General features: G+C 41.7%; 1 protein-coding gene across 1 annotated transcript; it reads right to left on the reverse strand.

Moving 5' to 3' along the window:
• Positions 1–23,423: 23,423 nt before the first annotated feature.
• LOC124787607 (juvenile hormone esterase-like) lies at positions 23,424–114,475 on the reverse strand. Its single transcript, XM_047254358.1, has 10 exons — positions 114,193–114,475; positions 74,500–74,637; positions 57,550–57,694; positions 52,920–53,105; positions 43,179–43,372; positions 42,160–42,316; positions 38,687–38,853; positions 35,018–35,162; positions 25,054–25,189; positions 23,424–24,495 (listed from the first exon to the last, which is right to left on the reverse strand). The coding sequence occupies exons 1-10, from the start codon at positions 114,412–114,414 to the stop codon at positions 24,315–24,317; spliced, it is 1,671 nt and encodes a 556-aa protein (XP_047110314.1). The 5' UTR covers positions 114,415–114,475; the 3' UTR covers positions 23,424–24,314.
• Positions 114,476–144,179: the final 29,704 nt, after the last annotated feature.

Genomic DNA, 144,179 nt, shown 5'->3' on the forward strand with positions numbered 1-144,179 from the left:
CCCCCCCCCCCCCCCTGAACACGCTTTATATACCCTGCACTGCCAGTGGTGCCACCTACAGCCACAGCCTGTGAGTGGTTATTGGCGTCGAACACTGGCAGTGGTAGCATTAAAGTGGCTGGACCATGTATAATGTGATTTTACTCCCACTTGGCGTCGCCTACACTGGGCAGTGTACTACGGCTGTCTGAGAATGTAAACATATGTAGATAACATTGCACAGTTATGGAAGTAATCGTGATACCAGATCTGCACACAGGATAGCAGCATATTTGAGGAGGAAGGACAGGTGTCAACCATCAAGAACGAAAAACCCAAGTTCCAAGGCTAACAGATATGATATTACGATAACTTAGTTTTACAAGGCTAGACAGGCACACGACGATAATAACACTAACGTTGAATATGTTTGTATCGTTAATCCTGTTTAGGCATTGCAAATAATGTCGTGAATAGCAGGGGCAGAGACAGAGTGACCATGGAGTTTTGGATCGGCCCGCGAGGCGCCCACGGAGAGTCCAGATGGAATCACGTCACGACTCTTCACTTTCGTACGGCCAGTAAATTTTCTCCCTGGCCTGTTGACATAAGTCGCATTCATTTCAAATTGCGTCACTTACGAGAATTTTATGTTGCGGTGAGCTATCTGGCAGAAGACATTTTGAGGTGACAGGTAGTCACGATACAATTCCTGCTTGTTCCCGTGGACAGAGTGGTTTGCCCCAATCCTGTTGAACTGTTATCACCGCGTGCTCATTGGAAGGTTGTATGAACCAAACTCAGGCTGCCGATTCACACGACGGAAGTAGTTTCCTCTAGGTACAGATTAATAGCTTACTTCCTACTAATGAAAGTCTTCACCAAGATGGACTTAGTGACGCAGATACATATTGCTGATGTGGTTCTTTAGACACAGCCCCGCATATACACTCCTGGAAATTGAAATAAGAACACCGTGAATTCATTGTCCCAGGAAGGGGAAACTTTATTGACACATTCCTGGGGTTAGATACATCACATGATCACACTGACAGAACCACAGGCACATAGACACAGACAACAGAGCATGCACAATGTCGGCACTAGTACAGTGTATATCCACCTTTCGCAGCAATGCAGGCTGCTATTCTCCCATGGAGACGATCGTAGAGATGCTGGATGTAGTCCTGTGGAACGGCTTGCCATGCCATTTCCACCTGGCGCCTCAGTTGGACCAGCGTTCGTGCTGGACGTGCAGACCGCGTGAGACGACGCTTCATCCAGTCCCAAACATGCTCAATGGGGGACAGATCCGGAGATATTGCTGGCCAGGGTAGTTGACTTACACCTTCTAGAGCACGTTGGGTGGCACGGGATACATGCGGACGTGCATTGTCCTGTTGGAACAGCAAGTTCTCTTGCCGGTCTAGGAATGGTAGAACGATGGGTTCGATGACAGTTTGGATGTACCGTGCACTATTCAGTGTCCCCTCGACGATCACCAGTGGTGTATGGCCAGTGTAGGAGATCGCTCCCCACACCATGATGCCGGGTGTTGGCCCTGTGTGCCTCGGTCGTATGCAGTCCTGATTGTGGCGCTCACCTGCACGGCGCCAAATACGCATACGACCATCATTGGCACCAAGGCAGAAGCGACTCTCATCGCTGAAGACGACACATCTCCATTCGTCCCTCCATTCACGCCTGTCGCGACACCACTGGAGGCGGGCTGCACGATGTTGGGGCGTGAGCGGAAGACGGCCTAACGGTGTGCGGGACCGTAGCCCAGCTTCATGGAGACGGTTGCGAATGGTCCTCGCCGATACCCCAGGAGCAACAGTGTCCCTAATTTGCTGGGAAGTGGCGGTGCGGTCCCCTACGGCACTGCGTAGGATCCTACGGTCTTGGCGTGCATCCGTGCGTCGCTGCGGTCCGGTCCCAGGTCGACGGGCACGTGCACCTTCCGCCGACCACTGGCGACAACATCGATGTACTGTGGAGACCTCACGCCCCACGTGTTGAGCAATTCGGCGGTACGTCCACCCGGCCTCCCGCATGCCCACTATACGCCCTCGCTCAAAGTCCGTCAACTGCACATACGGTTCACGTCCACGCTGTCGCGGCATGCTACCAGTGTTAAAGACTGCGATGGAGCTCCGTATGCCACGGCAAACTGGCTGACACTGACGGCGGCGGTGCACAAATGCTGCGCAGCTAGCGCCATTCGACGGCCAACACCGCGGTTCCTGGTGTGTCCGCTGTGCCGTGCGTGTGATCATTGCTTGTACAGCCCTCTCGCAGTGTCCGGAGCAAGTATGGTGGGTCTGACACACCGGTGTCAATGTGTTCTTTTTTCCATTTCCAGGAGTGTATAACGCTGCAATGTGCATCTGGAGAACTGGCCCTGGCTACGGAATCAAACGTGCTTTCCTCACCGGGACTGCTGTCATACTTTCCACCACCAACATTATCCTGTGGCCGGAAATGTCCTTCTTCCCGAAGTCTAAGCATAATTCCGTGATGTGGTTAATGAACAATTTCGTTGTTGCTTTTGTGGGAGGAAGACATTTTGAAGTTCCAGCGCTAAATACTTACTGTATGTTGGCGCCTAGCAATTGTCCCATTTTCGGGACAATTTTTCTAACATCTCATGTTTACCAGAGAGTATTGGTTAAGGTGGTCAGTGGACCACAGAGTATTGGTTAAGGTGGTCAGTGGGTGTGGCGGTTTTCTGGTACAGATTTCGAGACGCCCTATCGAGGTATATTACCATGATCATTTCTCGTTTCTATTTTTGGCAGGATGTTTCACGGATTATGCTTTTTGTTTTATATAGGCAAAAGAAAAAGCACGTGTTTTGTCCTTTAGCTGTTTGTTGCTGCAGTTTTAGTCTTAAAAAATGTTAGTGTTGAGGCTTCGTGGTCCTTGATTTGCTGGTTCGAGTCCCGCTCTTTCTTTCATTTTTTTATTTCTATTTTTTTCACCGCTTGCGGTGTTGTTTCGCATTTGAGGGATAGTCTAGTGAACGGATACTTGTGTTGTAGTTGGATTTCCGAAGTTATTTGGGAACAAAGGAAACTTTCAGGGTTTACCGTGTCGAAGGTAGGTTCATACCCCACTATATGTTCATATATATATGTTCCTGTCACAACAGCGTTGTTTAGCAAAAGACAGAAATGGCGGTTAAACCTACCACTAAAGAGAAGCAGGTGGTGTGGGGGCTTGGTATACATAGTGTCGGGATCCGATTCCCACTTTGGGCGAATGTTTTTAATAGGCATTAGTTGATCCTATTTTGGATTCTATGCACTATTGGTTACACCAGATGAAGAACATACGAGTCCACAAAATAAAAGATGGGTAATGCGATCAAACGCGATAATCGCGAAATCCGGGTTTGAGTCCCAGGCTGGCGCAAATTTTCACATTTTACTACCAGGTAATATTTATACACCTAATAAAATTTCATAAGATATTATATTATTCTGTTTAAAACAGAGTCTCGTATGAAAATTTTACTGAAATCTCTTTATTATTCCTTTAAGAATTGTACTTACCAGTGTGATGTGCTCTTGAGACGCTGTATCTGCTGCAGTAAGGAAGCAAGTGGAAGTTTCTCCCAGAAGAGCGTCCCACCCATCTGTAACCACCAGTCCAGTAGGGCTGGCGGTTGCAGAGTGCAGCAGAGAGGCCAAGAGGCGGTTAGACGACACGAAGGAGGGAGTCACCGAAACAGCACGACAGACAGGTTCCTCCTGGAGCAACGCCTCCAACACGGGGTAGACGCGTGCGACCCACTTGGAGAGTGTTTCGCGATCATCGCGTGACATCCACTTCGCATTCGTTTTCAGACAGCCGGACATTATGATCAACGAATGCATCATCAATATACTGCCTTGATACCATCTCATGTCGCATGCCCAGTAAATAAATACTGTAAGCTGAAAATGAAATGTACTAACTGAGGAAGATCTTTGGTTTCTTTCTGTATATGCAAAGTACTGATCGTGTAAATAGCACTCTTTTTTTAGCGTGAACAAAATCTGTGACTGCATTGACTGTCCTGTTGACGAAACCACCTATTATTTCAATAGATTTATTTGAAGAAATTACTAAATGTGAACGGTATCTTCCGAAATGATAGTAAAGTAAATTAATAGCGCTTTACATCTGTACCACTTCGACGGTTATTTGACAACAATATGATGTCGTTAATCTATTAACAAAACAGCGAAATGGCAGCCGATTCTACCGAGAGGAGTGTGATATCTGTGAATTGTGTCACCAATATTTTAATACCATCTACTCTATATTTAGCTAATTCGTCTTAGTCAGCAAGACATTCGAGGTGAATATTAGTGTTGTATTACATACACTGGAGAAGTCAGCATCTATCAATGGCTATTACCCAAAACTGTTTATGAAACTATGCACAAAAACAGAAAGAACACACTGAGAGTAGAAATCAGGTCACATTAGAAAAGAGGAAGCAAGTAGGAAAATGTACGTTTACAACCTTACCATGCTGCTTTCACGCTACTGACAAAATAAACCGGTTGTTTCGCCAAACTTGGCTGCCAACTGGCCTCACGCAGAATATAAATAAGAGCTAAAAGTATAATATGTCAGGTTTATATAAAATAACATGTACGGAATATGATAAATTTTATGTTGGGTAAACAGGGAGAAACTTCAAAACGAGGTTTAGAGAACATGTTAATGTTAGTGAGGCCAATACCTCAACACTCAGGGCACATTTAAAAGAATACCGGCTCACCATTCTTGATGATGCAGAAAAAGGCAGACAATTAAATATTTTGGAAGAAACTGAAATCTACATCTATATGACGAAATAATCGGAAACAAACTTAATGAACAAGCAGAGTTACAGAATAACATGTTTATACAAAATTCCAACAGCGTTTAACCGAATAAGTTCGATTTGGCATCTCTCTATATCCCGTATGTAAAATTCTCTATTTTTACGTGATATGTGGGATTATTTTGCAATTTTATACATTTGTATAGCGTAAATGCATATACCAACTGCCTTAAAGATTTTACTTTGCGCTTATGAATGCATATCACAGATGCATATGATCTTAGAAATAACAAACGATAGGTAATCTAGACTCCTTTGCCTGTCAGTTTATGTTTTCACTGTATCACAAGTATGTCAGAAGTGATCAAGAATTGTCACTATCTAAGACCTGACAGCATATATACACAGAAAACTGTGTATTATGTTACAGAATGGATTTCATATCCTATCGTATTACCTGATATGTAAATTATGCTATTATGTACATACAGTTGCCATGTTATAGAAATCTGTGTCAAATGTCACTGACGATAGATTGTACACCCGAATACCAGTTTGGCAAATAAACGTTTCAAGTGCAGCTCAATGTCCTTCAATAAACAAATAAAGTAATGATGTAGTTTCAAATATTTGTGAGTTCAGGAACTAAAACAGCGATGGTTGGTTTGAATTCTAAACAAAGCATACCTTTATAGAGACATAAGGTTCCAGATGGCGGTTTCTAAAATTACGTGTAGAATGTTTGGGTGAAATAAGTGATGTCTTTTTCATGTAATTTTCATTTGATAGTCCTTAGATGAGACAACGCAACACTTAATAATCTGCATATAATATGGTTTCAAAGTTGTTTCTGCAACAAGGATGACTAGGATGGTGTGAGACACATCACCTGTCTTCCCTACACCGGACTGTAGAGTCAGTGCACGTAGACGTAGGCTATGAAAACAACTGTGCTGGGTTTCAACATTGTCACACACAACTCTTAAAAGTAAACTAAAATGCAAGATAGTAAGTAAGAACTTCGTAATACTGACATCATTACGACAAATGATAAATTGGTTTCGTGGACATAACGCCATTTCCAGAGATGAATTCGTTTCTCACATGACAAAATCCGTAATCAACTGTGACAGCACACCATACTACCTTTTCATGGCCCTGTATGACAACTGTATTCCTTCACAGTCGGCACAGCCTTGACAACCACTGAGAGTGTGTATCATATATCTTAATTTAATCGATTTGTACTTATATCGACAGCAAAAAGTGGACATGAATTGCAGCCTTTTCAATTCAACGTGATTTATCACTTATGGCTACTCTGTTTGCAAATCGATAACCTTAAAATGAAGCAGCATTCGTCTTCTTGCCACATTCTCCTTCAATCCACGTAACACTGAACAGATAGTTACATCCACACTACCAATAAAATAAGAAATGATAATGGTAGAAGGACAAAAAGAAATGTATAATAATTGAAATACTGAACATGATATCTCACATTAAAAGACTCTTGCTAATAAACGCTCTTTTCTTACTAGTAAATTATATGTTTCGTCAACAGAGTTATTAAATATTTACATATATGCTCCTTACCCTACATTTCTGTTTCCTATTTGTGTTACGTCACATTGTATATATCGACACAACCAGTAGATTTTTCTACCTTTGTCATGTTTCGCACTTAATTGATAACGATATTAGTCTTGCCTGTACATCTTGTCATCTTCTGGTCTGAAATTTTCAATCCAGTTTTTGGTCGTCTGCTGCAGTAATGAACTTCATTCCGAATTATAGAAGTCTAACCTCAACTGAACTCCATTTAAAATAATTTTCCATAATTTTTCGCTTTTGATTTTCTATTGGTTACGTATCACATTCGTATAGTTCGGATTTACGAACCCATGGTTTCAGAAACTCGTTAATTACCATCCAGTTTTTCACGCGAGTAGATATCTCACATGTGTCATCTTTGCATATGTATCATTATTGTGTAAATCATACGAAGTAAATTGTTTCCAAGACAGACAGATTGGTTTGCTTTTGATATGCATATCCAATCTCTGTTTTCCTATACAGTTTTTGCCCTCTACAGCTTCCTCCATTATCTTGGAAAGTTGTTCTGTGATGTGTTATGAGCTGTCCTACTATCATGTCTCTTCCCCTTGTCAGTGCCTTCCATATATTCCTTTCCTCGCAGATTCTGTGGAGAACTTCCTCATTTCTTACCTTATCAGTCAAACTAATTTTCAACCTTGTTCTCTAACACCACATCTCAAGTTCTTCGATTCCATTTTGTACCGTTTCTCGCGCAGTAAATGTTTCAGTGAGATACAATGCTGTGCTCCATAGTCCACTGCCAAGTATTTCTTCTTCAAGAAAATCTGTGTCTGACACTAGTTTACATCCCTTGACCAGGAATACATTTTTTGCCAGTACTAGTCTGCTTTTGATGTCCTCCTTGCTCCGACTATCATAGGTTATTTTACTGCCTAGGTTGCAGAATTCCTTACTTTCATCCACTTCGTGGTCGCCAATCCTGATATTAAGGTTCTCGCTGTTCTCATTTCTGCTAATTCTCATTGTTTTCGTTTACTCTCGATCCATATTCTATTCTCATTAGACTGTCCAATTCAGCAGATCCTGTAATTCTTCTTCAATTCCGCTGAGGATAGCAATGTCATCAGCGAATTTTATCATTTATATCCTTTCACCCTAAATTTTAATTCCACCGTGAACCTTTCTTTTATTTATTTTGCATAGATTAAACTGTATTTAACCTGAGCACTTCACTCTTCGTCTTCCACTCATACTGTTCCCTCTTGGATCTTGTTCATACTGTACATAACCCATCTTTCCCTATAGCTTACCCTTTTTTTGTCTCAATTTCGAACATCTTGCACCATTTAAAATTGTCGAACGCTTTCCTAGGTGGACAAATCCTACGCACGTGTCTTGATTTTCATCAAGTCTTGCTTCCATTATCAGCCGCAACCTCAGAAATGCCTTTCTGGTGCCTTTCCTAAAGCCAAACTGATCCTCATGTAAGACAATCTCAATATTCATTTTCCATTTTTCTGTATATTATTATTGTCAGCAATCCGGATGCATGAGCTGTTACGGTAATTGTGCGACAATTCTCGCATTTATCGTCTCTTGCAATCTTCGGAATTGTGTGGACGATGTTTTTTTCCGAAAATGAGATAATATATCGCCAAACTCCTACATTCTACACGTCCACGTGACTAGTCGTTTTGTTGCCAAATACCACCAATGATACTTGCCCGCGAAAGGCAAAGGTCCCGAGTTCGAGTCTCGGTCGGGCACACAGTTTTAATCTGCCAGGAAGTTTCATATCAGCGCACACTCCGCTGCAGAGTGAAAATCTCATTCTGGAAACCCCCAATGATTTTATAAATTGTGATGGAACGTTATTCGTTCCTTTTGCCTTATTCGATCGTAAGTCGTCCAAAGCTCTTTTATATTCTGATTACAGTAATGGATCTCTTGTCTCTTCTCTACCGACTCTTACTTCTTCTTCTAACACGTCATCAGACAATCCCTCCCTTCATAAAGGCCTTCAGCGTACTCTTTCCACCTATCCGATCTCTCCTTTGCATTTAGCAGTGGAATTCACATTGCATTTTTAATGTTAGTATCCTTGCTTCTTATTTCACCGGAGGTTCCTTTAACTATTCTATCTGTTGGCCTATCTATCATTTGACAAATATTTCTTTTTCGATTTGCCGGCCGCGGTGGCCGAGCGGTTCTAGGCGCTTCAGTCCGGAACAGCGCTGCTGCTACTGTCGCAGGTTCGAATCATGCCTCGGGCATGGATGTGTGTGATATCCTCAGGTTAGTTAGCTTTAAGTAGTTCTAAGTCTAGGGGACTGATGATCTCAAATGTTAAGTCCCATAGTGCTCAGAGCCATTTGAACCATTTTTTCCTTTTTCGATTTCTTTAGATTTCTCCTGCAGCCATTTCGCTTGAGTTTCTCTGAACTCCCTGTATATTTCAGTCGTAAGTGACTTATATTTCTGTATTCCTCAATTTCCCTGAACATTTTTTGTACTTCCTTCTATCATCGATCAACTGAAGTATTTTTCTGTGTTCTCTACGCTTTCTTCGCAGTTACTGTGTTTACCTATGTTTTTTTTCCAACTTCTGTTTTTGCCTTTCTTTGAGATGTCCCTTCCTATTCAACTTAACTGCCTGTTGAGGCATTTCTTATCGCAATATCTATGGTCTTAGAGAACGTCAAGCGTATCTCCTCATCCTTAGTACTTTCGCATCCCATTTGTTTGCGCAGTGATCTTTCTGCCTAGTCTCTCTTCAGCCTACACTTCATGACTATTAAATTGTGATCTGAGTCTGTATGTGCTCTTGGGTACGCCTTTAGTCCAGTCTCTGATATCGAAATCTTTGCCTGACCGTAATTTAACGTACCTGAAATTTTCTTGTGTCTCCCGGCCTTTTGCAGGTATACCTACTCCTTTTGCTATTCTGGAACAAAGTATTTGCTGTTACTTGCTAAAATTTAACGCAGAACTCAATTATTCTTTCTCCTCTCTCATTCATAGTATCAAGCCCATATTCTCCCGTAACCCTTTCCTCTACTTCTTCCCCTACAACCTTATTCCAGTCACCCACGGCTATTAAATTTTCATCTACCTTTACTTACTGAATTACTTTCTCGTTGTCCTTGTCCACTTTCTGTATCTCTTCAGCTTCAGCTTGTAATGTCGGCACGTATATCTGTACTATCGTTGTCGACGTTGGTTTGCTGTCGATATTGATGGGAAAACCAAACTGTTCACAGTAACTCACTCTCTGCTGTACGTTTCTATTCATAACGAATTCTACTCCTATTATACCATTTTCTGCTGCTGTTGATAGTAGCCTATACTCACTGGCCATAAACTGAATTTCCGTTTTGAAATTTTTTGTCTTCCTTACCATGTTGAAATGTCTAAGAATCCATGACGCAACTCGTAGAACTTTATTTATTCCTTGGTTATTCAGTCTTTTTTTTTCATGGGTACGTCTCCCTTTGGAACAGCCTCCCGGACTTCCGAATGGGGGACTAGTTTGGAACCTTCTGGCACTGGAGAGATCATCACGACACTTTTTCAATTACAGACCACATGTCCTGTGGATACACGTTATCTGTCTTTCACGCAGTGGTTTCCATACTTTTTGCATCTTGAAGGCTTTGACCATTGCTGATTCTTCCACCCTTAGAGGCAGTTTCCAACACTAAGTACAAGAGAGTGCCCTGAAACTCTGTGGCTCCTCCACCCTCTTTGACAAGGCCATTGACAAAATGTATGACTCCTTATGCTGGAAGTCTTTGGCTGCCATTGCTGATGATTTTTATTCAAAATTTATGTCGTGGCGGGGTTCGAACCTGGGACCGAAGACGTTGTGATTACTACTAATCAGAGACTCTACCCTCAACGCCCGCCCCTCTCCTTCTTTCCCCCAATTTGTTTGATTTTTTGTTCGTGTTTCATCTTCGGGGAGATCGGAGCTGTGCGGACGTTGCATGAGGTCTCTTGAACGTTTATCGATGGAAACTTGACCATTTTTCTTTTTATTACAGAGGGCCGTCAGCTCCCTAATCAAACGCTCTGAGCTACCGCGACGGCCATCCTAGACCGAAGGTACGTCTGCTAGAGGTATCAGTAATCAGCGACGAGTACTCACGTACGTACCAATGTTTCTGCGATGATAACATTGTACCTGCATGACATACCAAGGATAACCGAAAATGTGAGTCTAATGCTTATAAAATATTGCCATGTAATTGAAAAAATAACGAATCTGGAAATTCCTGTGAAACTGATTATGTTGAAATTTTCTGCCCAGCAACAGAGAAAGTTAACTATGAGAACTTACAGTGTGAGTGTTTGGGATAGTAACATCTATATTAGTTAGATGAATAACACCAATCTTGGAACATGTGGCATGTATTAACTGCGTCAGGAAATTTTCGCATTCATGGTGGCCTCAGCTCTTCTGGAGACACTTCCAGTGAGGTGTTTGAATGTCTGTGGAGCAATGATCAACCCATTCTTTGCCAAGAGCTGCAGTCAGAGAAGGTAGTGATGCTGGACGCTGGAGGGTTGGACGCTGGAGTCTGGCGCGAAGCCGACATTATAACTGATCCCAAAGGTTTTCTGTTGGGGTCAGGTGAGAACTCCGGGCAGGCTAGGAACGTTATTGTCCACATACTATTGCTTCACAGACGCTACTTTACGACAGGGTGCAATGTCACAAACAATCATCGTCCCTAAACTGATCTTCTAGTGTACGCTATACACAATGCTGTAAAATGTGTTAGTATCATTCGGCATTTAGCGTTTCCTTACGCACAACAATGAGACTACCCCGTAACAAACGAAAAACAACTCCTTTCCGTAACACCAACTGCTCCAGACACTACTTAGGTAATTACACATGTTGGCACGTAACACTGTACACGCAACGGCCAACTCACACCCATCTATAAGATAGCCACGGAGCTTAGCTTGATCCATCACTCCAAATCACTTGTTTGCAGTCATTCACTGCCCAGTGGCGTTGCTCTCTACAGTACGTATAGCGTCACTTTGTATTGACTACAGTTACGTGTGGTGTATGAGGAGCTACTCGACCATTGCATACCATTCGTTTTAACTCTGTCCGCGCAATTATAGTGCTAGCTGATTTGCTGGTAGTACTTCAGACTCGTGTCTTGTTCTTTCCGCTGTTTGCTTGTGCTTCGTTTCAACTACCTTCCGCATTGTTCAACGATCACTGTCCGCGTATGCACGAGATCTGCCGTTCTTTCTTTTTCCAACTATGGTTGTTCTCTCGCGTTTCCACATCACAGCCGCATCACCAACGGTCGATTGAGCAGCTCGATTAGGCTTCAAATATCCATGATAGATAGATAACATATGTGACATCGGAAGACCACGTTCTAAGTCACTACCATGCGATGAGATGGCACGGTAGCTCAACGTGTTTCGTAAGGGGGCTGAACGAAGTTTCTCATCAACAGAATCTGAAAGGTGTTATGCAACAGCAACACAGAACCACTGACGTAAAAACGACGAAGAGAAAGATCGAAAGAAGCCAAAAAGAGAAGGTGGCGCAGTGCTTGGCATTGTGGTTTCACATTCGGGCGGACGCTAGTTGAAATCCGCGTCTGGCCATCCCACTTTAGGTTTTCCGTGATTTCTCTAGATTGCTCCAGGCAAATGCAGAATGGGTTCTTTGAAAGAGCACGAGCGGTTTACTGCCCTTTCCTTGAAAGTTCTGAGCTTGTGGTCCGTCACGAGTGACCTCAATGTCGACACGATGAGAAAATCCCAATCCTACTTTTCTTCGAAGTTACTGACCTCTCCTGACCGAGTCAATCCCCTGCTACGACTTCTATTGAAAGCACAGTACTCTCCTCCTGTTGTATATTGGCGTGTCCGCTTCTTGCGACAACTAATGAATGTCTCCGAATTACAAAAAATGTCCGGATACTTTTGACCAGATGATGTGTAAATTCTTATGCCTACAAATTACTGTCATCTACTTTGTACGACATTTTGTAGTTAGCAGCCATGCGTGCTTATGTATGTATATATTGCTAATTACTAACTATAGTAGCATCTCTTGCAGCGGTTTGTCAGATCAGAACAGTATTTCAATACATGACCTCCACATAACTGGAGAAATTCCTTCTTTCACATAAGCTAAGAATGCTTTAATTTGCCTCGTGTTTATTTCGCACAAATCGTAAAAAGCATATAAATTAAATTAGAATTCTAAAGGAACGTTTTCTAGACACATCCCACAGGAAATTAGCAAACATTTGCAACACTACTCACGGAATTCATTAACTGCCACGTCATACACGTATTCTCGTTGTCAAAATAGGCCATATTTAACACCCACAACACATTACGTTCCAGATAACTAAACTTTCAATATGCAGTTGTCGGAAATATGCTGTTACTTTTGCAGTACGTGTCTTTATGATGCGGACTGATAACATAAACGTTGGTAGTCGGTGCCTCTCTACAGATACGACGAATATAAGTAATTTCGCTTTGTATAGAAAAGTAAGTGCCCCTGCTTATCAGTCTGTACTTAACGAGTAATTTTATAATTAGTGTTTTTATCTGTAGTGGTATAACTGAGAATCCAATTTTTACTTCTCACTAGAGGTGTCTCCATTGTTTGGGACACATCTACATCTACATCCACATGATTACTCTGCAATTCACAATTAAGTGCATGACAGGGTGTTCATCGAGCAACTTTCAACCTATTTTTCTACTGTTCTACTCTCGAAGAGCTCACGGAAAAAATGAATACATAAATTTTTCCGAGTGAGCTCTGATTTCGGTTATTTTACATGAGTATCATTTTCCCCCATGCAGGTGGGCCCAGTAAAATAATTTTGCATTCGGAGGAGAAAGTTGCTGGTGGAAATGTCGTGAGAAGGTTCTGCCGCAATGAAAACCGCCATCTTTTCAAGTACTGCCATCCCTGTTCGCATATCCGTTGCACTCTCTCACCTATTTCGAGATAATACATAACGAGTTGCTCTTCTCTGATTTTTTCGATGCTCTTCGTCAATCTTATCTCATGCGGATTCCAGACAGCGCAGCAGCACTCACGATGAAAACGGACAAGGGTTGTGTAGGCAGTCTGTTTATTGGGCCTGTTGCAGTTTATAGGTGTTCTGCAATTAGTAGTAGTCTTTTGTTCCTCACAACATTATCCATGTAATAGTTCTAATTTCAGTTATTCGTAATAGTAATGACTGAGTATTTAGTTGAACCAAAGTGTGTAGATTTGTGTGATTTATCGTGTAGCCGAAATTTAGCGAATTTCTTTTAGCAGTCATGTGGATGACTTCACATTTTTCATTATTTAGAATCAATTGCCATTCTTTGCACCATACAGACATCTTGTATAAATCGTTTCGCAGTTGGTTTTCATCAACTGATGACTCTACAAGACGGTAAATGACAGCCTCATCTGCACAGAATCTAAGAGGGCTGCTCAAATTGGTCTCTAAATCGTATATGTAGATCAGGAACGGCAGAGGGCCTGTAACACGTCCTTGGAAAACGCCAGGTATTACCTCTGTTAACTCGATGACTTTCCGTCAGTTACTACGAACTGTGAGTCTTCTGACAAGAAATCATGAATCCAATTGAAAAACTGAGACGATACTCCGTAGGCATGCAATTTCATTTGAAGTCGCTTGTGAAAAATCGTGTCAGAAATCTTGTGCACATCTAAAAATATGGAATCAATTTGACATCCCCTGTCGATAGCATAACGAGGTCGTTGTGTTTCACTTGAACGTTCTTTTCTGAATCTGTGCCGGCTATTTGTCAATAAATCGTCTGTATCAGAATATTATGAAAGGGACCTAATTGGTATGCAACCTGGACCGCAGGCCTTGCTTCTACTCGTATTAAGTGATTTAAGCAGCTTTGCTACACCGAGGATACCTTCGTTACTCGCACTGCCAGTTTTTCGTAACTCGAATTCTGGATATTTACTACGTCCTGTTTGTGTAAGAATTTGGGAAAACCGTGTTTAGTAACTCTGCTTTAGTGGCACTGACATCGGTAACATTACCACTGCTACTCTGCAGTGAAGGTATTGATTGCACCTCTCCACTGGTGTACTTTACCCATGCTCAGAATCTTTTCGGCTCGAATCTGAGCTCCTGTAAAACTTCGCCAGTTTCTGGATTTTGCGTTGTCTCTGCAACACTATTCGGACCTGTTCTGTGTACCATGGGGGATGAGTAGAGTTCCTTATTAATTTATTTGTTAAATATCCCTCGGCAGCCATCAATACTATTTCTTTCAATGTAAATCGCATCTGGTCTATGCTTACGTAGTCAAATGGGATGGAGTGTGGTCTGTCTCTTAGAAAGGCGTCAAACGGATTCGTTTCTGCTTTCTTTCAGCAGATACATTTTGCGCTTCTTTTCGATGGATTTGAATGTTATGGTATTGAGTCTTGATACAACGACATTATGGTCAATAATCTCTGTACCCATCATGATGCTTGTCATTTGCTTAGGACTACTTGTTATGAAGAGGTCACGTAAGGTTTCGCAAACATTTGCACTTGAGATTGTCTCCTAAACTACTTTTTAATAACAATTTCCGGGGAAACCATTCAATACAGTTTCGGATGAAGTTTCATGCTTACCACCGAATTCAAACAAGTATTTTCGACAACATATAGTGCGTAGACAGAAGTCACCAGCAACTACATCTGTGGTGCGGAGGAAGGGCGTTGGTATCTATTTGAAATGAGATTCAAGTTGTAGATTTGGTAAAAGAAACCAATTAATTTACTCTGGTTGTCAAGTATAACCTATCCCTAAACTTAAACACAGGAACTATCTACTTCAATTGAACCGCAAGGTAAACTGTATTGAACAATAAACTCTCCACCACAAGCTGTGTTTAATCTATTCTTTCTGAACACTGTTTGGTCTTCTGTGAAAATTTCAGCTGGACTTATCTCCGAATCAGCATACTTAACCGGTCATGACAATCACGAAAAGAAACAAACATCGTTAAGATAATGTTAATAATGTTTCGATAATATTAAGACAAATCGCCAACAGAAAGGGGGCCAGAGTTCCGTGTAAAGTAAGACGTGTTGACAGCCAGCCGAGGAAATGGTTGTGCTGTCAAGTGCAAGCCATGACAAACCCAACGGCAGCTTGAAAGTGACTAAACACATTCAGAAGTAATACCAGCCAAAACGCTCTAGAAAGACAATTGGAAGAACCAGGGAAAGGAACGCTACGAGAAAAACTCGCCCGAGAGCCCTGAAATTTAGTACTTCAGCGGCTAGAGCATAGAACCACTTCAGTGGCTAGTCCATAGAGTCAAGACATTTATTACCAGAAAGCAGCTAGCAGCAGCATCACAGCCGTGTCATAAAGAAGAATGCCACAGCCGAGCATCGAAGTCAGTATAGAGTGACACTTTGACGCTCCTGCAGTAAAACTACCAGATGTCTGTACACATTCGAGGGATAACAACTAAGTTTCAACAAAGTATCCAGCAACAGTTATTATCTTGAGGTCTGTGCCTGTGAACAATAAGCGCTGTGAAGTAGCAAAGAGTAACATTGTACATTTTCTGTGTCACAATACAGAGAGGAACAAGCAGAGCCTCTCACTTGTCTCTGAGTGTGAAGAAGAAATAATGGACTGCTTCGACTCTAATGTTCATCGTTGTTGCAATATCACTCACCCTAATAAGTATGCTAATGCGTATCAGCTCATCATTTCTGGCAATCAGTTACTGTTCTCCGTGACTTCACATACAAAGCCTCCTGGGTATGGTGCATCGTTAACACTTGTTATACTCTGTTTGAACTTCCTCGCCCACTCATATACACTAGTGTTCGACTCGAACATCCACCACCATAATGCAGGGCCATCCGACGGTGAATTTCTGTTTTTTTCAACCCCTCATCTAGTGGAAGTCTAACGACACTCCGCTGCTCCACATCGGTTCAAACCTGCAAGGGTGTCGCCGTTTTGTGTCACTGTTTCCCAGCATCCCGTTCGCGAGGCAGGCGTGCCATCCCCATCTCATAATAGTTCTAGGACACTACGACAAAATAAAAAAGAACACAAACTTTGTAGAAGTTTTTTACTTCTCATACAGCTTTTGAGGTTTTTTATTGAATTGTCCTTGCATTTCCAACAACAAAAAGTTTAGTGAGTAGCAATTAAAAATTGAAATATAATATTTTAGCAGTAATTCGCTACGTTTCCATGCGGCACACCTTCCGAAAGGCAAGGACCGAATTTCGTAACCGTTATACACTTTCGCGTTTGGATGTTAAGGTCTCTTGCTGATTTGCTAGCCCATGTAATTATGGCACCAATAAAACAGCTGTTACAATTTTTGATTTAGTCAGCACAATCACTATTTCTCTTTAATTAGACCACTCGTAAACAGCTTCAGCTTAATATTTCTACTTATCCTTCACTGCACAAAAAGCCTTTCCGTCCGTTATTAGCCGAAAATTCTTAAAACCAGGACGAATCCTGACAGCCCAAGCACGTTTCAAAACCGGATGCGTTTACACGAGAACGAAAGTCAATTGCGGGATTGGGAAACCGGCAAGTAGAAACGGATTTCCAGAGTAGATTCTGAAGTGTTTGCATGACCACCCAGACGTGGTATTGTGAAATCGAATTACTAAATCTCGTTTTGGGAGCTTCATGTAAACGTAGTGATTCTGATTCAGCATTTTTTACTTAATATTTGGATTTGCTACGGAGGAAAAATTGAAAGAATCACATTTTAAAAAAAAGTTAATAAAAGTGTAATATTGTGCTGAAATTCAGTAACAACAAATGTCGATGTAAAGTTTTACCACCATCAACACACCCTTCAAATTATTTCCTTCAGTCTATCAAATACAGAAAGTAAAGTGACCATAGCAGTGTACACATTATACCGACAAGAATGATTCCTTTTCTTTTCTGTCAACACAAATTAATCTCATAGTCTGACTGTAGGGCGTTTCTTCTGTGTTATGTTTACATATACTTTGAATTGGTTTCAAATGTAAATGAGAGAAATGAAACAGTAGCATTGAGAAAAATATGTATGTTATCATAAAATAATTTTACATTCATGAAAATTTCAGAGCTACACGAATTTCGATACAATTTTCGAAATTTTTATAGTTAAATAGTGCTCGGAAATGTTTAAAGCTTAGTTTCCGTGTGTTTCTCAGAAGTGCGCTTTACTGCTTTAGGAGATTAACATAGGATCACTGGACATCAAATCCTTCCTATAATTGTGAACCAAATCACAGAGAGTATAGCGGTCCTATGGGTTCCACCGTTTTATAAAAGCGAAATTTCCCCAAGATTCTGTAACTTTCTCGTGTCCCTAATACGCCACTTTGAGTTGAGTCTAATGAATTTAGAAAAGGTATCTGTCACTGAAAAGAGCTTTATGTAATGAATTAGATACACTACAATCACATAAGATCTTATTTACAGAACAGTATAATGATCCCTGACTTGTAGATTTCAGTGCTGCGTGCAGTCTCACGTGATTCAACCATGAACTCTAGCCATCATAGCCTTCGGTCACAGACAGCCACGATATGTTCCTGGGGAACCATTCTCCATTCCGTGCGAGAGCGAGTCCGCAAAGCATCAGCAGTGGCTACGGAGTCATGACCAACAAGTAACGGACCGTCCCACCGGATCCCCGACACGTTCCGTCTGCGTCATGTCAACCGAGGGGATCCGTTAAACCAGTCGATCTTTGGAGAAGACTTTCACACATTCTTCACTATCTCCCGTGACAGAGCTGCTGCTGGTTCAAGAGTTCAAGTTGTCTTCAGCACACAGTAAAGTTGAAAGCCGCATCCATTACCGAAATAAAATCTTTATTTCTTCATCGACAATTTACAGCTTACGAATTGGTACTTATCACATGTACCTGATATGAAATAAATAGTTCACAATTTCTAAACAGTGTTCGAGATAAATACACTCCTGGAAATTGAAATAAGAACACCGTGAATTCATTGTCCCAGGAAGGGGAAACTTTATTGACACATTCCTGGGGTCAGATACATCACATGATCACACTGACAGAACCACAGGCACATAGACGCAGGCAACAGAGCATGCACAATGTCGGCACTAGTACAGTGTATATCCACCTTTCGCAGCAATGCAGGCTGCTATTCTCCCATGGAGACGATCGTAGAGATGCTGGATGTAGTCCTGTGGAACGGCTTGCCATGCCATTTCCACCTGGCGCCTCAGTTGGACCAGCGTTCGTGCTGGACGTGCAGACCGCGTGAGACGACGCTTCATCCAGTCCCAAACATGCTCAATGGGGGACAGATCCGGAGATCTTGCTGGCCAGGGTAGTTGACTTACACCTTCTAGAGCACGTTGGGTGGCACGGGATACATGCGGACGTGCATTGTCCTGTTGGGACAGCAAATTCCCTTGCCAGTCTAGGAATGGTAGAACGATGGGTTCGATGACGGTTTGGATGTACCGTGCACTATTCAGTGTCCCCTCGACGATCACCAGTGGTGTACGGCCAGTGTAGGAGATCGCTTCCCATACCATGATGCCGGGTGTTGGCCCTGTGTGCCTCGGTCGTATGCAGTCCTGATTGTGGCGCTCACCTGCACGGCGCCAAACACGCATACGACCATCATTGGCACCAAGCCAGAAGCGACTCTCATCGCTGAAGACGACACGTCTCCATTCGTCCCTCCATTCACGTCTGTCGCGACACCACTGGAGGCGGGTTGCACGATGTTGGAGCGTGAGCGGAAGACGGCCTAACGGTGTGCGGGACCGTAGCCCAGCTTCATGGAGACGGTTGCGAATGGTCCTCGCCGATACCCCAGGAGCAACAGTGTCCCTAATTTGCTGGGAAGTGGCGGTGCGGTCCCCTACGGCACTGCGTAGGATCCTACGGTCTTGGCGTGCATCCGTGCGTCGCTGCGGTCCGGTCCAAGGTCGACGGGCACGTGCACCTTCCGCCGACCACTGGCGACAACATCGATGTACTGTGGAGACCTCACGCCCCACGTGTTGAGCAATTCGGCGGTACGTCCACCCGGCCTCCCGCATGCCCACTATACGCCCTCGCTCAAAGTCCGTCAACTACACATACGGTTCACGTCCATGCTGTCGCGGCATGCTACCAATGTTAAAGACTGCGATGGAGCTCCGTATGCCACGGCAAACTGGCTGACACTGACGGCGGCGGTGCACAAATGCTGCGCAGCTAGCGCCATTCGACGGCCAACACCGCGGTTCCTGGTGTGTCCGCTGTGCCGTGTGTGTGATCATTGCTTGTACAGCCCTCTCGCAGTGTCCGGAGCAAGTATGGTGGGTCTGACACACCGGTATCAATGTGTTCTTTTTTCCATTTCCAGGAGTGTAGTAGTATTCCAAGGGATGTTTTCCTATGTGACAAATAATCATAAGTACTCTTTTTTTTATTAATGCAACGATATTTTGGGAAGGTTGCTGAGGACATATGAACAATGCCTTCAATTCTCCTTACTGTCAGGAGGTGTGATAACGCTGCCGCCACAGTGTAGTTTATACCTCTCGTTGAGAAGCAAGAACTTATAGGTACGTCAGGGTTGCTCTCTGCTGTGGCGAGCGACATATTGATTTTTCCGTATCGGTAAGCCAAGGTCAGGTTGGCAGGCCGAAAAATAATCTTAAGTAGAATTAAATACTAAAATATTGTTGCAATACTTGGACAACTTATGTAAAACTAAGCCAATGTCAACCGTTTCAAATCTCAGCCTGATCCGATAATCAGTTTAATCAAATATCCAGTTTTTTCGAAAATTTAAAAGCGCTTATCATTGTACGAGGGCTGTCCACAAAGTACATTGCGTTTTGGAATTAAAAATAAATAAAGTATTGGAAATTTTTTTTATTATATACAGATGAAAGCCACACTTAAATACTACTTTTCTACATAGTTGCCATTTATATTAAGACACGTATCGTAGCGATGGACGAGCTTGGAAATTCCTTCGTCGTAAAATTCGGCCGCCCGCGCCTTCAACCACGTGGTTACCTCTTCTTGAAACTGTGCGTCGTCATCAAAACGCTGCATAGACAACCACTTCTTCACTGCTGGGAATAAGTGTAAGTCGCTCGGTGGCAGGTCGGGACTGTACGGCGGATGAGGAAACAACTCCCACTTAAAAGATTCGAAAACTTCACGAGTGGCATTTGCCGTGTGGGCCCGGGCGTTGTCGTGAATCAGCAAGACCTTTGAGCTCAACTTTCCCCTGCGCTTGTTTTGTATTGCTTTTCTGAGGTTGTGCAGAGTTTGGCAATACCTTTGAGAGTTTATTGTAGTGCCTCTTTCCAGGAAATCCACAAAAATCACACCTTTTCTGTCCCAAAAGACAGTCGCCATCACCTTCCTTGCCGACATTGTTTGCATGCATTTCTTGGTTTTTGGGGGGAATTTGTGTGCCCCCACTGCATTGACGGCAATTTTGTCTCGCAGTTCACATGCTTAGCTCATGTTTCGTCACCAGTAACGATTCGATCGAGTAATGAGTCGCCATCTTTCTCGTAAGCGTCCAAAAACGTTAACGCTGCAGCCATTCGCTGATTTTTGTGAATCTCTGTCAAGATTTTTGGTATCCATCTTGCACAAAAATTGTGGTAACCAAGCTTTTCGGTAATGATTTCGTGCAACAAACTTCGTGAAATTTGTGAAAAACTCATAGAGAGTTCCGTTATTGTGAAATTACGGTTTTCACGGACCGCGGCATCGACTTTTTCGAAACGTTCGGCAGTCACTATGCTGGGTCTTCCACTTCGCTCTTCGTCGTGAACGTTAGTTCGGCCATTTTTAAATTTTATGACCCATTGACGCACTCGACCTTCAGTGATTATGTTGTCCCCATACACTTCACAAAGCTGCCGATAGATTTCTATCGGTGTACAGTTTTTTACAATCAGAAACCTTATTACAGCACGCACTTCACACTTCGTGGCATTTTCAATTAACGTTGACATTTCAAACTGTCACAGTAACTCAACGGAGTACAGCAGGAACCTCTCACTAGCACGGCAGGATGCCGACTGAGCGGCGGAATGCCATGACACCGAGTTGGCCGCGCTAGCTCCGCCCCTAACGGACACAAACGAAAACGTAATGTACTTTGTGGATAGCCCTCGTAGTTAGAAGGCTTTAAGTTTGGATTTGGGTTCGTTTGGCTGTAAAAACATTCTGTAGAGGTTTTTGGAAAGTTACCTCTTTCACTTTTGAATTATTCCATTATTTTCGAAATCTTAAAAGGCATTACAATGAAGTTCGGGATTTCCGTCTTTGGAATTAAATTCAGTTTATCATAAAAACATATGGTAGAAGTTTCAATGAAGTTACCTCCTTTGATTTTTCAACTATTAATCAAAAATCAAATTTTGTGCCAAAAATTAGAAAACGTATTGTTTCACTTACTTTAGTATGTTAGATACAAAGCTAAAATGACAGCACTGCATTTCGCGTAAGTACGAGGGTTGCCCGGAAAATAATGCACCACGGTTTTTATTTTTCAACAATTCTTTTTTGAATATAATGAGAATTACACACACGAAAGAATGATGTTTTATCTACACACCCTACTCTTCCACGTAATCTTCACTCCGTTCTATGGCCTTTCTCCAGCGCGAAACGAGGGTGTGTATGCCCTGTCGGTAGCAGTCCTTGTCCTGGTGGCGGAGACAGTCCTTCATTGTGTGAATCACCTCCTTGTCTTCCTCAAAATGTCTTTCACGAATGGGATCCTTTAATGGCCCAAACAAGTGGAAGTCCGAGAGGGCTAGGTCAGGTGCGTCAGATGTGACAACCGTGGAGATTAAAATTTAAAGTTATAGAGGAGAGAATTTTATAAAGTATAAATGGAGAATAGACCTACGTATCTAGAGAAACATTGGGATCGTTGTAGGTCCTCAACTGACAACTACATAGCCAGTTTTTAGTAGAAAAGCGCTGCTGCCGATCCTGAAGCAAGGCTAGAGCGAGAGGTACTTTCACCGTCCGCACCACGTATATATAAACACCAAAGTGTGTGCACCTAGCAAGTTATTCGGTCGCCGTCAGTCATAAGGAATGAGTTACGCTGTGCTACAGAATGTGTCGTTATTGTGTCGACTGTGGTGTCCACATAAGCCTCGGATGGCACTAATGACGACTAACGTGACTTTTTTCGATCCAACGAGATATTGGTTACATCTTGTAAAACTGTAAATAAGTGAACTTATTAGGATTAATAATTTACTTGGAAAGCCCGTCTTCCATTTTCGATGTTCCGTTTTGTGTGCAGCCCGCTGCAAAACGCACGACGTCTGAGATTATTCTCCATTTTAATTGCTTTATTTAATCACGAACTAGGAGTAGAACTCCTTCTGGACTGTGTCAAGTGCTCAGAATGATAGAACAAGCCCTAATAATATTCCGAATTAAGTCTTGTGCATGTGAACCTTTGTGAGAACATACTCCTCAGTTAAACGATAGTAGAGTTTTATTTATCGTAGTGGCTCTTGATTCCTCTGCTTCATTCTTAGAGAGCTAGAACATTTCATTACAGTTTCGATGAGCTAAATGGTGGGTTTGTGGACTCAAGGAACAGTACGGCTTTCTGTCTATTCGCACAAATAATTCACAGACCCTTGTGAAAGGCAATTATATCAAAAAATCACAAAGTGCTACCAAACATTAAAATCTTCAAAAAGTAAACAAAAAATAACAAACCAAATAATTTTATCTGTCGCTCCACGCTCCAACATCACAGTATAATTCATATCTAGAACATTACATAACCAGACGCAGACTGATCCTTTGCATGCAACATTTTAATGCATTTTTATGGCCCATGTTACGAAATAATGTAACAGAAAACATCCCAAATAAACGTTACACTTCTCCCATTCGATAAATACGATGTTAAATATAAGTGAGTATCATTTTTAAGAGCCATAATCCTTTCAGTATCTCTACAGATAAAAATGAAACAAATATTTTTTGTAGAAATGAACATATGCACATTTGTGTACTGCTTTATTGGATGTAAACATATTTCACTATATAATAGGGATGTCTATGTTACTGATTACACAATATCTGTTAAATTAATGTACCATTTCATTAAATTCCTTCAAGTTTCCATTTGCATCAATTAGACACAAAAATACAAGTTCTCAGGCGATTGTGTCCAACCCATTGTCAGGCGGTAACTATCAGCATTTTGCACTTGACAGTGATAGCGTATTAATTTGGCGAAAGTTTGTGAAGTTTTAATCACATACTGTTACAGCATTCCTGAGAATATATTACCAAACTACATGCTGAGAGACTCTGAATCAGCGGTATGTACCACTTCCTTCAGCATAAAACATGGGATACTGTGTATAACCGCAAATCAAATGCAAGAAAACAAGGTATCGCCGACAACTGCGATTTATGAGTGCTGCAGATGTCGAGAATCGGTCATCTCATGGTAGCACAATAGCACAGAAACTGCCGATAAGTACAGGAACAACGGATTTATTCCTTTAAAAATCTGTTGCTGAAATTCGTATGCAAAAATTGTAACTACTCTGGCAGTACTAAAGGTAGTAGTATTTCAACGGGGACTGACACGCGGTGGCTGTCTACTATAAAATTTAGTAACCACATTAATGTCAAACCGTGTTCATAAATTTCAAAACCTAATCGCTATTGCAGTTAACATCAGTGGCTATGGGGAACTGAAGATAGGGGCAAGACATTTTTTTACTTTTTCAATGTTTAATCGCAAATTTGACGACATTCGGAGCAGTAGCGCAGGCACAATCAAACATACCACTCATTTGTCATATTTTACATTTTTTCACTCAGAATTGTGGCACACCTGTCACTGTAAAATCATTGCCGAGAAACGTTACAGATTTGCTTATAGCTCCTCCTTCACTGCACTGTGATGGTGTATAAGAGGCAGCGACCTCCAAAAGTCCCCTCGCTGCTGCATCAGATCGGTCTTGACTTCCAGCTTCTGACCTATGTCCAGATATTCCAAGTCTGCCTCCGACGTGACTCTTGGCCAATGTAGTGGTTCTTCGTTGGGTGTTGGATTCCTACAAATTATTGCGTCAATTTTATGTTACTATCCACATTTACGAGCTTGCTGGAGATGTATACAAACTTTTCGGAGAATAATATGGGTTAACTAACACATGAAAAAACAGTCAAAGCTTTCATGCTAAGATTTTCCGCCACTTTTATTATGTACAACAATGAAAACAGGTATTATCATTAATTGTCATTAAATTCTTGCACAGTTTTATTGTACACGTTATTTCAATTTAATTTTTACGGTGATTTGCAGTTATATAAACGTTCAAAAAACTGACAAGAAAGTATAAACATCAAGTCTCAGTGGTAAATAGTTCCATAAAACTGTATTATATATCTTCATTAGAAACATGTAATGATCCATTTATTCTCTACTAAGTCAAAATTTCCTCCACCATGGCAGTTTTAGTGGAATCAATAGCCAAGAAGGCAAAAGGTCATACTTTTCTAACTGGCACAGGGACAAATAGGTACTAAAAAGCAAGATCCCTTAGCTGTTGTTCACATGCAAGAAAATTTACATTTATTTTCATATATTTTATAATTGTTATGCTACTTACCCAGTTGTTGCAAAGTTTGTCCATAGTTTGGTCATTAATCTTACAATCTCCTGGTCTTTCTCAGGAACTTCACTGGTTACTGGGCAGAAAGTGAGGTTTGAAAATAAATAATATAAGTCGTCTCCGTGGCATGCACCTGCAATATTTTTTGCAGCTACAAACGATGAAGCACAATCATTGCGTAATCCGTTACTTATATGACGCATATAATCACCTGCACTATTTCTATTGAAATACGAAAGCAACCAGTTTGGAGACAGTGTATACTTGTTTTGTCTGTAGGTATCTCTTATACCAGAGAATATTATCACAGTGCTTTAAATATAATCAAAAAGAATACATCAGCCTTTCTCCCTGCACATGTTACAAATGAAACATTTTACACCAGAGTAAATACACTTTTCTGCTGACTACCATGCTGAGAGTGTTCATTTAGATATAAGTGTGTGGTATGGGATGTGTACAAAAGAAATTATTTCAGATCAGATATAAAATTTGATTTACTACCTGTCGGACATTTCATGTTATTAAGAAAAATGATAATAGGTCTTTGTCGGTTCGTATTGAACTACCTTCTTTGCATATGACAACTCCAGTTCAAGATTAAAAGAGGTCTTTTTTCCTTGTAGTGTTGCAGCTATGGACATAATTATTCTCCTCAAGCAGCTTTTTTAATTGTGCGCTTCCTCACTGAACATGTGTCTTGTGGATGTGGAATGCCCAACTCCTTTAAGAGATGCCCGTGAGATAACTGTGTATCAAAGTAACATAGTGTCTTCCTGCTCGCTTTTGTGCAATCAGTGCTTCCTTCCTAAGCTACTAATTATCTTATAAAATTATATGAGTGTAGAACGGTAATATGATGATTTGTTTGATCCTCAAATAAACAACTATTGGAATAGAGAAACCGCTGAAATTTGCTGTCTGAGAAGTCCAAAAACATGTTCCTATTAGCTCACTTCTTCATCAGTACGTATCCAGAAATGTGACATCTATTCATGTGGGCCGGCCGGAGTGGCCGTGCGGCTCTAGGCGCTGCAGTTTGGAGTCGAGCGACCGCTACGGTCGCAGGTTCGAATCCTGCCTCGGGCCTGGATGTGTGTGATGTCCTTAGGTTAGTTAGGTTTAATTAGTTCTAAGTTCTAGGCGACTGATGACCTCAGAAGTTAAGTCGCATAGTGCTCAGAGCCATTTGAACCATTTTATTTATGTGGTACAGTAATGGTTGACATTTGTCTTAGTGTTTTACAGAACTCTATATGCTATCTTTTTTCTAAATTGTCTGTTCTATTGCAGGGAACCATTCACTAATTATATTTCACTTTATCGCTGGAAAAGGTAATAAGATACACACATCGCGAGTACTTTGGAAGTATGCAATGTAAGTAATTTAACATAACGCAGCTTTATATAGTAGAATATCCGTCATTTTTTTCACACGGTAGTTGTGGATGCTCTTAAAAATCACTCAAAATGGAATGAAGAACCTCGCATCACATAGCATTAATTACGTCAGTTCGTAGTGTACATACAACGATGTGTGATACCATTAATGATGTATAATATTAGTATTTTATCCATTTTCCGCAACTGAAGTTGTATATATTGAAATAATAAGCAACCAGGTCCATAAAAGAAGGTTAAATTCCTTAACCAGTTTCAGGCACTTAGTACCCTCTTCAGAACGTTATAAATATCACGTTATATGCGAGTCTCTACAATAAGATGCCTGTGCCATACTGTTGTGGTCATGTGGGTCATAGCGCCTGTATAAAAATGGTATAAGAGATCTATGTGCCATTCTTTTAGCGATTAGGGCATGAGAAGCAAGACTTATTCCAGCAACACGCTAAAGTATGCCACTCATACCTCGAAGGACTGTGCTGGCTATCGCACGCGCTGAATTATTTACCGTTGAAAATATTCGTCGATGAGACCAGATGACATCATTACTTACTTAATTTGCATATTGATTTGTACAAGCATCAAAGACATCATCTCTATAGACCTTCCACAAGGAAAGTTTTGGAGGTCTCCGTGTCGTCCTAAAAATACAGACTTGATTGGGGGTGATGATGTTGAAGGGTTAACAGGAGTACATTTCCTTGACGTCGAGAACTACGATCAGAAAATGACTGATACGAAGTATATAACCGAAAGAAAAATCAGGTAGCCTCAGATGAGGTGAAGGAGAAGGAACAGGCTCATCATTCGTAAGTCCTCGTAACCCGCTGGTAAAGCTATCCCATAGAAAATTTTAGACCAGTATTACTTATCTCAAGCCGATAAATTTATCTTTTTCCTGGAAACTTCGTCTCATCGAGTAAACACAATGTATGTAACTGCTGTTAAAAGTACTGTCTCTTCCGAGGCATTCTTCAGAAGACCATTTTATCAGGTTACCTTCCATTCAGAAGGCTGTTGCACGCAGCGACTGTTATATTGACTTGTAAATAAGAGATTGCAGCTATCAGTCGCCCTTTTTAAATTTTATTGTCAGATCTAGATTTCAGCAACAAACTAGCCATTCTCAATGCACTACCATTTTTGATCAACGTGCATTGATCAAAAATGATAGTGGATTGAGAACGGCTAGTTTCTAGCTGAAATCTAGATCTGACAATAAAATTTAAAAATGGCGACTGATAGCTGAAATCAATTATTTACAAGACTTTTTTACTCACGAAGCATGCTATAGTTTAGTGTCACATAGAATCTACTTTCACTCTGTATGTGAATTTCAGACCCATCTGCGACGGAAATTGTCCTCCACCTTACAGTAGTCCAGTGTGTACTTTTATGAGTACCTCAATGGACGATCATCTTTTAACGAATGTTGAGAGCTAAGCTCCAGTCTGATCGCCTCTTACACATGTGACATTCACGAAGCTTGCTGCAGATGGAATCGTGTCATCACACAATGAAGAGTTCACACCGTAGTTCATTTGAGTTGGTCATAACATCAACTAGAGTTGAAAATAGAGATACTGATCGCCGACCTTGGATGAAGCTTGTGGATACCAAACAATGACGAGAATGTTTGTCAAGATCCGTGAACTAGATATGGAGTTGACCACTGCTACGACTAAGATTGTCCGTGGTTGATCTGTCTCTTCGTAGAATTCCTGTAGACCTAGTAAATCATGTCTTGGTATTATTGTATCAAGTTCACATTGTACTGTGACAAGACCACACTCAACTTGGATGACGACTGTCCAGTGTTCCGTAGAGCTGGAGTTGTGATTTTACCGTACTAATGCATTCCAGTGTACAAACTCAGCTGACAAGACCTATCAGATTCATGACTAAAGGGGTGACTTTTGAAGTTGATACGGAACAATGGGCCACTGTCGAGTCATAGTTGGTATTATACGGTGGAACAATGAGTATCATGTATACTTCTGCCATAGATTCATGGATCTCAAAAAAGTTTTTGTGCAATTTTTATCAAGATCCGAGTTTAAAAAAAGCTGGAATGCGAGGTACGTTAGTAACTGAAGAATATACAGGGTGAGTCGCTAACTATTGCCACCTAGAATAACTCCGAAAGTATGATAGTAGCTGAAAAGTTTCTGGGACAGTTGTTGAATGGGACAACGGGGGCCACAATATGACGCTGGTTTTTTGTTGCTAGGTGGGGCCGCGTTAGAGATATGAAGGTCAACTTTTTTTTTAATGAGATGCTGTAGTTTGTACTTTTTTCTGAAAGCGGCTATCGAGATGAATCCAATGATGTGTAACAATAAGGTCTTTGAAGGTCAACGAAGATCACAAAGATGAACGCCCATTTATATAAGTTGTTAAGAAGTGATGACCATTGGTATCAATGTAGTGCTGCAATCTTCTTATCACGGATTGAGTGGTATTCCTTATCACTTCAGCACTTATCGAAGCACATGCTCTGACAATTTTCTTTCGTATATCGTGCAATAGTAAATATTCGCCGAATACGACGTATCCATCTAACGTGCCATTGACATGTAAACACTATTCGACGGTTTTTGCAATACGACACTGGTAGGAACGGTAAGACTAGTATCGTCGAATCAAGCGAATGTGAAAAATGTTTTCGTTCGGAAAACAAGTCAATCTGCTTCTCATTTACGGAGAATGGCAACGAAATTCAGTAATAGGAGAGACTTATACGCTGAAAGATATCCTCAACGTAATCACGAACTCGAACTACACGTCGTATATTTAAACACGTGTATGATAAACTGCGAACAACTGAGCCTTTAACGCCTCGGAAACATATCCGGCAAAGGAAAGTTACTAACAAGGAAACGGAAAGTGGTACTCTTGCCACGGTGGTTTGAGATCCTTGTGTTAGTTCGTGTCAAATCGCAAGGGAATCTGGCAAGAGCCAGAGGTGTATTGCTCGTGTTCTGCATCGCCATAAATATCATCCTTACCAAATCAGTCTCTACCAAGAACTAACTGATACGAATTGTATGCGTCATATTGAATTCTGCCGATGGGTTCAACTTCAGACTCACAGGGATTATTAATTTGATGTTAATTAATGACGAGACTACATTCACGAACCATGGAAATCATAATTTGCATAACATGCGTTATTGGGCAACTGAAAATCCATGTTGGCTGCGGCAAGTTGCATACCAAAAACATTTGTCGATGAATGAACGGTGTGGAAATCTTAATGGTAGGAAGTACGCAACATTCCTGCAAGAAATATTAGGTTTCTTATCGGAAGAAATACCTATAGGAACAAGGAGTAGAATGTGGTATCACCACAATGGATATCTAACACATTTTTCGCTGATGGCTAGAAATGAGTTGCAGAGACAATGCCCAAATCGTTGGATTGGACGCGGAGATGTGTCGTGGCCTGCTCGTTCGCCACACTTGACGCCTCTTGATTTTTTTTTTTCGTGTGGGGATTCGTAAAAGACATTGTTTATAAATACGTTCCAACGCCACCTGAAGATATGCGAGAGAGAACTGTCACAGCATGTACTTCGATAAATGACGAAGTGATAAGGAATACCACACAGTCCATGACAAGAAGACTGCAGCACTGCATTGATACCAATGGTCATCACTTCGGACATCTTCTGTAAATGGACGTTCATGACACCTATGTCACCTTCGTTGACCTTAAAAGACCTTACTGTTACACATCATTGGATTCGTCTCGATAGCCGCTATCAGAAAATAAGTACCAAACAATACCATCCCATTAAAAAAAAACAATTTTGACCTTCATATTTCTGACACGACCCCATCCAGCAACAAAAAACCAACGTCATATTATGGCCCCCGTTGTACCATGCAACTTTTGTCCCACAAACTTTTCAGTTCCTATCACACTTTCGGAGTTATTCTTGGTGGCAATAGTTAGTAACTCACAGTGTATACGTCAGTTCTAGAGTTTCTCATATGTTTTAGCTTTGTAGTGATCAATGTAATTGAGAACTAATAGAAGAGACAGAAAAGTATAGTCCGTCTCACCACAACTATTCTTAGCAATCGTAAAAGTATTTTCAGTACTCACAAACTGGGAAAAAGTAGAAGAAAATCATGTTAATGTAAAATAACGTAGACAACTTTCATTTTGCTAGTGACGAACAGATTGTCTCTTTGGCGATTATCGTCAGCCATGGACCTTTACGTTGCCGGGGAGGCCTGCGTGCCTCAGCGATACAGATAGCCGTAGGTGCAACCACAACGGAGGGGTATCTGCTGAGAGGCCAGACAAACATGAGGTTCCTGAAGAGGGGAGCAGCCTTTTCAGTAGTTGCAGGGGAAACAGTCTGGATGACTGACTGATCTGGCCTACCAACACTAACCAAAACGGCCTTTCTGTGCTGGTACTGCGAACGGCTTAAAGCAAGGGGAAACTATAGCCGTAATTTTTCCCGAGGGCAAGCAGTTTTACTGCATGGTTAAATGATGATGGCGTCCTCTTGAGTAAAATATTCCGGAGGTATAATAGTCACCCATTCGGATCACCGGGCGCGGACTACTCAAGAGGACGTCGTTATCAGGTGAAATAAAACTGGCGTTCTACGGATATGAGCGTGGAATGTCAGGTCACTTAATCAGGCAGGTAGGTTAGAAAATTTAAAAAGGGAAATGGATAGGTTAAAGTTAGATATAGTGAGAATTAGCGAAGTTCGGTGGCAAGAGGAACAAGACTTTTGGTCAGGTGAAGACAGGGTTATAAATACAAAATCAGATACGGGTAATGCAGGAGTAAGTTTAATAATCAATAAAAAATAGGAGTGAGGGTAAGCTACTACAAACAGCATAGTGAACGCATTATTGTGGCCAAGATAGACATGAAGCCCACGCCTACTACAGTAGTACAAGTTTATATGACAACTGGCTCTGCAGATGACGAAGAAATTGAAGAAATGTGTGGTGAGATAAAAGAAATTATTCAGATAGTGAAGGGAGACAAAAATTTAATTGTCATTGGTGACTGGAATTCAATAATAGGAAAAGAAAGAGTAGAAAACGTAGTAGGTGAATATGGATTGGGGGTAAGAAATGGAAGAGGAAGCTGCCTGGTAGAATTTTGGACAGAGCATAACTTTCATAGCTAACACTTGGTTCAAGAAACATAAAAGAAGATTGTATATATGGAAGAAGCCTGGAGATACTGCAAAAAGGTGGGAATTTAAGGAGATAGGACCTGGATAAACTGACTAAACCAGAGGTTGTACAGAGTTTCAGGGAGAACATAAGAGAACAATTGACAAGAATGGGGGAAAGAAATACAGTAGAAGAAGAATGGGTAGCTTTGAGAGATGAAGCTGTGAAGGCAGCAAAGTAGGTAAAAAGACGAGGGCTAGTAGAAATTCTTGGGTCACAGAAGAGAAAACGAATTTAATAGATCAAAGGAGAAAATATAAAAATGCAGGAAATAAAGCAGGCAAAAAGGAATACAAACGTATCAAATATGAGATCACAGGCATGGCTAGAGGACAAATGTAAGGATGTAGAGGCTTATCTCACTAGGGGTAAGACAGATACTGCCTACAGGAAAATTAAAGAGACCTTTGGAGTAAAGAGAACCACTTTTATGAATATCAGGAGATTAGATGGATACCCAGTTCAAAGCAAAGAAGGGAAAACAGAAAGGTGGAAGGAGTATATAGAGGGTCTATACAAGGGCGAGGTACTTGAGGGCAATATTATGGAACTGGAAGAGGATGCAGATGAAGATGAAATGGGAGATATGATACTGCGTGAAGAGTTTGACAGAACACTGAAAGACGTAAGTCGAAACAAGGCCCCAGGAGTAGACAACATTCATTAGAGCTACTGACAGCCTTGGGAGAGCCAGGTCTAACAAAACTCTACTATCTGGTGAGCAAAATGTATGAGACTGGCGAAATACCCTCAGACTTCAAGAAGAATATAATAATTCCAATCCCAAAGAAAGCAGATGTTGACGGATGTGAAAATTGACGAACTATCAGTTTAATAAGTCACGGCGGCAAAGTACTAACGCGAATTCTTTACAGACGAATGGAAAAACTGGTAGAAGCTCACCTCGGGGAAGATCAGTTTGGATTGCTTAGAAATATTCGAACATTTGAGGCAATACTGACACTACGACTTATCTTAGAAGCTACATTAAGGAAATGCAAACCTACGTTTCTAGCATTTGTAGACTTAGAGAAAGCTTTTGACAATGTTGACTGGAATACTCTCTTTCAAATTCTGAAGGTGGCAGGGGTAAAATACAGGGAGCGAAAGGCTAATTACAATTTGTACAGAAACCAGATGGCAGTTATAAGAGTCGAGGGACATGAAAGGGAAGCAGTTGTTGGGAAGGGAGTGAGACACGGTTGTAGCCCCTCCCCGATGCTATTCAATCAGTATATTGAGCAAGCAGTAAAGGAAACGAAAGAAACGTTCGGAGTAGGCATTAAAATCCATGGAGAAGAAATAAAAACTTTAAGGTTCCTCGATGACATTGTAATTCTGTCAGAGACAGCAAAGGACTTGGAAGAGCAGCTGAACGGAATGATTAGTGTCTCGAAAGGAGGATATAAGATGACCATCAACAAAAGCAAAACGAGGATAATGGAATGTAGTCAACTCGGGTGATGCTGAGGGAATTAGATTAAGGAATGAGACACTTAAAGTAGTGAATGAGTTTTGCTATTTGGGGAGCAAAATAACTGATGATGTTCGAAGTAGAGAGGATATAAAATGTAGACTGGCAATGGCAAGGAAAGCGTTTCTGAAGAAGAGAAATCTGTTAACATCGAGTATGGATTTAAATGTCAGGAAGTCGTTTCTGAGAGTATTTGTATGGAGTGTAGTCATGTATGGAAGTGAAACATGGACAATAAATAATTCGGACATGAAGAGAATAGAAGCTTTCGCAATGTGGTGCTACAGAAGAATGCTGAAGATTAGATGGATGGATCACATAACTAATGAGGAGGTATTGAATAGAATTGGGGAGAAGAGGAGTTTGTGGCACAACTTAACTAGAAGAAGGGATTGGTTGGTAGGACATGTTGTGAGGCACCATGGGATCACCAATTTTGTATTGGAGGGCAGCGTGGAGGGCAAAAATCGTAGAGGGAGACCAAGAGATGAATACACTAAGCAGATTCAGAAGAATGTAGGCTGCAGTACGTACTTGGAGATGAAGCAGCTTGCCCAGCATAGAGTAGCATGGAGAGCTGCATCAAACCAGTCTCAGGCCTGAAGACCACAACAACAATAACAACAACAACAACAGCGTCAAAAACGAATGAAAGAACATAGTAGATCGAGTATGAAAGTGTGTATGCAAATCAATTGTACTGAGATAAAATTATAAACCAAGACATCAAATAGTAAATAATTCACATTAGCTATAGAATCTTAGAACTTCCTGGTTAGCTTTTTGTAGTATGGAGAACGGAAGACAACTGTTCAGGCAGTCATCGAAACAAACAGGAGAATATTACAGACCTGCAGTAATTTTGTTGAGCTAAACAGAATTTTTTGTCCTTCCGACGAATCTGAAAAGGAAGCCTTGCAAACAGAGTGTATTAACATTTTTGATATAGACCTATAGACGTATAATTTGTAGACCTTACGTTTGAAAACCAATCACAAAGTAAGGGTTGCTCAGAGAGCCTTGGAGCGGTATACACCGCCCTGACCCATTAGTGTGACAAAATCCTGAATAACACCTTTTTCAAAATCCTGAATAACACCTTTTTCAGCGCAGACCGCTGCGAGACACACAGTCTCTGTCTATGACAGTCAGATTACCATCTGTGTGGTCCAGTTAAAGATGCTTCAAGAGGCCATCGGTTCAGCTTGAGTCAATATGTGGAGGAACCTGAGTCTACGTGGCTTGTTGCGCTCCGAAGGCCACTTTTCAAGGAAGCATTGGAAAGCTTGTGCAACTGGGGACCAAGTGCACTGAAAATCAGGGTGACTTTGTTGGAATGTATCAACAGAAATTGTGTTCTCTTGTTGTATCAAATTATCTAAACTGATAACTTATTGACTCACCCTGGTAAACAATGTAGGAATAAAATGGATTGTTAGGGCGAACAGTGTCGTACAATGGGAAATCTGGGGGAAGCAGAGTGGCAGACTGGCGGAAGCCTATCCAGGAGCATACGTCAAATGATGGTAGTCATAATGATGGTGGTGAAGGTTGCGCTTGTAAGTTGAAGTAGCTGAAGTAAAAATGTTATATTTCCCCAAATTAATAGTATCAAATTAATAGTATCTTATTTTACTAGAACCCTAACATAAGAAATGTAAGTTCTTGAGGCGTAACAGCTTTGCCTATAGTGTTGCGTATCAGAATACTGTGTCTTTCGTTGCATTAATTTACACTTATTTATTAATCTGTGTTGTATTACTAGAAGAATGAAATATGTTAGAGTAACTTTAAAGGGTCCTTAGCACGACAGGTTTTAAATAGCGTCACTGAGACTGCTGCAGAGCAGAGCAGCATTCAGCGTAGTCTTACCTACGTCCTTGTCCTGAGCTCCATACGATACCGACAGACTGAACTTGCCGTTGTATGAAAACAGGTACAGGTACACGGGAGCTCTGTCCTTGTACTTTCTTGCCACGTCATCTGTATTCCAGGTAATATAGCGATCCGTGTACAACTGGAAATAGAGAAATAAACTGTTTCGTAAGTGATACATCTCTTTAGAATTCACATTTAAATTAGAAATGCGGTTGTATTACTCTTGAACTAAATGAAGAATAATGTTTAGCGTTTCAAAGTAATCACTTGAGCTCCATAATATCAATAATTGGATGTAAAGTTACCTTGTATGAGTACATTCTCTTAAATCACTTAGATATTTGAGATTTAGTGACATACTAGATTGCTCATCTGTCTATGTACAACGGGTATCCAGAAAGTAAGTTGCGATCGGTCATGAAATGAAAACCGCCGAGAGAAAATCCGATGACCCTTTGCTCAGATTGTTGAGCAGTGTCTATAGTATATCAGTCGATCGCGTCGAGGATGTAAAGATGCCTAGAAAATATTGTCTCCCGCCACGTATGTGTGCCTGGCGAGAGATTTCGCCTGACGTCGTACAACCCCACTGAACGTAACTCTCACGCATTTCCTTCGTCACGACAATTCTCAGCCGCACACTGCAGAAGCTATGAAGACTCTCTTGTAGCGTTTCCGATGGAAAGTGATTGATTACCCGCCTTACAGTCCGGACGGGTCGCCCTCTGATTTTCATCTCTGCTCACGTGAACCGCTCGCTATGAATACAATATTTTGGCACCGTGAAGACCAGCGTTTAGACTTTGTGGAAGGCACAGGCTGCTGCTTTTTATGACGAGGCTATTAGAATGTTGGTACAACGCTATGATACCTATATGTCAAAGTCGGAGAAGTGAGTATGTAGGGGAGTAGCTGGGAGGTGTGGCTAACTCATGCCAAATAAAACACCTCGAATTTTCGCTGTGGTTTCCATTTTGCGACCGATCGGATCTTACTTTCTGGGCATTCCTCGTATTGCCTATTCATTACCTTCAAGATTTCGCATGGCTGCTCAGCTTTACAGTGTTAAATGCTTCTCTAGGAGCATAATATTTATGAACGTGGCTTATTTTCTTAATCCATTTTTTTAGTTACTTGGGGCACATAATTGTTTCAGCACATTCTTTACCTTTTGTTAAAGTATACAGAAATCCTTTTAGTACCTTCGCATTCTTGTCTTATTACTGCAGTAAGGAATCTATAAGTGTAGGTTGTGATCGTCAAACAGTTTTCACATATTCGGTTCGTGCCATTTTTTTGTGCAGTGATTTTCTTTGTGAAATTATCTGATTGTATGTCGTCAGTTGCCCAGATTTTGCACACAAGCTCAAATGCCTCCTGTTTTGTATGTATCCAACTTACTTTATAAATCATAATAGAGTTCACCTCCTTCCTCTACCATACAGTGCTATGTCAGTCATTACCTGCTCACTTAACTGTACAACTTTACCTGCGATATTATCTGCACTTTTTCCTACATTTAAAATATATTAGCCAATGAATTCATATTTTTCACGTGGACGAGACGTTTCGGTCCTCTAGTGGCTAGTGTCACCGTCTGCTGATGCGGATACCGCAGGTTCGAATCTCGACAACCATTTCACATTGTTTGGTGGTGGAAAAGTCTGGAGATTGGTTAAGTCCGACTGTTGAGGACAAATAAGTCGCCACTTGATATAACAGGCAGCCAAACACAGACGGAAGTCCAAGTGGCGTCAAATACGAAAGTGTACCAGCAGGCTGATAGCTGCACGACATTTATTTATTTTACTATTTGCCGTGAGTGTTTACCGATCTATTATGCAACGTTACTGAGACATGCTTTTATGTCAGAAGGGAATGCTGCAATCTACAACTGTATGAAATACATTAAATGTATTTGCGATTTCGAATACGATAAGACTCCAGCTGTACAATTTATCGGTGACACACGAAGATTTTTGTCAGATCAGGACTTGAAACTCTATTTCCAACTTTACGTGAGCGGTCATCTTAACAACTTCGGATATCTGAGTGCGCTTCTAAGACTGCCCCAAACTTCCGTATGTTAGCGTGTGTCCAAGTTCTGCTCTCGCACAATCATTGTGACTCTCACACAGGAAAAGACTTACTTGTCGTCGTCGCGGATTTGCCTGTCATTGCAAACACTATTCGCAGTTTTTGTTTTTAAATTTATGCTATGCAATATGTGCCGAAGTGATTAAGGCGACTGCTGGTGTAAAGTAAAAAACCAGTTTCGAATCCCGCTCTGGCACAGATTTTCATATGTCGCCAATAACTTGTACAGCTGGAGTCTTATCGTATTTGCAGTTGTGGATACATTTCTTGTATTTCGTACAGCTGTAGATTGCAGCAGTGCATGTAGTATTTACATGCCTAGGCAAAGGCTGCGATAGTAATAAAAAAAGTCTCTATCTGTCTGGTACTCAAAGTGACTGTGCGAGTGCAGGATGTAGACACATGGAGGTTTCGATCGGTTCTGGAAGCGTGCTCAGACAGCCGAAGTGGTTAAGGCGACCCCTCGCCTACGGCTGCGAATCCGGGTTCGAGTCCGGTCTGGCACAAGCTTTCGTACGTAGCCAATAAACTGTATAGATGGAATCCCAGGTATTCGCAAATGAGAATACATTTCTTGTATTTACAATAGCCCTACGACAGTATGCTCATTCTTCCACTACACAACATGATTTCTGCCACAATTTCCATTTGTAAATGTATTTCTATCTCTGTCTCTTCCATTTTGATTTTCCGTCTTTGCATGTACTATTTCATTACTAAGCGATTTATAACGCTAACCTGTCCATTTCCTTCTTGGCACTTTTAATATTTAGTGGCTGATTTCTTAATTAAATTATCCACTGTCACTTCGATCTTGGATCTTCCGTATCTAGAGAGACACGATTAGCATAACTTTCATTCACACTGCGTTTTGTTAATTCCCTAGTCACCTAGCGTCTACTGTTTCATTCACCCCAGAGACAGAAAGATTAATTGTATTCGACTCATTTTTCTCAATCTACATCACACGAAGTTTTTACTACAGTGCAAAAATGGGGCATTAATTAAGTGGCGCATAAATAGTTACAAGAGGAAATGTAGTGACCTGCCATAGACCCACAGAGGGAGATCTGTTTGGGTTAATGTATTCTCCCCTCTTCTAGTCAATGGGCACCCTGATCACTACGTAGCACGTATTTAGATCGTCTGGCGGATTTTGTTCACCAACAAGAAGATCGAAAATAATATACTGTTTGAAGCAGCTGCAACTTCAGTAGATTGTCTCTGGATTGTTCAAAATGTTTAAAGTATTCCGTATGGAGCAAGTGCCTTGGCTGCCAGAGGACCGTCAGGCCAATAACGGTTTGATGAAATTTGTGTCTCCGAATTATCACACGTTGCATATCCTTGTTGTTGGTTTGAAGTGCCATTAATGTGAAGGCCTCTATCATCATCAGCTAGAACACGGCTGTATAAAAGGTGATGTTGGTTTTTCTAAATGATTTTATGATCCTGTTGACTGACTATGATAAGAAAGTTTCATACACAAAAAACCAAAAATCTTATTTTTTAACATTTTTCTAACCTCCGCAAACGGTGAATTCAATATACTGATTTAATACTTACTTGTGTTAGAGCAGTAAGAGAGAGAGTGCCAGATGGGAAGTAAAAGTCATATATTTTCTTTGTGATGACCTTCGCTTCTGGAGGCGAACGGTATAGTAAAGTCAATGGGAACAATCTGTCGCTGTCGCGTTCAAACTCCCGTAGCAAGGTCTCATTTGTAAAGAAAGCTGCAGAAAAAGTTAGAGGCAACAGTAAAATATCATCGCATTAATTATGTAACACTTCTGAATAAAAGTTTCAATAGTAACATTTTAGTAAATGTAGTATTGTCTTAGAGAGGGCGAGCACATGTAACGTTCCATATTTAAACTTCGGTTTGCTCTGTGAAACAGATGTGAGAAACAACGTCATACGAGTGAGGCAGTGGAGGTATAAATATTCTTCGGAATGAGTCACAGGATAACACTTCTACTGGATAGCCTACGACGTTCAATTAACTCAAGTACATGTTAATGAAGATAAAAGGAGAAGTCAGTGAAAGTAGTCCCTCGAAAAGCCTTGGAAGCCTCAGCATGCATTTGGGACATGAGCTCCGCCATTTTCCTCGTATTGGAGATGGTAGAGGTAACACTTTCTGCAGCAGCAACTAGTAATATGAGACGAAACATGTTTTAGTGTGTGTGTGTGTGTGTGTGTGTGTGTGTGTGTGTGTGTGTGTGTGCGCGCGCGCGCATGAGAAGGAGGAAGGGGGGGGGGGATGGGAGAGAGAGAGAAAGAGAGAGAGATAGCTTCTGGAAAGCTATGGATGTAGTTAGTAGCTGCATTTACGGGTGTAGTATCTACACTGCACTCAAAGGTCCCACACCACAAAGACACTTGCATTACAAAAATTTAAAATAACGTCTTTATATTAATGCTATAGTGTCTCCCCTCTGAAAAGTAATTTTTATATAAGTTTATTCGGTTGAATTTTGGTGGACAGCTCCCAAACTCAGCGTTCTGACGCATGAAAAGTTCAGGGACGCTCGGTAAAACTTGTGGCACTTCAAATGGCAAAGTAGGTAGCACTTATTAAAAAAGCTTGACATCTTTCAGACCTCATTTAGTCCAGACTAGGAACTATTAAGCAAAAAAATATCGATTTTCAAATATGGAGGTCGCTCTGAGAACATATATATCACTTATGGTAGCAAATAACTCCCACTTATGATCGTTTCCGAAAGTGGAGCTGTTTAAAAACAGACTTCGAACCTTCATGCTTAAAAACAAGCTCAGCGATTTGGCTACACTCAGTATTTAAACTGTCGCTTTAAGGCACATATGTTATGGATGTATTATGTGTACATAGCTTCATTATCATGAAATACGGGAGTCAGCCAGTTAGCCAATGAGATTATTTTTCATACTTTCATTTTAAAGCTGACTGTATGGAAAAGGAATGTTTTCAATCTTTTTATTTCGTTTCAGGCCAACTAAGGATCATGTGAACATATCAAGGTAAATAGTTCCCTTTTCTCTCCCGATTCTCTAAGCTCTTTCATTTTCTCAGAATGAGCTCTTTTCTTCTCATCCGACTATTTCACCTTATTGTTTTTCTGTGGTTCTATCTTCTTGAATATCTTCGAATTTCTTAACTACTAAATTTCTCAACTACTAGTCTGAGTTTGTTTCAGTTGAATAATGTCACCTGCTCACTTTGCCTTTAGGAAAACCATTTGCAGATCGAGAACAGTATTACTCAGGGTTAGTCGATAAATTATTGCACCTACTTTTACTCAATATTCCATGCAGCAAAAAAGAAAAAAAGTCATGAAGGCACCCTAGTTGCATCTTACTTTTATGGTATCGTTAATATTACTCTTGTAACTAACACCTAACAAAGTGGGCAATATCCATACTATACAAAGCAGTTTTAGTTCTGCAACACAGCGCCCTGAAAGCAGATGATGAATACTTTTAAGATTTTACTGAATGTCATATAAATTTAATTTATACAACAAGAATCGTATCAGACTTTTTTCTAATATCAAATCCAATCAAATGTCATGCAACACAATGGCATAACTCTATGAACTTTTATGTGTACATAGCTTCATTATCATGAAATACGGGAGTCAGCCAGTTAGCCAATGAGATTATTTTCATACTTTCATTTTAAAGCTGACTGTATGGAAAAGGAATGTTTTCAATCTTTTTATTTCGTTTCAGGCCAACTAAGGATCATGTGAACATATCAAGGTAAATAGTTCCCTTTTCTCTCCCGATTCTCTAAGCTCTTTCATTTTCTCAGAATGAGCTCTTTTCTTCTCATCCGACTATTTCACCTTATTGTTTTTCTGTGGTTCTATCTTCTTGAATATCTTCGAATTTCTTAACTACTAAATTTCTCAACTACTAGTCTGAGTTTGTTTCAGTTGAATAATGTCACCTGCTCACTTTGCCTTTAGGAAAACCATTTGCAGATCGAGAACAGTATTACTCAGGGTTAGTCGATAAATTATTGCACCTACTTTTACTCAATATTCCATGCAGCAAAAAAGAAAAAAAGTCATGAAGGCACCCTAGTTGCATCTTACTTTTATGGTATCGTTAATATTACTCTTGTAACTAACACCTAACAAAGTGGGCAATATCCATACTATACAAAGCAGTTTTAGTTCTGCAACACAGCGCCCTGAAAGCAGATGATGAATACTTTTAAGATTTTACTGAATGTCATATAAATTTAATTTATACAATAAGAATCGTATCAGACTTTTTTCTAATATCAAATCCAATCAAATGTCATGCAACACAATGGCATAACTCTATGAACTTTTCTGTGTATGCACAGATGGGACTGACATAATGTTAACCGTCAGAATTATCAACTTTCATATACACACATAAGACGAAACAGATCTCTTAGGAATAGCCGAAAAGACTGAAATTATCCAGTTAAATGGATATTTCAAGACTTCAGAGTTCAGAAGTAGAAGAATCTAGTAAAAGTTCCTGGCCAATAACTCAAATTTAAGGTGGTGTAGGTTTCGTCTGGTATGGTGTAGCTGTACAAATATCTGTTGTACTGTTTGGCATATTGACGTACTCATTAAGTTAGTGTAATAATGTCAGTCTACTCAAAGAGAGCTCATTTTCGTGTTCTGTTTTGTTGGAAGTCGAATTGTAGTTTGGTGAGACAATTGCCGTCAGAAATAAGAGTAAATATGCAGGAGACGGTATAAGAGAATCTGCGGGCATTCATGCGTGATGTCAAAGAACACATCGATCTAGTACTGTAGCTGCTCTGTATCTCAAACAAAAAATGAATATATTTCTATGACAACGCTCCTGAACACGCCAGTGAATAGTAATATGAGGAACTAGGAGCACAGAGCGATTACTACAATTGTGAACAGCAATCTGAACAAAGATTATAAGTGATTTTAAATCCCAAAGCAATAGTATGTAGCACGTAATGCGTGTAGTGCAGGCAAATGCTGCTTCTCGTCGCTCTTAATCTTACAATAATTTAATAACATGAGGAACAACACCTGCTGTCACTAAACATCCCTCTTCTTTTGTTGCTCCCATGAGCCATGGTACCACAGTATGAGGCTCCATATCAACTGGATGTTGAGAAAGGAATGCATCTTCTCCTTCATCTTCCACCACAGGTCGAAAAGGTATTAAGGGATGGAACATCCATTCCTGCAAAATAAGTAAATTACCCACTGGAAATGACTCATCATTTTTTTAAAGAAAAAGATATTACTGACATTAGTTCCAGAAGTCTTTCACAGTTAACACGTATTAAGCTAATTTCATCAACTTAGAGCGTATGTACTTTCCTTTTGTTTTTTTCTTTTCCTCGATGGTACTTTTTCGCCCGCTAAAAATAATACCGAAAATAATTATGGAATATTTAATTGAGTACACTGTGCTCGCAGGTGCTCCTATTTTAAACAAAGGATAAGTGAGCACCAGTGGCAATGAGCTTGAAACTTTCTAGGACTGAAAAGTAATTACAGGGGGAAATAATTTGCAAGATATTTTAAATTAACTTAAGTGTAAAGTAATACCTCTAAACTGACTAATTCATGAGTTGTCAAATTTAAAGGTAATCGTGATTAATTTCCACTGTGTATAAAACTATATTGCTATAAAAAATTCATTTTCTACATCTGAATTTTATGTTTTATTTGCGCTGTTTCATGTATGCCGTCTCAAAAAAATTAGATTTTATTTTTTTATTTTATTTTATTTTTTTATTTTCTTTGTTGCAGTTATACTAAAGCCAGCTGCTGTGGCCGAGCGGTTCTAGGCACTTCAGTCCGGAACCGCGCTGCTGCTACGGTCGCAGGTTTCGAATCTTGCCTCGGGCATGGATGTGTGTGATGTCCTTAGGTTAGTTAAGTTTAAGTAGTTCTAAGTGTATGGTACTGATGACCTCAGAAATGAAGTTCCATAGTGCTCAGAGACATTTGAACTATTTGAGTTATACTAAACTGCGTAATTTATGTTTCTGAGCAGAAGACGCTTACTAATTTCCGTACAATAAACGGTAACGTACATGAAAGTTCTCTTCAGTGGCGATGATTTTGTATACGTCGACACTCCTGAGACATTCGATCTGTGCAGCACTCGGCTCTGTAGGACATCCCACCAGGGTAGCCAACCTGCGCGCCTTCTCCGCTGCGGCCGGTTCTGGCAACCCCCACGGTGACAACGCCACACCACTTTGTGAGATTGCTCGATGGAAGAGGCCTGTCATCGAAAAGCCATGTAGAATATTAACAAAACAAGCTTCGTATTACATTGTTACTCTAGATATAAAATTTTCTGAAATGTCTATGAGGTATCTGGGGAAACTTATATTCCACTGCCTTAGAGTTAGTGTAACGTTAATATGAATTTAAACTTGGTATTGAAAAAATTCACAACTAAGAACTTTATAAAGTTGGTAAAACTGTTATAAATTCTTTTACAAAAAGGCTCAAAAACCTTTAATAGATTTACGAAAGTTTTTATATTATTGGATGAAGAAAGTCAGGTAGTCTGTTATCCACCGTGGCCGCGTTTTTTCTTGACAGTTATACACAGGAGAGGTTTGCAGCGTAAGACCCCAGCAGTCATGAGTGTAAATAGGAAAGCGGCTGTGGAGAGTCCCAATATTTGCTGTTAATTTCAGAGGCTACTGTAGTGTAAATGCGAAGAGCATCTAAGAGACTTGTGATCCGTTTTGTCTCTAGAAGTGTAGGAAGGAAAACAGGAGTTCACCCATTTGCAATTTGATAACATAGGGAAGGAACCCGGCTTGAGCGATCCTGGAATTCACGTGTTCAGTTCGGAATGTAATAGACCTGAGAATAATATGATTCCATGTTCCGGTATATACTGTACATGGAAGATTTATTCGGCTTTCGAAAGCTAAACTACCCATAAACCAGATGTGTGTCTGCAAAAAAATTACCCCATCCCACTCACTGTGATCTACTTTCATCTAGCTTAGCATGTTTTCCTCAAACTGACTGGGATGTTGCTGCCTAAGCCTGTTCCAGTGGGTTCCATCATGGGATCGTCGAGAGTAAGGAAGAGGACGATGATGTTTGGTTTGTGGGGCGCTCAACTGCTCGGTCATCAGCGCCCATACGAAGTTACAATTTTTACACAGTCCAGTTTTTACATAGTCCAAGACACTGTCACAAATGATGTTGGTGATGATGAAATGATGAGGACAACACAAACACCCAGATCCTGGGCAGAGAAAATCTCCAACCCGGCCGGCAATCGAACACAACCAGACTGTAGAACTGAGCAATGTGTCACAAAAAACATTACCCTCGATAACGACAAGACGCGTCCGATATCCGATATTACTGACATATCTCCGAGATGATCCGATGAGATTGCATTCCTGAAACTTTCGTTGTTATCTGGGCGCCTTCACACTCTTCTACGGTGATCATAAGAAAAAACCTCCTCTTTTTGGTAAAGAGACCATCACGACGTTAATCTAAGTTCAGTCCCAGGTGTTCCTTGTCAACTTCCTTTGCGTTCCACAATGCTGGGGAATGGTGGCGGTAGTGGTGGAGTTGGTGGGGGTGAGAGTACGGTTTTTGCTATTATTCGGAATGGACGCACACAGGCCAAAGTACCGTCTGGCGGTGGCTGCGTACTGTATGGAGGGACACAGTCCTTTACAGAAGTTGTCATACTCCATATACATCACACACTGATCATCTTTCGGAAGCCCTGTTTGTACAACAGCAATTTATTTAGTAATTATCAGCACTGGAAGGTTCTTGAAACATCTTACGTCCGTATATCCCGATGTATTGAATGTTTGTATAAATAACTACACCCTCCGTTCAGGAGGTCAGTTCTGCTGTGGCTGTTCATTGATGTCAGCAATTTATACGCTTTCAGTGCCAATGAGTCTGACTGTCAAGTTATCTAGACGGAAGTAGCATGCCTAGATGAACTAAAGTTAACTATTGGTTGTTTCCGCCGGCCCTGTGAGAGTTTAACTATAATTCAGAGGAAGTCTACGCTCAGTGGTGCGGAAAAAACCAGATCATTCATTATCAGTTGGAGGTGACTTTAGCCCGCCCAGTATGTTTTGTACATGGTCCGTCCGGTTAGCCGTGCGGTCTAACTCACTGCTTTCCGGGCGAGAAGGCTTGCCGCTCCCCGCCACGAATCCGCCTGGCGGATTAGTGTGGAGGTCCGGAGTGCTGGCTAGCCTGTGGATGGTTCTTAAGGCGGTTTTCCATCTGCCTCAGTGAATGCGGGCTGGTTCCCCTTATTCCGCCTCAGTTACACTATGTCGTCGGCGATTGCTGCGCAAACACTGTCTCCACGTACGCGTATAGCATAATTACCCTACCACGCAAACATTTGGGGTTATACTCGTCAAGTGTGAGACGTTCCTGGGGAGGGGAGAGAGGCGATGGATCCCGTGGGGGCCGAACCGCACAATAACCCTGGGTTCGTTATGGGACAGCGGTTGGATGAGCGGAGTGCTGCAGCCTGTTGTGGGTTTGTGAACCACTGAGGGCTACGGCGGGGAAGAAGCTTCTCCGTCGTTTCTAGGCCCCCAGTTCAATGCAGTACAAGACAATGCAATGATATGCACATGGATTCCTTGCAGGTGGAACGGACAGACAGATTTGTGAAGTATTATTTGAACACTTTTTCCGAAAACTGTCTTGAGCAGCTAGTTCGACAGCCCACATGCAATGGAAATATTGTAGACTTTCTATCTACAAGCAGGCCTGACCTAATTGACGGCGTCAGTACTGAGACAGGGATTAGTGACCATGATGACATCATAGCGACTTAGGTTACTAAAGTTAATAAATCAATCAAGAATGCTAGGAATGTATTTCCGCTAGAAATAGCAGATAGACAGTTGTTAGCATCCTACTTAGACAATGATTGGATATCATATAGATCCAGGATGATGGATGTAGAGGACTTAAGGGCAACGTTTAAACTGGCTATAAATCGCACCACTGATCAATACGTGCAGAATAAATGGATTAGGGATGGAAAAGACCCTACGTGGTTTAATAACAAAATTTGTAGAACACCGATGAAGCAGTGTGTTGTTCAAAAAACAAAGTGTAGATGTTGGTAAGGAACAGTAAGTAGTCGTGCGTCTGTAAGCAAAACATACAGCTTGCTCTGTCTAACCACAGCGGAAATCTTGAAGAGAACCTGAGAAAATTCTGGTCCTACGTAAAGTCGCTAAATGGGTCGAAGGCCTTTATCCAGCCGGTCGTCATCAAGTTAGTGTGGCAATACAAGATATTAAATGATAATCTGAAATGTTATATTTTGCATTTAAGAAATCATTCACACAGGAAAATCGTACAAACATACCGTCGTTTGACCGCCTCACAAACTCCAGAATGGAGGACATAGTAATAGGCACCCCTGGCACTGAGAAGCACCAGGAAGGAAACAAATAGGTCGCCAGGTCCGGATGGAGTAACAGTTCGGTGTTACAGTTAGAACGCTGTAGCATTGTCCCTTACTCAATTGGGATTTACCGCAAGTCTCTCGCACAGCTCGAGAACCGAAGGGACAAGAAAAAAAACGCAGGTGACTCCCATATATTTGAAGGGTAAGTGAACGGATCCACATAATTACAGATCAATATCCTTGACGTCAGTTTTTATTGAACATATTCTGAGTGCGAATATCATGAAGTTCCTAGAGACGGAAAACCTTCTGTACATAAATAAGAGCGCGTTTAAAAACCGCCGTTCTTGCGAAAATCAGCTTCCCTTTTCTCGTGTGACATACTGCGAACCAAGGATCAAAGGCAACAAGGAGATTCCATAGCCTTAGATTTCTGAAAACAGTTTGACACGAAGACTTCTTAAGTAATTGGCTCCAGTACGTAGTCCTCGACGGCGGGTATCCAACTGAGACAAAGGTATAGTCAGTTATGCCACTGCGAAATGTGATAGAACCTCCCTTATCCTCTATACAAACTTACGTAAATATTATGACGGAGAGGGTGAGCAGCAATCTGCTGCTGTTTGCTGATGATACTGTGGTATATTGGAAGGTGTAGTTGTTGAGTGTCTGTAGAAGAATACAAGACCACTGACAAAATTTCTAGTTTGTGTGATGAATGACAGCTTGCTCTAAATGTAGAAGAATTTAGGCTAATGCAGATGAGTAGGAGAAACAATCCCTTAATGTTCGAGTACAGCATGAGTAGTGTATTGCCCATAGGGAAGGCGAATGGTCCACGTTGGTTTATTGGGAGAGTTTTATGAAAGTGTAGCTCCTCTTGAAGGAGACTGCGTACAGAACGTTAGTGTACCCATTTCTTGACTGTTCACCGAGTGTTTTGGAACCCAACCAAGTCGACTAAAAGGAAGACATCGAGACAAGTGGCGCAGTGGTTAGCACAAAGGACTCGCATTTGGGAGGTCGACGGTTCAAATCGGCGTCCGACCAGCCAGATTTATGTCTTCCATGATTAACCTAAATGGCTCCAGGCCAGTGCCTGTATGGTTCCTTTGAAAGGGCACTGCTGATTCCCTTCCCCAGCCTTCAAACAATCCGAGCTTGTGCTACGTCTCTAAGGACCTCGATGTCGACGGGAACTAAAATGGGGATCACTGGAGGGATGACGACGTCCTATTCACGAGGCACCATTGAGAATACTTAGAGGAACGTCATTTGCGAGTGACTGCCGAATGAGTCTACTATCGCCAACGTAAATTTCAAGTTAGGACCATGTTCGTATTGAGGCGTACAGACGGTCCATTTGTGAGTAGAACAGGAAAGGAAAAGGGTAGTAGTGGTAGGAGGTACCCCCGCCTTGTACTGTACGATGGCTTGTGGAGCAAGAACACTACTGGCCATTAAAATTACACCAAGAAGATGACGTGTTACAGACGCGAAATTTAACCGACAGGAAGAAGATGCTGTGATATGCAAATGATTAGTTTTTCAGAGCATTCACACAAGGTTGGCGCCGGTGGCGACACCTACAACGTGATGACATGAGGAAAGTTTCCAAACGATTTCTCATACACAAACAGCAGTTGACCGGCGTTGCCTTGTGAAACGTTTTTGTGATGCCTAGTGTATGGAGGAGAAATGCGTACCATCTCGTTTCCGACTTTGATGAAGGTCGGATTGTAGCCTATCGCGATTGCGGTTTATCGTACCGCGACACTGCTGCTCGCGTTGGTCGACATGCAATGACTGTTAGCAGCATATGGAATCAGTGGGTTCAGGAGGGTAATACGGAACGCCATGCTGGATCCCAACGCCCTCGTATCACTAGCAGTCGAGATGACATTCATCTTATCCGCATGGCTGTAACGGATCGTGCAGCCACGTCTCGATCCCTGAGTCAACACATGGGGACGTTTGCAAGACAACAACCATATGCACGAACAGTTCGATGACGTTTGCAGCACCATGGACTAACAGCTCGGAGACCATGGCTGCGGTTACCCTTGACGCTGCATCACAGACAGGAGCGCCTGTGGTGGTGTACTCAACGACGAACTTGGGTGCACGAATGGCAAAACGTCATTTTTTCGGATGAATCCAGGTTCTGTTTACAGCATCATTATGGTTGCATCCGTGTTTGGCGACATCGCGGTGAACGCACATTGGAAGCGTGTATTCGTCATTGCCACAATGGCGTATCACTCGGCGTGATGCTATGGGGTGCTATTGGTTACACCTCTCGGTCACCTCTTGTTCGCATTGACGGCACTTTGAACAGTGGACGTTACATGTCAGATGTGTTACGACCCGTGGCTCTACCCTTCATTCGATCCCTGCGAAACCATACATTTCAGCAGGATAATGCACGACCGCATGTTGCAGGTCCTGTACGGGCCTTTCTGGATACAGAAAATGTTCGACTGCTACCCTGGCCTGCACATTCTCCAAATCTCTCACCAACTGAAAACGTCTGGTCAATGGTGGCCGAGTAACTGGCTCGTCACAATACGTCAGTCACTACTGCTGATGAACTGTGTTATCGCGTTGAAGCTGCATGGGGAGCTGTACCTGTACACGCCATGCAAGCTCTGACTCAGTTCCCAGAAGTATCAAGTCCGCTATTACGGCCAGAGGTGGTTGTTCTGGGTACTGATTTCTCAGGATCTATGCACCCAAATTGCGTGAAAATGTAATCACATGTCAGTTCAAGTAAAATATATTTGTCCAATGAATACTCGTTTATCATCTGCATTTCTTTTTGGTGCACTAATTTTAATGGCCAGTAGTGTGTATAGCTGTAGATAAGTGTCTTTTGTTAGTGCTTGTTTGTGGTAGACAATTAGCAGAAGTACCCCATTCTAAGCTACTTTTGTTTTTGATATCATTTTATTGTAACTGCGGTTCTGTAGCAGTAATTAATTTTTTGTATGAGTTTATCGGTGTGGTGTCTGTTCTTTCGGTTATTTCTGAAAGAACAGACAGCACACATATACATATATTCGCCTTGACGGCAAATAAATATACCTTCAGTGCTCATGCACTCTTTGTTCGATCTCTTGCGGAAATTAGGCGTTGGTGCGAGCAGTGATGATAATGGACAGGGGGTACTGCGTCTGTAGTACGCGGCATACGAGAATTTGGATACAAGGGGAAGCACGTTCGAATAGGCGAAGTTGTTAAGGTGACCGCTCACTATAAGCGAATAATCCGAGTTCGGGTCCCGGTACGGCACATTGGATTTATTTCATTGGATTTATTTCAATGCCCGCTTCCAGCTAATATTCGGAATTTCTACTTTGTCAATTTTTTTTGTATGATGTGCTGCGGAACCAACTCTCTTTGCGTATGTCTTGAATTTGAGAGACAGTTTTAATATTAAATAGGATAAATACAATTTAAATATAGTGGAGTGTGACGTGGACTCAGTTTGTGGGGGAACCAGGTCAAGGCCGCCAAGACTCACACGACAAACGATTGAGCCTCTCTCCAACCCGTCAGCAACATACGTCGAGCCTCATCCCAACTGCCCGTTCTCAAAGAGCTTTGACGTCTCCTGAAACCTTCGGCTAGCCTCCCTCTCTGTCTAGCCATTCCTGCATTCGACCTCACATCGTCTTTGAACTTAACGACACCGCCTGACAAATTACGACGGCTGCTCAAAAAGTAAGGTCCGTTCTGTCGTGAAACGAAAAGGGCAAAGAAATTTGCAACAGTTAGCTGCACTTTCCAGCGACTTCTCTACATAATCGTTGTACCAACTTTCCAATAACCCCATCAAAGAACGCCGCCTGTGCTTTACACCAATTTTCTTTTCTGGTCTCTAGCTCGTTGTCTGTGCCAAATTGTTTTCTTCATAGCCAGAAGTTCATACGAGCAGAGATGTAAATCGGAAGGGACACATCCGGGCGGTATGGTGGGTGATCAAACACTATTCATCGAAAACGCTACAGTAGCGTCTTCATTACCCTGCAGTGTGCGGCCGAGAATTGTCATGAAGAAGGAAATGCATGAGGGGTTGCATGAAACCAGGCACCCAAATTTTGCGGGAGCCACTATTTTGTAGGCATATTTACGCGGTCACTGCGCACTCAGAACTAAAAAGAGCGACATGACTTGGTCGACAGGCTTGCTAGAGGCTTTGTCAAACACATGAGTGCTAAGCTTCGTCGGTTTTTCACTGTAGTTTCCACTCCCCCCGTCCGATAGGACCTTACTTTCAGAATAGCCTTCGCAATTATCTCCGTAGGCATGTTGTAACACCGAAAATGCAGGATGCATGGCACCTGCTACCAATATATAAATTTTTTTGAACTGTATTTAAATATTTGTAATGTAAATGCTTTCTTTTATTAAGTAAGGACATTGATTCACTGTATGTGTACATTTAGGTATAAGTCTGTTGACGTTTCATTGTATTTATCTGTGTTTCACTGTGAAAGTTATAAGCTCTGGGGAAAAGCCAAAGGAGTTGTTATTTGCATCGACTAGCAACGATAACAGCAATGCTTGTGCGTTGTAAAATCTTTGGGTAGGGAGTTGTTGCGCAGAGCGCGCGGAGAGAGGGAGAGACAGGTTCCAGCGCTTGTAGTGTGCGGAAGTGTAGTGTTAACACTTTCGCAGTAGAGAGTACGATTTTCGGCCGCATTATGTACGCACGCCGGCCATATGTCTAGAGCAGGAGTACGGACAGTGGACGGACAGAAGAGGCTGTATTAATTACGATTGCCCGTTCCTATAATTAGCCGTGGCTCCACAGTGTGCTACCGCCTTCAACAACAGCAGCAGTTCCAGCAACACAGTTTCGTCGTCGGCTACGAGTTTCGTCGTATGCAAAGCACTGAAGTAACACTGTTCATTGGTAGAAAGTATTAACGGCTAACCCAGCAGCACAACTGAATGCGATTTGATTGATAAGATTTGTTTAGATAATAATCAGTTGAACTCAGGGCGATTGTGTCCTCATTGTCCCCAGACATTGTTACCAAGCAGGATCCTTGTTCCTTTTCTTCCTAATATGCTAACTGAGTGTCATGAGAAACAAATTGTATAGTCACAGTCAGTTTATTAATGAATAATTTCTCTCTTAAGAATTTTTGCCTCAGTCTACTTTCAATTAACTGCTGAACAACAGAGGTTTCAGTATATGACTAAAGTAAAACTATTTCATTTTTCAAGTTTGAGAATCAATCACTGGAAAAAATCCAAATCTAAAGCAATGCACAAATTAAGAGTGCGAAAGTTTTATTTATTTTACATATAGCTTGGAGCACATGGCTGTTTGGTTTGGTATGTATTCTAGTATTTAATTCTGTTCAAGTCAGTAAAAAAGGGCCAGTTGTTCAGACAATAATATGAAATCCAATTTGCAACATAAGTGACGGCAAAAGTAAAAAGTGCTTGCTTTTTTTCCTAAATTTCTTTGATGACATCATGTGACTGAAAGTCATTGTTCACGTCACGAAGTTCAGTACTAACACACACTTTAATTGCATATTTTCAAATCATTACTCGATTGCCCTTTTTCAATATTTAATGCCAAACATAACGTAAGAGTGACTTCTCAGTTTTCTTTATCATTAGAAACTCACTTAAAATTAGTGTGAAAGAAAAAGAAAAATCGTGGCAACCTTTAGTTGCCACGTCAGTGTTTAATAATACATGTTTTTCTTTTCCATAATCTTGTACAGGATTTTGGATTTAAATTGCCCTAGTGGGCTGACCACCGATATTTACTTCCTTTTCGTTCATTAGTGTAACTTTTGGATTCATGATCAGTGGTACCCCTTTCTGTTCAGTGTTGTTCGTGAATGAATGCACAAAATAACTTTCATTTTCCAAATTATACCCCTGTTCGGTTCAATTACTTTTACTTTTAGTAGACTTTCGAGGTTGTGCACTTTCCTCCTATTTATCGGTATCATTTCCTTAGGGAAGATAGCCTTATACAATTAGAAAAAAATCCATTAGGCATACATGCGATCCACGGTCATATTTTATATCGCAAGCAGGATAAGCCGATTAGTAAGAGGGAGGTTACAATGTGTTGAGTACCATCACAAGTTCGATTGTATGAACGACACGGATTAGGTCTACTGATAAGGGGGAACAGTTTCCATAAGTGTCCCTTCACAGGAGTTACTTCAGAACAGACACTTGGAGTGACAGTTCATTGCAGTTCCAAGAGACTGGGTTGCGCACAAATGATAAATATGGATGCGTCTGTACCCGTATCACTGTGAATATTGAACAGAATCTTAAAATTACAGTTGTAAACACACATTTGGCAATAGCCTCTCGATGTTCAACACAAATCGCTCATTCTTACCTTCCGCCTTAGGAGACAGCATGAGGTAATGCACCCTGGCGGCTCCTGCACTGTTCCCAAATATGGTCACGCTGTTGGGATCGCCGCCAAACGATTCAATGTTTTCTTTGACCCATTTTAGGGCCGCCACCTGATCCTTCAATCCGAAGTTCCCTGGAGCAGCTTCATCTTCAGTACTGAGGAAACCTTTACAAATAAAGCATTTCAGAAATGTTTACATCACTTCAGGTACAGTATAGACCTACATCATATCTCAAAATACAGCAGTCAAATAACCATGTATTTGTAGATGTCCCGCCGTCCTATATTCTTCGCGAAGTCTGCGAGTGCCAAATTCGTTATTTTTTCGAACAGTTTGTTAACTGTTACTACAAAACTAGCAGAAGGCGATAATACAATACAGTAACATGTTCCTGCCTCTGTTGAGTTGACACGCGCTACGGGCTTTTTATATTCATGATAAGAACTACCAACTACAGCACATCTTAATGTAATTTTCAGTTGCTAATCTGCCCGATGTTACAAAATGCTCTTCCTTTTTATTCACTGTGAAATTTCCCACAAATACGGGTAAAGAATTACTTTACTTTATATCAGACATAATGTCCATTTCTTAAACCTATAATAAAATCTTAGTTGATGGGGAACACAGCTGGAAAACGTAATCAAGAAAACATATTGCTAATTCTTGATTTACGGTCATAAGGCCGTGGGCCAAGGCATAATTTTCTGCTTAACGTTTCCTCTTCGACTGCGGGAGACTTTATCAGAGGCTTTAATGTCTCAAAAAGCTACTACAGACTCAAAAATGAGCTCAGCAAACCCAGCTGTATGTATCCATGCAGCGGTCGGTATCTGACGTACCAGCAACACAAGTAGTGGGTTTCAATTTAATGTTTCCTCCCTTATTCTTAGTAGAATTGTAATCAAAAAGTGGAAGAAATTGCGAGGAGTCGGTTGACCTTGTCGCCATTTTGTGTATGCTGTTAGTTGTATTGTGCAATAACATCTACGCTCCCAGATCGCAGATACTACGGTATATAACTTCTAAGTATCTATCCAGAATAACGGATCCACGGCTATATTTATTTGATTTACAGATCAAGAGAAGTGAGAACGCTATCTGTGACTTAATGAGAGGGAAGAAGTTCAAATAATTATGTTTATTCAATTGCAAGTTACATATGCTAAATCTTAGTGGGGTAACACCATAACCTTCAAAGTCTCCATTTAGCGCAGTGCGACAAACAGTCGCCATTGGCAAAAGGTTCCTCGTATGTTAAAAAATATATCGGTTCAACCACTTGTTTATAGTGTAAAACACTAATATTGACGCGTTTCGGAAGTCAAGCTGCCATCATCAGAATAATAAAAAGTAAAAGAACCTGTTTTAACTCGCTAATATAGAACATGCACCAGGCACAATAAAATTGATAATAAACTTAAAACATCGTGGCTACTTCCCTTGCTGCAGTCGTGTCTTCCACATAGTCGTCAAAATATAAAAAACTCTAAAATCGTGTCGCCTGTGGTGTTCAACATCAAACCACATGGCTCTCTCCTCTATCGTCGTAAACCGCCCGTGCGTCTTCGTTGATACCACACACCAGGTAGCCAAACACGACACAGAAACGCAAGTGAGCTCAGGCGCAAGTAAACAAGGAAGTCACAGAGATGTCCATACAAACAGATAACGTATACATGTTCCAAGGACCTCATGAAATGATAGTATCCTGCCAATTGCTAAAAATGTAGTTACTAAAGGAAACCAGTGAAATGTTTGAAAAAGTTATTTGTATCACCAGTTAGCTGTTCATTCAGTGTGTTCTGATTATCCACGCTATGTACAGTAATTTCCAGCTGTTCTAGTAGATCCAACTTTTTGCCTTTGTCCTGTCTATGTAAAATAATGAGATCCTGATCTATTCCCAACTTGGGGTGTCCCGTTTCCCAAATATACGTGGCTACAGCTGACTTTTCGAAATTATTAAGCCGGAAAGCATCGCTACGTTCTTTGTAACGTACTTTAAAGGACCTACCAGTTTGGCCTACATAGCTTGCCTTGCACGTGTTACACTGAATTTTATAGACCGCCAGCTGTCTCGTATTTATCGCTTTCCTGCTGTAAATTATTTCTTAGTTTAAACCGCAGCGTATTATTGGTCTGAAAAGAGGTATTAACTTTAAAAGGTTTGAAAATGTTAGCCACTTTTTGCGAAATATCACCGAAGTATGGTATTGTGACTCTCGTAATATTATTTGCGATATTCTTCCTTGCATTCGCGCGCTGTTTCTGTCGTATTAATTTATTAACAACGTTTTGGTGATATCCGTTAGCTCTAGCTAGTTGTTTCACGATGTTCAGCTCAGTCATTCTGTGTTCTTCAATCATAGAGACTCTAGAGGATCTATCAAAGATCTAAAAGCAGAAAGTTTCTGGATATTAAGATGGCAGGAATTATATTGTATCAACACATCAGTTGTGGTTGGTTTCCTAAATATGTTAAAAACATGCCTACCATTTTGTTTCCTAATACTTAGGTCGAGAAATTGCAATTCACCATTTTTCTCTTCTTCCACAGTGAATTAAATTTTACCGTGTAACTTTTTACATTGACTCTCCAGTTTTAGTAGGAAATGTGGGGGTGAGTACTTACAGGGTGACAATTACTGAACTGCATGAAAGAAACGTAAATTAGTTATAAACCACGGCGTGCACACACTTTATTCAACGTTTAAACGTCACTATAGATATTCGGATTAAGGTTACGACATTTTTGATATGTCTTCCATCATTGGCGATGATGTGGCGCAGCCGAATAACGAAATTCTATATACCCGCTGAAATATCGGAACATCGACGCTGTTTTTAGCTCAACAGTGGTTTTGGGGCTATTGCTGTACACCTTGTTAATATAGCCCTAGAAAAAGAGTCGAATGTGTTCAGATCCAGAGAATATGGCAGCCAATCGAGGCCCATGCCAGTGGCCTCTGGTTACACCAGAGCGAGAATGCAGTCCCCAAAGTGCTCCTCCAGGATATCATACACTCTCCTACTTTGATGGCGTCGAGCTCAGTCTTGCATGAACCACATCTTGTTGAAATCGGGTTTACTTTGGATAATGGAGATGAAATCAACTTCCAAAACCTTCATGTACCGTTCGGTACTCACCGTGACGTCGAGGAATATCGCACCAATTATTTTGTGACTGGAGATTGCACACCACACAGTCACAAGTTGAGAGTAATTATATTTCTCGATCATGAAATGTGGATTTTCAATCGCCACAATGCGCCAGTTTTCCTTATTGACGAACCCATGAAAGTGGGCTTAGACGATAGACCAAACCATACATGCGCATATTAATTCCAATCATGCCCTGCGGCCAACTGTGCAGTTTCAACGACCTAACGCAAATGGTTCAGAAATTATGGCGATTTTATTTCATACAGTTCAATAATTGTCCCCCTGTACGGCATGACACACAAACACTACTCATTCTCAACGATATGTGTACACATGTGCTGTATGTGTCATGTAAATTATTCGTAAACATTATCCAAATCATAACTTTCAATGTATAAACTGTGCGCTACCAAGTACTCTGTGGAGGCTTCAACCCGCTTCGCGAACACACGCCCCCCAAAACAGGCATCGGACTATGAGGAAAGTAGAGCTTAGCTGATTGTAGGGCAGTATAGTTTACATCAAATGGCAGCGCCACCGTACACTGTACAATGCGAAAGTAAAAGCATGCGGTATGAACACTGCATTTGCTTCATCCACTCTTCAAGTCAACGCTCAATACAGTTAAGATCTCGCGACATTTAATTTCCATCATACCTCTATTTTCAGTCATACCATACAAAATGTAATTCTAACTCTAGTCTCAATCTTACAAAACGACGTTTAAAACTGTCTGTACTTTGGGCACGTAACGAAATATACTACTTACTTCAGACTCGCGCTCGTTTCTTCATGAAACAATTGCTCTCCATAGCTCAATCATTTGGATCTCTGGGTACACGGGCATTTATCTTCATATTAAAACAACAATTAATTCAATCTTTTACTATACCTACGACCTACCTGTTTCCTCGCGCCTACGTACGTGATAGGTTTAGGATTTTTCTTAACAGCCCACCGCACACGATTGAACGTTCTGCCAAAGCACTACCGCGCATTGAAGAAATCACTAGATAACTAATTAGTTAAAAACAACCTATGCAAGTACCCAGCGAAGAATTCGGTTGTTACCAAACTAATCTTATTCCTACCTTTCACACAAATTTCGGTTACCATAACAACTACGACTTGAATGATGCTTTCTCTTTGGTCAGTGGACATCAAATATGTTATTTATGTATCTCAGTACATACACTCCGATCGTTTCGTTCTGTCGAACATCCTTTGAACAAATCTCATGTTTTCTTCATACAATATGACCACGCCCACAGCTGAGGATATTTTTACAATTTACTCTGGTAGACATCACAAAAAAATTAATGTGTACTTTTAAACAAGAACACATTAAATCGCTTTATCAGGTCAAACGCCCACATGAAGACTTGTGACTGAGTACTGCTACTTCGGTCATTTGGTATTCCATTTTTCTTTGAGTTTACTTACCCAGAGGGCCGAGGCGGTAGTTGATAGTAACGAGGACCACGTCGTGGTCCATTAGGTAGTTGGGCTCATACCATACGGCGGAACCGGCGAACCAGCCACCTCCGTGGATCCAGAACATCACAGGTAGTGGCTGCTCTGGATTCAGCTGTGGAAGTAAAACGTTAGCATCTGTAATATCATTAATTTGCCGAAAGATTCCAAAAAACTTCAGGTAACACCCAACAGACTTTGCGCAAATAATATGACATTTATAATAGACGAACGTATTCAGGTTTGAAAAGCAAGTGTCCTCTTCGCGATACGGAAATCTAGTTCTTCTAACCTCTCTTCCCGGTTAGGGGGGCTATTTGTATTTGTAAGGCCGACATGTAAGAGATCCTTCACTTAGAACTTTAAGATTGTCCGAAATAAGTATTAATGTTTCTGTTGACAAAAGTAATATGTACTCTATAGCAACAGTCCAGGAATACACTCTTTGATATTCCGCCTATGCAGGGGTAAAAAAAGAGAGCGATTGATTATATACAACTCGTACTGACAAGGGAACCTCCCAATCGCACCCCCCTCAGATTTAGTTATAAGTTTGCATAGTGGATAGGCCTTGAAAAACGGAACACAGATCAATCGAGAAAACAGGAAGAATTTGTGTAGAACTATGAAAAAAATAAGCAAAATATACAAACTGAGTAGTCCATGCGCAAGAAAGGCATCAAGGACTAAGGAGTGCCGTGGTCCCGTGGTTAGCGTGAGCTGCTCCGAAACGATAGGTCCTTGGTTCAAGTCTTCCCTCGAGCGAAAAGTTTACTTTTTTTATCTTCGCAAAGTTATCATCTGTCCGTTCGTTCATTGACGTCTCTATTCACTGTATTAAGTTTAGTGTCTGTGTTTTGCGACCGCACCGCAAAACCGTGCGATTAGTAGACGAAAGGACGTGCCTCTCCAATGGGAACAGAAAACATTTGATCGCAAGGTCATAGGTCAACCGATTCCTGTACAGGAAAACACGTCTGACATATTCTATACGACACTGGTGACGGCATGTGCGTCACATGACAGCAATATGTTGTTGACCCACCTAACTTGTACACTTGGCGAATGGGTAAAAAGATTCTTGTACCTTGCCCGATTTAGGTTTTCTTCTGGATGTGATAATCACTCCCAAAAAAAGTGATGAAAACATAACGGACGGACAGATAATAATTGTCTGAAAATAAAAAATCAAACTTTTCACTCGAGGGAAGACTTGAACCAGGGACCTCTCCTTCCGCAGCCGCTCACGCTAACCACGGGACCACGGCGCTCCTAGGCTCAGAAGCTCCTTGATGTTGCATATCTTGCGCATGGACTACTCAGTTTGTATATTTTGCTTATATTTTTTAATAGTTCCACACTACTTCTTCCTGTTTTCTCCATTGATCTGTGTTCCGTTTTTCAAGGCCTGTCCACTGTGCCGACTTATAACTAAATCTGAGGGGGGTGCGATGAGGAGGTTCCCTTGTGAGTAGCTTTGAGGATAAAAGAAATTTGTGGCGTAACTTGACTAAAAGAAATGATCGGTTGGTAGGACACATTCTGAGACATAACCAATTTAGTACTGGAGAGAAGCGTGTAGAGGCTGGAGGGGTTGAAACCTGTAGAGGGAGAACAAGACATAAATACAGTAAGCAGGTTCAAAAGGATGTAAGATGCAATTGTAAATCGGGGATGAAGATGCTTGCACATGATAAATTAGCGTGGAGAGTTGCAACAAACCAGCCTTCCCATTGAAACTCACAACAACAATAACAGTTCGATTTATTTTATTTATTTATATAACCGCATCTGATTATGGCTGCCAGGCCCACTCTTACACTGAACCTGGGTTTCTCACATATAGTATCTGTTTCATATCATAGTTACCTTATAAATATCAATTTTACTGTAAGTGACGATGTGAGTAAATAATACTAACTATGAACTATTAAAGTTAATAGTGGCAGTACTTGGTACTATTGCTGTTGCTGCTACTAATAGTCTTAATAGTAATAGTAATAATAAGAATAATGGCAATAATGAAAATAATGATTGTGGCAGATATAAAAAGACTTTGTGGGTGAACAAAACAGATGTTGGAAATGAAATTTAAGGAGACTGGACAAGCTTAGAATACTGGGAAATGAGGAAGATCTGCTTGGAAAGAAGGATGTACAAGGGTAATGAGCGCGTACAGGGACAATGGCGAACATTATTGTTGTTTTAATAGATATTTTATTAACTATTACACAGATCGCTAACAGTTCTCTCCAGAGTCTGGTTCCTGCTACTGAAAAGGGCTTTCAGAAAATGGGCGAACGATGCAGTGCGACAGAAACGATTTTGCTCTGATGGGAATGGGTGTTTCCGCCATCATTGTTTACACAAGAGGTTTAAGCTCGACCACAGATATGGGGGACAGTGTACGTTGATAAGACAATGGAGAAGCCAGAGGGTGTGGAAATCTCTGCTCTTGTCTGCACGCAGCCAGGACAGCTGTGCATATGACGGTGAAATATGATCAAAGAATCGAACATCACAAATATAACGAACACAGCCATTCTCAACAGTTCCAGGTGCCTTGAGCTTTCCTTTGAAATGACTTGCAGGATAACTTGCTGTAGTCAATAATTGGAAGTGTGAGTGATTGTTGTTGTTGATGTTGTTGTGGTCTTCAGTCCAGAGACTGGTTTGATGCAGCTCTCCATGCTATTCTATCCTGTGCAAGCCGCTTCATCTCCCAATACCTACTGCAGCCTACGTCCTTCTGAATCTGCTTAGTGTATTCATCTCTTGGTCTCCCTCTACGATTTTTACCCTCCACGCTGCCCTCCAGTACTAAATTGGTTATCCCTTGATGCCTCAGAACATGTCCTACCAACCGATTCCTTCTTGTCAAGTTGTGCCACAAACTCCTCTTCTCCCCAATTCTATTCAATACCTCCTCATTAGTTATGTGATCTACCCATCTAATCTTCAGCATTCTTCTGTAGCACCACATTTCGAAAGCTTCTATTCTCTTCTTGTCTAAACTATTTATCGTCCATGTTTCACTTCCATACATGGCTACACTCCATACAAATACTTTCAGAAACGACTTCCTGACACTTAAATCAATATTCGATGTTAACAAATTTCTCTTCTTCAGAAACGCTTTCCTTGCCATTTCCAGTCTACATTTTTTATCCTCTCTACTTCGACTATCATTAGTTATTTTGTTCCCGAAATAGCACAACTCCTTTACTACTTTGTCTCCTTTCCTAATCTAATTTCCGCAGCATCGCCCGACTTAATTCGACTACATTCCATTATCCTCGTTTTGCTTTTGATGATGTTCGTCTTATACCCTCCTTGAAAGACACTGTCCATTCCGTTCAACTGCTCTTCTAAGTCCTTTGCTGTCTCTGACAGAATTACAATGTCATCAGCGAACCTCAAAATTTTTATTTCTTCTCCATGGATTTTAATGCCAATTCCGAACGTTTCTTTCGTTTCCTTTACTGCTTGCTCAATATACAGATTGAATAGCATCGGGGAGAGGCTACAACCCTGTCTCACTCCCTTCCCAACCACTGCTTCCCTTTCATGTCCCTCGACTCTTATAACTGCCATCTGCTTTCTGTACAAATTGTAAATAGCCTTTCGCTCCATGTGTTTTGCCCCTGCCACCTTCAGAATTTGAAAGAGAGTATTCCAGTCAACATTGTCAAAACCTTTCTCTAAGTCTACAAATGCTAGAAACGTAGGTTTGCATTTCCTTAACCTTTCTTCTAAGATTAGTCGTAAGGTCAGTATTGCCTCACGTGTTCCAATGTTTCTACGGAATCCAAACTGATCTTCCCCGAGGTCGGCTTCTACCAGTTTTTCCATTCGTCTGTAATGAATTCGTGTTAGTATTTTGCAGCTGTGACTTATTAAACTGATAGTTCGGTAATTTTCACATCTGTCAACACCTGCTTTCTTTGGGATTGGAATTATTATATTCTTCTTGAAGTATGAGGGTATTTCGCCTGTCTCATACATTTTGCTCACCAGAAACTAGAGTTTTCTTAGACCTGGCTCTCCCAAGGCTGTCAGTAGTTCTAATGGAATGTTGTCTACTCCTGGGGCCTTCAGTGCTCTGTCAAACTCTTCACGCAGTATCATATCTCCCATTTCATCTTCATCTACCTCCTCTTCCATTTCCATAATATTGTCCTCAGGAACATCGCCCATGTATAGACCCTCTAGATACTCCTTCCACCTTTCTGCTTTCCCTTCTTTGCTTAGAACGGGGTTTCCATCTGAGCTCTTGATATTCATTTCTCCAAAGGTCTCTTTAATTTTCCTGTAGGCAGTATCTGTCTTAATCCTCATGAGATAAATCTCTACATCCTTACATTTGTCTTCTAGCCATCCCTGCTTAGCCATTTTGCACTTCCTGTCGATCTTATTTTTGAGACGTTTGTATTCCTTTTTGCCTGCATTTTTGTATTTTCCCCTTTCATCAGTTAAATTCAGTGTCTCTTCTGTTACCCAAGGATTTCTACTAGCCCTCGTCTTTTTACCTACTTTGCTGCCTTCACTGCTTCATCTCTCAAAGCTACCCATTCTTCTTCTACTGTATTTCTTTCCCCCATTCTTGTCAGTTGTTCTCTTATGCTCTCCCTGAAACTCTGTACAACCTCTGGTTTAGTCAGTTTATCCAGGTCCTATCTCCTTAAATTCCCACCTTTTTGCAGTTTCTTCAGTAATAATCTACAGTTCATAACCAACAGATTGTGGTCAGAATCCGCATCTGCCCCTGGAAATGTCTTACAATTTAAAACCCTGTTCCTAAATCTCTGTCTTACCATTATATAATCTATCTGAAACCTTTTAGTATCTCCAGGCTTCTTCCATGTATACAATCTTCTTTTATGATTCTTGAACCAAATGTTAGCTATGATTAAGTTATGCTCTGTGCAAAATTCTACCAGGCGGCTTCCTCTTCCATTTCTTAGCCCCAATCCATATTCACCTACTACGTTTCCTTCTCTTCCTTTTCCTACTGTCGAATTCCAGTCACCCATGGCTATTAAATTTTCATCTCCCTTCACTACCTGAATAATTTCTTTTATCTCATCATACATTTCATCAACTTCATCATCTGCAGAGCTAGTTGGCATATAAACTTGTACTACTGTAGTAGGCGTGGGCTTCGTGTCTATCTTGGCCACAATAATGTGTTCACTATGCTGTATGTTGTAGCTTACCCGCACTCCTATTTTACCTCCGGAATATTTTACCCAAGAGAACGCCATCATCATTTAATCATACAGTAAAGCAGCATGTCCTCGGGAAAAATTACGCTGTAGTTTCTCCTTGCTTTCAGCCGTTCGTAGTACCAAAACAGCAAGGCCGTTTTGGTTAGTGTTACAGTGCCAGATCAGTCAATCATCCAGATTGTTGCCCCTGCAACTACTGAAAAGGCTGCTGCCCCTCTTCAGGAACCACACGTTTGCCTGGTCTCTCAACAGATACCCCTTCGTTGTGGTTGCACCTACGGTACGGCTATTTGTACCGTTGAGGCACGCAAGCCTCCCCACCAACGGAAGGCGGAAGGTCCATGGTTCATTGGGGGGGGGGGGGGGGGGTGTAAGTGATTGTACAAGTTTAGAAAGCTCTTCCTTCTTGACCTGAAAAATAAACTTGTAAGTGATTAAGTGATTATACAAATTAATTTTTCAGGTCAAGAAGGAAGAGATTTTTATATTTCTGTAGGCAATGTGCAAAAAGGCATCAGCTGTTACGTGCTCAGACCAATTACCAATTTAGATTTTCATCTGTTATTACTCCCAGTCTCTTTGCTGAAGGAGAGAGGTATGTGTTTTCCATTTAGGGTTACAGTTGGTAGGGATTCCCGATATTTCGGGCTAATCATCGTAGAATAACTAACCAGACAGCTTGGGTCTTGGATGGGTCGAACTGTAGCCCTATATTCCCTGCCCATTTTAATAGTGCTCAGAGATCGGTACTGAGATTTTCGTTAGCTGTTTTTAGGTTTATTGGCTTTGCACTTAGATACAGTCAGAGATCATCAGCGTGCATGTGTGACAACTAGAGGTCATCAGCGTACATATGGTATAAGGCAGTATAGGACCAATCCTGGGGTTTTCCTGATACTACCTGCCTCCATTGTGGCTTTATAGTGGCGGACACGACGCATTGCTGGCGAAACGTCAGGCACGAGCGAAATTATTGCACTGCACATGGTAAGAAATTTAGGCTGCTAAGTTTGGCAAGAAAAATGTCGGAGTCGACAGCGTCAAAATTTTAGTTCGTACCAATTGTTCAAAGCGGCACCACCAATTTGAATCTAGTGATCACAATGGCACATTAAATTTTTCTATAGTCAGAAATATAGTACACATATTTTGCTCAATCAGACAAGCATCTAGGGTTCTACAACGTGTTCGATTTCAGTTTCCGGAGGTGTTTGGTACACCAGCAACCTCATGTGACCCCAATGGAAAATATCCATCATGCACCCATCACAGAAGATTGTAGTTTATGTTTTTATGTACTGCCACTTACACCGATTCTGACTCACGCGCTTTATTTCCGACGGTTGGTCTCTTATCTCAAAACATATTAGCAGCCTTCATCGTCCGCATCAGTTTGATCCCGAAGTTTTGGCACTATCTCGTGTGGAAATTAATAACACATACTCGAATCCGATGTTAATGTTTACAAGTCATTTTAACTATAGCATATACACTATTTTTCTCATTAGTTATGTTTCTATGTGCTGTCCAGCTGTGGTCAGTGAGTTATTGCACCTAAGACATTTGCGATTTGGTTTTTTGTGATACTATTATTGGTATCACATTTAGGGCTATCTAAAAAAAGTCCAGAGTTAATTTTTGTTTTTCTTCTTTGTATTTTGTGTATACTGTAATTGTACTAGCGCATGTTTCCGTCATGTGCATCGGCACACTAGACAGTTGAATATCTCGTTAGGGGTTGTTGGTAGTGTGTTAGTCTCTAAATGCTTCGGTTAATTAACTTTTACGTGAAATTATATGGTATAATGCAGTGGAAAATGAACAGGGGCTGAGATTAGTCTGTGTGTATAGAAAGTGAATTGACCAAAAATGGCTAATTGCTGCGTTGAGCGCTGCTAACAGGCCTGTGGCTCCTGGAAACTTCTGTATCACGGAGCCGTATAATGTGCAACATATGATCGGTTTCCCCCCTACTGGAGAGCTCTAGGTTAGCCTATCTCTGAACGGAAGGTGATGGTGTGAACTGGACGGACAGTTGTATCCTTAACCATTCTGGCAACAGGTTCGAAGGGCTGTCCACTGTTAGTGAAACATCAGAGCTCCAATGGGGTGCCTCATCCGCAGTGACAGAGACCGATTTGCAAGCCTGGAAAATTACTGAGTGTGAATGTGTTGGTCACTGGAAACCCCAAAGTGTCGTATCACATATCAGTAAAGACCGACCCGAGAAAGTATGCCCAGTACAGTGCGTCTCCGTGGAAGAATATTATACAGCTCTATAGAGATGGTCGTATCAGCATTGTGAGTGAGCTGAGAAGGCGTGCACGAATGTATATGCTAACACTCAACGACCAGATAGACAGGCAGTAATAGAGACCGCGCCTAGGGTCCCCTCAATGGTGTGTATTAGATTAATATAAAAATGAATTTGGGAATTACGATTCGCTTAAGATTTATTGATCTGCAGAATGTATACAATACGATAACGAAGTTGTAGTTAGCAACTCAAAATTTTGGTGTCGACCACAGTTACGTCCAGACAATGACACTTGTATGAGGCTTGTTACAGTATGGTAACAGTAGGTAAAAAAATTCCCGAGAATTGTAACTAAGGGTCTAAGACCGCGACGTTGTTGAAAGTATACCTAGAAGAAGTTTTGAAAAATGGGAGGGGAAATGTCGTGGAACAGGAATATAGTAATACAACAAGTACGGTAAACATCACGCATCGCTGATGACAGGTCCTGATAGCGCAGACAAAGACGACTCAAGTTACATGTTCAGGAAACGACAAGAAGAATTCTCAAAATGGGGACTAAAAATAAATAGATAAAGATGGAATACACGGTAACCGGTAAACATGGAAGAAACGACTTGGATGTACGATTCTGCAAAATAAAATTGTGTGCATAATTAAAAACTTCGGCGTCGTTCTTACAAAAATGAAAGAACACGCACCTAAAAATGAACGAGGAAAAAGGAATGGCCAGCTGAACTCCTTGCTATGGAGAAACAAAATTACGAGTACAAACAAAACAAAGGTCTTGTTGTACAAGTTAGTCATAGTCGATATCATTAAATAAAGCGTTGAATCCGGTAGGTGTTAAAAAAGGAGAAAAATCTGTTGATGTGCCTTGAGATGAATTTTTGGCGAATTATGCATTTGAAGCGAGCGGTCGCATAACAATTTCGGCTACCCGTGCACTCTTAGGTACAGACCCAACATCAGAAATGGTGCAAATGGCTCCAAGCGGTATGGGACTTAACATCTGATGTCATCAGTCCCCTAGACTTAGTACTACTTAAACCTAACTAACCTAAGGACATCACACACATCCATGCCCGAGGCAAGATTCGAACCTGCGACCATAGCGGTCGCGCCGTTCCGGACTGAAGCGCCTAGAACCGCTCGGACACAGTGGCCGGCGACCCCAACTTCGATACGTAATCGTCCATGTGTCATTAACCTCCAGTCGGATAGTTACTTTAGATTCACGTACATTTGATCAAAATTCGACGGCCTACAATCGGCGGATAAATACGATATCGTAGTGCCTGTGTTTGTAAGAAGCATGATGCAGTGTTCTTTCGGACACGCGTGCACTTTCAAAGTAGCTGACACTGCGGCGGCTGCAGTCGATATTAAATACAAGAATTGTATTTGCAGTTGCGAAATATGGGCAACATCCGATTGTCGCACAGAATGACAGCATCGGAAATTTCAGCCCGGCTGGACACGAACCGGGATTTCCCGCTTGTCGCGAGCGACAACCTTAACAGTTCGGTTATCGGAGACGATTCACGACCAGACCTGATTTAGGAGTCCGTTTGCGTGCAGTTATGGATCGACTGTTAAGTCTCGCTCCTGATTGCATCGGCAAGGAAGATGCAGCACTTACTACTTATGCGACAGCTCTGGTAGCGTTGCGTCAAAACATTAAATTTTTCTAGTTAGTCAATCGACCAAAACTGCGTGTGTGTAGGGTCCAGGATCAAGTTACTCATTCGGGTATTCATGTTACTGACTTCAGACAGCTAAAAGTGAGCATGGAAAACACCAGCTTAATCCATGTGTTTATTACCCAACTTCAAGATTGCAGATACACGTGTTGAGTGCTCTGCGTTTAGATGATATGGTGGGGGCGAGTGAAGAGGGCACTTCGGCTATTATTGAGTTAGCACAACTTAGTGGGTCTTGAAGGGGAGGGAGCCGAAAATAGACCCGTCGCCGAATCTTTCACCAACTGTCCATTTGCTTCATGGAATAGCCAAACTTTCCGTTGAACAGGTTGCGCGGGTTGAGTTTATCTTAAGGCTAACTGCGTGATTTGAGTATCATCCCGATGTCTGGGGTACCTCACGTGCTATTCTCCAGATATTGTATAAGTCGTGGGTTGTTGAGCAGATCATTTTCAGAACTTTTCAGGGAAGTGGTAGTTCCCCGACTTGAGAAAACGGATTATCCAGCTGAAATTATCCTCCCGCATTTAAAGTGAACTTGAGCGCAAACATTACTGGAGCGTGCAGTCCCCTAGTGAAACCCTGACAAAACTTATGGAGGAGATTTTCGGGACGGTTTCTGCGTTATAGCTACGGGTCACAGAGGGTGAAGTCGACAAGAACATATTAGAAGGCATGAACTAAGATGATCGTTTACGAGTGATCTTTTCACGGAACACCCGTATCTTTATGGACTTAGATGCCTTCGTTGCATCCATCAAAGGCATGTGGCTTGCTGATGATCAACGTGCGGGTTTAGAACGCCGGACGGTATCTGTGATCACCATTCCGAGAGAGTCTAAGCCGGAAGTTTCTTTCTAGTGTGGCCTTGGGCGATATTTTAGGCGCGAGTGTCCAGTAAAGTATGGACCACGGCGAAACAGTGGACGCCATCAGAAACAGGCAGTAGGGTATACCCCTGCGCCGCCCAGCCCGTGAGCTCACATTAGGGTGATAACAGGTCAGATATTTCACTAGATTTGTGCAGAGCCTAATCAGGAACCCGTGTGCGCCTTGTTTGATTCCCGCCGTCTCCGTACTGGATTACAATTGTCTTCTCGAGTTTAGAGCAATTTGCAAAATGCCCTTAAATCAGAGATGTTAGGCTGTCAATGAACAGATGTTGCCTCAGTTAGGTGAAATGTACAGGAAGCTTAGCATTCACGATTTCTCATGGCCTGTTAATTTGTGTGGCAATCTTCTTTTGGGGTTTTACTTCATACAGTGGACTAGTTTGGTTCTTGATTAGACTGATAGAGTTTTATTTTGTAAATTGCGCCCGCCCTAGTGAGAGGCTAGTGTTACGTTCTTGTAAAGGTTTTCTGGGTGCATAGTATTCAGCTCAGCACTTGGATTTGAAGGTTAGTCACCTAAGACTGGTGGAAACTGGTCAACTTTTAGGGATTGTTTGTCATTTTCCTGATTCTCTTACTAGTAAATTAGGGGTTACCAACAAAATTAATAAGATCCTCCAAAGGATGAGATGCTGGTGCGGCAAACTTAGTATAGGCTTTCGTTTCCCAGGAAGAAGAGTTTTCACGGATTAGTGAATGGCTTGCTCCGTGATGGGATGATTAGATCTTCAACCAACTCATGTGGGTGCCCCATATTTCTAGTGCCTAAGGGGCTAGGGAGAGACTGCCGACTGGCCTTGGGCTATAGCGAGTTAAATCAAAAAGTTGTTCTGGAATTCTTTCATTTTCCCGACCTCCATAATAGTGTTACGTGGTTTCGTGTGTGTGTGTGTGTGTGTGTGTGTGTGTGTGTGTGTGTGTGCGTTTTCCTTTACTGCGCTTGACCTCCACCAATTCCATTGGCCGAAGATTCTAAACACGTTACCGCCTATTGTACAAACTGGAATCTGTATTAGTGGAATGGGGTTCCTTAGACGCTGTCAGCCGGAGCTGCAGTCACACATCTTAGATACTCTGCTGGGTGATCTGAAGCTTAAGTCTCGCTTAAATTACTTGGATATGTTCTTTAATTTCACACTTGTTGAGCACCTTCAGCATATGGATGAAGTCATGCTTTATCTTATAGAAGCTGGGGTCACCGTTATGCTATCTGAAATCACATTGGCTAGGACACAGATTTCTTTCTGGGACACCTATTCTCAGAAGACGGTACGATCGACCAAGAGGGGATACGGGATTTTCGATTATTTCCTCTCGTAAGAATAAGAAATGGTTGCCCAGGTCTACTGGAATTGCCAGTTTTTATCGTAAATTCACGCACAACTTCGCCCAGTTGGCAGCTCCTCTTAATAACTTGCATAGAAAGGGTGAGGAAATTTAACTGTGATGAAAGTCATCAGGCCTCCTTTCAAGCCATTAAAACGGATCTCAGTAACCCTGCTATGCTGGCAATTCCCAATTTTGAGCTTTCATTCACTGCTTAAACCGATGTCTCTAATTCTGGTGTTGCAACCATCCTCTTGCGAGAGTATCACTGTGAACGCCACCCAGTCGCTTACTCATCGAAGAGACTATCCCCAACGGAGTTTAAGAACTTCATGTACGAGTTGGACGCTCTAACAATTATTTTCAAGTAGGAAAAGTACAAATTTTATCTTGAGCACGGGGAGTTTATGTCACTGAACGGTAACCAAGACCGGAGCTGGGTCTTAGCAAGAGCGGAACCGATACAGAGTTACTAATTCAAATTCAGAAACAGACTCTAAACGAGACGTGTTGTGCGTAACGGTGTGACTTAGCGTTAAAATTTGTACAGCATACGTTTCTGGAACAGTCAACATATTGCTGTCTCCTACATATATTCCACATAAAGACCATGAAGGTACAATTAGACTTCAAGATCGTATGAACGAACAGGAAAGATGGGGAGTCAGGAAGTACGCCCCTCCCCCTACTTCCCCCAACCCTCCCACGTTACACAACACAACGTGCCTTGCGATTTACAGACGTAGAGTCATCTACTATTTATCGACTTTAATTCTGTTTTCACCACTCTTAAAGTTGTGTATATTATTCCACTTACACATGTCGACTACGCTCAACATCCTCGATAATAACTTTTACATATCCTCGTATTCTTCGCCTTCCTCTTCGAGTTTTATACTCCATTGTTCCTCTTATTTCGAGTTAGAATTTGCTCAGTGCAACCGTCGATAACATATAATTTCCTCTGTTTGGTTTTCTCTACAAAGAAACAGCGTAAAATTGTGTATCTTCTATAGTATTATTTTATTTAGATTTATTATCAAACATAATGATGACCTTGTAAGCTGAAAAGGAACTGCAGAACGTCAAAACTTCTGCGCTGTTCATTTATAAATGTAAATTTGTTCTGGCAAGTAGTGACGGATGAATGAAGCAGCATGATCTGTTGGGTATCTTCCCTCTTCTTCCGCACTGACTCTGCGAATTGACAGCTGACCGAATTTCACTCACCCAGCAACACGACCATTACCTGTACATTCCTTCAGGAAACTTCATTCAGTATTTTTTTTACTGAAACTGTGTCTGTTAAATACCACCTATGTTCTCAGCTCAAGATTATAACAGATTATCGCGCTAAAGAAGGGGCAGTAACACATGTGTCTATTCATTAATTGCCCCATCATATATTGCAATAGGAGACAGAAAGTCATATTTTAATGTCGGGATTCAGTCACTACGGACAGACTGGCTAGAAAATAAACCCAAAGGAAACATTTCTTTTGACATGTTCTTTTCCATTCCACCGTTATTGTAGGGAGACTCGGTGCAAAGTAAGGGCATAAGTAACACTGTATTTTATATTTTCTATTATTCATTATTTCTAGCCGTGTAATTAAGATGAATTCAGAACAGAGTTAATGTACACTCAGAAGACAAAAGGCACGGGATAGCAATAAGTAAATATACAGAAGGCGGCAGTACCAAGTACACAAGTCATAAAAGGATAGTGCATTGGCGGAGATGTCATTTGTACTCAGCTGATTCAAATTAAAAGGTATCCGATGTTATTTGGACGCACGTGGAATTTAAGAGTTTGAACGCGGAATAGTAATTGGAGCTAGACGCATGGGACATTCCGTTTCGGAAATCGTTATAGAATTCAATATTCTGAGATACACAGTGTCAAGAGTGTGCTAAAAATACGCTTCAGGCATTACCCGTGACCACGGACGACTTAACCACCGAGAGCAGGAGCGTTTGCGTAGAGTTGTCAGTGCCAACAGACAAGCAACACTGCGTGAAATAACAGCAGAAATCAGTGTGGGACTTAACAACAAGCATATCCGTTAGAACAATGGTGCAAAGTTTTGCATCAACGGGCTATGCAGCAGACGACCAGTGCGAGTGTCTGCTAACTGCGTGATATCGCCTGCAATGTCTCTCCTGGGTTCGTAACTTTACCTGTTTGACCCTATACGAATAAAAAAACTATGATCTGATCAGATGAGTCCCGATATCAATTGGTAAGAGCTGATGATAGGGTTCGTGTGTGGCGCAGACCCCACGAAGTCACGGATTCAAGTTTTTTGCAAGGAACTGTGCAAGCTTATGGTGGCTCCATAATGGTGCGGGCTGTGTTTACATTGAATGGTCCAACTGGTCCAACTGAGCCAATCATTGACTGGGAAGCAGCCGTTCATGGACTTCACAAGCAGTGATGGAGTTTTTATGTACGACAATGCGCCATCTCACACGGTCACAATCGGCACAATTATAGCGAATGATTTGGTCACCCAGATCCCGTGATATGAATCCGATCAAACATTTGTGGGACACCATGGAGAGGTCAGTTCGTGCACAAAATCCTATATCGACAACACATTTGCAACTCTGGACGGTTGTAGAGGCAAAGATATCATCTTAGTACATACAGGGTGGTTGGAAATTCCTGTTACAGACTTCTAGGACTTGTAGAGGAGAGTGAGTACATCGTATTTTGAATAGGAACCCATGTCCGGAAACGTCATCCAACGAGACTACAGAGCGCCAAAGTTACAGGCGCGGGCGTCTGTAAATGTACACTCCTGGAAATGGAAAAAAGAACACATTGACACCGGTGTGTCAGACCCACCATACTTGCTCCGGTCACTGCGAGAGGGCTGTACAAGCAATGATCACACGCACGGCACAGCGGACACACCAGGAACCGCGGTGTTGGCCGTCGAATGGCGCTAGCTGCGCAGCATTTGTGCACCGCCGCCGTCAGTGTCAGCCAGTTTGCCGTGGCATACGGAGCTCCATCGCAGTCTTTAACACTGGTAGCATGCCGCGACAGCGTGGACGTGAACCGTATGTGCAGTTGACGGACTTTGAGCGAGGGCGTATAGTGGGCATGCGGGAGGCCGGGTGGACGTACCGTCGAATTGCTCAACACGTGGGGCGTGAGGTCTCCACAGTGCATCGATGTTGTCGCCAGTGGTCGGCGGAAGGTGCACGTGCCCGTCGACCTGGGACTGGACCGCAGCGACGCACGGATGCACGCCAAGACCGTAGGATCCTACGCAGTGCCGTAGGGGACCGCACCGCCACTTCCCAGCAAATTAAGGACACTGTTGCTCCTGGGGTATCGGCGAGGACCATTCGCAACCGTCTCCATGAAGCTGGGCTACGGTCCCGCACACCGTTAGGCCGTCTTCCGCTCACGCCCCAACATCGTGCAGCCCGCCTCCAGTGGTGTCGCGACAGGCGTGAATGGAGGAACGAATGGAGACGTGTCGTCTTCAGCGATGAGAGTCGCTTCTGCCTTGGTGCCAATGATGGTCGTATGCGTGTTTGGCGCCGTGCAGGTGAGCGCCACAATCAGGACTGCATACGACCGAGGCACACAGGGCCACACCCGGCATCATGGTGTGGGGAGCGATCTCCTACACTGGCCGTACACCACTGGTGATCGTCGAGGGGACACTGAATAGTGCACGGTACATCCAAACCGTCATCGAACCCATCGTTCTACCATTCCTAGACCGACAAGGGAACTTGCCGTTCCAACAGGACAATGCACGTCCGCATGTATCCCGTGCCACCCAACGTGCTCTAGAAGGTGTAAGTCAACTACCCTGGCCAGCAAGATCTCCGGATCTGTCCCCCATTGAGCATGTTTGGGACTGGATGAAGCGTCGTCTCACGCGGTCTGCACGTCCAGCACGAACGCTGGTCCAACTGAGGCGCCAGGTGGAAATGGTATGGCAAACCGTTCCACAGGACTACATCCAGCATCTCTACGATCGTCTCCATGGGAGAATAGCAGCCTGCATTGCTGCGAAAGGTGGATATACACTGTACTAGTGCCGACATTGTGCATGCTCTGTTGCCTGTGTCTATGTGCCTGTGGTTCTGTCAGTGTGATCATGTGATGTATCTGACCCCAGGAATGTGTCAATAAAGTTTCCCCTTCCTGGGACAATGAATTCACGGTGTTCTTATGTCAATTTCCAGGAGTGTATGTATACACGGGGTGGTTCCGTGATGATGTTACAGACTTTCTGCTATGATGGAGAACGATAAATGTATTAATTTAAAGTAAGGATCCCTGTACCGGAAACGAACGAGTCGAAAGTTATAAACGAAAACCGTTCTGATACTTCTGACAGTTGAATACATGTAACGGGTCTTGTGTTGCGAAGATTGTTGGGTTGGTAACTTTCAGTGGTGGTAGTGTGGACATAACCGAGAAAAAATTTCCAGTAAACGTGGGCTCTAAATTGCATACCTGAAGAGCCGACATTTTTTTCTCGTTTTTGTCCTCACTACCACCACTGAAAGTTATCAACCCTACACTCTTCGCAGCACAAGAACCGGTACTTGTATTCAGCTGTCAGAGGTATCAGAACGGTTTTCGTTTATAACTTCAGACTCGTTCGTTTCTGGTAAATGGATCCTGAATTCAAATTAATACATTTATCGTTCTCCATCTTCCTAGAAAGTCTGTAACATCATCACGGATTCACTCCGTGTATACGTACGTTTACAGACGCCCGCGCCCATAACTTTGACGCTCTGTAGTCTCGTTGTCTGACGTTTCTGGACATGGGTTCCTATTCAAAATACGATGTACTCACTCCCTCTACAAGTCCTAGAAGTCTGTAACGGGAATTTCTGACCACCTTGTATAATTGTGGGACAGATTTCGTTCCACTGAAGCCTTCTTCAAAACTTTACAACTCAAATGATTTCTTTTTAAATATTTTTAGGGAGTTTGTGCATGTTTCCACCACTAAAGGCGCCATATTTCTGGCTGCCTGGCCGCGCGGGGTAGCCGCGCGTTCTAGGGCGTTTCGTCACGGCCCGCGCGGCTCCCCCAGTCGGAGGTTCGAGTTCTCCCTCGGGCATGGGTGTGTGTGTTGTCCTTAGCGTAAGTTAGTTTGAGTTAGATTAGGTAGTGTGTAAACTTAGGGACCGATGACCTCCACAGTTTGGTTCCATAAGACCTTATAACAAATTTCCAAACAAGGAAAATAACTCAGTAAGTTCAAAATGGTTCAAATGGCTCTGAGCACTATGTGACTTAACTTCTGAGGTCATCACTCACCTAGAACTTAGAACTAATTAAACCTAACTAACCTAATGACATCACTCACATCCATGCCCGAGGCAGGATTCGAACCTGCGACCGTAGCGGTCACTCAGTAAGTGATATATACCGTTGGAGGATGGCTTTAATGGGTCGAAAGTAGGACAGAGTTTGTGTTATCACACAACAATAAAAATAAAGTTCAATGGAGAGTATACTTTACCACTGGTGTGAACACATTAAGGTAGAGGCAGTCCTCAGAACCAATTGGTGAAGAAGAGAAGGCTGAATTTTGTGGGCACACTGGTCCTGCCACTGTAGCATCACGAATGTGGACCCACGCATCTGGAGGCTGCGGACTCTGCAACAAAAAGAAACAGAAATTCGTACAGCTGCATTATCTCATTCTGCTGCGCTGGATACATAAGGTCGTCCTGAAAACAAGACCAGTCGACGAATCCTGGAGCCACAACTTTGGATTACCTGGTTTCTTGCTCGTAGTGCGGAACGGTTGTCTTGATCATGGAAGGGTATTATTTTTCTTTTGTTACGAGATTGATGCTATTGTGATAGTTTTTACAGATGTGAGAAAAAACATGGAAACGGCTGCTTCGTGGAGTTTCTGGGCAGTAAGTCCTGTTTTAAAAAAACCGTATAGCTGGCTGATGTCTGAGTTCTAGCATCTGTCACTGCATGCAGCTGTTTTTGGTTTTTCTGATGAAGACACACAATGTCAGTGTCGAAACCAGTCAGACACTGTTGCAACCGATTGGCTGTATTATACAAATCACAGTTTTAACAATGACCATTCTTACTTTTCTCATGACTGTAACTAAATGAAAGAACTGATATCTGCTAGTACAGAGCTTACCAAAGTATGCCATGAATAATAAGCCGAATTACTTCCGCATCCGAAGTTATATTATACAATCTTGCAGTTCTTCTCGCCTCTTTCACTTCATAACATGCTTACTCTTTGCCTGATAACCACTGGCTGACTCCTGCCACACAGGAGCCTTGCAGTTCCACCGCCATATCCACCTTTTTTATTCCCGCCTAGCCAGTTCCGTTGCGGAGGGACTTCCCTCCAAGTTTTACTCGATTACAAACCTATTTCAGCAATGCATGAACCAGTAACACAATTAAAGTTTTAACATTTACAATACTTTACAGTACGTTAGTTTTGAAATTACACCCAAAGATTAATTACAATTGTATAACTTATCACAAATAATGAATAAAACATTTACATCGATCTTACACGAAAGAGCATGGTTACACAGAAATCAAACTGACTAAAACCAGACAAACATGTTAGATAACAGCATTATAGGTAATTTCGGAAATAGTGTCACACATGCCCCATGCTTCAGTGATCCTGCTGGGGATGCGTCACTGAAACATCCACAACTCCTCAGACAGTGTTGGGCGAGAAAAAATAATTACAAGCACATCACAGCAGCAGACATTTTACACAAATAGCAATGCAATGATAAAGAATGTCATTTCACCTCATTGTGTGAGTGATCTGGTATAACAATATTTGCATTTTATATAACATTTCGCCGTGGAGAAGGCTCTTTCTTTCTCGGTTCTGTGTTTAATGGCTCTGAGCACTCTGGGACTTAATTTCTGAGATCATCAGTCCCCTAGAACTTAGAACTACTGAAACCTAACTAACCTAAGGACATCACACACATCCATATCCGAGGCAGATTCGAACCTGCGACCGTAGCGGTCGCGCCGTTCCAGACTGTAGCGCCTAGAACCGCTCGGCCACCCCGTTTCTGTGTTTACTTTCGGTTCTTCTTTTGAAGTTGCTTCGTCTGGTGGCACAGAACATTTCGTCACGCCTTCCTCGATTTCTGTTACTACAATATTTTCGTCGTCCGAACTGTCTTCTTATATATCTGACCATTCTGCGTCAGTGTTCGATTCCAACAGAAACGCTTTTCTAAGACGCGTGTTAGTTTCCACATGCGACCTATTGTCGGGAGTTAAATACTCAGTGTCACCGTTTTCTCCTAATGTTAATAGTTCTTTCTTTTTCCACAGCAGGCTCTTTGTCTGAATTGTCGTCCTCATCTTCTCTAATGAAGTTTACCTTTACTCTGCATTTTGTGTGGTCTTCGTGAAATTCAGTAACTCTTAAATAGCCCCTGTATCGACTTCTTCCTGTTTTCTGGTAACTGTTTGTTCTTCTGGCGAATCGTTAGTCAGGAATTCTTCGTTAGCAACGCTGAGGATTTCATCTTCTTCGATTCTCCTCACTATGATGTTATTTCTTTTCTTAGTATTGGGCCACGTCCTATTGTCCCCGTCCCCTTTTCTCCTGTCACTACGACCTAACCCCTTGGTCGTATACTTCCTTCTGAAATTCTCCCACTCATACTGCTTTAGCCCTTGGTACAGATCATCGATCTGTTCACACCAACTAGTAATCCCTGACAACTCATTTTCGCAAACTTTATCTTTTTCGAACTGTTGTAGGCGGTTTCTTCCTCACTTACGAACATGTTCACGTTTCCATTTTGCCACACTGTCGTTATCTGCCGAAGCAGGTTCATTGCATTCTACTGTGTAGCCTTCGTTCTGTTCTACTGCCATAATTACGGCTTCCATAGCAACAGTTGATCGACCTGAGGTATTGCTCGCTGGCGAGCTCTCCGTCCGCATGCTGGTTCACGTTTCATCGCGTATCTGCCGTGAGACACTCCTGAGCACCAGTGTTGCTTTGATTGCAGCGACCTTCGCTTCACAGTCACTCTGACGAGCATTAGATTCATTACGTCTACGCCGGCATATTTTCTTACGTTTGGACCGTGGAAATCTGTCGTCGTGGTAATGTCGCGGTGCAAATCCTCTTTCGCGAGCGGCTGAATTACCTCGATCTCTGCCCCTACCTCCTTCAACAATATTAACTTGATACCTATCGCTGTCAGTTTGTTCATTGTCATTGTAATCAACTATATTGTTGTTATTATGGAGATGATTACGATGACTTCGCCAATGATATTCATCCTCTAGTCTTTCTAAAAACGCAGAAAAGCTTTTATAATTGCTTCCTAAGTACCTCTTCGAATCCTCTGGCAGCCTTTTCCACAGCTCGCATATAATCTCCAAGTCGGATGGTTTAATTCATAAGTGCGTCAATTTACGGTACCAGGATTCACAGAAATCTTTGTAGAGTATGTGCCTCTATTGTGATATAGAACAGCCATATTGAATCCTCGCCATAAACAACCTTGTTTTGCTTCTGACCAGTATTCCTCGATAAACTTTTGTTTGAATTCGTTAAACGTCATCTGGTCAGTGTTCAAATTTAGACCCCATCGTCTGCTAATGCACTGACAGCTATTTTAATCTTTTCCTGATCTGTCAAACATTTAGAAAAAATCCTTCCGCAGTTTTTCAGAACGTCCAACGGGTGTCAGCCAGTATGTCTTTTGGCAGGATCAAAGCGTTCTTTACTCTCTCATAGTTTGTCATGACGTATCCTGTCAATGACACAACTGAATTTCGTTCATATTTTCTTTTCAAGGCCGCAGACCTTACCTTGAATTTCTGAAGTGTTTTGCCTACGTTCCCGTTCACAAATATTTAACTCTTTGCTTACTGATTTCTCAGAATCAGCCGCTGTCTCCTTCAAATGCGAGATTTAATTTCTACATTCGTCAACAACTTGAGTTTTCAGGGCGAAAACTTTTTCGACCACTTTCATGACTTCTAAAAGTTCTACTGTTTCTTGGATTTTTAGGACTTGTAAATCGAATCTCTCGTTGATATGCCACTGCATAGTGGCCATATTGGTATTTATGATATTTATTCCAAGTATCATGTCTTTCACTGCAGTACTCAAAACATCTACTTTCTCATCTAGCTTTTCGATTTGTTTACTCATCTTTGTACACTATGTTTTCATTTGATTATTGAGGCTATTAAAACTATTTGCCTGTGTTTTTTGTTGATTCTCAAGACCGATAACTTGTGCTCTGACTTGGTTGTCAAGACCACTAATTTGACTATTAATGCTGCTACCTTGTGCATTAAATTGTGTACACAAAATTTTAACAAATCACTCATGCGCAAAGGTTTTGACCATCTTGCTCTACACTATCTTCATGTTCTGATTCTACCTCGTGCTTCTCGAAAGGTACTTTCTCTACTTTTGGAGAACTGAACATATCAACCGATTCATTCGCATAACCACTATCTTCCAGGTAATCTTTCTCATTGGTTCCATCCTTTAGTGCCTGTTTTCTTTGAGACGGGCTCATCTGAAGCGGATCATTTATGCACGCATGGTATGCTACGTAAGCCAATTGCCGTTCTGTGCTGCTATCCGACCCATTGATGTTTCTTGGTACGCCCTGTACTGTCTCGTTTTGTTCTCTTTGATCAACTACTGTTTTTGTATCCATTTAATACTGAATATGAATTAAAGTTTACTTTCTAAACTCCAGCAATATTTGCTACTATTTGTTTTATTGAATTTACTCCAAGTTCGTGCCGCTGGACATTCAGTGCCTGTAATACACTCCTGCGCTTAGAACGTATGCTACGGTCTGTATTGTAGTGTGTTAACGAGCAAAAGAATGTCCTCCCCCAACAGAGCCGCTTAGTGCCGCCCTGTCAAGTGAAAAGCCACGTATAACTCTCTTCCCCTTACAAACCAATAACTGTCTTTGGGAAAAGCCACTTATAACAGTACCGGCTGCTATTAACTTAGTAATTTGCCGATAACGTTATTGCTGTCAAGTGATTTTAATTTTGTGAACTTGACGGTGTGTATCGGACTAATTTTGTTTCCCTAAAGTTTTCTGTTGAAAGAAAGCAGTAGCAAGATAAACGGCAATCGGACCAAAGCTCTGTTAGTAATCAAGTGAACTGTAGTTGGGTAAAAGGAAACGGTCACCAGCCTAATGAGGTAAAGTTTAACAACAAGGATTCCCTTTACTTGACACTGAACTTCTGTTTTGCTGATAAGATACTGGACAGTAGCACAATTTAACAAGTAATGCAGCAGTGATTTGACTTGAACTACACAGGACGAGTACTAATAAGTTCAGGCAACAACTGGATCTTAATAACACTTACTATATGTACGTCACAGTAGGAAGATAATGATAATTATAGGTGAATGCGTACTAGTGGTATAGCACTACTGACCATATCCACCTTTTCTATTCCCGTCTAGTCACTTCCGAACCACACGTTGGGATTTGCGATGCTTCACACTCGTTTTAGTTAATCTGTCCCTTCCTAATTACGAATAACCTTTATCTGACCGTGAAGCAGCCGACTCTGGAACAGTGCCAATAGCGTGCAGCTGCTGAGCAAGCTACGACACGTGACACAATTAATTAGAACTTTAATGTGAAAAGAGCGAGAGTTACTAACTGAGTTGATAGCTGCTAAGCAATTTTCAGATGACTAACGGCTGGACTCAAATACAAGAAATGGGACACATTACAGACATACGTGAGTGTATATGCATTTACGACCATAGAAGATATTCGCTTTTACATGAAGTATACAGCATTTCACTGTATAGCACATATGTGAAAGACAATATTGAACTGAACGTGATGCCACAACTATACTGGTGATACTGATTAACACTTTAATTTCGTCAGCACAATAAAATTAATGTTCTCAATTAACTTCAGATACTATGTGCCCGTAGTTCTGAATAAGGACGTTACCACTTTACCTTTTGAAGCCTGCTTACTCCTCTGTTCATCAGCCAGTTGATACATTTTCTATATGAAGCAGAATTACTATTTAGCAGATAGCGTTGCTTTGTTGATTTTAACAAATTTGTTTTAAATTACATCGGATTTCTGTTGTAACTGTTGAATATGGAAATAGATTTTTCGGTACATGAACAAAGGATTGGGTTGAACTCCATACTTACCTAATGAAGCATTTTCTCTGAAGAAAATATTAATTATTCAAAATAAAGTACCACGCTTGAAAGTGATTGGGTCAACCAAACTAAATCTTAACTTTGCATAAAGGCCTCCTGAGAATTTTTTCATTGGTTGAACAACACATACCGGTATAATAAAAAATACTGAAGTATGTAGTTGAGTTAGTGAGCAGTTAATTTGCCTCTTAGCAAATGCTACGCAATTTCACACACCAGTATCCATTAAATATTTGTTCCGTACACGAGCGTGCAACCCACATACTGTAAGCTTCTGAATTCTTTGTACCGATAGCCAGCTACCACTTACTGGGTACATTACGAAGTCAATATCACTGCTGCTATAGTTACTTTTTTTAAGGACTTGTAGAAATTAAGCCAAAATACTCCGTCACGATGATGCACGACTGCTACATAAACGTCGATTCCAAAAGTAACATTTTTGCACAGTTTACCGACGCTTACTGCGTCTACTCACAAAACGTTGACTTAGGCAACTTTTACACTGAGGCAGTTACAGAACGTCTCACAAAACTAACGAAAATGCGAGATAGTATGGCATTCTTTGTCCCGGTTTAAATACAGTATCTGACGTAATTTGTATTTCGATGCACGTTACTATGTCATTAATTGACATGCAATGGTTTGATTCATATACAACATAATTTAGGTACTAAACACGTTTATCATTAACAACTACTATCTAAAATACGATAAAAAATGCATTTGATTCATTCAAACCTTCGGCGCTCGGTAGCAGCAAGGTGTACAATATTAGAGCAAAATTTATCACTTCGTTAATTTTCACCACTGCTGCCAGATGTAGTGGGCTTGCACACAACTAAAAGCCGTACTCGCGTGTACCTATGGCAGAGTGCCGACGTCACAGACACTGATTGTCAATGCATGAAACGAAAAACGGACTTTGACAAACTGGTACCGATTGTAATACATGTATCGCTACAGACTCCGGTTTACGGGAAGTTTATTAGGGATGAAGGTGCTCCAGTAGTTTGAGGAGATTGTGGAACTTGAACTGGTACAGGATGCGAGTGAGATATGGTACAGAGATACAAAAAGCAAGGCAGACTGCATCCTGATCGCTGATTTCAATGGGCTGATATGGTATGGAAGGAGCGGAAGTCAATGGCGCGTTAGTATAAATAAGGATGGGAGATTGACGGTTTTATATGACTGGATGAATGGCACTGAATGCGATCTTCACAATTTTCTCAAAAGGTGGTTAAACTGGAATAATTGTCAACGGGGCAATTCAAACTGTGTAGTGCACTATAATATCCATTAGGAATGTGCATTGCATTGCAAATTCAGATACATATAGAAGTAAGATTTCAGTGCAGGAATCCAGCGAGTATAGAATGAATCGGGGTAAGATGCCTATCGGGGCAAGATGCCTAAACCTGCCATTTCTGAAGGGTGTGGTGACAAATGGCAATACCATAGTGTAGGGCACACACTAACTGTAATGTGACGGGTACGCAGCAGCGTATACTGCTGCGCTTATTGTTTCTCCGCTGTTAAACCAACAAATACGAGGTAAGAGCTAAAGCAGACGGCTTCTTAATGTGCAGATATTTCCAAGTCCTTATGAGCGTACGAAATAAGTAGAAGAGGGAGGTGTTAAACATGTTGAGCATAGTGGTTACATTGTAGTGTATGTTTCCATCCTCATTTTCCATGCTGCAAATATATTGTTCTAGTTACTGGAAGTGGCATCTCACCCCGATCCTCTGGAGATGGTAAGATGACGAATTTTATTCTTCACTTATGCAGACGTTATTTTCATAGGAAATACGTTGATCATGTTTAAGAACAATATACAGGTATCAGCGGTTTGAAGAATCCCTACAAATGGCTATGGAGCGTGTAAGGACTGGTGGAATGAGTTGTTTTAAAGCTTCCCCAAAATATGGCACCCCATTCAGGACACTGAAAAGACAACGCATGAAGAACAATGAAATGAAGCTTGCCATATACTCACAGAGTAAGCAGTATTATATTAATTATGAGGCTTTCCTTGACTTGGGAGCAAAACGAATATAGTTTCTAATCGTAATATTAGGTTAAATCAAAAATTAACGATTCAAAGACAAAATTATTCGACAAATACATAGGTAGAACTACACATTTCCAATTTTTACAAACATTTCTCAGTGTCGAATAACTATCACGTTAATATGATTATTATTTCTAGGTAACCTTTCTGGAGAGAACGAGAAACTATTGGTCACCTACATAAAGAAGTTACAGATGTGTGATTTCCACCAATTGGAGGCTGGAGAAAATCTACGCAGCCTGGTATTCCAATTTCTGGGAAAAAATTGAATTTTTCAAAAGTCTTCCAAAGAAAATCAAACGGGAAGTTGGGATTCGTTCCAGTCCTTTCTGAAACGTTATTCGCATCTAGCTGAGAGAAATCCGCATGGTCTCTCCATCGATGGGGGTGTGTCAGTGAATAGGGAACCAGTTGCAGCTGATTTTTCTTTACTTCTGGACACCTCACCATGAAGCTGAGAATAAATGGGCTTGCCAAACGAAAACGCAAGTAAAAACGAATATAGGGGAGAAATATCTTGCCAAACTAAATTACGTTTAGATGATAGGTTAACTCCCAACACAATTTCTCATCAACATCGTTTGGTTGCAGATTACAAGCTACATGTAATAAATAATGCACAAGTGGTCCTGAAAAATCATGCACACCAAGTGTAAAGGTATTGACAAAAATAAACGAATTATTGTTTGAACTAAATATGGACATAATTTTGTAATCATTTTGTAAAAATGTTCACATTAGACATGAAATAAAACGGACACCCACTGATGATTGCACTGTCATTCTCAATGGAGGAAGTCTTCCGAAGTAAGAGTGACTTCAGATGTGCCGCAGGGGAGTCTTGTAGGACTGGTGCTATTCACAATATATATAAATGACCTTGTGGATAACATAGGCTTTTAGCGGATGATGCTGTAGTATATAGAGAGGTTGTAACAATGGAAAATTGTACTGAAATGCAGGAGGTTCTGCAGCGAATTGAGGCGTGGTGCAGGGAATGGCAATTGAATTTCAATGTAGACAAGTGTAATGTGCTGCGAATACAAAGAAAGAAAGAGAGATCCTTTATCATTTAGCTACAATATAGCAGGCCAGTAACTGGAAGCAGTTAATTCCATAAATTATCTGGGAGGAGGCATTAGGAGTGATTTAAAATGGAATGACCATATAAAGTTGATCTTCGGTAAAGCAGATGACAGACAGATTCATTGGAAGAATCCTAAGGAAATGCAGTCCGAAAACAATGGAAGTAGGTTACAGTGCACTTGTTCACCCACTGCTTGAATACTGCTCACCCGTGTGGGATCCGTACCAGATAGGGTTGATAGAAGAGATGGAGAAGATCTAACGGAGGGCAGCGCGCTTCGTTACAGGATCATTTGATAATCGTGAAAGCATTACGGAGATAATAGATAAACTCCAGTGGAAGACTCTTCAAGAGAGACGCCCAGTAGCTCGGTACGGGCTTTTGTTGAAGTTTCAAGAACATATCTTCACCAAGGAGTCAAGAAGTATATTGCTCCCTCCTACGTATACCTCGCGAAGAGACCATGAGGATAAAATCAGAGAGATTAGAGCCCACACAGAGGCATACCGACAATCTTTCTTTCCACGAACAATACGATACTGGAATAGAAGGGAGAACCAATAGAGGTACTCAAGGTACCCTCCGCCACACACCGTTAGGCGGCTTGCGGAGTATGGATGTAGATGTAGATGTAGATGAAACGTGTTTGGGTACTTGGGTAAAAGGGTGTTTTGCATAACTGGCGGACCTTACATCCTACAATTTTACTCCTTTGTATTTTTAGTTGTTGGTTGTTATTATTTTCAAGATTTTTATTTTTTTCGTACACAATGCAATTACAAAACTTCAGATTATACAACGTTTTTAGAATTTTTTGGGTACCGCTTGGTAGGAGTATGGACAGGTTTTCTGATCTACCTGTTTCCGAAAGGGCGATGTATAACTGGCTCAAATGGCTCTGAGCACTATGGGACTTAACTTCTGAGGTGATGTATAACTGACCGTGCCAAAAATCCTCCCATCGTAAATTAATTCCAACGTATTGTCAGTATCTGACGTTGGATTTTGTCTGTTGTTACTGCAAACGAAACCCTGGAAGTTAACCAAAGTCGTTTAACATGATTGGGAGATTGCTTGGCATCACTGATATTTGACGAAAGAAATCGGTAGATGTGATGCAATTGAACAGACAAACAAATGATTACAGTTTCAGAAAAGTTGGATAATCTACTTAAAAAAAAAAGAACCACCAGCTTTGGCATTGATTGATGCAGTAGTCGGATTCCTGAAGGATACCGAGCCAACTTTTTTCCAATCGGCATGTTAGATCTTCGAAATCCCGAGGTGATTGGACGGCCCTGCCGTTAATGCTCCAAACATTGTCGACAGGGAAGGCATCCGGCGACTTTGTTCGCCAAGGTAGAGTGTGGCAAGCACGAAGACAAGCACACGTAGGTGGGCGGGGGGGGGGGGGGGGGAGGACAAAATGCTGCGTCAAATATCGCCGACGTTCCGCTGCTCTGTAAGGGTGCCGCGGATGTCTTCAGTGATGAGCCCCTCTTCGAACTAAGCCCTGATGACCAGTGACGATGTGTCTTCATTCTTGCGTAATGTAGGATCATCTGTACACTACTGTGTGTTAATAGCATGTCATCTGCAATTAAATGATGTTACTGTAAATTTGGTTTGCGAGTTAACAAATCACTTTATCTGTCAGAATAGTGTTTCTGTATGAAAATATTTCGCGACTATATTTTGCGAATACTTAGATACAGTTTCGAAATAACTTTCTTCATCTGCATTCTCACGTATTGCTGAAACGTGCACCCAAACACAATACATCATTTTGCAAAACTTCATTTGTTATTATCACCTTTTTCACTTTGCAGAAAATAGGGTTTATGTTGGTGCAGTGTGTTCAGTCACTGTGTACGTTCACGTGTTTTCATATAAGTTGACGACAAATTTGAATTTTGTTTACTTTCGCTCTTCCCCTGATTGTGTATGTGACTGGTTGGGGCAGAAGAAAACTTTGCAACTACAGGAGGCATTAACAGAAAGAAATTCATTAATAAAATACTGCGCTACACTACACTACGCTATGGCACACTATTTCGTGCAAGGAGCTGTCAGAAATGATGACTCAAAACGACACACACACACACACACACACACACACACACACACACATGTACGCACACACATGAGAACGCACACGCACCCACTCACGCACTGTCACGCACAGGCCGGGGGAGGGGGGGGGGGGCGGAGAGAGAAAAAGGTCAAATTTGGCGCCGAGCTAAAAAGAGAACATCAGCATGGATTGGACACAAACAACAGCAACGTAAGCACTGTTGTGATCCCTGAAATTTTCCCAGTGTAAAGAATAATGAATGAAATTTCGGGAATGCAGACGGATGACGTCGACTTCTTGCCACGATTTTTTGGCTGTCAACCATTCGCCCATCTTCAGGGGAGGGTTTAGCACCGGAGATTACTTTTTTTTTTTCTTTGGTGGCTGGTTGTAGTACAGCGTCACCAGTGTAGAGCGGTCTAACGGTGGTGGAGTAATGTTTTACTATCTTACAATGGCTCCACCGAAGCACCTTATTCTGCAGGCGCTGGATAGTCTTTATCCAAGAGGCACTAATGGTGGCCCATCCAGAGGTGCCACAGTTACAGTCGAGCTTGGTATCTAAGGTCAGTTCCCTGCCGTTGAAGAGCTAGTACAATACTTTCATCAGCTTCTGCCCCTTTTGGGTGCCGTATTCCACATGTCGATGGAATAGCAGTTTTTTATCCATCCGGACAGCTAGATCTTTAGTATCTCGGCACCATGGCACCTGGATGCCTGCAATAGTGATGTGAGATTGCTAGTGTACATCGCTCGGAGACGCCTGCGAAAAGGCGGCAGCCACATGAGCGATGTCAGTCAAGTTCCGTGCACTCTTCAAATGTTGCACGCAGGAGTATGCGTAATGGTTACATTACAAGTGCGCTCTCTTGCCTGTGAAGAAAAGCTTACACGGGTCAGACGACTCGCACAGTGCGATCGCCACACTCACCTTTTACAGCCCAGTTAGTCAGCCATTACAGAATTTGTCGTCTAGGAGCAAAATTGTAAACCCTCGAAACCGAGTCTGGGTGCATAATCCTCAGATCAAAAAATATAACACTATCTTCTGTTACTAGGTAAGCCATTGACGATTATATGTCATTTGTGCTGAATTCGGAAGTAAAAATCACTGTGCAATTCGTAATGGCACAAAGCAATATGCTGTGTGAACCATGGTGCCATTAAGTTAGTAGACTGTTCTATAGTAGTATCGATTATCCCTCTTGCGACCCCGTTGACAATATCTGTGAGAAAGAGTTAGTATCTGTTGGCTGTGTCCTTAGAAGATTTTTGCTTGCCGATGTACATACAAGTTCGCTGGCGCGAGAGTGGAGGTACCAAGTTTGGGGACTACATCTACATCTACATTTATACTCCGCAAGCCACCCAACGGAGTGTGGCGGAGGGCACTTTACGTACCACTCTCATTACCTCCCTTTCCTGTTCCAGTCGCGTATGGTTCGCGGGAAGAACGACTGTCTGAAAGCCTCCGTGCGCGCTCTAATCTCTCTAATTACACATTCGTGATCTCCTCGGGAGGTATAAGTAGGGGGAAGCAATATCTTCGATACCTCATCCAGAAACGCACCCTCTCGAAATCTGGCGAGCAATCTACACCGCGATGCAGAGCGCCTCTCTTGCAGAATCTGCCACTTGAGTTTATTAAAGATCTCCGTAACGCTATCACGGTTACCAAATAACCCTGTGACGAAACGCGCCGCTCTTCTTTGGATCTTCTCTATCTCCTCCGTCAAACCGATCTGGTACGGATCCCACACTGATGAGCAATACTCAGGTATAGGTCGAACGAGTGTTTTGTAAGCCACCTCCTTTGTTGATGGACTACATTTTCTAAGCACTCTCCCAATGAATCTCCACCTGGTACCCGCCTTACCAACAATTAATTTTATATGATCATTCCACTTCAAATCGTTCCGCACGCATACTCCCAGATATTTTACAGAATTAACTGCTACCACTGTTTGTTCCGCTATCATATAATCATACAATAAAGGATCCTTCTTTCTACGTATTCGCAATACATTACATTTGTCTATGTTAAGGGACAGTTGCCACTCCCTGCACCAAGTGCCTATCCGCTGCAGATCTTCCTGCATTTCGCTACAATTTTCTAATGCTGCAACTTCTCTGTATACTACAGCATCAACCGTGAAAAGCCGCATGGAACTTCCGACGCTATCTACTAGGTCATTTACATATATTGTGAAAAGCAATGGTCCCATAACACTCCCCTGTGGCACGCCAGAGGTTACTTTAACGTCTGTAGACGTCTCTCCATTGATAACAACATGCTGTGTTCTGTTTGCTAAAAACTCTTCAATCCAGCCACACAGCTGGTCTGATATTCCGTAGGCTCTTATTTTTTTTTATCTGGCGACAGTGCGGAACTGTATCGAACGCCTTCCGGAACTCAAGAAAAATAGCATCTACCTGGGAGCCTGTATCTAATATTTTCTGGGTCTCATGAACAAATAAAGCGAGTTGGGTCTCACACGATCGCTGTTTCCGGAATCCATGTTGATTCCTACATAGTAGATTCTGGGTTTCCAAAATCGACATGATACTCGAGCAAAAAACATGCTCTAAAATTCTACAACAGATCGACGTCAGAGATATAGGTCTATAGTTTTGCGCATCTGCTCGACGACCCTTCTTGAAGACTGGGACCACCTGTGCTCTTTTCCAATCATTTGGAACCCTCCGTTCCTCTAGAGACTTGCGGTACACGGCTGTTAGAGGGGGGGCAAGTTCTTTCGCGTACTCTGTGTAGAATCGAATTGGTATCCCGTCAGGTCCAGTGGACTTTCCTCTATTGAGTGATTCCAGTTGCTTTTCTATTCCTTGGACACTTATTTCGATGTCAGCCATTTTTTCGTTTGTGCGAGGATTTAGAGAAGGAACTGCAGTGCGGTCTTCCTCTGTGAAACAGCTTTGGAAAAAGGTGTTTAGTATTTCAGCTTTACGCGTGTCATCCTCTGTTTCAATGCCATCATCATCCCGGAGTGTCTGGATATGCTGTTTCGAGCCACTTACTAATTTAACGTAAGACCAGAACTTCCTAGGATTTTCTGTCAAGTCGGTACATAGAATTTTACTTTCGAATTCACTGAACGCTTCACGCATAGCCCTCCTTACGCTAACTTTGACATCGTTTAGCTTCTGTTTGTCTGAGAGGTTTTGGCTGCGTTTAAACTTAGAGTGAAGCTCTCTTTGCTTTCGCAGTAGTTTCCTAACTTTGTTGTTGTACCACGGTGGGTCTTTCCCGTCCCTCACAGTTTTACTCGGCACGTACCTGTCTAAAACTCATTTTACGATTGCCTTGGACTTTTTCCATAAACACTCAACATTGTCAGTGTCGGAACAGAAATTTTCGTTTTGATCTGTTAGGTAGTCTGAAATCTGCCTTCTATTACTCTTGCTAAACAGATAAACCTTCCTCCCTTTTTTTAAATTCCTATTAACTTCCATATTCAGGGATGCTGCAACGGCCTTATGATCACTGATTCCCTGTTCTGCACTTAAAGAGTCGAAAAGTTTGGGTCTGTTTGTTATCATTAGGTCCAAGATGTTATCTCCACGAGTCGGTTCTCTGTTTAATTGCTCGAGGTAATTTTCGGATAGTGCACTCAGTATAATGTCACTCGATGCTCTGTCCCTACCACCCGTCCTAAACATCTGAGTGTCCCAGTCTATATCTGATAAATTGAAATCTCCACCTAAGACTATAACATGCTGAGAAAATTTATGTGAAATGTATTCCAAATTTTCTCTCAGTTGTTCTGCCACTAATGCTGCTGAGTCAGGAGGTCGGTAAAAGGAGCCAATTATTAACCTAGCTCGGTTGTTGAGTGTAACCTCCACCCATAATAATTCACAGGAACTATCCAATTCTACTTCACTACAGGATAAACTATTACTAACAGCGACGAACACTCCACCACCGGTTGCATGCAATCTATCCTTTCTAAACACCGTCTGTACGTTTGTAAAAATTTCGGCAGAATTTATCTCTGGCTTAAGCCAGCTTTCTGTACCTATAACGATTTCAGCTTCGGTGCTTTCTATCAGCGCTTGAAGTTCTGGTACTTTACCAACGCAGCTTCGACAGTTGACAATGACAATACCGATTGCTGCTTGGTCCCCGCATGTCCTGACTTTGCCCCGCACCCGTTGAGGCTGTTGCCCTTTCTGTACTTGCCCAAGGCCATCTAACCTAAAAAACCGCCCAGCCCACGCCACACAACCCCTGCTACCCGTGTAGCCGCTTGTTGCGTGTAGTGGACTCCTGACCTATCCAGCGGAACCCGAAACCTCGCCACCCTATGGCGCAAGTCGAGGAATCTGCAGCCCACATGGTCGCAGAACCGTCTCAGCCTCTGATTCAGACCCTCCACTCGGCTCTGTACCAAAGGTCCGCAGTCAGTCCTGTCGGCGATGCTGCAGATGGTGAGCTCTGCTTTCATCCCGCTAGCGAGACTGGCAGTCTTCACCAAATCAGATAGCCGCCGGAAGCCAGAGAGGATTTCCTCCGATCCATAGCGACACACATCATTGGTGCCGACATGAGCGACCACCTGCAGATGGGTGCACCCTGTACCCTTCATGGCATCCGGAAGGACCCTTTCCACATCTGGAATGACTCCCCCCGGTATGCACACGGAGTGCACATTGGTTTTCTTCCCCTCTCTTGCTGCCATTTCCCTAAGGGGCCCCATTACGTGCCTGACGTTGGAGCTCCCAACTACCAGTAAGCCCACCCTCTGCGACCGCCCGGATCTTGCAGACTGAGGGGCAACCTCTGGAACAGGACAAGCAGCCATGTCAGGCCGAAGATCAGTATCAGCCTGAGACAGAGCCTGAAACCGGTTCGTCAGACAAACTGGAGAGGCCTTCCGTTCAGCCCTCCGGAATGTCTTTCGCCCTCTGCCACACCTTGAGACGACCTCCCACTCTACCACAGGTGAGGGATCAGCCTCAATGCGGGCAGTATCCCGGGCAACCACAGTCGTAGTTCGATCGGGGGATGCGTGGGACGAGCTGGCCGTCCCCGACAAACCCCCATCCGGACCCCCACAGTGATGCCCATTGGCAACAACCTCAAGCTGTGTGACCGAAGCCAACACTGCCTGAAGCTGGGAGCGAAGGGATGCCAACTCAGCCTGCATCCGAACACAGCAGTTGCAGTCCCTATCCATGCTAAAAACTGTTTTGCAAAGAACGTCTGAACTAATCTACAGAGAGCGCAAACAAATCGACAAAATTTAAACGGTTATTAAAATACAAGATTGCCTAGTAAATGCAGTAATGCTGCTACTTGCGCACTGCTGACACTGCTCGGCGGCGGAAGGAGACTACGCGAATTTACACTATTCAGGTACTAAAACGCGATGCTACAACTCTCAAATACTATAATACGCCCAAAATTTATGAATTAAACAATGCAAGTACCAAAAACACGCAAAGAAATTAAGAATTAAACTATGTAACAAATGAGTGAGCTAGGAGTATACGACTTGCTGCTGCAGCTACTTATCCAACGGCGGCAGGGAGTACTGGCGGTAGCGTAGCGACAAGAAGTGGTCACGACGTCAGAGCGACCGAAGCCATGAGCTACGCAAGCAGGGCCTGCGCAGAGTAAAGATACCGGAGTACTTCTACGGGTCAGCGTCGAATACAAGCAGCAGGTCGACGTCCCGTCTGGTGGTTGGCAACATTCGTGTCGGACGACCGCTCGTGGCCTGGCTGCCCCCTTCTACCTGGCTGTCATAGCACCACTCAGTAACTGCCGCGATGGACCGTGGATCCATGGAACTGCTTGCTGATAAAGGGGAGTAACATTCCGTAATCCTCGGGGTGAATTGTGTCATTGTCTACCTGACCTTTTCATTATTTTCTGGCTTACACACGACCCTAAGAGTTTTACTCGGTCGGCTATTTGGTCGTAAATATAGACCGTAGTACTGTACTAGAGAGTAGTTGTGTTTTGAAAATTTGTCCTGATGTTAAATTGCTTTTCCTTTCTGGTTTATACCCAATCATTAATGTTGTAATGAATCAGCTCCTGGTTGTAAAATCCAGTCAGAACAGTTGTACTACGGCACAGGTTGCCGTTAAACAAACAGGGGTCTTATGGTTAGATTTAGATGATTAACAGGTTCAATTCATTGATTTTAATTGCATTACTTATAATGTAAACAACCTGTTGTACTAAAATGTGCGTTGCTGTCTTTGAAAAGCCAGGTCATTATTGGTGTATTTTTAAGTAGATCTTGTGATTCCGCTGAGTGAGTTCTCGTGTAATAAGTATTCATAAATAATGTTTTAAAACGTTCCTTCAGAGCAGTCTTCATAACTAACAATCAGTCTAATTTTTTAAATATTATCAGCCAACTGTCACCAGGGCTTTAGTCAGATTAAGATTGTCAAAAGGGACGGGCTGGGATCCAGTCGCATCTTGGTTGCCGATTGAAAGTAAGAGAGTGCTTTCTATGGAGTAAGCATTATCATTGACATAATTGTTTCCTAATCTGTTTAACCTTTAAGTGCAGGTGCGCATCTTAACGCCGAACCTTTCGAGTGCAGCTTTCGAATTAAAAATTACGTCACCTGTTTGAGTAATTGAAACACTCTTCTCACCAATGGTGCTTATATAGTTTTCATGTGTTGCAGAAGGACATCTAACAAGAGAAACTGTGTCCAGCGCGGTAGTAAACACCGCTGTTTCACCCGATAACGAACGGCCTGCTAGTCCGGTCGTCTTGTAATTATTGTCATGTTGTTGTTGTTTCGATTTCTCTTGTAATAACTTATTCACTTCACAAATTTGTTCTTTTTGTACAAAAGACAATATTTATTATTATATATTGTGAAATAAACCGATTGAGTGAAAAGCAAGTTATATTGCTGGGTCCTGCCTTCCATGTTTTCCTTAATTCCAGTTAGCTAGAAACAGTCTAGCACCAAAACTGGCTTTACCGCGAAATGATGATAAATATGTGCTATTGGATACAGTAATTAATTGACTTGGGACCTTTGCTACATAAAAAGTTATGACTGATTTAATTGTAAACAGCCGTATATAAGGGGCGTTCTAAAGGAAACGAGCCGGAGGCATAATTACAGAAACCAGTACCTGTATGTTAGAAGTACTGACCCTGGCTGTTGAGACACTTGTCTCTCTGTGACACAAGGCGGCGAATGGCTGTCTCATAAAATTCGCGGGGCTGCGATGTTAACAAGTTCCGCACGTACAGCTGGACGTCGTCATCCGAGGTGAATCGTTTGCCCCTATGCTGGCGTTCTTCTCTGACCAAGATAACCTCCTCCTGATTCACCTCTTTCAGCACGGGACAACAGTGAATGCCCAGCGTTACTCGCAAACCTTGACCACCTTTCTCGAAGCGATCAAATCAAAACGACCAGGCAAGCTCACCCGTGAGGTCATTCCGGCCAACGACAATGCAAAGCCCCATACGGCCAACACAGTTGCGGCACTCCTGCAGAAATTCAAATGGGAGGTTCTCGGCCACCCTCCATACAGTCCGGACCTTTCTCCATGTAATTACGTCGATTTTGGTACCGTTAAAAAGGCTATGAGGGGCAAACGATGTTGCCAGAAATGGAGGCACAGTACCTGTGAATTACTTTTAAAAGGTGAGGCACGACTAATGTGAATCAGTGTGGTACCCATTGGAAGTTGTAATTTAACATAAACAGCTGACGTCATTTCTATCACTTGATAGGGTCATTGGCAATGCGTAACAGATATTTTAGTCTTTCCCTTTCATACATACGATTTGGTTAGCATAATCCAAAGGCCGACATGATACTTCAATAATACTGATTTTTATTAGATTAGATTAGATTAGATCAATTATTCATTCCATAGACCCATAAAAGAGGGAATCCTGGGTGTGGAATATGTCAGTTAAACACATTACAAAAATGTAATTAGAAAACCTTGTTTCATTAATTTTAATAATCCTCAGTCAATAAACAGTAAAATTATGTACATGAATTAAATTTAAACTTCTAATATTTACAGGTTTAATACTTACATCTGCTTTCATTAAGTACATCATTCAGAAATTTGCTAGTTTCTTGGCTATTACAACCAAGTATTGTCAAAAATTAAAGTAAATTATTCATTTCAGTGATCCCCAGTTAAGAACAGTCTGATTATATACAAGATTTAAAATTAAATTTCCACTCTTTACAGACTTAAGACTTACATCTGCTTTCCATACATCCATCATTCACACAGTAGGTAGTTACTTGGCTGTTACAACCAAGTATTGTCAAAAATTAAAGTACAATAAATTTTCATTAAAATGGTCTACTGCACTTGTTGAGAAATTCATGGATGGAATAGAAGGAATTGGCCACCAAAAATTCTTTTAAATTATGTTTAAATTGTGTATTGTCTGAAACTAAACTCTTAATGGTTGCTGGTAACTTATTGAAAATATGCGTTGCTGAATACTGGACTCCTTTCTGTGCAAGAGTAAGTGATTTTAAATCTTTATGTATATTGTTCTTATTCCTAGTATTGAAACTGTGTACTAAGTAGTTAGTTGGATAAAGAGATCAATTATTTACAACAAACTTCATTAAGGAATAAATACACTGAGAAGCTGTGGTTAATATGCCCAATTCTTTGAATAGGTTTCGACATGATGTTCTTGGATTTACACTACTCATTACTCTTATTATACGCTTCTGTACTCTAAAAAATTTTTCTCTGTTTGTGGGGTTACCCCAAAATATGACACCATATGACATAATGGAGTGAAAAGAAGCAAAATATTCCAGTTTTTTTAGATTCACATCTCCTATGTCTGACATCATTCGCATTGCAAACACAGACTTGTTTAGGCGCTTTAGCAGTTCGTTAGTATACTGCTCCCAACTGAATTTATTATCAAGTTATAATCTCAAGAAGTTTACACTCTCAACTTCTCCTATTTCCATGTCATCATATTTTATACACACAACAGAAGGAAATCTCTTGGAAGTTCTGAACTGCATATAGTGGGTCTTTTCAAAGTTTAACGACAGTGAATCGGCTATGAACCACTTATTAATTTCAGTAAAAATTTGATTACCTGCCCTTTCTAAATTTATATTTGATTTACTATTTATTGCAATATTTGTATCATCTGAAAACAGACAAACTTGGCATCTGGTAATGTAACAGATGACAGGTCATTAATATACACAAGAACCAGTAGTGGACCTAGTATGGAACCTTGGGGAACACAACATGTAATTTCTTCCCAGTCATATGATGTCTGACTGCCTGCTGCTGAAGTGTTACGTAATGACACCCTTTGTTTTCTATTAGTAAGATATGACTGAAACCACTTTGCAGCACTACCAGTGATGCCATAATATTTTAATTTACTTAAAAGAATGCTGTGATTCACACAGTCAAACGCCTTGAAAGGTCACAGAGTATGCCAGTTGCCTCTAATTTGTTGTCCAATGAATTAAGGACATTTTTGCTGTAAGTGTAAATAGCTTTCTCAATATCAGAACCCTTGTTGTTGTTGTGGTCTTCAGTCCTGAGACTGGTTTGATGCAGCTCTCCATGCTACTCTATCCTGTGCAAGATTTTTCATCTCCCAGTACCTACTGCAACCCTTAAGAAACCCAAATGTGACTTTGTTATTTTCACTAAGGTGCTTAAGTAGACACTTGAACATAACCTTTTCAAAGATTTTTGAAAAAGCTGGCAAAAGTGAGATAGGTCAGTAATTTGACGGCATTTCTTTGTCCCCTTTCTTGTGGAGAGGTATAACTTCAGCATATTTAAGCGAGTCTGGGAATGTTCCTGTGACAAGTGATTGATTACATAGATAACTTAAGATATGACTAAGTGCACATGAACACTCCTTTATTAACTTTGTTGATATGTTATCATAACCACTAGAATGCCTTGATTTCAAGGACTTTATGATGGATTCTATTTCTTTGGGTGAAGTAAGTTTCAATTCCATTTTACTGAGATTGTTTGTGTGCACTGGTCTCAGATATTTTGGGTGGTTTCATGTCGTTGCAAGAATTTAGTGTTTAAGTTTTTAACCTGGTCCTGAACATTTTTTAAAACTTGCCATGTTTATTACCAATGATGTATTTTTTCCTGGAGGGGCCCTACAAAGCTCAAAAGGAGACGATCACAGGGTCCGGGTTCGATTCCTGGCCAGGTTGGGGATTTTCACTGCCTGGGGCTGAGTGTTTGCGTTGTCATCATTATTTCATCATCATGCTCACCATTCGTGACTGTGGCTAGATAGGACTGTGAAAAAAATTGGACTGTGAAAGAAGTGGGACTTTCTACGGGCTCTGATGACCTCGCACTTGAGCGCCTCACAAACCAAACATCATCATCATCATCATCATCATCATCATCATCATCAAAAGGTGAAAGAATATTCTCACTGAAAACATCCTCATTAAGATATGTCTGTATTCTTATGTATTTCTTAGTTATATGCTGCTAATATATAAGGAAATAGCGCGTCCCAATCGTTGTGATCACTTGACATAGCAACCCGCCATTTTTCGTATCTTACGGTGGACTCTGATCCTGTCTGCTCGTCTTTGAGTGTAATGCACTGGTCCTGCATATCTTAAGGCATAATAACTGGCAGAACTGTTTAATTAAATCCCACCATAATATTCATTCCTATGTCTGTTATCACTGTCTCCTATGTTACAATCATTGGTGCCCATTGGTTAACCATCACTTGTGGCACTGTTTCTGTTTGTTGGTTGTGTATTGCTATCATAGACACCAAACGTGAGAAATTACGAATTATTTTGAGCATATAACAGTTTCCTGCTGATGTATAAGCGAATGGTCCGAGTATGTAGATAGCTAACACCTGAAGCGGTTTATCTGCCTCTGGTAACCACTGCCTTGTAATCTTTAGGTGAATGAGCTCTGCTCTTGAATAGCAAGGGACAACTTTTGATGTAATCGTCGACATCTTATTTGTCTGTTATCCACCAGTAAATCTGAACAATTCTGCATTCCATAGCAGAGTACCCACCGTGTCCGACGACAATTGAATCATGAGCGTGACTCAACAATTCGTTTCACAATATTGTTGGTACCACTATTCATAACCCACATCTAGTCTTCGTTTACAGCAACCCCACCTTTTGTGCTGAACTGTAGCTGCCTACCGCACTACCATCTAGGCAGCAATTTGTGCTTCTCTCCATTTTTCCATATCCATCCCAACACTATTCAAGGTTTGAATTTTGTGACCGAGACTATCCGTGTCTCCAAGTGATTTACCTGGTCGGTGTTTACCTGAAAATCGAATTCACTCAGTGCTAACGCCATCGAATTAAATAACTAGTAACCATTTCAAGCTGCATTATCAACAAATAACAGCACATAGAAGTTTTTTGTATATTAGCACTAGCACTTCCGTTTCAGTAGTTTAAATTATTTTTCCCCACTTCAACAAGTCGTCGCAATGCACATGCTATTAAATGGGATTTTCCGTTTATCTCCTGTCTTAAAATGCAGAACAGGGGAAAACTGCTGTTGTTACACAGCAGCACAGACCGCTTTTGGTAACCTAGAAAAGTGAGAACTGGAGTACTAGTCACTAAATCTTGTAGTTTCAGAAATGCTCTTTCACAATCAGAAGACCATTGAATTTTATTCCTTTCTTCAAGGACTGTGTGAGGGCTATTGCAATTTCAGCGAATTTTGGAATATATTTTCTATAAAAGTTGGCTATACTTTGATATTACTGCAGCTCCTTCTCTGTAGTTGGTACTGGGAAATTTTTTATCGCGTCATAAAGTTGTAGATCGATGCGTGCACCATTCTGGCCAAAAATATGGCTCAATTAAAAGACTTTTGTAATACAAAATTGCATTTTTACGGGCTGTGTTAATGGTGCTGCACGTAAATGGTCAAATATTGCGCCTTAACACAATATAGGCACCTGGGCGTCCTTGGAGAACACAACTGTATCGTCTAGACCATACACTGCTTTGGTTTTCATCCTCGCAATACACCATCTAATAGGTGTTGGAAGGTTTCTCGAGAGTGTTTTAGCCCAAAAGCCTTGTGATGACATTGATAATTACCGGACGGAGTTGAGAATATAGTTTTCAGACGATCTTCATGTGTTACCTCTAATTGACCGTACCCACTCCGCAGATCCACAGTTGTAAAATAACATCAATGGGCTGGATTATCTATAATCTCTTTCATGTTAGGCATAGGGTTAGCATGTGTAACTGTTTTCTGGTTCAAATATACAGTGTGATCATACGAGGGTTGAATGAAAAGTAATGCCTCCACCTTCGTTAACTGGGTTTGGATGGGAATATATTAATAAATCAAACGCAGAAACAATCCTTAGAATGTGATCTTTAATTGCCAATATTCACTTTTCCACATAATCGCCAGCCAAATGGATACATTTCTGCCTACTATGAACCACAGTCTCACAGTTCTCTCAACATCTTCATCAGAAGCGTAATGATATTCCCACAGATCGTCTTTCATTATCGGGAACAGATGGAAGTCAAACAGTGCTAAATCTGGACTGTATGGAGGATGCCATATGGTGGTGGGATTCAGTCTTTGAAGTTCTGCTGTGGTGGCAAATGAAGTGTGTGGTTTGGCATTGTCATGTTGCAGGAATACTTTTTCCTTTTCCTTTCTGACGGTACTCACGTCAACACAACCATCATAAACAGCTTTCATTCTCTGGTGAACCGCCTTTGGGGTAACACCTTCTACTGTCAACAATTCAATGACTGCACGATGCTTAAATCTAATTGACTGACTGTTTGTGCAGGGTTCCATACTTTACACTGTTACAACACAACTGTTCAATGATAAGGCTTCCCGCCAAAAGGAGCTGCAGAGAAGAGTCTACGGAACAAGCCAGTACCTGCCGCATACCAATGTTTCCAACTGTTGAAGAGTTACGAAGGTGGAGGCATTATTTTTCAGTCAACCCTTGTAATTAAAGTTAAACTTTCAAAACGCTGTAGAATTAAACCACTGATCAGAATGACGTCAAATTGCAACGGAATATTATCGGAAAAGGGGGAAAACGTACGGCAGAAGAAAAACAAGTGTGAAAAGTAGATGACTAGGTGGGGCCGTATGTGTCAGAATATGTAAATGAAAACACCTGTCATGCGTTCGACGCACTGAAGTTGGAATAAACACGCAGGTACATGGCTTTACCTCCTTTCGCATCTGCGACGTTCGCCGTGACTGTCCTAATGCAGGCTCGCGCTCTGCTTGTAAGACTCTATTACAAGAATGATGACTGTGTGTCGCTCTGCAGAAGTTCCAGACACTGAAGGGTTTGAAAAAAGGTGTTGGTCCGATGACTACCGAGGGGTTGGAGAAAATGATTCGGAAATTCGAAAGGACGGGTTCTTTTAGTGTGCAAGCCACAGCAATGCAGGAGGAGACGAGTGGTGGTGTGCAAACGTGTAGTGCACGGAGAATTGCCCGAACATTGGACATACCCGTGAGCACGGTGCGTAAAATCCTACGAAACATCCTTCTTTGCTATCTGTTCAAAATTACCCATGTGCACGAGTTGCTTCCTGTTGACCTGCCAGCAAAAGAGACCTTTGTTTTAGAATTTCTTGCTCGCATGGAAGTGGACAATGATTGGCTTTGGAGGATTTTGTGGACAAATGAAGCCCACTTCCATCTGACAGAATATGTCAACACACTGAATTGTCGAATACGGGCAACGGAAAATCCACACGCAAATCAACCAACACCACTTCATTATGGAAAGGTCACTATGTGGTGCGGGTTTACGGCATCATTTACGATAGGGACATAATTTTTTCGAAGACACAGGTAGTTCCGGTCCTGTTGCCTGTACCGTCACTGGCAAGAGCTATGAGTGTCTTTTGCGTATCCACGTCATTCCAGCTCTCCAACAGCGTGGACGTGTCGATAGGATCATTTTAATGCAAGATGGCGCACGTCCGCACATTGCAAATCTAGTTAAGCAGCTGCTGAAGCGCTGTTCCAGAAATGCTGGAATTATCAGCCGCCATTTCCCTACAGCTTGGCCGTCCCGATCACCAGATCTTAATCCGTGTGACTTCTGGTTGTGGGGCATCTGAAAGATGTTGTGTTCAGTGTTCCGAGTGTAAACTTAGCTGCATTGAAGGCACGCACTGCGCAACACATTCTGAACGTGGCCCCGGAAGCACTTGGATCAGTTGTGGATGCTATTTCCCGATTTCAGTTTGTTGCAGAAAACGGTGGACAGTATATTGAACACGTTTTGCGCCAGTCACACCGAAATTAATAATCCGATTTGATTTTCATTGACGATTTTTATGCGGTTTTCGGTGTCAGGATAGTTAAAAACGGATTTCCCATCGCATGGGATATGACCTTGCCTTGGCGAATGGGCTTACGGGCTTACGTAACTAACAGTATCACACCTGTACACCCGTGCATCCTGAGTAGAACAGTTTGTTTAACGTCAAACTTACACCTTAGGCGTTGTTGTATTATACATTTGTCATTAGCAGTCAACATGTCATCTATTGCTAGATTTTGTAACTATTTATTTTTCTTCTGCCATACGTTTTCCACCTTCTCCGATAATATTCCGTTGCAATTTGACGTCATTCTGACTAGTCATGTTACTTCTACACCGGTTTGAAAGTTTAACTTTTATTATAATCACACTGTATATAGTCACTACAACGTGTAAATGTTTTACTGCCATCTGATAATGTCTTTGGAGCAATGATAACCCATGCAGACCACAGACTATTATTCTTTTCTACGATAACATCGTAAAGTTGTTGATTTATAAACTCTTCTACGACTGTTTACAAATGGTGTGGAGTCTATGTACTTCTCTGTAGACAGTCAACTCACTCTCATTTGGAGTAAGATAGAAAGCGAATGGTGTGGCAGGTAATGGTCCGGGAGGATCAAGTAACACCATGTATTCTTCCAATAGTCTCTCCATTTACACCTTCTCCTATCTGTCTTGAATTGATACTTTCTTAATGAGTATGGTTATTTGACAGACTGTCCTAGCATTGCATGAACTAGTTTGAAATTCCTGTTTAACTCACCCTGATCCAGTGCTTCCAGGTTGGCTATCAGAGTGCCAAATGATTGTTTCCCCTCTTTAGAATTAAAATTATCATTGGTGACAGGCACAACAATGCTTCCATTAATTTCCTGTATGTAGGACAACTACATGTAAAGTATTGTGCTTTTTCTGACTTTTCTATCTCAAGCAAAGGTTCAGTACAGATAAGAACAAGCAGATCAGGCATTACGTCACGCCAGATTCATTTTCCAGTGGTTTCGGTATTATACTCCGCGAATTGACTTTAAGGGATCTTGTACACAGTTTAGGTGGCCACCCCTAGCCTGGAATGATCCTATTGACAGTAATGGTTTTCTGCCCGCAAAAACGAAATGAAATGGTGTTGCGTGCAGTTCTACTATATGCCGCTCTGTCATCTCTGGCTTGATGCATTGATGCACAACAAGGAAATCTAAATCGCGTATGATTTCGTAGCCTCTGCCAATCATAGGGAGGACTTCTGCATTAACCCAGACATTTGTTCCCCCGTCCACCCCCCCCCCCCCCAACCCTCAACCCACCCCCGCCCTCTGTGAATCCACTGAACAGAGTGAACCAACATGACACCCACCCCTATGATGCTTAATCTCCAGTGTAGTGGTTTATTTGTACATTGCCTGTCGCTGTTTCCACACAGAGGTGACATGTGATAACCTTCACTGGAAACGTTGTACGATGGACACACCGCACCCTGACTCACTCAGCACGGAGGAAAACTTTGTGGCTACTTTTCATGTCTCTGTAAACTATTATTACTGCGGTTACGTTCACAATGTCTTAAATGTGTACATATTTGTCACTGTTGTTCCCTGCACTTATGCTTCATATGCCCTGCATGACTACATCTAAAACTTTTGTATCTGTATTAAATGTCACTTTATCTTCCAGTGTTTTTACGACATCAGCTTCACCCAGGGCTGTCGCGCTTTCTATTGCTTCATTCGCAGCCTTTGGAAATCCATACGAACAAAACATGACATTTCATGTGCTAACCCCTTAGAAACGCATCAAGTGCTCTCAGTTTGGCTTTCTGTAATATGCGTGTGTAAGTGTTCTCGTCCTTAGTGAGGTGATATCTAATGATATTAATTTCATCAATTCGGTCTGCAAAATTCTCGACCAAACCCTGTGTTTCTCAAGTATCCCGTTAAATTGCACACAGTAACATCTTGTTGTATTTTTTCCCTCTATTTCTCCACTAATCCTCCGCTCGAACCATCAAATGACTGTGTTTCTCTTAATTTCCAGTGCACATTAAATATGCCGTAGCGTCTCCAACACACTTTAGTTAAGCAAGTTTAAATAACAGCTCATTATTCCAGTTTCTCAAACTGGTAGATGTCCCTATATTATATACCGAGAAACACGAAGCAAACTTCCCCTGATTCCTCAGATAATAGAGTGACAATAAAGCGCTGCTAGTATCATATGTTCATTAGGATATGACCATTCCCTCCTTTCCTTCCTTAGCTGGCGTAAATCTGCCTGCAACTGAGGTTTAGCGTTGCCTTGGGGAAGAAGAAGAAGTTCGTTTGCATTTTTGTGGCAATGAACATGCTGATGTCGTTTTATCAGTTCCCTGAGGGAGCATCATGCTGGAGCAATCTCAGAATCCCAAAAGACCGTGGCCATGCTTTTACCGGTTGAGGGTGTGGCTACCAATTTTTTCTGTGGAGCAGAGGTGGTACGGTGCCACTCCACGAATTGCCGTTTTGTTTCAGATTCCAAATGATGAACCCATGTTTCATCGCTTCTGATGATGTTCAACAAATAATTGTCGCTATCAGCCTCGGAACGCGCAAGCAACCTCGAATGAGAGTGTCCAGACGTTCTAACATTGCAGGAGTTATAGCTGTGTGCGGGAGGCTGGCACACGGGAGATCGGACAGATTTGTGCGGCGTCATAGAAATGGAAATGAGCGTATGGCATTGTGGGCTGGGAGTACCCATTCGGAGAAGCTTGGCCGCCGAGGGCAAGTACTTATTGCATTCGATGCCACATTGGGCGGCTTGAGCGTCGGAGATGGGGATGAAATTATGATGAGGACAACACAACACCCAGTGCCTGAGCGGAGAAAAATCTCCTGCCTCAGTCGGGAATCGAACCCGGGCCCCTTGGTGTGGCATTCCGCCGCGCTGACCACTCAGCTAACGGGGGCGGACGGCGTCGTAGAGATGATGAGAGACGACTAGTCATACTCATCGTGCTTTTTTTCGCTGACAGGTCTCTGTAGACATTCTGCAAGTACCTCTGAATATGTGTGATGCACTGGTTACACGGCAAAAGAAACTCAATGACAGCTCACAGCTTGGACCGCACCTCCGTTACGGACGCCATTTTGAAAGCATCGCCAACTATCAGAAGTTCATGAAACAACAGGCGTTCAAGCAGGAATATTCGATGATGTCCCACAACAAATTACGCTTTGTTTCAACCGAAATTGGCCGAGAAAAAGTATCGCGTCACTTATTGAACATCCCTCGTGCTTGATCTGTCACATGCTGAATCGCACTCTGACCTAGTACTTTTATAGCCATATTGCTGCTTACTAACTCCATAACTGAACAGAATACTCAGAACATAAAAAAGAAGACAGAATACAGAACACAACCGTACATGCCCAAAGGAACCCTAGAATAGGCACATACTGAAACTACTGGATACGATTTTCCTGCTGCCGAACCATAGCATTAGCTGCTTTCTTCTAGTTGTCGTCCGTGTTCAGCAGAACTTCTGACACCAACTGTAATGTGGTTTCTCAAATGGCTGCCTGTGGGCGGCAATTCTCTGTCGAAGGTGGATATAGGTGCGGCAGAAAAAGGGAGTTCGTTGATACCCCTTTACTGCTGTTTGTTAGGCAAATCTTTGTTGAAGATGGATACAGGTGCGGCAGAAGAAGGGCGTTCGTCGATACCTCTTTACTGCAATTTGTTGGATTCGCCGGCCGCTGAGGCCGAGCGAATCTAGGCCATTCAGTCCGGAACGACGTGGCTGCTAAGGTCGCAGGTTCGAATCCTACTTCAGGCATGGACGTGTGTGATGTCTTTAGGTTAGTTAGCTTTTAAGTAGTTCTAAGTGTAGGAGACTGATGACCTCAGACGTTAAGTGTCATAGTGCTTAGAGCCATTTCAACCATTTTGTTAGATTCGTTAGATCTGAGTGCTGCTAGCGTCGACAACGAGTGAGTCACAGATGTTTTAACGGCATCTGGCAGCGTGCTGATCTCCGGCCTGACCTTGAAGGTGATAGCACTGCACTGGCGCAACTGCGCTGGCTGCTGCTGCTGTGTCGGAAAAGTGACGCGTTACCGCCTGGCCTGCAACGTGGTGCCGGCCGGTGTGGCCGAGCGGTTCTAGGCGCTTCAGTCTGGAACCGCGAGACCGCTACGGTCGCAGGTTCGAATCCTGCCTCGGGCACGGATGGGTGTGATGTCCTTAGGTTAGTTAGCTTTTAAGTAGTTCTAAGGTCTAGGGGACTGATGACCTCAGAAGTTAAGTCCATAGTGCTCAGAGCCATTTGAACCATTTGCAACATGGTTGGCCTGGCGAACACAGTTGTCCCTGTGAACACGTCAGGCTGCGATGTCCGATCCATGGAGAGGAAGTAGTCCAAAGATACATTACTAGATGCAGAGCTGACTGGATCATCCACGTCATAGACCCGTGCAGGGGTCAGGATGTTGGGCTGCCTGATCTCGCAGACGATCGGGCAGCAGACAGAGGATAGATGATCGGTCGGCAACAGCAATTTTGCAGCATCAGCACTAGCAGTACGGTACCGGCCAGCGCAGGCTGAACGTCACACTACTGCACAGCTGTCCGACAACGACGTGCTTATCCGCCCGTGGGGGAGAGGGGGGAAGGGAGAGGGGCGGGGAGGGGAGGGGGAGGGTGGAGAGGGAGGGGGAGGAGGAGTGGTTGAAATGTGGTTACTCTGGGTTGCCCCTTTGTCTTGGTGCTCTCCTTCAGCTCTGAGCTCTACTGTGGTTTATCACATTACATAGTGTGTATGTAGTTGTCTTTCCTCTAGCACTGAGCAATAATAAGTAGTGCAACTCAGTACAGGATAAATTATAGCTGGCCCTATACAGCGCGAGGAAAATATCAACAGAGAAACCTGATAGCTGACATTCTAACTTTCCTGGAAAACGAAAACCTTTATTCTGACTGCAGTTCCGTAAGCTGCGATTAAGGCACTCTTAGCCATGTCCATTCTTGTACAACAATGCCCAGCAGACTCTTAGCAGAGATGAGAAAAGAAGAGGAAAATGTTCGATGGTGTTCTGAGTTTAGAAATGTTTTAACGTACCAAGCCACTCTTTCGTGGGTATGTAGTAATCGCTAGGTAAATGTCACAACTGTGTATTTTGTGAATTTTTGTGGTATTTCTCTGTTACGTAGAGGTTAAACGTCATTCGCGGCTTGTCTGATGTCCGTCACACTGATATTTGCCTCCTGGGAAGAACTTGGAGGTCATTCGCGATTTATCTGTTGTCTGCTACGCAACCACGCTTTGTGCTATTCTACTGTTCTAATGCAGCAAAAGTCAGAGATATAGACAGAATGCCTTGGTACGTTATCCCTTCCATGTTTTACATTGCCCATCCTTATTTTTTCAAAAAATTACGTGGTACAACCGTGGCAGTGAAAAATTTAGGTTAATTCTTTCCAAACGAATGCAGCTTTCTGTTTATCTGTAGGGTCAAAAAGAAAATTTCGTCTCCAGCGCTGACAGTGTTGAGCATCAATAGACGCAGTTCAAGAATCTTGTACAACATGCTATAGAGATATATAATTACCGACAAAAGTTTTGAGGGACCGACAGCTGTGTTGGGAAACTGCACATTTAATCGCAGCGAAAGCTTCACAATCAATGAACGAAATCAAAACCGTCTTAAGGATCGAAATGCGTGAAGCGTTCAAACTAATTCGAAAATACGCAAATCGAAAAAAGTTTTGCATCACCTCGGTTCCGAGATTTCAAGAATCTGTACAAAAATGGTTCAAATGGCTCTGAGCACTATGGGACTCAACTGCTGTGGTCATTAGTCCCTTAGAACTTAGAACTACTTAAACCTAACTAACCTAAGGAATCTGTACAGAAAATTGGAGAAGAGATCAACATAAAAGTCATTTCCGCCCTTTTTATTGCTCATGAAAACCACACATTGCATGTTGTACCACAAGGCAGGGAGACCTTCAGAGGTGGTGGTCCAGAATTCTGTACACACTGGTACCTATAATTCCCAGTAGCACGTCCTCTTGCATTGATGCATGCCTGTATTCGTCGTGCCATTCTATCCACAAGTTCATCAAGGCACTGTTGGTCCAGATTGTCCCACTCCTCAACGGCGATTCGGCGTAGATCCCTCATAGTGGTTGGTGGGTCACATAGTGCATAAACAGTCCTTTTCAATCTATCCCAATCATGTTAGATAGGGTTCATGACTGGAGAACATGCTGACCTCTCTAGTCGAGCGATGTCGCTATTCTGAAAGAAGTCATTCACAATTGTGCACGATACGGGCGCGAAATCTCGTCCAAGAAAACGAATGCCTCGCCAATATGCTGCCGATATAGTTTGCTGATATGGCATTCACGTATCGTACAGCCGTTGCGATACTTTGCATGACCACCAGCGGCGTACGTCGGCCCCACATAATGCCACCCCAAAACACCAGAGAACCTCCACCTTGCTATATTCGCTGGACAGTGTGTCTAAAGCGTTTAGCCTGACCGGGTTTCATCCAAACACGTCTCCGACAATTGTCTGGTTGAAAGCACATTCGACAATTATCGGTGAATAGAACGTAATGCCAGTCCTTAGCAGTCCGTACGGCATGTTGCTGGGCAAATCTGTACCGAGCTGCATGATGTCGTGGTTGCAAAGATGGACCTAGCCAAGTCTGACACTTCACTCCTTTTCACATTTGTCAGACATCAGCAAAAACACCCTGTGAGTGCGTTAGCGGCACCAGAATAAATGACTGGGGTTAGGAGTGAAACCTTATTCTATGACAGAGCACATCGGTGTTTAGCTGTGCACAATCTGTTTAATTCCTGAATTACTGTCAAAGAGGTACACGAGTTTACATAGATTGTGACACGACACTTTCACGACAGTTGTCAAGATAACACTTTACCCCCTGTTTAGTAGAAATAACACTGAACACAACAATATCAAATTTCTGAAGAACGATCTCTACAAGATTTTTCTTACTTATACACCTTGAAGTTTGCCAATATTATGACAAATCGTCCAATTCCGGTTCTAAGTTCGGTAATATTTAGGATGACAATTAAGTCTACGGAGTATGGTTAGTTTTTGTGACAAAATGAGCAAAAGATTACTCAAGGTCGCTAGAGTTCACAGTGGACGCCAGCTCGTGAAGCAACAAGTTTATGCCTCTGCCAACGGCATTTATCTTTTAGCTGCAATGTGCTGTCGGCCACATTGCTGCTCTTGCCCTCTGAAAATCCTATAAAAAGCTAATCAAAATCTTTACTGATTTTATCAGCTGAAAGTGTCCTATGTTTCTAGTTAGGCGAGAAAACATGCTCTCATCCCTAGTCTGGAAAATATGGCGATATACACATGTATAGATGGTGCAGCGTTTTTACTTCAATGCCCTCCCAGGTCTTGCAAGAACAATTAACTATGTGGCTGTTTCGTTTCTCTGCTATTGGAGCCAACGACTCTTCAGCTTATTTCTAGCTGAATTTCAACCAAAGTGAACGCAGGATTCACACAAATTTCCTCTTTTGGCGTCATATTGAGTGTGATGGGCCCTATTCTACACTTGACACTGGTTCAGAGGAGAGTCTGTGTCCTTTCATGCTTCACGTCACGGCTTTTTTAAACCAATGGAAGCATTCCTTTCATCTTGTGGAAACTACCTCTGCCAATCGCAAAGGGTCTACCTTTAAACTTCGTCGAAATATCACCCCTTTCTACTCCTTCCGAGTTTATTTCAGCCAATCGGAAATTTTGTGCCCACTCCTGACACCTAAAAGTTACACGCGTACATCATGAGTGTACCACAAGAATTTCACATGATCAACTGCATCGCTGGACTATTTTCATCAATCGGGAAATTCCACAACAGAGTTTTCTAAAAGATTTCTCCCTCTCGCCGCAGTTCACCGAACCCTTTTAGAAGAGTTCCATTGTACTAGGGCCGTGACGACGCTACTCGTGTCTGTTCCCAAACAAAAACTTTTCTTCCAGCAGCTTTATTCAGCTTTTGCTCTTTTACATGCAGGATTTGGGTTCGGTGTGTTAAAACCGTCAAATCGAGTGTCATTCCTTTGCATTACGTACTGTAGATTTTGACAGGCAAATCTGCCCGTTATTGCCGAAGTATGTCAGGTGAAATTTTCATCTACCATTTATGATGTATAAAATGTCTTGTAAGGTGCGAAATTGATAATCATTCAAGCTGGCACCTTACACATTGACGACAGGAGTGAAGTAGCGCATCATCCAGCCTATTGTGCGCAGTTTGAGTCATATCACAGCCTCCTGTGGCTGCACAAAAAGCATTATTCAACATGGTGGCGTGCTGTCAGGGTTCCTCCATTCCATAATCCGTAGGTAGCGGTCATCCACTGCAGTAGTAGCCCTTGGGCGGCCAGAGCAAGGTGTATCATGGACAGTTCCTGTCTCTCTGTATCTCCTCCATATCCGAAGAACATCGCTTTGGTTCACTCCGAGACGTCTGGACACCTTCCTTATTGAGAGCCCTTCCTAGTACAAAGAAAAAATGCGGACGCGATCGGATCGCGGTATTGACTGCCTAGGCATGGTTGAACTACAGACAACACGAGCCATGTACCTCCTTCCTGGTGGAATGACTGGAACTGATCAGTTGTCAGACGCCCTGTGTCTAACAAGCACTACTCATGCATGGTTGTTCACATCTCTTGGCAGGTGTAGTGACATCTATGAACAGTCAAAGGGACTATGTCTGTGATAAAATATTCACAGTCCACGTCTATCTTCAGGAGTTCTGGTAACCAGGGTGATGCAAAAGATTTTTGATGTGTGTAAATTCCATCTACCAACCTGATAGAAAATCCTAAGAAGTTTTCGTGTTATGTTAAATCAGCTAACTAATCTAAGTCATCTCTCCAAACACTGTCACAATAACGGCATCGAAAACGAAAATGACTCAGTGAAGGCCAAAATACTAAATATCTTGTGTCAAAACTGATTACACTGTTGTTCCCCCTTTAAATCGTCGCAAGAACTTAGAAATAAGTGACCTTGGGATTAAAAAAAAACTGAAATCAATCCATACAGGAAAGTCCATTAGTTCTGATGAGACACCATTCTACAAAACATATGCAAAAGAACTTGTCCCTCTTTTGTCAGTAGTGTACCGAAATTGAAAGGCAGAGCGAAGCGTTCCTAATGATTGAAAAAAGCACAGGTATTTCCGGTTGTCTGTGGTCGTCGAACAGACATACAAACCTATAGGCCTAAATCTCTTGACGTCGGTCTGCTGTAGAATTCTATAACACATTCCTTGCTAGAATGTTACGGCACTCCTGGAGACCGAATATCTCCTCTGTACAAATCCATAGGACGCGTGACGTGTAATGATTATCATCAAGATCATCTCTCCATTGGCAAAAGATCCGGATCAGTCCCCTGGGGGGAGGGGAAGCGCTGCTGAAGAGAAAGTGACTATGAGGGAAAGATGGAATAGCCGACAATGGAATAACATTCTACGAGTCTGAGAATGGAACGCGAGAAGTCTTAAAGTAGTAGGAAAGGAGGAAGATCTGAGAAACGAACTCCAAAGGTTCAGTAAAGATGTAGTGAGGGCCAGTGAAGTGAACTGGAAAGATGATAAGAATTTTTGGTCAGACGAATGTGTAGTAATATCAACAGTAGCATAAAATGGTTTAACATGGTTAATAAAACCGACGGAGATAGTTCAGGTATACATACCGACGTCACAGGCTGAAGATGAAGAGATACATTCCTTGCTCGTAAGTGGCTTACGGTATTTTTAATGTTCAATATGCGTCACAGATCCCAATACTTTAACCATAGGCTTCTTTCGCAAAGCAGTTGCAATAGAATGTTGTCATGATACCGATTTCAAAAATACCTTTTTGGTATCGTGATTTGTCTTTCGGGGCGATCTGACTACAATGTAATCACTATTTTGCTCCTCTGTGTGAGTAATTTTACCGGTTCACAGAGTGTCAAAAGAGCATGTGGCAAATATAGCTAGCACTATATAACCCTTTAACCCTCGCTAAAATGCTTATCCAGTACGTGAACACGGGGTATATTCGTACACGGATTCGGACTGAGGACAGAGTGGCGTACGCTGAAAGTCCAGTCATTCATCACGATTGGTTGTATGGCACTATTACGTTACCTATTCCGTAGTATGAGTTCACTTATCTCCCAGCACAACTAAAAATGCTGTAGAAAATCATGCCTTTTGAGCTCTGCAGTCCCGAGTGTGTTTGTAACAGCTTTAACTCATGTTCTATGTTATTATTTTCTGAATGAAAACATTGTCCATGCAGGCTGTTTTATTTTATCGATATGTTGTTATTTGTTACGTAAAATAGATCATTTCTACTGGCAACTCTTTTCCGCGGTTCCTTTTTTTTCAGAGAGAAGGAATGTTGACGTTTGACTTTTTAAATGTGGTAAATGAGTAATACCAGACAGACAGATTCTTTTGGGTTAGCATCAAGATACCAGACGCACACAGAAACCACGTAAACTACGGACGTGATAGAGTTAACTTACATTAAATAAATAGAGGAATCTGTGATAGCGTAGTACTGAAGACTGCAGCTAACTGGAGGAGACTCTCATTGCCTATGTATTACGGCGTCTGTTTCGCACCAAACGAAATCAGTAAGCCAAGGACAGTCCTTAAGATCCCACAGTAATTATCAAAACTGTATTTCTTTGTACTTTCAAAGTCTGCTGGGATGAGCTACAGTTGGAAATAATTATTCTGACAATTTTTAGCATTATTTAACGTTTACGTGAGACTTTGTCCGTATTCATTTCTATATGCAAGGAAATTCTGGAACCCATAACCTAGTTCAACACTCTGTGAACTCATAATTTCTTTCCTGAAGGCCGGCCCCGGTGGTCGAGCGGTTCTAGGCGCTTCAGTCTGGAACCGCGCGCCCGCTACGGTCGCAGGTTCGAATCCTGCCTCGGGCATGGATTTGTGTGATGTCCTTAGGTTAGTTAGGTTTAAGTAGTTCTAAGTTCTAGGGGACTGATGACCTCAGATGTTAAGTCCCATAGTGCTCCGAGCCATTTGAACCATTTTTTTCCTGAAGTCAAGGAGCACCGTATGTAGCTGGTTGCTTTCGTATGCGGCGCTCTGCATCTCACTGATGAACAGAAAAAGAGAAGTTTCATAAGAGGTCACTTTAGGGAGGAGATTTTAGTTGTCTTAGAGCTTCATAACGGTCTAGCACTAAACATGTTATATAACTCTACAAAAATTGACGTTTGCGATGTAGGCCTGTAATTATGTATATCTGTTCTATGACCATTTTTGAAACGCTGGTCAATTGTTTCCTGAGGATGGCCCAGTAAGCCGAAAACTAAATAGAAATAAACAAAAAACGGTACAACAAAAACCGTGCCCTTGTTATTGAACATCAAATATTTATTTTGATTGTCCTTTCACCGATGAAAAGTAACGTACGCACCATCGAAAATATCGTCAGACACATGAAGTAAAAACATGAATATCTAGAGGAATTAACGTTTAGAAATTTGGAGTTCCGAAAAGAAGTTCAAATTTCTGGAGAAGTAGGCCTGTCGTAAGAATAACCTTTCCGTGCTGTCACACCAACGTTTTTAGCGTAAATTGCGCCGTTAGTGTTGGTACTAATATAATTCACTTGGTTTTCAAATGCGGATATTTTATTTCGTATTGTTCTCAGTTCCAAGACCTTCTGTATTCTCAATACGTTTTTTTAATTGACAAAGCAGCCGTCGTTCTTGTAGTGAGATTCAAAGGACACCATCACAGAATTATTATATAGGATGTATAGGAAAAGTGTTATATATCCCTATAGTACGTAGTATTGGGAAAAAACTAGAAAAAGTAATAAACAATTTACTTACTTTTTCGCCATCTTTCTAATTTGTCTTCCATCTTATAGAGAGAGGCCAGAAAGGGTCTGTAAGGGTGTTTTAGGATAAGCTTTGTTGGGGAATAACTGTGAAGAAAGTAATTGGATATGTTACATTGTTTCAGAGTTAATTAACATTGAAGTTAGGCAATAAGGTCGTTGCTCGCGCAAATTGAGGCGGCCCGGCAGAGACGGTGTCGCCAGACATGTACTTTGTTGGTTTCTTAGAGCCGAACGAGAGCGCGAAACAAAAATCTAGACGTGGGACGGTAGTAAGCCAAAGTCTGAGCAGGCTCGTACACTAACTCCTACAACACGAGAACAGCTGACACTATCTGGCGGTTCGCTTGAATACGCGAGTGCAGTGACTTGAGTGGCTAACTTCAATACCAATCAACTCGGAAACTGAGCAAAGTATAGAATTGTTCTCTTGACAATTATATCTCAGCACAGCCTACGTTTCAACACCCTTACAAGGTTTTCAGACTGGCCTTTATATTCTTAATCAAATTTTTACGGAACCCTCAGAGCGCAAATCCTAGTCGAACTCATCCGTTTTTTTTCTTTTGTTTTCTTTTTAACACATTGTCAGCTGGAGAAAAAACCAGATATGAAGTTTTTATTGCCTTGAACACATGTAGGTATACTGGATTAGCAGTTTCGTCAGGGCCAAGCTGCCGTCTTCAGATCTTCGGTTTAGGTTGTGAAATCATGCTGGAAAGAGAGTAAAACATTATCATCGCAACAGAGTCATACACGTGTGCTGGCAGTCAATTCAGACACATGTGACACTTCCTGATGTGTCACACATGTATGACTGTGCTGCTGCGAGGACATTTATTTTTCTTAAAGGGCTTAATGTTTTAGTCTCTGTGAGTCCTTTACCATGGTATAAAGACAAACGTGCGGTTTATCGTACAGCATGATTTCATATACTGTACACTGAGATTCTGAAGATGGCAGCTTATCCATGCGGGAACTAGTAATCAAGTGCACCTAAATGCGATTAAGACCATAAAACAAACCTGAAGCTTTCTTTACACTCTGCACATCAGCTGGCGTAGTAACCTACTCAACAAACTGCATAGCATTCTCATGAATATAGTGGGTCGCCTTACTTACTGCTCTTTACGGCTCAATGCGCGGGCACAGTGACACCTTTGAGTAATACTGACGTTGTACTTCCACAGCTGATTAATACGAATACAAAAAAACTACCACAGCTGTTGTTTTAGGTGCAGGTATTAACGCATTGCTGTTTTCATTCTATACCAACAGCCTCAGGTGACAGCTCCCACTTGGTCAACAGACAACGTTATTATACAGCAGGGCCGGCCAGAAATTCTGCACGCGTGCGGTGCTCCTGCACATGTGCAACTTCCGGGTCACAGCGTGCACGCCGCAGCCGTCAGAGTTCATGTAGTGCATGTTTCCACGCACAGATGTCGCTCCTCTGTTACAAAAAGTGCGTTATCGACACCTCGTATGTATATCACAACCTGGGCTGTATCTGTAAGATCTGTTACTTTATCGAGCGCAACAGAGAAACAACAAAGTATTTAGCCTTATTTATTAGCTGCCTGTGCAGATCGCCGGCCATAGCACTGATACGTCTTGTCACCGTTTGTTTGGATAGACTGATTTCTTGAAACCTGCTAACGTTCGTGGGACACACGAGTTCTGCAGCATCGATCAGACACCCTTTCACAAACTCCCCTTCGGAAAAGGGTTTCCCAGATTGTAAAATTCTTAATGCGATTTTAAAACTTGCTCGCAGTGAAGATTTAGTGTGGTTGTCACTCTGGAAAATTGAAAAAAGTACATTGTATAGCGTACAGTAAAACAGACATAAATGTAACACAAGAAACTAAGAGTTCAAGAAGTAGCAGTTACTTTGACGTACAGTGAAATCGAGTTGATGTGTCTCGTCCATTTTCTGAAGGAAATTTAATTTTGCTTGCCGTTCTTCACTGTTGAGTACACTACACTCGTCTTTGGGATATGTATTGTAACGTCTTTCAATTGAAAACTTACGCTGGACGTCTGTTATTCGGCGGCACAGCAATCACTGTGAGTTTTCAATAACGGCTACAAAAAAGAATTGCAGTTCCCAGTCATTTTTAAACGACTGAGAACATAGATCTCCCGTCCTTTGCTTTTTCACGGTACTTGCCATTTCTCAGTACTTCTCTGTTAAGGTTACGGTCACCAGGGTTAAACGAGACTGGATATGTTGCGCTCTTGTTTGTACCACAGGGAATTGAAGCCGCCGTTCATTTAGGACACATGTCTAATAACAGATGTCGCTGTCGCTCGCTGTCGCACACGTGCGCACATGTGCAGCACTTCCGCACGTCTGCACACTGTGCAGCGTTTGGCCGGCCCCGCGTATACAATGACACCGGTCGCTTTTTAATTAATGCACCTGAAATAGCAGCTGTGGTGGTTTTTCTTAAGACTCATCATTAGTACTCACCCTAAATCGCAGAGGTCCCACGGGCGGCCTGGCGTATGGCAGGTTGTAGAAGGCCAGGAAGCGGCGACCACTGCTGGACTCTTTGTGGACGCCGCGCACGGCGCCGTGCCGGGTCCTTGCCACGCGCTCGCCCACGCCCGCCTTGCTCAGCGAGGCTGCCAGCAGCAGCAGCAGCAGCAGCAGCAGCAGTGACGTCATCGAAGCGTACAGGCGCGCGGCCATCTTTCGTCTGATAAAACGGTAGCCAGCGCCACAGTGTTCCGTTGTGGCGCTGAGCCGCTAACTAGGTACCTCCCACCGTGCCAACTTCTTCGCGCTGCAGAAGTGCACGGCGTATGGAGCAAGCTGCGTACACTCATGAGCCAGATGTTAACGACTGATTTCCCTTTTCATGTTATATAAAGAAAATAGACAGGGAAATCTGCCGCCTGAAGCAAGGAACGATTCATTTAGTGTTCTCTCGTATAGTTTGTTTCGCAGTCCAAACTTTTCTCTTTTTTTTTCTATTTTTGTCATCTGTTCCTGAACAATTTGAGCGGTACACCACGAATTCCCATCCTGCGCCAACCATTTCATCTCAGAGCAGCACTTGCAACTTCCGTCCTCAATTATTTGCATGATGTATTTCAATCTCTGTCTTCTGCTACAGTTTTTCCCCTCTAGAGCTCCCTCCAGTAGCATGGAAGTCATTCCTCGATGTCTTACAGTCGTACTTTCCTCCCGTCCCTTCTTCTTCTCAGTGTTTTACATATTCTCTGCCGTCCTGTGTGAGCGAGCGGTTCTAGGCGCTTCAGTATGGAACCAAATGACCTCTGGCATGGATGTGTGTGATGTCCTTAGGTTACTTAGGTTTAAGTAGTTCTATGTTCTATGGGACTGATGACCTCAGATGTTAAGTCCCATAGTGCTGAGAGCCATTTGAACATATTCTATGGAGAATCTCCTCATTCCTTATCAATCAAACTAATTTTCAGAATACTTCTGTGGCACCAGGCCACAAATACTGCAACTCTTTTCTGTTTTTCCACACTCCGTGGGTTGGGTTGGGTTGTTTGGGGAAGGAGACCAGACAGCGAGGTCATCGGTCTCATTGGATTAGGGGAAGACGGGGAAGGTAGTCGGCCGTGCCCTTTCAAAGGAACCATCCCGGCATTTGCCTGGAGCGATTTAGGGAAATCACGGAAAACCTAAATCAGGATTGCCGGACGCGGGATTGAACCGTCGTCCTCCCGAACGCGAGTCCAGTGTGCTAACCACTGCGCTACCTCGCTCGGTCACACTCCATGATTCGCTACAATATAATGCTGCGCTCCAAAAGTACATCTCAGAAATTTCTTCCTCAAATTAAAGCCTATGTTCGATACTAGTGGACTTCTATTGGCCAATAATGCCCTTTTAACCAGTGCTAGTCTACTTTTGATGCCCTCCTTGCTCCGTCCGCCATTGGTTATTCTGCTGCCTATGTAGCAGAATTCGTTAACTTCATCTACTTCGTGACCATCAATCCTGATGTCACTTTTCTCGCTGTTCTCATTTCTGCTAATTCTCATTACATTCGTGTTTCGTCAGGGATTTTGTGTTCTTTTTACTTTGGCATACGTTTATCGTTGCTTCTACAACAGCGTGTTGATCTGTTCCGCGCAACCATCAGAGACCTGCACCACCCCTTATTGCTTCATTTGTTATACAGAATATATCTCTCAATTGCTGCAGATATTATTTCTTCGAACTGAAATCACACATGATGTACGCTTACATAGATAGGAAGGGGTCCAGAGGATTTTTATTTCCTTTTTTAAATAGACATAGTTTCGTTTACTTTTGATGGATTTGGGTGTTACAGTTTCAGGCTCGCTACAACGACCTTGTGGTCACTAATCGTCATAAGCGTCATTATGCTCCATATTTGCTAAGGATTATTTGTTACTAAGAAGTTCAGTATAGTTCTGCAACTATTTACACTTCGTATGGGCTCCTGAATTAATTGTTCAAAATAATTTTCGGGGAAAGCATTCAGTACGAGTTACTCCTAAAGCCGTCCTTAAACATGTATTTTCGCCAACATATCTAGGGTAGATTTAAGTCATCAACTGTAATGCTATGAGTCGGATTGCTGTTACTGTTGTGGTGTTCAGTTCGACAACGGGTTTGATGCAGCTCTGCATGCTCCTCTATCCTGTGCAACCCGCTTCATATCAAAATAACTGTGAATACTACAACCCACACTCTTCTGAACCTGCTTACTGTAGTCATCTCTCAGTCTCCATCTACGATTTTTATCCCACACACTTCTCTTCAGCAATAAACTGCTAATCTCCTGATGTCTCAGAATGCGCTCTATTAATCGATCCTTTCTTTTAGTCAAGTTGTGCCACCAATTTTTTGTCTTTCTAGTTCCATTCAGTATCTCCTCATTAGCTAAGTTATCTACACCTCTAATTTTTAGTGCTCTTCTCTAGTATCACATTTCAAAAGCCACTATTCTCTTCTTGTCTAAACTGTTCATCAATGTTCCACTTCCATATACGGTTACACTTCAGACCAATACTTTCAGGAAAGACTTCCAAACACTTAAATTTACATTCGATTTTAACATATTTCTCTACTTCAGAACTGCTCTTCTTGCCATTGCTAGTCTACATTTTACAGCTTGTCTACTTCGACCATCATCAATTATTTTGCTGCCCAAAAAGCAAAACTCGCCTACTACTTATGTGTCTCGTTTCCTAATTCAATTTCCTCAGTGTCACCTGATTTAATTCGACTACATTCCATTGTCCTTGTATTACTTTTGTTGATTTTCATCTTATATCCTCCTTTCAGGATACTGTCCATTCCGAAGAACTGCTCTTCCAAGTCCTTTGCTGTCTCTGACGGAATTACAGTGTCATCGGAATACCATAAAGATTTTATTTCCTCTCCATAAATTCCTATTCCCAATTTTTCTTGACTGCTTGCTCAATGTACATATTGAATAGCCTTGGGAGAGGGTATAACCTTGCATCACTCCCTTCTTAATCAACGCTTTCCTTTCATGCCTTTCGACTGTTATAACTGCCGTCTGTTTCTCTACAAGATGTAAACAGCCTTTCTCTTCCTGTTTTTTACCCCTGTTCCCTCCAGGATTTCCAAGAGACTATTACAGCCAACTTTCTCAAAGGCTTTCTGTAAGCCTGCAGATACTATCTCCTAAGATAAGTCGCAGGGTCAATATTGCCTCGCATGTGAGTGGGATATCTATTTGAAATGATTCTCAAGATTTCTTTGAACTGTTCAATGACTGTATCATCTGAGTTTTGATTTATTCCGGTTGTCAAGTGTAACCCCTACTCTTATTGATTCACATCTACTAAATCTCAGCACAAGAGCGTTGCAACACTTTGAGTGCACTCCCGAGTAAATTTAACTATCGAGTTTTAATTGTAAATTGTTACTACCATCGTAGATACAAGAGTAGTATTGATACGGCTCCATGTTGCAGCTGAGGATCAGTGATTACTGTAATTTTATTGGCGTTTTGCCTTTTCGCTTTCGTTTCGGGATTTCCATCCAACATTTGTTTGATGATTTTTCTGGAGTTGCGCCACCACAAGATATTGACACTGTCAAAGATTTGCCCTCTAATCCTGGTGGCAGACAGGGAAGGTGAAGGACAACGCCAGCTATATGTGCGGACGAAACAGAGAAATCATTAAAAGAACGTAGGTGGAATATATCTCTAAACGAAACGCAATACGTCAGCACGTGGCCACGAAAGACCCTACAGTTTTGTTAGTATCATTGCAAGAATAGGTTTGTCGCCACTGATGGCCGCGTATTTATGGCAATAAAGAATTCGATAATATCCAGCTAGCTTATCACGGATTCCGAATTCAAATTGACCTGGGCGAAGCTAAACATGAACTAACGATCAAAAATGATAATCGGATGCCTTTAAAGACCGTTGTAGTGGTAGAGCACTCCAGAGAGAACTTGCAGAAAATTATTAGTAATTTTCCTGATCATGCCGCTGTGACTTCAATTTGCCTTGTATAGATTGGGAGATTCATACCATAAAAACAGGTGCCGGAGAGAGAGATTCGTGCGACGTTATTCTTAATGTGTCTTCCAAAAATTGCTTCAAGGTTATGAATGGAGAACCAACTCGTGAAGGCAACGTCTTACACTTCCTGTCAACAAACAGACCTGAACTTACGGATTCAGGTGACCTAGAAGAAGGTATGAGTGATCATTAGGCTGTGATAGCAACAATGTCTACGGTTTTAAAGGAATGTTAAGGAAGGTAGGAAGATAATTCTGCTTAACAATGCTGACAGGATACAAGCTGAAGAACATCTCAGTAGTCAGCATCAGATACTTAGTGATGAGGAAGAAGGTGTGGAGCAGAAGTGGACAAAATTCAAAACGAAGTTCAGCAAGCCTTAGACAAGTATCTTCCGAGCAAGGTCGTAAGGGATGGGAAAGACCCGTCTTGGTTTAATAGCCGTGTTAGAAAAGTGCTTTGTGAGAAAAAGGAAGCTTCATCTCAGACTCAAGAGAAGTCAAAACATAGCTGACAAAAAAAATCTGAACGAACTGAAAATGAACGTAAAGACAGCAATGGTAGAAGCTTCCTCTGACTTTGAAAGTAAAATTTTGTCAACCGGTCTGAGTAAAACCAAAAGATCTTTTGGTACTACGTAAGATCAGTAAGCTTCGAAATCCCCTATTCATCCACACAGCGACCATACTCTCACCGAAACGGAAGATAACAGACAGATGGCCGAAATACTGGTTTCTGTCTTCCGAATCTGTTTCATCGCGGAACACGGTCCCGCATTTCAGTCATCGTACGAACGTCTAAATGGAAATACTGAGATACAAAACCGCCGCACAGCGACGGTATCTGGTGACTGGAAAAAAAAAAAAATCACGGGGAATTCTCGTTCAAGTGGTTCAAATAGCTCTGAGCACTATACGACTTAACTTCTGGGGTCATCAGTCACCTGGAACATAGAACTAATTAAACCTAACTAACCTAAGGACATCACACACATCCATGTCCGAGGCAGCATTCGAACCTGCGACCGTAGCTGTCGCTCGGCTCCAGACTGTAGCGCCTAGAACCGCACGGCCACTCCGGCCGGCCAGAATTCTCGTTTTCGAGAATGGGTTGTAGGCCGATTGCAACTAATTATTGTCCTATATCGCTGGCGACATTCTCTTGCAGAATTATAGAACACGTTTTATATTCAAGAGTTATGACGTTTTTGGAGAATGATGATATCTATAAAAATCGACATGGATTCAGCAAACAGAAATCTTACGACCTAAGATCGCTCTTTTCTTCCATGAGGTCAATAGCGATGTAGACAACGGCGCTCAGATTGATTCCGTGTTCTTTGATTTAGAAACTACTTTAGGCTATACAGCTACGCTATTTACAACAAATTGCTGGGAACACTGTATACTATACTATATCTCTGAGTAACTATCCACAATGAGTTAAGCGGAATGACCACACAAAAGATAATAGGAAAAGATGCCGGCCGTAGTGGCCGAGCGGTTCTAGGCGCTATAGTCTGGAACCGCGCGACCGCTACGGTCGCAGGTTCGAATCCTGCCTCGGGCATGGATGTGTGTGTGATGTCTTTAGGTTAGTTAGGTTTAAGTAGTTCTAAGTTCTAGGGGACTAATGACGATAGCAGTTAAGTCCCATAGTGCTCAGAGCCATTTGAACCATTTTTTAGGAAAAGATGCTTGTTCGGCCAACACTTGAGTGTTGTTCATCTGTCTGGGGTCCCTACCAGGTAGAAAATTTCGAGAGCACACTTTTCTGGAACAATCGGAAAACATATTACTTCATCCCACATACATGTCGAGACAAGATCAAGACGAGAAAATTCGAAAAATTGAAGCTAATACAGAGGCTTAGCGACAATCGTAATTCCCAAGGGGTTGCGCCAGAGATACCAGAAGTACCATCTGGCACACACCGTAGGATGGCTTGCGGAGTATGATATAAATGTAGATGTTGTTTCTTCTCATAATTTTAGACTTCGCCAGTTTCCTTCTTAGCTCTCAATTCTTAGATTGAACCTCATCATTGGTACTAAAACAACTATGAAACATTGTAACTGATATTATTTAAAGCAAATAATATTAGAATGTTGAGGTTTTATTCCAACAGAATAGGTTAACTGATGGGAGGGTAGGGAGAAGCCAAGTATCTTACAGGCGCCAGTTTACCTTGACCAGGTGGCCTGCTGCGCGCCTAGTTCGGGTGGCCTGCTACGTCGCTCGGTTGTTTACATGCCGACTCGCTGCAGTGTCACACTAACGCTGTGCCAAGAGACTAGACCTTGGCGCCGGCCGGAGTGGCAGAGCGGTTCTAGGCACTACAGTCTGGAACCGAGTGACCACTACGGTCGCAGGTTCGAATCTTGCCTCGGGCGTGGATGTGTGTGATGTCCTTAGGTTAGTTAGGTTTAAGTAGTTCTAAGTTCTAGGGGCTGATGATCTCAGATGTTAAGACCCATAGTGCTCAGAGTCAAGCCTACACCGTGGCTCCCGATGACCGTCAACAGATCCACGGAGCGTGCTCATGCAGTGTAATTCCTGTTATCATCTACATCTTGGATCTTTGGAGTCGATGGTACAGGATCAGTCACGTAAGACGTAACGCCACGTAAGACGTAACGCCCCTTTTATTTCTTGAACGGTTCCTTATGTAGAAACCAGGGTTTCGGCAAAAGATCCCATGCTAAGGGTCAAGTACTTTGCAACGTGCCTAGAATATGAACTCATGTATCTACCGAGATACTGAAGCAAGTATATATTGAAATGGAATGGTATAGCTTTTTGACGGTATTTGAAAGGGCTTAGAAAGACGAGTACACTGATATAATGCTTGTTTGTGTAGAGGTTGAAACTCTTCGGAAAAGAATCCGAGAAATACTCTAAAACTGGATGGCAAGGCGGCCCACATCGCGTTGGAAACACGCTCATGCTGGTCCACGTCGCTGTATAAAGCCTTTCGACTCTTTACTTGTCTGCACTGCAGATCAAGCAGGAACAGTGTCGTCTGTCTGCAGGTCGTTTCTTCTTCAGTATTCTTCGCATGCAGATATGTACACCAATGAGAAGTTAGACATGCTACTTTTCCAAGCCGAATGTCAAAGAAATGCTGTCGGAATGGCACGGCGCCATTCCGATAGTTTTTCTTTGACATTCGGCTTGCAAATGTAGCAAAGGGATGTGATGTACAAAATCTGCAATGTGTATCCCTGCCCACTGCATTTTCCGAACACAAGGGATACAAGGGATGCCATGTGTAAGATCCCCTCGTTATACCAAACCGTTAAGTTTCTCGGTTTAGCCACAATACCATAGAAACTGGTGTAGGTGCCGTACATTATAACTGATGATGCCTGTAGAAGTTTGGCTGACCCTTTCGTCGATTATCTTAATGAATCAATGCGTGGGATTTCTCCCTATCTGTTTCCTGCGAATCACTCGTAGATTTTGTCCCTCGAAGCAGATCTTGTAGAGTATTGGTTTCGTAAGAAGGTGCAAGCAGGCTGCCAGTGATTAGAAGTGGGCACACGCAGGTATTTAATTTAATTTAAATGAGTCCTGGGATGCCATTACGATGCATTGATTAGCAGACACTGTAAAACAGTAGTAATTTAGTAGTCTGAAGCAATTTATTTGGAAAAAACTTAATAAATTTCCAGAGCATGATACAGCCGACTATCTCTATCCGGATACTTCCTGTCACCGACTGGCGAGATTGGCGTACTGCCGAAATCTCTTGCTTGCATCGCAAAACTTCGTAGCTCTTTGTACATGGTCCATAATTTAACAATACCTTTCTACTGAATGAACTGTCCTACTGCCTAGTGATATTATGGTAATAAAGCCCTGATGACGCATGGGCTCCTCCTAGTACTTTCTATGTCAAAACTGGACTGAAATAGCTAATATTTAATAAAGGAAATTCTGAGTTTCGTGCCAGAACACTTGTGGTTCCCCTACGTACTCAGTTCCAAGCAAGATACTCTCTCAGGACTTGCATGCTTCCCCATTTGCACGACTCACCACCTCGCTCGGCCCCACTCGTCACCAGCTTCCTACTCGCTGTCGTCGTATTCTGCAGCGCTGATCAGGTAGCGCGTTATCGAGTTCCAAAGAAGTTAAAATTATGAAAGTTCACTCGTCCTTACGACGACAATTCTTTTTGGTTTCTGGGAGTGTGGAGCTCTACGAAACAAATACAACAGTTTATTTTCCAATATTATATCAGAAATCGATTTCAGTTCTAAGAGATTATTTTACCATTTAGAGATACAAAATACTGTACACATTATTTGTATCGCAGAGGAATCTCTTTGATTCATTATTTCAAAATGATTGCTAGTATATGACACACACACTTCTTTTCATAGCTCAACCTTCACTGCGTTCACGTATGCCATCTCCCTCAGAGGAAACGACCTCCAGAAGTCCACTCGCTGCTGGAAAAGGCCTTCCTTAAGCTATACTGTCTCGCCAGTGTCAAGGTATTGCAGCTTTTGATCCGAAGTTACTCTTGGCCACTCAACAGTTTACCGGATTCCTATAAGTTAGTGCGTGAAATATTCATCACTGTTCATATTCCGGACAAAATTTAGTTGTATCATGTGTAAGTGATAACGATTATGTTTTCTTTGTTTCGTCACATACAGAAGTTACGCGACACGACCTGTCTATAACAAAATTTATACAATATTTCTGTTTACGATGAAATACATTTTTCCTTTCTGGACGAAATGTTTGAAGTAGACGAACAGAAAATAGCAATGTTACATATCATTTACAAACAGCTATGGATGTGGAGCCACTAAGCTTCATTACATTCATGATCTGAATTGTTACCTACTCGTACTGTGCACTGTTTGTTATACACTGTAGTTTTCCAAATTTTCTATGTTCGACAAAATACTGAAAAAAAAGAATATATTCCACTTAAGCGACGCAAAGCTGAGTAATAACAGTTAAAGTACAATAATTATCTGCTTTAGTCACTCTGTTTATGTCATTGCACGACACGTTTCGAGAGTTTACACTCTGATCTTCAGGTGGAACAATGGCATTATGCTACATTTTTGCTAACTACGAGACAAAGTAAGTTAAAAATGTATATTTATGATAACCACAGGGTTCTGTTCACTGGAACCTACAACAAGTGACTTTAAAATTTATAATATCAGTGCTACATTACCCTAAGAAGTGCCTATTATACGAATTTATAGCAAAATTGAACCACAACAAACAGCAGGCTAAAAATTTAACATATCGTTGTTCCACCTCAAAATGACAGTGTTAAACTCTCTAAACAAGTCGTGGGATGAAACAAAAAGAGTATCTGCCGCAGATACTTGTTTCATTTCAACTCTTATTCTCACAGACAGTCGCAGTTCCGTATAACAGTCCAACATGGACGACATAGCGTCCTAAAGACATGCAGACTCGTTATACGTCTGCAAAACTATTTTCCCTTTTTTAAGAATAATTACGAAGCTTACCCAGTTTAAAATGGCTCTGAGCACTATGGGACTTAACTTCTGAGGTTATCAGTCCCTAGAACTCAGAACTACTTAAACCTAACTAACCTAAGGACATCACAAACATCCATGCCCGAGGCAGGATTCGAACCTGCGACCGTAGCGGTCGCGCAGTTCCAGATTGTAGCGCCTAGAACCGCTCGGCCAACCCGGCCGGCCTTACCCAGTTTCTGTGAAGTTTTTCCACAATATGATCATTAATCTCACCACACTTTTATGTTTTTGTGGCAGTTCACTGGTTATTGATGAGAAGGTAGTGTGTGAAAATAACTAAAGCAGCTCATCTCCGTGACAAACACCTGTAACATATTTTTCAGCTCGTCAGTCAGTTAGCCGCAGTTTCAATAATAATAAAATGGACAGCAAATTTCAGCCCATTGAAAATTCACTTAAGGGGTGTAGGACGTCAAACGGGCCGACGTGGAGCGGGAGAGACAGCACAGGACATTTTAATTCCCACTGTCTATACTTTTACAAATAAATTCATAAAACTCTCCCGCTATGACCAGGAAGGACTCAAGATTTACGCTCACAACGGTGGAAGTTCAAAGACATAACAAAAAAAATTTTTTTTGCTTGTTAAATTTCATCATTTTTTCACTTACTATTGGCTTCATTTGTTCCTATAGGTACACTTTTCTTCATAAGTACGATAGATTCTTCGAGGAATTTTCCACAGCATACAAATCATCCTTACAGGTGTATGAAACTCTAGAATTTTCCAAATCTATTAAAACTGTGGTAAAAATCAAGATAGTTAACTATAAAAGTTGAGTTTCTTCTAAACATGAAGTTTAAAATGTAACACCACATTCATTTTTTCATAAATTAAATAAATTCTAGAGTTTCATACACCTGTAAGTGTGGTTTGTATGCTGTGCAAAATTCATCGAAGAATCTCTCTTACTTACGAAGAAAAGTGTTCCTATAGCAACAAATGCAGCCAGTAGTAAATGAAAACAATGATGAACTTTCACAAGTAAAAAAAATTATTTTGTTGTGTTTTTTAATTTCCACTGCTATGAGTATGAATCCTGAATCCTTCCTGGTCTTGCTGACAAAGTTTTATGAATTTCCAGAATGAGATTTTCACTCTGCAGCGGAGTGTGCGCTGATATGAAACTTCCTGGCAGATTAAAACTGTGTGCCCGACCGAGACTCGAACTCGGGACCTTTGCCTTTCGCGGGCAAGTGCTCTATCATCTGAGCTACCCAAGCACGACTCACGCCCGGTCCTCACAGCTTTACTTCTGCCAGTATCTCCTCTCCTACCTTCCAAATTTTACAGAAGCTCTCCTGCGAACCTTGCAGAACTAGCACTCCTGAAAGAAAGGATATTGCGGAGACATGGCTTAGCCACAGCCTGAGGGATGTTTCCAGAAAGAGATTTTCACTCTGCAGCGGAGTGTGCGCTGATATGAAACTTCCTGGCAGATTAAAACTGTGTGCCGGACCGAGTCTCGAACTCGGGACCTTTGCCTTTCGCGGGCAAGTGCTTTGCCTTTCGCGGGCAAGTGCTCTGGTAGAGCTTGCAGAAACCCCGCAGGAGTAACACAGCATAGCCAGAACAGGTTCACCTGAAAGTAGTGTACAGTGCTGCCGTCAACTATGACATTATTGTACAAAATGACATTCGTAAACATGAACGGTATCGTACTCACTAGCTTTCCATGTTTTGGTAACACCGAATTTTCTTTCTTTTATTACAAAGTTTTTGCCTTGTCGTTGCGCTGAAGCACCCATGCTTGCTAACAGTCCGTTAACTTTCCCGAGCTTTAACATCTCTTTCACTAATACGACAATTAAAACACACGACACGAAGGCACACCTCCCCTCATGCAGACTAAAGGAGTCTTCGATGCATTAATAGCTGATCGCTAAATCAAAACACTTCCGCTTTCACTGCAAGGCCATACTACCTCTTCCCGTTCTTCTAGAGACTGGACTTTGTTGTATATTGTGACGAAATGTGAATGGTTTACTAATAAACGGCTGCCTCAGTTCCATAGCCTTCATGAAGCTGTTTTTCACACAGATATCGAAGATATAAATGGAATTATAGCTGTGGGAGGGAATTTAATTAGTACAGATTGTAGTCATCAGAAAACACATTAATTAAAAATGTTCGTATAAGATTATTCACTTATTTAAAAGTTAAGAGTGTAACAAGAGTAAGTGTCCTTAAAGTTTACAAATAAGATGTATTACCGTTGTAAAATTTTATCGTGAACGTTTGGATGTAAGACCCATTTATCGACAGGAAGAAACTCGATGGTAGAAAACTGGGAAATGTCAATACAAGAAAAAGGCGACGTAGTATACTGGTAGAGTAACAAGTTGGTCCAAATTAAGTCTTACCGGAATGTATTGATTGCAGGGGGTTTTATTCGCAAAAAAGAGTTCTGCAAATTTCGCGATTCGTTTTGACGTAATATAATATTGGTATGCACGATTGAAATGCCTGGCGAGAGAAGGCATGATGATGGAATTAATATTCAGCAACGTGCCGGTTGGAAGGTACTGAAAGTATGCGTGGTAAATAGCTGCATTCGAAAACTGAACGAAAGGGGGAACAGAATTCGTGAGTTCCCTGAGTCAGATCAGGATTTACCTGAGTTACATCAAGTAACAATCTTAATTTCCCAGAACTCCATTATAAAAATGTGAAATCTCGACTCGACTGTTCTGGGCAAAGTAAGTGCACGGTAGTGAGGGGATTATTTCTAATTTTCGTACGATTCTAAGTGGTCACGATAACCTACTAACGTTATCAGCGCGTAGCCATCAAATTGTGAAGTTCAAGGAAAGCACAAGCGAGCGTACTGAAAATCTCACCACGAAATACTTGAGTCCTCAGGTCTAAGTGCTCTTTATGTTATGATTTAATGGTAGACTTATTTCAAATATAAGAGTGTAATCAGTCCAGTGGTTTGTTAATGTAACTTCGATATCGCAACACATGAAGTATAAAAGTTGTTTATAACTTGTACAGAAATGTGACTATAGTTATAAGAGTCGAGGGGCACTAAATGCGTCCAACAATAGCAAGAGGATGACGTATACATGGAAGCGGCCGGGAGAGATTCCAGCATGGTCAGGCAGAGATTCCGGAATCAGACACTAGACTGTAAGGTATACCCCGGAGCAGACATAGAGTCAGATCGCAATACAGTAATTGTGAAAAGTGCTGAAGTTCAAGCGACTAGTCAAAAAAATGTTTCAAATGGCTCTGAGCACTATGGGACTTAACATCTGAGGTCATGATCCCCTAGAACTTAGAACTACTTAAACCTAACTAACCTAAGGACATCACACACATCCATGTCCGAGGCAGGATTCGAATTGCCACCGTAGCGGTCGCACTGTTCCAGACTGAAGCGGCTACAACCGCTCGGCCACACCAGCCGGCAAGCGACTAGTCAAGTAGAATTAACGAGCAACGAAGTGGGATACGAAAGTACTAAGAATTGATGACACACGCATAAAGTTGTATGAGGCTATAGATACTGCGACGATGAACAGCTCGGCAGGAAGTTCAGTTGAAGAAGAATGGACATCTCTGGAAAGGGCAATCACAGAAGCTGGAAAGACAACTGTAGTACAAGGTAGGTAAGTGCAAAGTGACCATGGAAAACATGAGGAATATTTCTGTTGACTGACGAAAGAAGGAAGTACAAAACAGTTCAAGAAAATTCAGGAATACAGAAGTATATGTCACTCAGTAACGAAATAAATGGGAAAAGCAGCTAAAGTAAAATGACAACATGAAAAATGTGAAGAAATCTAAAGAGAAATGATTGTCCCAAGGATGGACTCCGCATATAGAGAAATGAAAACGACCTTCCGTGAACTCAAAAGCAAGGGCGGTAACATTTAGTAGACAATGGGAATTCAGTTTTTAAATGCAGAGGAGAAAGCGGATGGTTGAAAGAGTGCATTGAAAGTCACCAACAGGGAAGGCTTATCTGAAGATGTGATAGAAAAAGAAGCAACAGTCGACAGAACAAGCATATGGGATCCATTATTAGAATCAGAATTTAAAAGATCTTTGGACGACTTAAACCCAAATAACACAGAACGGATGGATAACATTCCATCGGAGTTTCTAAAATAATTGGGGAAATTGACCGCAAAACGACTATTCGAGACTGGCGATACCATAATCCACACAATTCCGAAGATAGCAAGTGTGAGGTTCATCGCACAAACAGCTTAACGGTTGATGCATACGAGTCACTGACAGGAATGATACACAGAAGAATGGAAAAGGAAAGTGAGGATATGTTAGGTGACAATCAGTTTGGCTTTAGGAAATGTAAAGGCCCCAAACAGGCATTTCTGACTTTGCTGTTGATAAACGAAGCAAGACTGAAGAAAAATCAACACAAGTCACGTGATTTGTAGACCTGGAGAAAGCGTTCGACGATGTAAACTGGTGTAAGTTGTTCAAAATTCTGAGAATAATAGGTATAAGCTATAGGGAAAGATAGGTGGTATGAAATATTTACTAGAACCAAGAACAAAGTTGTCGGATTAAAACAGGCGTAAGGCAAGGGTGTAATTTGTCGCCCCCACTGTTCGATCTATACATCAGCGAAGCAATGATAGAACTAAAAGGAAGATTCAAGAACGGGATTAGAAATCAAGGTAAAACGATAACAATAATAATAAGATTCACTAATGACATTGTTATCCTCAGTGAATGTTATGGAAAATTACGGGATCTGTTAACGGAATGAATAGTCTAATGAGTACAGAATCTGGGTTAATAATAAATCGAAGAAAGGTGAATATGATGAGAGGTAGCACAACTGAGAACAGCGTGAACCTTAACACTAGGTTTGGGGATCAAAGTAGATCAGACAGCAAACTAACCCACGACAGATAGAGTAAGGGAGATATAAAAACCAGACTCACTGGCGAAAAGGGCATATTCCTGGCCAAGAGAAGTCGGCTAGTACCAAACATAGCCCTTAATTTGAAGAATGATTTTCTGAGGATATACGTTTTGTAAGGTGGCAGTATTTTGGCACATGCAAGTAATCCATCCCTTTCGTATACATGTGATTATACAGGGTGGTCCACTGATCGTGACCGGGCCAAATATCTCACGAAACAAGCGTCAAACGAAAAATCTACAAAGAACGAAACTTGTCTAGCTTGATGGGGGAAACCAGATGGCGCTATGGTTGGCCCGCTATATGGCGCTGCGATAGATCAAACAGGTATCAGCTGCGTTTTTTTAAATATGAATCCCCATTGTTTTAGATATTCGTGTAGTACGTAAAGAAATACGAATGTTTTAGTTGGACCACTTTTTCCCTTTGTGATAGATTGCGCTGTAATAGTCACAAACATATGGCTCACAATTTTAGACAAACAGTTGGTAACAGGTAGGTTTTTTACATTAAAATACAGAACGTAGCTACGTTTGAACATTTTATTACTGTTATTCCAATGTGATACTTGTATCTTTGCGAACTTATCATTTCTGAGAACGCATGCTGTTACAGCGTGATTACCTGTAAATACCACATTAATGCAAAAAATGATCAAAATGATGTCCGTCAACCTCAATGCATTTGGCAATACGTTGTAAGTAGGCTGTTTATGTTTTCTTATTGGCAACGTTACGTAGCACTCTGTATGAAAATCACTGGCTGTGCTGTGTGCAGTCTGTGGCTAGTTTGCATTGTTGTCTGCCATTGTAGTGTTTGGGCAGCTGGATGTGAACAGCGCGTTGGAGGTGAGCCGCCAGCAGTGGTGGATGTGGGGAGAGAGATTGAAATTTGTAAGACTGGATGTCATGAACTGCTATATACATTATGACTATTAAGGTAAATACATTGTTTGTTCTCTATTAAAATCTTTCATTTGCTAACTATGCCTATCAGTAGTTAATGCCTTCAGTAGTGTGAATCTTTTATTTAGCTGGCAGTAGTGGCGCTCGCTGTATTGCAGTAGTTCGAGTAACGTAGATTTTTGGTGAGGTAAGTGATTTGTGAAAGGTATAGGTGAATGTTAGTCAGGGCCATTCTTTTGTAGGGATTTTTGAAAGTCAGATTGCGTTGCGCTAAAAATATTGTGTGTCAGTTTAAGGACAGTCATGTATATTTTTTTCTAAGGGGACGTTTCAACGTGTAACGACATTCCTCTCAACAGCGAGTAGTTCGCCTTCCGTAATGTTCACACATGCATTGACAATGCGCTGACGCATATTGTCAGGCGATGTCGGTGGATCACGCTAGCAAATGTCCTTCAACTTTCCCCAGGTGCGGGCCATGGTATGTTGCTTCGACGACCAATCCATCTGTCATGAAATATGCTATTCAATACCGCTTCAACCGCACGCGAGCTATGTGCTGGACATCCATCATGTTGAAAGTGCATCGCCATTCTGTCATGCAGTGCAACATCTTGTAGTAACGTCGGTAGAACATTACGTAAGAAATCGGCATACAATGCACCACTTAAATTGCCATCGCTAAAATGGGGGCCAATTATCCTTCCTCCCATAATGCCGCACCATACATTAACCCGCCAAGGTTGCTGATGTTCCAATTGTCGCAGCTATCGTGGATTTTCCGTTGCCCAATAGTGCATATTAAGCCGGTTTACGTTACCGCTGTTGCTGAATGACCCTTCGTCGCTGAATAGAACGCGTGCAAAAAATCTGTCATCGTCCCGTAATTTCTCTTGTGCCCAGTGGCAGAATTGTACACGACGTTCAAAGTGCAATTCCTGGTGCACAGAAATATGGTACGGGTGCAATCGATGTTGATGTAGCATTCTCAACACAGACATTTTTGAGATTCCCGATTCTCGTGCAATTCGTCTGCTACTGATGTGCCGCAACAGCAGCTAAGACACCTACTTGGGCATCGTCATTTGTTGCAGGTCGTGATTGACGTTTTGCCTGTGGCTGAACATTTCCTGTTTCCTTAAATAACGTAACTATCCGGCGAACGGTCCGGACACTTGGATGATGTCGTCCAGGATACCGAGCAGCATACATAGCACACGCCCGTTGGGCATATTGACCACAATAGCCGTACATCAACACGATATTGACCTTTCCCGCAATTGGCAAACGGTCCATTTTAACGCGGGTAATGTATCACGAAGCAAATACCGTCCGCACTGGCCGAATGTTACGTGATACCACGTACTTACACGTTTGTGACTATTACAGCGCCATCTATCACAAAGCGAAAAAAGTGGTCCAACTAAAACATTCATATTTCTTTACGTACTACACGAATATGTAATAAAAATGGGGGTTCCTATTTTAAAAAACGCAGTTGATATCCCTTTGATCTATGGCAACGCCATCTAGCGGGCCAACCATAGCGCCATCTTGTTTCCCCCTTCAAGCCAGAGGATGGTTGGTTGGTTGGTTTTGGGGAAGGAGACCAGACAGCGTGGTCATTGGTCTCATCGGACTAGGGAAGGATGGGGAAGGTAGTCGGCCGTGCCCTTTCAGAGGAACCATCCCGGCATTTGCCTGGAGTGATTTAGGGAAATCACGGAAAACCTAAATCAGGATGGCCGGACGCGGGATTGAACCGTCGTCCTCTCGAATGCCAAGCCAGAGGAGTTTCGTTCTATGTAGTTTTTTCGTTTGATGCTTATTTCGTGAGATATTTGGCCCGGTCACTATCAATGAACAACTCTGTATAGTGAACAGACATCTGGATTCGTTTATTGAAGGTAAAAAATATTGAACATCATCAAGTACTCCATATACTAATACTTGCAGTTCACTTGTTTGTTGGGTCATGAGCTTTTCTATAGAATGCATGCATAAGCCTAGCGCAGCTGTCAATCGAAGGCCGCACGCCACGGTCGGGGGTTGACGAGGCGCTCAGCGGGGTGTCTCAGGGCGGTAGTAGCTGGTTTTTGGATGAACGCTCGCCTTGGGCGGTTGCCGACACGGCTGAGGGCCGATGCTCCAAGTTTTACGAGGGGTGCGGGAGTTGTATGAATGGCAAGAACTGTTCCATAAAGACAGGTGCAGACTGAGTGGTGCCATGTAGCAGATGCAAATTCTCTCTTACGATACTATGGCGAATTGGAAGCGCTCAGCCGACAGGCTGGCTCCTCGAACCGTTAGCTCTTTTGTTTTTTTTTGTATGTACACCAGACTTTTCCCATTCAATTTTGAGTCGTATGTAACAGATTGGCATATTTGCTTAAAGCGTTGGTAGTAGGCATGCTTTCTGGAAAATTTGACGAAAATTAGAATGTGATTGGCCGGACCCGTTTATTATGAGGAGAAAGGGATTATGCATTGTGGCTACTAAGCTATGAGTCCCTCGCTCGTACCTAGAGAGGAGGAAAAGAGAGGTGAGATGGTGAACCGGCAGTTTTAGCTACTGGGGTCTTGTTTGAATACAGGAAGGAGCAGGAGACTCTGTCTCAGCTCTCAAAAGAGCAGGAACATTTAGTTGTCTTTGCTCCCAAGCGCACAGAAGAATTCTGTTTTAGCGTCAGTGCGACACAGAACTTTTGTCTTAGACATCAGTTAAGGCGCTGTATTTTGTTGTACGTTTAAAGACCACACTCTGCTCCATCTAGTGTTGGTAGCCTTCGACTTGCATCTGGCACACAGTTGCTGAGAGCAGTTTGCTGTTATTCACTTGCGCTTAAGACATTTCTGAATTCCGCCTTGTGCCTGGAGTTCGTGTCTTACATTTGTTGCTGGCAATAAAGTGACACAATGTAGCTTTGCTTTAGCAGCTATTGATAGCAGTCTTCTGTCTAAGGTCTGAGGTTTCATCATTCACCACATTTGCGGGTCTAGATCTCTGTCGCCAGTGGCAGTGACACAGTATCATCATTGCGTTCAGCCAGAACGGTTTCGCTACGGTGATACAGCCAAAGGCTAGACATTAAATTGTTGAGACGAAGTGTAAAGGTTACTCCATTGAGGTTAGATGCTAATCAATCGATTATAGGAGCTACTTCTAGATTTTGGTATGACTTACAAAGTCAGTCATATTGTGTATTATTCCTCAGACCGCGTTGTCAACTTTGGGCAGAATCAGGCAGTAGTTTTGCAATGTTAGATAAGTCCATTTATTTCACAATCGTTTGAGTCCACAAGACATGTATTGCTTCGTATCTGTGTCGGTAAATTGCTGGACTTTCATTTAAAATAAATTGTACAGTGAACACTAGCATTTGTTCTTCGAGTATCATTATAGTTTTCTCATGTTCCACCTTCCACTGATGTGATTATTGTTTCTATTTGAGCTCTAACATTAGTCACGGGAGTATTTATGAATGTAACGTCAGATTCCAAGGTCGCAATAAATTAAAGTTTCCGTTGTGTGTATTAACACTGACAGGTCTCCCTACCCGCTTATCTCGAAACTGCAAAGTTGAGAGGTATCAAAGTATTTGCAATAATCATGCAAGTACAAAACACACAAAATAAACGAGCTGAGGAATGTTAGAAATGGTGACGCTGCCAGGGTCATTTTCTAGGCATCTCTAATAGGCAAAAGAAGTGACTGGTGGAAACCTCATTTTAAAATATTTCAGAGTGTAATTTTGTTCTAAGAGACAACCAAGCTTGCTTGCGTAGTTTTATATTGATGTACCTTATTATTAATAATATTAAGTTGTATTTATGTTATAGATTAAAATGCTTGCGCATCAACCCACTGGTTGACGACTTCTCTCATGTCTCGATTTTATTGTCTGTTCAGTCTACTGAGTGTGCTTTATGATGAGAACTTTTTGCTGTACTGCACGTTATCACGACGATGAGATTTGTACTGTTGGCCGAGGCATATTTGTGAACAACTGCAGACAGCTGAATGTATCGCGTAATTTATACCTTTGTCATAGATCAGAGAATGGTTACTTTGGGGTTTCTTTGCAAGGGTCGGGTTAGCTTTCATATCTTAACTAGCTATAGAAACCGCATGTCAGCTCAGCAGAAATGTTTTAACAGTCCCGAAATGGAAGACATACGTGACTGTAAGAAAAGTCTATGCGATGACCGCGAGGTAGAATTCCGAACAGTTCTTAGGACTTTTGAGGTGGATATTCATCATATGGAATTTTGTGAAGACGAGCAGCTTGGAAATACATTGGGTGGTCATTTGACCCGTGAAGACGAAGAGCAAAGGCACATAGAGGCAGCTCTTAAAATATGAAGTTATGATATCAGGAGCACAGTCGGACAAAAATCTACTATTCGCACTAAAGTGGACCACCGTCTTGTTCATTGGCACACAACGGTCTGATCGACGTATGCAGAGATGAATTTTATGCACACGCAGATTTTGGAATGGAAGAGGGAAGGAGATCCTCAGAAAGTACAGACGTAGGACGACAAAATGAAGGACAGGGATTAGGAGTTGGCATGTTGAGCATTCTCGAATATCTTGCACATATATCTGCAAAGATTAATAAGAGCAGTACCGTAATATGGGACAAAATCAAATGGTTCAGCAGCAAAACAAGGAACGAAATCGAAAAGGTCGCTTCGGAAACACGGAACGGAACCAAAAAGGTCAATACCGAAATATGGAATGAAATCGAAAAGCTCCATACTGAAACATTGCATGGGGGCTTAATTAAATATTATGATTGAAAATGATTTTTAGTATTAGTAGCTGTCTGTCCGATTACGTAGTGTCTCGTGAACGGTTGGCCCTGACTAGAATTATTACGCTATCTGACTGCAAGGAACAATGTAAGAAAATTTTCGTAAACACAGTTAATTAATTAAGACCCCAGCAACTATAAAAATCTACGAAACCAATGAGCACAAGAGTAACTGTTCTGTATGTGGGAGTGTGACTCAACGCCCACATCTGGCACGGTTCTTTTCCAACAAGACAAGAATTTTTAAATACCAACTATACTGACGTGACAAAGAAATTTAGAAAAACTACAATTACGCAAAAAAATCACAATTACACTCTAATCCAAGAACACAAGCCAGATGCTTTGTTAACTGAACCTGTAGTGACACATTATTTCAGATACACAACTAATAAAGGAACATTATAAATTTTACCTTCATATATATTGACGAAATGCACTCATTACAATAACATCTGCTATCTCTCCCATCAAATAACTGCATAAGACATGGAACAACACTCTTTACTACAACATATCCCTCCGATTTCACGACAAGCAGTGCCCACTAGCACATCTCGGTACGAACTCTTAACACACACTGTCCTCTCCGATGTCACAACAAGCACTGTCCTCTACGAGCTCTCTACTACCACTGACTGCCATGAGATCTTAACACGCACTGTCCTCTACGAGCTCTCTGCTAGCACTGACTTCTACGAACCCTAACACGCACTGTGGAGGCGGCTTAATAGTACTCTTTGGCGCACTCTCTGGCGCAGTGGCACAGTGTAGCCACCTTTCATATGCCCCTCCTCCACAGGCCAGAATTTGATGGTATTTTTGCCAGCATTGGTGGTGAAAATACCACCAAATTCGTCCAGAAAAATACAGACAAAATAAAAGATAATATTAATACCTAAATATAACATAATTAGTTAAAATTTTTTGGCTTTGCACTGACCTTTTACTAACCTAATATATGAAATACAGTAAGCAATACAACTTCTTTTCATGCATGTGACTTTACATAATAGTTTACACAATATACAAAAAATCAGTTTATACAAAAGTTCACATAAAATGTTTTCAATGATTAGTTTGTACAAAAAAAAGACACTAACAGGTGACATCTTTTCAGTAGAAGCAGTCCATCAGTTGCACCCAGTAAAGTTGAGCAGGTGCAGACAGCAACAAGTGACTTCATTTCAGTAGAAACAGTTCATCAGTTGCACCCAGCAATGTTGAGCAGGTGCAGACAGCAACAAGTGACTTCATTTCAGTAAAAACAGTCTATCAGTTGCACCCAGCAATGTTGAGAGCAGGTGCAGACACCAACAAGTGATATCATTTCAGTAGGAGTAGTCCATCAGTTGCACCCAGCAATGTTGAGAGCAGGTGCAGACACCAACAAGTGACACCATTTCAGTAGAAGCAGTCCATCAGTGGCACCCAGCAATGTTGAGTAGGTGCAGACAGCAACAAGTGACATTATTTCAGTAGAAGCAGTCCATCAGTTGCACCCAGCAATGTTGAGCAGGTGCAAACACCAACAAGTGACCATCATTTCAGTAAAAACAGTTCATCAGTTGCACCCAGCAATGTTGAGCAGGTGCAAACAGCAACAAGTGACACCATTTCAGTAGAAGCAGTCCATCAGTGGCATCAGCAATGTTGATCAGGTGCACACAGCAACAGGGGACATCTTTTCAGTAGAAGCAGTCCATCAGAGGCACCCAGCAATGTTGAGCAGGTGCAGACAGCAACAAGTGACATTATTTCAGTAAAAACAGTTCATCAGTTGCACCCAGCAATGTTGATCAGGTGCACACAGCAACAGGGGACATCTCTTCAGTAGACGCAGTCTATCAGTGGCACCCAGCAATATTGAGTAGGTGCAGACAGCAAAAAGTCACATCTCTCAGCAGAAGCAGTTCCATCAAACTCACTAGCACTGTTCACACTGTTCATCAGCAGAAATTAAACACGACCAAATGTCACACATCATGTTGAAAAGTGCAGGTAACAGTTCAGAATATTTATCTTCACTAATCAGACAGTTCAGGCATGAACAATAGTTTGAATGCACATACAAATGCTTTTACAGTAACATACAAATCATAACAAACACACAAATGATGTCAGATAATTGTCCTATTAACTATTACAATACACAAATACCAGTAAACCTATAATATTTATGGGTGTCAGTGCAAGCCACTACAAACAAATAAAATAATATTTAGGAGATAGGTGGGTAGGATTAGGAAAGGAAAACACCCAAAACACACTCACTCATCTCTCATCCACATTAAGTACTACTGTGTAATTGAATAGTGTTAATTGTGTAAATGAAATTCTGTCTAAATCTGATGTTCATCATGTGTATCAAGCAGTACTGGCAGCGATGTATAATAGTCAATAATAGTTAAGTCAACGTCATAGTCATCATGTCAAGACCAATGTTTGCCAAGCCGGATCAAAATGTACTGTTGTTGAACAACTGTCAGTGAGCCAAGATATGCAATTACTTCCTCTCTCCAAAAAAAAGTATATACTGCTTAGTTATTTAACAAAGTGTGTGTATAGACTATCTTCCTTCTATTCTAGTGTTCTAGTCTGCTCTCTTCATCCTCCTTGTTCCATAAGACCAACAAAAAAAAAATATGCTCCTCACCTTCTTTACCTCTTATACACCAAAACTCCAATAATCATCTGCATCACATAATCTCAATACGTCACTAATACCTCTTCAATACATCAATCATCAATATCATTTACCTTACCTCTTGTCCACAAAAACTCCAATAATCAACAACTTAATATACTCTCAATACCTCAATAATACGTCGCTACATATAAACCTCAGCACCAATATCATTTCACTTCCATAACAACTCTTTCCTCTAGTCAGTCTCCTCGAACAAGTACAGATAAAATCCTAATGCAACTTCAATTCAGCATCCCATACAATCCGAAGACACAGTGTCCACACACAACCTCTGTGTAATCCATCTGAGCCCAATCTTCTACTCATTATAAATTATAAGATACATTTTGGTTCCTTGTCCATCATTAAATAAAAGAAATGCATACCTGATCTCTAACAGACTTAGTTCGAATAACTCTCAGTAATTAAGTACGATTACGGAGTGTGAATGATCATAATATTTCACAGTGAGTACACCACTTCAAGAATCATAGCAGAAGCAAACATGTGGAGTATTTTTTGTGTCAAGTGTCACTTCCTATTTCAATTGCTCACGAAAAATGCAGTGTAATAACTATTAATGGTCTAAACCTAGTTTTGGTCTGTCATGTCGTTAGCTTCCTTCCTATTAGCATAAATTTATACAGCTTTCATAAAACCTCAGCTCATGTGACTTCTATGACTTTCTTGTACTAATGTCATGAGAACAGAATGTCAACAAGTGTATGCAGCACAATTCTTACAACGAGGCTCTGCCAAGCGAACAATCTATAATTAATACAGTAGTGTGACCTAAACTCTATGTTTATACACTGTACATCAGCATTGCTATACACCAAATTAAAGAGTAGTTATGGCAACAAAACAGAAATGTGTAAATATGCAATACATACGCATAGCAGTAAACATATATCTTACGTAATAAACAGGTCATTAGCATCATATCAGCCTAAGCAAATAAATGTTCATATGTCATCTTAACAAGTAAACATGGAGGCGCAAGCAGATAAATCACAAAGTATAACTTACATACATAATCACAGTCAGCACAATTAATCAGGTTACAATTATAATTTAAATAAATAAGCACAGCAGGCACATAATAGAAAAATATGACATCAGTGAAAAAGCATAGCAGCCAAGCGATGCATAATATATACAAATAACAACCCTGTTCATTAATCAATAATTGTCAAAATCAGTAAATGTACGCAAGCGCGTCGCTTCACACGTAAATTCATAGAACATGAAATTAGCACAAAGTATGAATCACGTAATCGCGAGCAGCAAATTACGTCTAAAGTACGTACCTAAGTGGAAATAGGTTACCTGTAAAATGAACTCAATTAATAGTTACCCTTTTTTAGTTTATTAGTTTCTTCTTCGAAATTACATTCTTCCTGAAATTTTCTCGATAGCAGGTCGTCTTAACGTCGGACACGCACAGAATTTACCTGAAGTTCTTAAATATTTTATACAACCGTATCCTGCAAAATACTAAATGTTAATAACACAATTCAACAAGTCCTTATAGCTTTATACAGAATTTAGTCGGAGTAATTAGACTGTGTATTTGTTTACGGCTGTCAGTGCATTCGCACTGAGCACTCGATCAGCTGTGGGCGCGTGACGTAGGAAGCTATTGTTCGCGGTCAACGACTGCCTTGTGCGGCGCGCAGACTTCACTGTTGCTTTGAGTATGTGCCGCCGCCAAAACACAGCGCGGTATCCTTGTACTCTCTGCGTGTTTACATGTAGCTGTTAGTTCTCCAAAGTATGTCATTCCACAAAAATTTTGACGTTTGATATATGATGTATCCCTTTAGAGCGTCGTGATTTAAGAGTTTCTACTTCAACAGTGTTATCATGAATAATTTTGCGAATTCTATATGGACCGTTATAAAGCAGAAAAAATTTGCGACATAAGCCTTTTCCTTTGTGAGACAAACGGTGGGACTTAATTAACACCTTCTGACCAACTGACAAGAATTTTGAACGACCAGGACGCTTAGCTGATTTCTCTCTTCTAGCAGCCGCAGATGCAATATTTTGTAGAGCCAGGTTAACAACTTCAGAATGCCGCAGTTTCCGTGAAGGCGGAAAAGGAACGATTTCAGATATGCGATTTGTCGGTGCTTTGTTTTTTAGTATCAATAGAGGCGGTAAAGAAGTTGAGTCATTAGGAAGTTCATTCAGAATGTTTTGAAAAATATGAAGGTACTGATCCCAAGTTCTGTGATTCTGATGACAATAAAGACGGCACAATTTATTGATTTCCTTCATCCATCTCTCTGAAGCGTTCGATTGAGGGTGAAAAAGTGAAATGAAGATTGGTTTAATTTTACGACGCTGTAGAGTACGAAACCAAATTTTAGAACGAAACTGTGATCCATTATCTGATATAACCTTATCAACATGACCCACTTCTTTAAGAAAATGTTTGATAAAAGCGTTGGATACTGAACGAGCTGTTGCTTTGCGTAAAGGTGTAAAACACACATATTTTGATGTCAACTCCACTGCTACGAAAATGTACGCAAAACCATTAGTAGAACGAACCACTGGACCAAACAAATCGACTGCAGCCATCTCCTTTAATTTCGCTGGAATGACGGGAAACAACGGTGCTCTGTGAGAAATCGTTGGAGGCTTAGCCATTTGACATAATTTACATTTGGCAAGAACGGATCGAATACGTTTTTCCATATTACTGAAGTAGCAATTTTCTCGTAATTTATGAAAGCATTTTCGGGGACCAAAGTGTGCATAACTGAAATGCGTATACCAAATCAATTTATTGACCCACTCATCAGGAATACAAACTAACCAAACGGAGTTGTCGACAGATTTTCGTTTAAAAAGAACTTTCCAGATAGATCGCAAAAACGAGGTGTGGCCAAATCGTCCAAACTAACAGAGCGTCTAAGAAAATTACAGACACCAAGGAAACTACGAACATCACGTTTTGTAGTAGGAACAGCATAATTACGAATAGCGTCTAATTTCTCTGGATCAGGAAGAATACCTTCTGTAGAAATAATGTGACCGAGAAATTTCACCTGAGAACGACCAAATTCAGATTTTTCCAAGTTCACTGTCATGCCAACTCGTGCAAAAATACATAACAATGAATCCAAAATTTTGTTGTGCTCACTCCAAGAACGTTTAGCGATAAGAATGTCGTCAACATAAGAAGTAATGTTGTCACGAAGATAAACAGGTAACATTTCGTTTAAACTACAAAGAATGCTGCAATAGGTACAGTAAGTCCAATCGGTAATTTCCAAAGTCACTTTTGGGTAAAACAGTCATATCCGGTTATTGTTCTTACTCACTAGATAGATTGATAGTCGAAGAGTTGGTTTGACAGATGCAAAGAATAGTAAAAGAGTAGGCAGCGGTGCAGAAAACTAAAAGGGAAATAGCACCACTACAGCTCGGGGCCCTATGCTCGCTACGGCACATATTCACTTAGAGTAGTGAATCCCCTGAGGACGTTAATAAGTTCAAACAGTAATTTTCGAAATCTCATTTAGGTAAATAGTCAAATCCGGTTATTGTTTATCTACTGTCTAGATAGATTGATAGTCGAAGAGTTGGTTTGACAGATGCAAAGAATAGTAAAAGAGTAGGCAGCGGTGCAGAAAACTAAAAGGGAAATAGCACCACTACAGCTCGGGGCCCTATGCTCGCTACCGCACATATTCACTTAAGAGTAGTGAATCCCCTGAGGACATTAATAAGTTCAAACAGTACTTTTCGAAATCTCATTTAGGTAAATAGTCAAATCCGGTTATTGTTTACTTACTCACTAGATAGATTGATAGTCGAAGAGTTGTTTTGACAGATGCAAAGAATAGTAAAAGAGTAGGCAGCGGTACAGAAAACTAAAAGAGAAATAGCACCACTACAGCTCGGGGCCCTATGCTCGCTACGGCACATATTCACTTAGAGTAGTGAATCCCCTGAGGACATTAATAACTGCACATAATTTCTAGTTTGTGACCTTGTGGCACATCTGGCGGAAGTGCGTACGTAAATTGATCTAACCATGCACATGGATGTATGTCATTCTTAGAGTTGCGGAAGATCTTAAATTTCCGAACAGTCAAAAAGTGTTTATAGTCAAAGTTTTCGCCTCGTGGCGACAAAGACCTACCGCGTCTGTCCCAGTCCGAATGTCGATTATTGTAAAGTTCGCGCGCCTGGCGCTCTCTTGTTGCATCCCGTAAATGAAACAAATTATTTTCTTCATACCCCTCTGCTATCTGTGATTCCAAATTTCCTTTGCTGTCTTTACCTACGATTTCGCCTTGAATTTGTTTGACTTGCTTTTTTAATACCTCAAATTCCCTTTTCACGTGTTCATTAAATTTTCCCTGATTTTCAACATGCTTATTTATGTTCTGATACTCTTCGGTTTCTGCAAATGGTAATGGAGCTGTATCATCCGAATCTCTGTCCCCATGTAAACTAAGATTTGTCAATTTATCTGAAATTTCCTCAACTCTTTCCGATAAGTCACCTAATTGTTCTTTCTGTTTGTTTACGTCTTCTGTAAGTGTCGCGACTCGGGTTTCAGTATTGACACATTTAGTAGTTAACTGTTCATATTGTTGTGTTAGGTTATTTAATCTGTCATTTGGTACGAATTCCTCGATTCTTTCAATTATCTCTGCCTTATAGTGTGCACGTTGTAAATTTAACTCTGAAAATTTCTGTCCTATCACGCGATCTTTTTCTTCCTGTTCTCTGTCCTGTTCCTCTTGTCTGATTTCTGTTGAAATTAAACTATTATTGTGAGAATTCAGAATCGGTTGTACTTCTTCCCTGATTTCTTTCTTTAATTCATCTTTCATATTTTTGAAACATGTCCCTATTCGTGAATCTATCCGTGTTTCCAAATTTCCCATCTCTGTTTTAAATTCAGATCCTAACTGTGATCCAAGTGAGTCTAACCGTGTTTCCATTGTTCCCATCTCTGTTTTAATTGTTCCCATCTCTGTTTTAATTGTTCCCATCTCAGTTTTAATTGTTCCTATCTCAGTTTTAAATTCGGATCGAAAAGTTCCCATCTGTGATCCCAAATGTAATATAGCATCCATCAACTGCTCCATGTTAGCCGGATCGAAATTCTTTTCGCCCCTAACATTTCCCGCCAAACTAACTTCCTTCGTCATAGCTGCAAAGCTATCTATGTTCGATACTATTCCAGAATCTTCTATCGTTAATCTCGTATTCTGTGAATTTTCTGATTGAGAAAAATTTTGAAATGGCTTCGGACTATTTTCCCGACTTATTACATTGTTTTCCACTTCATTATCCATCATACTGTTTTCCTCTGTTGGCGAGTTCGCCATGTTAACAATTTCGTTATTCTCACTATTCATCACTTTTGACTTTTTCATTGATCGCGTAATCATTTACAAAACATAAAAAAAATTCGTCACTGTTCGAAAATCACACAATGCCTCCTTATCTCCAACAATACCATTCACATGCAATGTCTCCCTCAAACACGATCAATCGAACAATTGAAATAATTGCACAAAATTGTCAAATGCGTATGCAAGGCAATAAAAATTAAATTTTGAAAAATACCATTAGAAGAATGCCAATTACCAAATCTACACATGCAATATAACCTACAATTACTAAACTACAATTGCTACAACAATACTACAGTCTACAATTTTCACAATCAGAAGAATCCAAGGGACGATCCGAAGCAGCGGTCGCCACGTGCATGGGGGCTTAATTAAATATTATGATTGAAAATGATTTTTAGTATTAGTAGCTGTCTGTCCGATTACGTAGTGTCTCGTGAACGGTTGGCCCTGACTAGAATTATTACGCTATCTGACTGCAAGGAACAATGTAAGAAAATTTTCGTAAACACGGTTAATTAATTAAGACCCCAGCAACTATAAAAATCTACGAAACCAATGAGCACAAGAGTAACTGTTCTGTATGTGGGAGTGTGACTCAACGCCCACATCTGGCACGGTTCTTTTCCAACAAGACAAGAATTTTTAAATACCAACTATACTGACGTGACAAAGAAATTTAGAAAAACTACAATTACGCAAAAAAATCACAATTACACTCTAATCCAAGAACACAAGCCAGATGCTTTGTTAACTGAACCTGTAGTGACACATTATTTCAGATACACAACTAATAAAGGAACATTATAAATTTTACCTTCATATATATTGACGAAATGCACTCATTACAATAACATCTGCTATCTCTCCCATCAAATAACTGCATAAGACATGGAACAACACTCTTTACTACAACATATCCCTCCGATTTCACGACAAGCAGTGCCCACTAGCACATCTCGGTACGAACTCTTAACACACACTGTCCTCTCCGATGTCACAACAAGCACTGTCCTCTACCAGCTCTCTACTACCACTGACTGCCATGAGATCTTAACACGCACTGTCCTCTACGAGCTCTCTGCTAGCACTGACTTCTACGAACCCTAACACGCACTGTGGAGGCGGCTTAATAGTACTCTTTGGCGCACTCTCTGGCGCAGTGGCACAGTGTAGCCACCTTTCAACATGGAACGAAATCAAAAATGTCAGTAATGAAACACGAAACGAGATCAAGAAGCAAACAGCGAAGTCAAGGGGAGATAAAAGCCATCAAAAGTTATATGAGTGTAATTAAGGATGAAGTAATGGCACTGTGCATGAAACTCGAGTGGGAAGTTGCAGAAATAAACGATACGAAATTGATAGCGAGAGGTGATAAATGTATTGCTCGCAAAATGCGGGAAGAGGCACTCAACACCACGAAAGTCTGAAAGAGTGTCCTGTCAAATAACAAAGACGAATAAAGATGGAGGATTCTTAGTCACGAAAGAGTGAAACTGGAAATAATGATGCTTTGACGGCTGAACTATCCAGTTTCAAAGAGCGAATAGAGACTGAAGTCACGCAAATATCGACGAGGCAGAGTACTGCAATAGGAAGAGAGATAACTAACGTACACACGTCGGACGCTGAGGGAGCAAGTTTGAATTGATGGCAACCAATTCGTGTTCCCACTGGCAGAAGCCTGATCTCCTATAGCCGAGT

Source organism: Schistocerca piceifrons, chromosome 3, assembly GCF_021461385.2.
Source record: "Schistocerca piceifrons isolate TAMUIC-IGC-003096 chromosome 3, iqSchPice1.1, whole genome shotgun sequence".
Lineage (NCBI taxonomy): Eukaryota > Metazoa > Arthropoda > Insecta > Orthoptera > Acrididae > Schistocerca > Schistocerca piceifrons.

Coding starts and splice junctions, on each gene's coding strand:
- LOC124787607 (XM_047254358.1), bottom strand. CDS start 114,414: ATGGCCGCGCGCCTGTACGCTTCGATGACGTCACTGCTGCTGCTGCTG. Junction 35,163..38,686: donor CTCTTACTGCTCTAACACAA/GTAAGTATTAAA, acceptor CTCTATTTCCAG/TTGTACACGGATCGCTATAT. Junction 24,496..25,053: donor ACAAACTTTGCAACAACTGG/GTAAGTAGCATA, acceptor AATAATTTGTAG/GAATCCAACACCCAACGAAG.